Raw genomic sequence first — 120,471 nt, forward strand, 5'->3', positions numbered from 1 at the left:
GGCAGTCTACTTCGCTTACTTAAATTAATCTGGGGCCTGGGTTTCTCCCCAGCAAAAAGCAAGGTTTTGTGTTCACTTTCGGTTTAGGAAGTTCAGTTGACAGCACCCCTTGATCCTATGGTGAGGCAATGCACGATGGTACAGTTTGGGGTAACAAACGTTCACTTTATGATGTCCAGAAGGCAAACAGATGTAAAGAAAGAGACATCCACCCCTCAATGAGCTAACATCCTCCCACAACCAACAGTGACACGGCCTTTAACACACACAAGCCTTTGGGAGATGTTTAAGACCCAGACAACAGCAGAATCGGACCTCCTTTGACCACAGGTGCCACAGAGCTCAGGTTCCAGCCACGTGCTCCCTGGCATGGAGGAAGGGGGGAAGACATGTTGGACAACAAGGAGACCTCTCGGCCCCATTTCTTGCTTCTTTCCTTGGCAGGAAATACAGTCTGAAAGGTGTCGTGGAGAACATCATGTTGGTCAAGGAGAAGGTGAAGGAGAAGCTCCGACTCCTGGGGACCCCTGGGTGCTGGAATCACATCACCAAACAGAGTGGGACCCACGGTTATCTAGGGCTCAACTGTAAGTTCCAGAACGGGGTGACCCTCCCCTGCCTGACCTCAGACCTGTGTCTTAACACAGAGCAGCCCTGACTGGATGATCAGTCTCCAACCTTGCTCTGGGCTTTCCTCCCACTCCTGGACAAGCAGGGCTGCTGCAGAGAACTTTATGGGATCCCCACAAATGACACTTCTTATCCTATACTTCTGCCTGGGATTGAGAGGAAGTCTGAGTCCTGTGCCTGTCACAGACCCGCAGGTGGAGTTCTTGACCAAGAAGAAGCACATCTACATCCCCAGGAGCAGCCGTATCAACTTCACCTGCATCAACGCCAGGAACATAGACTACATCACGCAGAGCATCCACGAGGCAGTGGTGCTCACCGAGGGCTGAGGGGGCTGTCTTCTCAAAGACGTCCCGATTGAAATGGAAATTTAGGTAGCCTTTGAAAATAAAGTACTGAATTAATTATGCATTACTATGCTTTACCTTTTTGTTTATTTATGAAGCATGTGCTGGCCTGGGCGGGGAGGGGCTTCAGCGCCACACATGCTAAGCATACATGGAGCCCTGGATTCCAGTTCCAGGAGATTGGGGGCGGGGGGTGCAAGAACAGTTACCCTCGTAGGACATGGTTCAGTTTGTAGCCATGTGACGAGTAACAAAGTGAATAGAAGTTGGTACGTTTTAAGAGGTGTGTTTGTGGGACACACACACGTGTGCACGTGTGTACACTCTTTCAACTGAGTGCAGTTGTATACATTCATCTGGTGTATCTTACAAAGGGCTTATAATGAGGGCAGATGATGAGGTTGGTTTTCTCATTGCACGTCAGGAAGAGTGGTGCCCCGCCATTGGATGAAGGTGGGAAGTACGGGCCTTGTGGGGTTTGTCTTTATAGGCACCAGACTAATGTAATTCGTGGCCATTTTCCGGGAATCCTGGGTATGGACCTAGCCAGTGTCTATCATCCTGGCCAGTAATTTAGCACAGCTTGCTTCAAAGTTGACTCAAAAATTGTGGTAGTGGTCTTATTCTTGCCCAGTGGGATTAAAAGATCCCTACTGGCCAGGCGGTGGTGGCGCACGCCTTTAATCCCAGCACTCGGGAGGCAGAGGCAGGCGGATCTTTGTGAGTTCGAGACCAGCCTGGTCTATAGAGCTAGTTCCAGGACAGGCTCCAAAGCCACAGAGAAACCCTGTCTCGAAAAAAAGAAAAAGAAAAAGAAAGGGAAAAAAAAAGATCCCTACTGATTTGGGGGCGTTTAATTGGTGAAGAGCTGAATCCCATCGGGCTGAACAGAATTTAAACAGCAGAATGGGAGTGGACAGGACTCCACAGCATTTCCTAGAACTAAGAAACCCATCACCTGCCCGAGGAAACTTTAGAACTAAGAAATGAATTGCCTATCACTTAAACTTCAGGGGCAGTCACACCTAGTGGCTACAGAAAAGTCACCTTCCAGGTAGGGAATCCAGCACATCCTGTGTAGTTGAGGCAACCAAACTTGTTTGCAGGCGCACTAAAAAGTGTGGGTTGTTTTCTTACGTGAACAACAGCCCCCAGCGTTCTAGGAAGTTACCCGTCCTTGGGCAAGTGGGGCTTACAGGTTAAAGACACTTTTGTTTTATAGATCTCTAAGTACAGTCATCTAAACTTTACTTTGGCCCTTACATTTCCCCACCCCAAAACTTAAATCATAACTTTAGCCCTCCCGTTACCTCTGCCCAACAGCACCTGTCTCCCCTGCCGCCCCCAGGTACTGCCTCATACGAGACAAGTAGATGCCAAGCAATGAGAGGTGGTGGCCCTCTACCAGCAGCCTGAGATCTGTCTGGTCCTCTCTTCCAGATAAGGCCAACGCATCCCGGAGTCCTCCAAATCTGACCCAGGCCACAGAGAAATGAGTTTGCTCCACACAGCATACTTAGTAACCCCCCCCCCAACAAGGCCTCTCTTTCCCTCTCTCCAGAGTCCTAGCTGGCTAACAGTGCAGATTTTTGCTCTCTGTCTGGCCTGTTTATAAATTCTCAAGCCTCCTAAAGGTCTCTGGTAGTCCTATAGTTGACCTTGGCTGTCAGTTTGACTGGCTCTATTCTGTGAAGATACTTTCTGAAAGGATTAACTGGATAGAGAAGATCCTGCCCCCACTTCCTCTGATCCCCCACCCCAGTCCCCAGCATGGGCAGCACTTTCTGATGGCAGCCCAGATATAATGAAATCTTGGGGGGGGGGCAATGTTACTTTGCCTGCTGACTGTTCTCCTTACCGGTGACTGCATCTACCTTGCTGCTGCTACCATCCTTCACTAACAAAGAAATCCAGCTTCTTTGGCCTTCCAAGGTGGACTGAAGACCAATGACTCTCCAGGAATTCTCCAGGCTTCCAGTACCAGATTGGAACTGCTGAGGGATCCAGTCTGCAGCTTCCAGGGCTCTTGACTTCTCCAGTGTGCAGGCAGCCATTATTGGGCTCCCTAGCCCATACCACGTTAACAGTTCTAATAAATCCCCTTTGTAATATATTCAACCAATTCTTTTCCTCTTGAGAACCCTGACTGATACAGGCAATACGGCCAGATGGGTTTGTGCTCTTCGCTCAATACAATCCTACGCCTAGGAGGAGCTTGGAAGGTGGGAGATGCAGCTCTGATGGTAGAATGCTTGCTTAGCATGCACCAGAATGTCATGAGGATGTGGTAGCTGCATGCCTGAAGTCTCAGCAGCTGGCAGGTGGAATGGGAGAATCAAAAGTTCAAGGTCCAAGGCCATTCAGGGATAGGAAACCCTGCGTGAGTGGGGTGTGTGTGTGTGTGTGTTTGTGTGTGTGTTTGTGTGTGTGTGTGTGTGTCTATGTATGTGTGTGTCTATATCTTGTGTGTCTGTGCCTATGTCTGTGTATGTGTTCTTGTATATGTGTATGTGTCTGTGTGTCTACATGTCTGTGTGTGTCTCTGTATGTGCTTGTGTGTCTGTGTGTGTTTGCGTCTTTGTAATTTGGAGAATAATGGTTTGAGGCATCAGCAGCCCAGCCGCTTTCTTGTGTTCCTCCAGTGAAAATGTGACTCCTAGGTGGAGGATTGTATAATGAAAGAAAGTAAGCTTTTCTTCATTGTCTTACAACTTTTGTTAAAAATGAAGGTCTGGTGATTTGGAAAGCATGCTCAGGAGTGAGATAGTCCTGGGTTCAAATCTGTGTTCCGTCTTGGTCTGTTGGAGGAGTTACCTGTTCTCTCTACGAGGTTTTTCCTATGTGAAATGAGGCCAATACTCTTTTATACGCCTGGTGAGGGCTGGCGAGCTCATCAGATCACTCACACGCAGTCTTACTCATGACCAGTACTTGATGAGCTAGCAGGAGTCTTCTAGAAAGTTCCAGCATCACTAAAGTCTCCAGGAAGGACTGTAAGGAACCCCCAGGGCCGGGATGATTTAAAAATGACAGTTGAGTGGCCTTGTTTATCCCACTTCCAACGAATGTCTGCAAATCTGGTTGTTTTTATTTTTGTGAAATAGGTCCTTGCTACCCAGCCAGGCTAACCTTGAGCTTACAACCTCCCTCCCTCAGCTTGCCAGGAGCTAGGACTTTGGGTGTGCACCACACTCCTGCCAGTGTGTCTGCAGATTGTAATCCTTCTGCCACACCACTTCCATCTTCCTCACTCTTCTCTCCAGTTTCACTTTTGTGATGTCTTTGTCCTCTCAGATGTCCTCATTCAGTCCACAACCACACAGGGCAGTGGTACCGAAGGACATTTCACTCATAGCCCCGGATTCTTCCAGATAGGAGTGCGAGATAAATGAAAGCCCCAGGTGTGTATCTGGTGGCCCTTAGCCTTTCTGGCCTAAGGTAACGGTCTATGTGCATCACGATTAATAAAAACTCAGGGTCAGAAATTAGGGTTCAACCTGAAGATCCAAAAAGCAAAACAGCCAGCCACTGGCTCTTACCTCGACTTCAGTCTGAAAATGGCAATCCTGCTTCCTGGAATCTCAAGAGACTGTGTGACTGAAAACTGTTTCTTCAGTTAGGTAGTGGTGGCACAGGTCTTTAATCCCAGCACTCAGGAGGCAGAGGCAGGTGATCTCTGTGAGTTCAAGGCCAGTCTGGTCTACATAGTGAGTTCCAGGACAGGTTCAAAGCCACACAGAGAAACTTTATCTTGGAAAAAAAAAAACGAAAGAAAAAAGAATTGTTTCCTCCCCTTTTATAGTCCTCTCTAGGGCTAGGATTAAAGCCATGCACCTCTGTCATTAAAGACATGCACCGCCCAGTTTCTATGGCAACTAGTGTGGCTACTGGGATTAAAGGTGTGTGTCATTATGGCTACTGAGATTAAAGGGGCATGTCATTGTGGCTACTGGGATTAAAGGTGTATGTTACCATAATCAGGTCTGAAAAGCTAAACCAGTTGGACTGTTTTATTCTCAGATCTTCAGGTAGTCTTTATTTATTAAAAATACAGTTCAAATATCACTACACCCATGTCCCTAGAAAAACCACATGTTCTCACTTGCACATAAAATACATGTGCAACGGCAGGAGCTCGTGGACCCCGTGAGCCCCATCTGCCATCTCCTCAGCATCTGAGGGACGCTGGCAGAACAGCAGCCACCTTCAGTACCTCCCCAGGCCGTCACCCCAGAGTCCCAGCAGCGGGAAAGCAAGCCTCTACGACCCCTTCTGCCTGAAAAGAGGTGAAAACAGCGAGCATTCAACCACAGTTTGAACGCCCGCCCTCAGGCAGTGGAGAAACTGCAGCTTCCCGGTTTCAGTAAACCCTCGTTAGGGAAGCCCTGCTGGCAGGGTAGACCTGGCAGGGGATACGCGACAGGAGGCAAGAGAAGTGTGCCCTGAAATGCTTCTAGGACTGTGACAAAAAGCGAAGCGTTAATCTAAGCAATCTTAATAAAAAACCGAGATTCTGGGAGCTGATACGTGATCCCAGTGAGGACACAGCGCTTGCCTGGACGTAGCTGCGGCTGCGTTCGTCTGCGCACCCTAACCGGAAGTCAGGAGGCGCGGCCAGCCTGCTAACATGGCGGCGGGCTCCGCATCCTCCCTGGGTGGCGGCGCGTGGCCCGGCTCCGAGGCCGGGGACTTCTTGGCCCGCTATCGGCAGGTGTCCCACAAGCTCAAGAAGCGATTCCTGCGGAAGCCGAACGTGGCCGAGGCCGGGGAGCAGTTCGCGCAGCTGGCCCGTGAGCTGCGCGCCCAGGAGTGCCTGCCCTACGCCGCTTGGTGCCAGCTGGCCGTGGCGCGCTGCCACCAGGCGCTCTTCCACGGGCCCGGGGAAACGCTGGCCCTCACCGAGGCCGCCCGACTCTTCCTGCGGCAAGAGTGCGAAGCCCGCCAGCGCCTCGGCTGTCCGGACGCCTGTGGCGAGCCTCTGCAGGCGGCCGCCAGCGCCCTGGGCTCCGCCGTGCGCCTTCACCTCGAGCTGGGCCAGCCGGCCGCCGCCGCCGCCCTGTGCCTCGAGCTGGCTGCCGCCCTTCGCGCCCTGGGCCAGCCGGCCGCCGCCGCCGGTCACTTTCAGCGCGCTGCCCAGCTGCACCTGCCCCTGATGCCGCTGGCCGCGCTGCAGGCGCTCGGCGACGCCGCCTCCTGCCAGCTGCTGGCGCGCGACTACACCGGCGCCCTGGCGCTCTTTACACGCATGCAACGTCTGGCACGGGAGCATGGCGGCCACCCGGTGCAGCACCCCGAGCCTCCTGGGCCCCAACCGCCCCCGTCGGGACCCCAGCCGAGACCTGGCTCGGCCCCGACCCTGCCCCTCCCGCTGCTCCCGGACCAAGCCCCAGGCTCTGCTGCGCCCTCTCCCCGCACACTGGGTGCCTTCGCAGACATCCTTGTCAGGTGCGAGGTGTCCCGCGTGCTGCTGCTGCTGCTCCTGCAACCACCGCCCGCCAAGCTGCTGCCCGAGCATGCCCAGACCCTGGAGAAGTACTCCTGGGAGGCTTTTGACAGCCACGGCCAGGATAGCAGCGGCCACCTTCCCGAGGAACTGTTTCTGCTTTTGCAGTCCCTGGTCATGGCTGCCCACGAAAAGGACATAGAAGGCATCAAGAAGCTGCAGGTGGAGATGTGGCCGCTGCTGACTGCTGAGCAGAACCACCTCCTTCACCTTGTTCTGCAGGAAGCCATCTCTCCCTCGGGCCAGGGGGTCTGAAAAGTCACCTGAACCAAGCAACCTTTCCTCCTGGTACCAACTTGTTTCATCTTTGGGGACAGGTGATGGAAGATCTTGTGATCTTGCTTCTGTGTTTTTCTCGATTCTGTTGCCACCGTGGTAGTTTTAGCTGTGCTTGCCTAGCTTGTTACATAAATTAGTGCCTACCAGGTCCATGCATACTGCCTCAAACGAGGTAAATTCATCCCATCCTTAAGGCTGCACGAGACTGCACTGTGTAACAATCTGCTTTCTTTATGTGCTGGTCAGTTGCTGGATACTGTGTTGATTCATTTTCCTGGTTGTTCTAAGTATAGTGACAATAAACATGGGAGGACAGGTGTTAAAACAACAACAAAAACAAGAGTCTGATATGGGGTAAAGACCTAGAAGATCAGAGAACCAGGAGCAGCCGCCAGTTGCTTCCTTCCTTTCTCGGTCCTCAGTTGGAAAGGGCTGAGGTCCCATCTCCACAGTGCTGGGATTAAAGGCCTGTGCCACCACTTACTAGTGGCTAGCTCCACCCTCTGATCTTGTCAGAACACAAACAAAATATCACACAACCAAAATGGACTGATTGTATGTCCCTACCAAACCGCACGCCTAAGATCCGAATGTGGCTGGGTATGTTATTATTTGCCTTTAATCCTAGCACTGGAGAGGCACAAGGAGTACCTTTACTGTGAGGCTAGCCTGATCTACATAAGGAGTTCCAAGCAAGCCTGAACTACATAGGGAGACCCTGTCTCAAAAACAAAGTAAATTTCATGTGTATTTTCACCAAAACACCTTTTGCTTCGAGACAGCGTCTTACCGTGTGACTTAGGCTGTGTCGGAATTCACTGTGTATCCAGGCCGACCTCAAACTCAAGATCCTACTGCTCACACCTCCAGAGGCCTGGGAATGCAGCCGTGTGCTAGCATGCACAGCCTTGCGGTTTACAACTTTGGCTACATAGTGAGACCCTATCTCGAAAAATATACGCTATTTATTTATGTATTTATTTATTTATGGGTAGTGTGTGTGTGCACACGCACATGCACACACTCATGCCATGGTGCCTGCCTGAAAGTCAGCGGACCACTTGCCAGAGTCGCTTCTCTCCTTCCACTGCATGAGGCCTGGACATCAAACTTAGATAATCAGGCTACACAGCCAGCTCAGAGTTTACCATAACCTTTATAAAAGTTCCCGGGCCTGGTATTGGGATGTATTTGGCACAATGCTTGCCCAGCAGGCACCATTCCTAGCAACCAGAAAAACAAAACAAATGACAACAAAACAGGTGTAGGGACACATACCTGCAGTCCCAGCACTCAGTGGTTCAAAGGATCAGAAACTCTGCACACAAAGGTTGAGGCTGCAGAAGGCCGTATTTCAAAGAGAAAGGGCATGGGTGAAAGGGGGGAGTTCCTGGGCAATAAGTCTTCCAGATCTTTAGGGTCAGTCCCAACAGGACTCAGTGGCAGGATGACCGTCTGTGGGCTGTTTCGTCAGTAGTAAATAGATGGGACAATCACTGTGGTCCAGCTGGCAGAACGAACAGAGAGCTCTCTGGTGAGTTTTCTTGGAGAGGGGTTACCAGGGCCCACTGGCTTGTCAATGCCTTTTTTGAGTCTCAGCATCTGTGAGGTTTTCTGGTTATCAGTTTTTGGGACAGCAGGTGGCGATGTTTAGCAAACTTGGGCACTGACAAGAAACCTGAAACTTTGAACTTGGGAATTGGTCACCTATAGCCTAGTAACCACCTTCATGACCACAGCCAAATACGGTTTGGGACATTGTTGAAGACCAGCCTCAATATAACTCATACTTTCTAGGGTAGGAGCGTGAGGATTAGAATTATTAAGCAAAAGGAACACGGAATAGCATCGGGAGGGACATTCAGTGAGCACTGAATCCTGAACTCTTTATTTTCCACATGCTTATATACTTCATTCCAAAAGGGGAGGGGGGAGGCAACAGACTTCATTAATGTGATGTAAGGGATAGACTTGAATTTTCTGACCTTTATAAAGCCCAAGTGGAGTGGATCCATCTCTACACCCCAAAGACTAATTAACCACACCCTAGGTCAGGATCTCCTGTTTGTAGCCACACCCGTTGTCAACAACTTTGAAAGAGCAAAAATAAACTCAAACTCGCTGACCTCCAATCAAGGTGGAACAGGCTCACATCTGTGGATCCCCACAAGACATAAGACTTTTCTTCCTATTTAAGTTTTTGGGAGCTCCTCGGTGGTTCCAGGAAAGAAGGCAGATCATGAGAGAGAGTGTGTGTGTATACGTGCGTGTGTGCTCGTGCTCGCTGCATGGATTCACTTCCAAGTGCCTCCGGAATGCTGTTCTGCCAAAGCCCTGGGTGGAGGCCACCTGAAGTCTTTCTGGAGCCATGAAGAAATTCAGAGGCATCCCAATGCTTGCTCTGCCCTCAGTAGCTCTGCACACAAGGCCTTCAGTTGTTCTGCCAGCTCCTCATGGTACTGGGTTTGCCAGCTTTCCTCAGAAAGCAAAATTTGAACCTAGCAGCCAAATTTGAATCCAGCACTTGGGAGGCAGAGATAGGAGGATCTCTGAGTTCCAGGCCAACCTGGTCTGCAGAGTGAATTTCAGGACATCCAGGGCTACACAGAGAAACCCTGTCTCAAAAAAATGAGAGGGGGGGGGAAGAGAAAAGAAAGAAGCTGAATTTGGGCTGGAGAGAGGCTTAGGAAGGCCCTGGATTTCATCCCCAAAACTGCCATTAAAAAAAAAAAAGAACAGAAGAACTTGGAACTCTGTAGTAAAACACTGTCTTGGATAGTTTTATATTTGTTAAAAGGAGTTATTACTTTTAAAGCCCTTTGTGCAGAAGCACAGGGACAGCTGGCAAGAGTTGGTTTCGTTCTGACACCACAAATCTCTCCATCGTGTGGGTCCTGGGGACTGAACTCAGGTCTTTGGGCTTGGCAGCAAACATGCTTACCTGCTGAACTACCTCACCAGCTCCTTGTATTTTAATTTTTACGTGTGTGTGTGTGTGTGTGTGTGTGTACCAGACGAGGGCATTGGATCCCCTGCATATGGGGTTATAGAAGGATATGAGCTGCCAGTGTATGCTGAGTCCTTTATAACAGCAGCAAGTGCTCTTAACCACTGAGACATATCCCCAGCCCCACCTTAGACATATTTCAAAATGAAATCATATTTATATATATTTAAAGGTTTGTTTTATTATCTGTTTCTGTGTACACGTATGAGTTTGTGTATGTTGGTGCGGGTGCTCTTGGAGACCAGAAGAGGGCACTGGATTCCCTGCAGTTGGAGTGACAAGCGGTAACTATGAACTTGAGAACTGGGTCACCTATACAGCCTGGTAACCAGGATGTAATTAATGTTGGATTCCCTGGAGTTGAATTTACAGGTGGTTGTGAACTTCACCACGAGGGTGCTGGAAATCATACAGCTCCCCTGGAAGAGCAGCAAGTGCTCTTAACTGATCTCCCTCTAGCCCCTCAGTTTATTTACTGTGTGGGCGTGGGGTGTGAGTGTGACGGAGCATGCTCTGGAATCCAGGAGATAACTTCTGGGAGTTGCTTTCAATCTGCATTTTCCCAGAACTGAGAAGCCCTTACTTGTGGGAGCGCAGGTTCCCCTTCCTTGACAAGTATTCTTTCTAACACGCCATTTTCAAACAAAATGTTTCTTCCAACACCCATTTTGGCTGGCCTTTTTTTTTTTTTTTTTTTTGAGACAGGATTTCTCTGTGTAACAGCCATAGCTGTCCTGGAACTTGCTCTGTAGACCAGGCTGGCCTCGAACTCACAGAGATCTGCCTGCCTCTGCCTCCCCAGTGCTGGGATTAAAGGCATGCACTACCACCGCCTGGCGTTGGCTGCCCGTTTTAACTGCTCCCCTCCCCCAGTAGAAGGTAATAACACTACCAAACCTATGGAAGTATTTCCCCGATTTCTGTGAAGTATTTCAACCAAAGGCATCTGAGTATTAAAAAGTCATCCTTACCAAGGACTTAAATTTCAAAGGATTTTAGAGATGAAATAGATCATAGCGATTACTCAGTGCCATGGACATCATTTTACTGCCACTCCTGCAGAGAGCTGAGCAGTGATTACCCCAGGGAGTAAAGGATGGGAATAAGGGATTTACTGAAGACCCCAGAGCTGCTAAGCACTTAAACCAAGATTGACACCAAGAGGTATTCAAACAACCCTTTTCTCGACACATATTCATATCAGCCTTTAAAATTAAGTAATCACAACGAGAACCTTCTTTACGAAAATAGCTGATGCAGGGCTAGAGTTAAGAGTGCTTCTCGGTCCTGAAGATGACCAAGGTTCAATTCCCAGCATCCAGATGATGACCCACAACCAGCTATAACTCCAGCTATAGATGCACTGTACAGGCACTAGACACTCGCATGGTGCACAAACACATATGTCGGCAAAATGTTCACACACATGAAATAAAATAAACAAAAATGTCTAAGTAGCTGGTGAAGAGCTGGGTGTGGTCTCACACACTAGTAACCCCAGCGGAAGTGAAGGGGGTGAAGTCATGAGTTCAAGGCCATTCTCCACAACCAGACCAGCCTGAGCTACAGGCAGCCCTGAAAACACGCAGAAATGGGAGTAGTGGAAAGCTAGCTCAGCAGTAAGAGCACTTGCTGCAATATCATGAGGGCAGAGTTTAGATGCCAGGCCCTGCATAACAAACCACGTGTCCCACATGTACCTGTGACCCCAGCACTTGGAAGGACAAAGGCAGGAGAATCGCTAGGGCTTTCTGGCAGTCAGCCAAGAAAATATGAGCCTCAGGTTTATCAAAAGACCTCACCTTGAAGGAATAGGCGCCTGGCGGTGGTGGGTCAAGCCTTTAATCCCAGCACTTGGGAGGCAGAAGCAAGTGGATCTCTGAGTTCAAGGCCACCCTGGTCTACAAAGTGAGTTCCAGGACAGCCAGGGCTACATAGAGAGACCCTGTCTCAGTGGGGAATGTAAATAGGCAAAAAGGCAATAGAGAAGAAATGTGATGGACTTACTCTCTGGCCTCCATGTCCACATACAATTCACACAGAGAGACATATACAAATAAGAATTTTAATATCCCAAAACTAACCATAAGATTAGAAAAATTAAGTAATAGAGGAATGAAAAGTTATGTAATATATAAATTAGCAAAGTGTGATGGGTACCTCAAGGAACACACAAAACAAGTCTGTACTTCTAACACACAGAAGGGATAAATAAAATCTAAACCAGAAGGACTTTAATCCCATTCACCGAGTGCAGTAGTCTTGTGAGAAAATGAAATTTAAACACTCTCTCCTTTCTCGTGATGTATAGGTACATAGGTGATTTTAATGAAAAACAGACTTATCTCAACAGAGAAGGCTTAGAAGAGAAGAGCACTCACTGGTTGTGCTTGCAGAAAACCTGGGTTTTACTCCCAGCATCCACAAGGCAGCTCATGACCATCTTTAGCTCTAGTTCCAAGAGATCCACTGCCCTTTTCTGACCTCCTCAGGCCCAGGTACACACCACACACACACACACACACACACACACACACACACAAGTAAAATACTCACATACATAAAAAATTTAAAAAGTCCAGTTTGATGAACCAAGAGGTTTTGTTGGAGTTATTTACATGAACATGGGTGGGGGGTTAATTACAAGAACATAAATGGTTCCAAGACCCCTGCATTACCAGGGAACACCCTCAAATGGGTGGATACTGAGAGCACTCTGCACAGCCTGCAGGCAGCTCAACAGGCTGGAGAGTACCCTCCCCAGGTAACACAGGTCTAGACCTCTATCAGGCAGCTCACCTGGCCTCAAGAGTCTTCGTTGCAGCTTGGTTTGTCTGAGAGTGTTCTTTGCTGCTTTTATTGCTTAATCTGATAGAGTGGGGCCTTGTGAATCTGGTGAGTTTCAGGGACTTCCTGGAGTTATTTTGTATTGTTTACTTCATGCCTAATGAGCTTCCCTGCAGGATGGAATCCATCTTGGAGGAAATTGTTATACAACCGTGGCTCTGCCCCTTCTAATACTGACACCTAACGAAGCGCCTAGTTTCACTACAACTTGATATGCCACGATTCTTTGACACCCCTGGGAGGCCAGCTGTTTCCTTAAGGGGAGCTAGGAGGAGTGAACTGGGGGGGGGGGGAGGTGAGGGGAAAGGAATGGGAGGAAAAGCTGCAGTCTGAATTTTTAAAAGTGCCTCACATGTGTGCCCTCCATTTCTGTGTTCTAATTAGTTACAGATGGAGTCAAGTTAACAGCCAAAAAGTCATCACTATTGTAAAAAATAGTCAGGAGGACATGATACCCGAGACGGCACATGGTGACATCACCCAGTGACATCACTTGCTTAAGATACCCAGACAAAGGACCAGAGCTCCTGTAGGAGCCTGCTCCCACAAAGTCAGCAAGGGTTCCTGGAGTGAGGGAATCTTTAAGGCCAAAGGAACGTCAGATGAAAGAAGCTGAGACAGAAGACCCAGGATAGAATCAGGAGGTCTCCTTGGTCATGTCAAAACAGCCAAACAGCCCTGAGTTTATTTCAGAACTTGCTTATATACAAGAGCAGAACAAAGCACAGCACAGATTGTTAGTCAGTATCTAACCACAAGACCATTCCTATCCTTGAGTGAGCAGCCTCCTCTCCAACGTGCGCTTGCTGCTCAGACGCAGCCTTACTTCCTATCTTGATGTTTCTGAGGTTTGGCATCAGAAGTATTCTTTCTACTAGATAGAGTGTTCTTTTCTCATGGGCACAATGCTCTTTCCCTTCCGCTAAATCAGAAGTCTCTCACAGCCCTCAAGGTTACTGGAAAAAGAAGAGCAGGCAAGCTTGAACTCAAATGACTTATAAATCAAAATGGACTCCAGATGGAAACTGAGTCACACATGAGCTACCACAAACTCCAGGACACTCACTGGACAGTATATCAGCAGAGATCAAGAACAATGAAGCGCTATTCACATTTTTATGAATACTGGAGAGATGCCACCTTGATCTGCCCTGTAGGTGGAGAGTCTCCTCGGCGTCGCACCCTTGAACCAGAGACTACCATGATAGACTGGACCCCATCTTTTTATTAAATTACTTTTTATTTATTCTATGTGTCTTTCACATCTTGATCCCATTCATTTCCCTGTCCCTTGATATCTGCCCTCCACCCCCGCCATGCAACCGCCCCTCAATAAAACAAAATTTAAGAGAGAAAAAGGCAAAAACTAGGAGGCTCATCGTGAAAGTTGCAGGGTGAACCAGTGAGTTACAAAGTAAATCCCTTGGTACATAATCTTTACTTGCAAGTGTTCATTGCAGAGTCACTGGTCTGGTTGGAGGTCTCTGGTTTCTGTTTCACTATCAATACTGGGCCCTCTCTGTGACTGACTTCTCTTGGGTTGTCGCCCTGTGTTCTGGAGGTCCCGCAGCTTTGGGTCTGCAGGACCACATTCTTCACGTTCTCCGGCAGATCATAGATGGGGTGGATGGTGGGGCGTGCCAAGTCACACATAGCTCTGATTCTGGGCCTGAGAGGCTGCAGGGTTGGTCAACCTGCCAGTTTTCCTCAGTCCTCACCAAAAGGGTAAACAGTCCAGCATAGGGCAGAGCCAGCTTCCAGGATCCCAGCACTCTGGAGGCAGAGGTAGGAGGATCTCAGAATTTGAGGTCTACAAAGCAAGTTCCAGGATACCCTAGGCCATTAGAGAAACTGTCTCAAAAAGCAAACAAACAAACAAAAGCGTAACAGTTCTGTGAGGGCTATTCCTGGTTGTAAACTATATCTGGAATGAACTATAATCTAGACATGGAAGGCATGCTTGTGATCCAGATCTTTTTTTTTTTTCTGAGACAGAGTTTCTCTGTGTAACAGCCCTAGTTGTCCAGTAACTAGCTCTTGTAGACCAGGCTGACCTTGAACTCACAAAGATTCGCTATCCTCTACCTCCCAACTGCTGGGATTAAAGGCTTTTGCACCGCTGCCACCACCATCTGGCGTGATCCGGATACTGAGGCAGGAAGACTTTAATTTGGACCTTGAGTCTGGGTGACACACACACACACACCTTTAATCCAGACCTCAAAGCAGGAAGGCACACCTTTAATCTGGGCCACACCCTCTGTTGGAACACCACAGAAGATGATGGAACCTCGCTCAGCCCATCCACTCCTTCTTCAAGATCCCAGCAGACCAGCTGAAGCACCCAGCCTCCTGAGACTGAGCAGCACCTAGATTCTTGAACTTTGATTCATAACTAACTGTTGGTAGACTGCCTGTAGCTCTTCTCAATACATTTCCATAAATATGGAAATATATATCTATATATCTATCTATATATGGACATATGTATATATATATCCATATATATCTATATAGAGATAGAGAAAGAGAGAGATTGATTCCATAAATTCTGTGACAATAGAGAATCCTGACTAAAACAAATTTGGTCAGGCTAGAACCATGGCAGTAACTAAAGAGTTCTGACGGATGGATCTGTATGAGCTGCTTGGCATTGAGGAGAAAGCAACAGACAAAAAGATGAAGAAGGCATACAGGCGAAGAGCGCTGTCCTGCCACCCAGACAAAAACACAGATAACCCCAGAGCAACGGAACTTACTCTTCCACCAGCTTTCTAGGACCTCGGAGGTTCTTACTGATGCTGCAGCCCGGGCTGCATACGACAAAGAGAGACATGCCAAGGAGCAGGCAGTAGAGAGGACCCAGAGACTTGATGAGAAAAGGAAGAAAGTGAAGCTTGGCCTGGAGGCCCCGGAACGGCAGGCCTGGGCCCAGGGGAGTGAGGAAAGGGAGGAGAGTCAGAGCCACAACACAAGAGCAGGAAAAGGAAGAGGGTTCCCATCAGTTGGAGGCACAGCAAAAGCTGGTGCAGGAGCCAGTCCGCCAGGACCGAGAGCAGAGGCTGAGAGGGAAGAAGAGAAAATATTGAAGGCAGGGGAACCCCCAAACTAAAGCTCAAGCGGAAATGTAAGGAGGGAGGATCAGTCCCAAGATGGCTACTCCAGAGATGTCCTCCTCAAGCTTTTAGAGAGGTACGGGAAGTTCTCAACCTGGCGATTTCCCAAAAGAAGGCAGGCAACACCACAGAGAAGTTTGCAACTGTAAGGGCCCGCGGAACCGGCTGTCAGAAGTGAAGTGGGCCTGAAGCGAGGATCGTTATGATGCGCATGCGCCAGGCAGAACTGGGAGGACAGGACCGAGGGAAACTGCAGTCAGGATGAAATATATGAAAGCAGAATAAATAAAATATCACCCCTAAAAAGAACTCATAGAGTCTGTCCACTTTCTAATGGTAATCTGTTCCTTGAGAGAACAGCTATTAAAAGACGGGAGATGCCCAGGCCTTTAAACCCAGTACTGTCGAGGCAGAGGCAGAAGTATCTCTGAGCTCCATGTCAGCCTGATCTACAGAGTGAGTTCCAGGATAGCCAAGGCTACACAGAGAAACCCTGTCTCAAAAAACCAAACCAAAAAAGCAGGGATGTGTCAGAGAAAAAGGCTGGGCCATGTTGTGGCATGTCTTTAACCCCAGCACTGGGAAGTTGAGTTATCAATCTTTTCTTTCATTAGTGCTTTGTACCATGTCTAAAAATTCTTTGTAGTCTTAAAGTTACGAATATCTTCTTTTTCCAATGAAGTATTTATAGATTTCCTTTCCCCATTTAGATTAGCAAGCCACCTGGATTTTTTTCTCAAATTCTCTTCTTTTTTTCTTCAATTTGTAAAGTTACATTAATTTATATGGGTGTGTGTGTGTTACCCTGTGTGTGTATGTTTTATTAGTTTTGTTTGGAGACAGGTTCCCTATGTGTAGCCTTGGGTGTCCTGGAAGTTGTAATGTACCCAAGGATGAACTCACAGAGATCCTCCAGTGATAACTCAAGTTGCATTTAGTTACACTGAGGAGCCTCTTTTCTGCAAACAATGCCGGAGTGTAAACGGGAGCTTCAGAGCATGAGAAGATAATGTGTATAATAGTGCCTTGTCTTACTTTTCTTTTAAGTTGGATCTCCTTCCGTTGCCCAGGTTGGCCTTGAATTACTATGTAGCACAGGTTACCTCAAATTCATGCTCCTCCTACCTCGGCCTCCTGTCACCATAGATAGAAAAATATAGAAAAAGAAGGGTATACTAAAAGATATGCACAAATATATCACAAAGACCTTGCCCATGTGGCAGAAAAAGAAAAGAAAGAAGATCATTAGATATTTGGAAATTATAAATTGAAATCACTGCTCAGCCCACAGAAAGATAACATTTCTTTAAAATATATCGATAGTAAAGATGGACACAACTGTGGGAAAACTGAGTCTTTCAAACATTGGTGGGAGTATGAATTGGCGTAGCCTCTTTGGAAAACTATTTGGCAATAGCTCTTAGTGACAAACATATACTTACCGCATGACCTAGCAATTCCATTCCTGGGTGTGGGTAAATGTCTGTGTGTATGCACTCAGCCATGGGAAGATGTATAATCATTTTATTCCATTTTTTAAAATTTTTATTTATTTTGTATACAGTACTCTGCTGCATATATGTCTGCATGACAGAAGGAAGCACCAGATCTCATTACAGGTGGTTGTGAACCGAATGTGGTTGCCAGGAATTGAACTCAAGACCTCTGGAAAAACAGTCTGAGCTCTTAACCTCTGATCCATCTCTCCAGTCCAATCATTTTATTCCTAAAAATCTTGTATTCATATCCTTTGACTGCTATAAAAACATACTACAGGCTTAGTAACTTAAAAACAAAGCGATGTATTCTCTCCCGGGTATTCAGGAGATTAGCGCTCTAAAGCCAGGCAGGGCATCAGTAGTGCTGAACCCATTCTAGGACCACTAGGCAAAATTTTACTCCTTGTCTCTTTCAGCTTCCAGTTTGCAGATACATATGTCAGCTTTCCATTGCTGTAACGAAGGATCTGAGACAATTAACTTAAAAAGAGGACGGGCCCATTTTGGCTGATAGTTTCAGATGTTTCCTCATTGGTCAGTCCAGGGCTTTTGAACCGCTAGTAAAGTAACTCAACACAGTGGGGATGTGAGGCAAAGAAAACCCTCAAGACGAGATAGATGCAAAAGAGAGACGGCGGAAGAGGCTGGGGTCCTGGCAGTCCCTCCAGGATGTGCCCTCCTATGATCTTCCATTACCCCCCACCTCTTAGAGGTAATGCCACCTCACACTAGCTGCTGGGCTGCTGGAGACTAAGATGTTAACACATAGGCTTGGGCAGGGATGTTATATGACTAAGCCTTAGATAGAGCACCAAAAAAAAAAAAAAAAAAAAAAGACTGCCAAACCTAGCTTTGGTGAATCAATGAGCTGACTGGTGTTACCTATGGGAGCATGGCCAGGGGTCACTTAGAAGAGAATGAATGACTCAAAGGCAATTTGGTCACAAAAAGGCCACTGCACTCAGGACAGCTTCATCCCAGGAGTTCCCCAGCACTCTCCTCTCCCCCACAGCCCCGTTACTGCCTTAATAACTTGGCAATGGGCCTTGTGGATCTTGTAGCTTTCTGACCTTCTTGAGCCTCACAAATTGCTGAACCTTGCAGACTCTCATAAACCTCCCTCCAGGAGGGAATGCTTCAGCTTGAAGATACAATACACAACAGGAGACCTTCCCGATCCAAACCTCAGCAATCAATTGCTCGAATCTCAGCCTCTTTCTCCTGGTTTCTCCTTTTCTGTCTGTGAGGTCTCCCTCCACTTCACTCCCATGCTCCACCCTCCGCCCTGTGTGTTGGGGAAGGAAGAGTTTGCACGTAAAGAAGGCAAGTCTCTACCCCTTCCCTGATCTATACCCTTCTCCCTCGTGTAAGGAGGAATTCTTCTCCAGCTATCTTGATTGTTCTAGAAGACTTTAGTGTCGCCAACTTTAACTGATGAGAGCTTGCTGCCACGTGAAGTGGGGGTGTTTGAGAGAACGTCATTCCAGGAATAGCGTACATATCAGAAGAGGTATACTTCCTAGCAGAGGTAAGAGGGAAGGATTTCCCCAAAGTGGACTCATGTGAAGGACTATTCGGATGAGGGTTATCCTCGGGTTAAGGGTTAACATATGCCTACACGTACAGTGGCATCCAAAGAGAAGAGGAGTCAACAGGAGGTAAGACAATCCACACCTGACCCTTGGCCAGCTCTGCCATGCAGAGGACTATGCCCAGGGCTCCCAGCGCATGCAAGAATAAATGCTAGTGGCCGATGTAGAAGAGGCTGGAAAGGGAACAAGCCCCGAAGGGGTGGCTTTTGATGGGACAACTCAAGGGGTTTGGTCTGAAAAACTTCTGCCTTCCCTCTTATGCCACAAATGGCTCTAGAAGATCCAAGTGGGGCTTGCAGCTAGAGATAAAGAATACGCACTCCTCTGAGGCCCAGTGTTCTATTCCTGATATATACCCCACTTTACTTTTTTTTAAAAAATATTTATTTATTATTATGTTCACAATATTCTGTCTGTGTGTATGTCTGCAGGCCAGAAGAGGGCATCAGACGTCATTACAGATGGTTGTGAGCCACCATGTGGTTGCCGGGAATTGAACTCAGGACCTTTGGAAGAGCAGGCAATGCTCTTAACCACTGAGCCATCTCTCCAGCCCCCCCACTTTACTTTTATAATAAGAATAAATAAATAGGGCTGGAGAGATGGCTCAGTGGTTAAGAGCACAGACTGCTCTTCCAGAGGACCCGGGTTCAATTCCCAGCACCCACATGGCAGCTCACAACTGTCTGAAGATCAGTTCCAGGGGATCTGACACTTCACACCAATGCACATAAAATAAAGTTAAATAAACCATAAAAATGTTTAAAAAAAAAGAATAAATAAATAAACGCCGAATTAAAAAAGTGTTTGTACAGGATAATGCTGTGGCAGTTGCAGAGATTTAATGGCTGGATGCGGGTTTGAGAATCATTTATATCTCTTCTACTTAGCCGTTTTCTACTCAGAAGAAACTGGAAGAAAGACCTAGCTAGCCAGAAACTGTGCTGCAGCGGTGAGATGCCTGTTTCCTGTGTACAATAGAATAAAACAGTGTTCCATCAAAGTGCCAAGAGACAGAGTAGGAAATAGGAGATACGGGGAAGTCTTTGTGTGTAACGGGTGGAAGAGGGGGCACATTTGTCTTATGGCCTTGGCATTATAGAGGGGTCTAAAGCTTTCTCTGAGAGGTCTTGACAATACCTTCATGTAATCTATGATAGCCTTGTTAAATAAAGGCAATAGCATGAAGCTTACAAAAAAGACCTATGGGCATTATCTCTATCGGCTTCTGCCAGTTTTTTATTTCAAAAAAAATTTTTTTGGGGGGGGTGTTTCTTCTTGTTGGTAGTACTGTGCAGTACTTCATGGATAGCAGTCAAGGGCTCTACCACTAAGCCACGCAGGGCGATGGAAAGAGACCCTGATATGGGAGACCTGCACTTCCTCATCCCTCAGTGAGTCAGCCGGAGAGACTCTGGTTTCTTCCGCATCATAGTTAGCTTTCAATTGCTGTGATAAAAACAACTGGGGGATTTATTTCCATTTTACAGCTTATAGATAATCACCAAGGGAAGTCAGGCCAGGGCTTCAAGGCAGGCACTGAAGCAGAGGACATGGAGGAGTGCTGTTTACTGGCTTGCTCAAACAACCCAGGCCTGCCTGCCCAGGGCTGGCACCATCTCTATGGGCTGGACCTCTCACGTCAATCATTAATCAAGAAAATGCTTCACAGACATGCCTACAGGCCAATCTGATGGAGGCATTTTCTCAATGAAGAGTCCCTTGTCCCAGATATATCTAGGTTTTTGTCAAGTCGACAAAAAAAACCCCAACAACAACAACAACAAAAAAAAAACAAAAAAACAAAAAAAACCCAACCAGCTCTGAGTGGTTGTGGCTAATACCTTCAATCCCAGAATTCAGGAGGCAGAGGCAGGCAGATCTCTGTGGGTTCGAGGCCAGCCTGGTCTACAGAGAACCGTGACAACCACGCAGCCAGGGTTACACAGTGAAATCCTGTCTCAAAAACCAAAACCAAAACCAAACCAAACCAAACAAACAAATAAAAAACCAAAACCAAAAAACCAACCCACACATTCCTGAAACCTTCACAACAGAAGGCAGGCAGTCACAGCCAGCCTAGTGGGCAGGTGCCAAGGCAGCTGGACACAAGAGGCTGGCCAGCTATTTACCAGTGCTGGGTGAATGAATCACTCTGGGTGGAAGTCTGTCACCACCACACCCTGGAATCTTCGGGGAAGAATGAGAACAGGCAGCCATCATTACCAGACTCTCCCAGCCCCTCCCTTGGACTGCCACCTCAGCCACCTAAACTCCATAGACATCTTTTTTTTTTTTTTTTGACTTCTTGTGACAGTGATTGGCAACTGGGAGGGTGGTGACAGTGTCCCTTTGCTTGAATAGTTCCTCTCTCCTCCCCCAGCTTGGAGGAGGAAGCTGCGGGCTGGCCACTACAAATCTGCATTCCTGATCGGAGCCCGTCCTGGTCCCTGCACGTAGAGAGGCCCCGGAGCCTTCCTGCAGCTGGCTGTGCTTTGCTTCTATTGCAGGAGGACAGATGCTGCCCTGCCTGTCCAGTCTAACCTGCCGGGCACCTTGTCTGTGTGCTCAGGGTTGACTGAAACTCTTCCTCTTTCAGTTGGACCCAGGAGTAGGCGGGTCAGAGTGGGCGGAAGAGCTGTTCTCTCTCCCTCTCCACCCCGGCAGGCCGCGGGAGGTATTTATAAACACTCCTGATAGCCCGGGAAGGTAGTTGGCCTGCCTTTAGGATAACCAGCTGCCTAGGGGTGGCGCTGCAGGCGGTGGGCAGCCTGAGCCCCTAGTCTGCCGGCCTTGCCGCAGCCCTTGCCAGTGTGCGTGTGTATCCCTAGTCAGGTTACAGTGTTGTCAAAATGGGAGCAGATACATTCTCACTCAGTCACTGAATCTTGGGGACAGTGTGCTGAGGTCCCAAGAATAAGAGGAAAATAAGGACCCTGTAGGTCTGCAACTGACTTTCTAGGAAACGTCCTATACCCGCTTTATTGACGAAGATCCGATTCCCTCCCTGCCCTGACTGAGCCTAGCCCCAGCCAGCTCACTTGACCCCTGCTGGAGTCCACTGTCAGAGAAAATGTGCCTTATCTGTGGGGTGGTGAGGTGGCACTGCCCTCCCCAATCCTGCCAACCCTGTTTAGTCCGCCTCTGTGTGACAGAAACCCAAACACACAAGGTCACGAATGCTCAAGATTTCACAGTCCTAGTTCCACCTCACTTTCCTTATCCCTGTCATGAGTGAAGAGATGCTGTCCCCTGTTCCCTGCTCACCCTGAGAAACTGCCCAGCTCTGGTTTAATCCCTGTTCTCTCCCTTGTGAAAGTAGCAAAAAATAAATAAATAAATAAATAAATAAATAAATAAAATAAATGAAAAATAAAAATAAAAAAAGAGTGTGGGAGCTGTGCAACATGGCCCATGTCTGTAATCTCTACCCTCAGAGGGAGAGACAGGACAAAGAGAAGTTTGAGGTCAGCCTGCTGCTATACCTTGTTTTCCTTAAAAATAAGTAAATAAATCAATATATAGTAAAAATAAATGTTTAAAATTATTTTTGTTTTATGTGTATGGATGTTTTGCCTGCGTGTATGTCTGTGTACCACATACATGTCTGGTCCCTGTAGAGGCCAGAAGAGGCTATCAGATCCTCTTGAACCTCAGAGAGTTGTGAGCTGCTGTGCGGGTGCTGGGTCACACCTGGGTCATCTGGAAGAACAAAGAAGTGTTCTCAACTGCTGTGCTATCTCTCTAGCCTCAATAATTTTGGAGGAAATCAGAGTTGAAAACTTCCTCCCAGAGCCAATGTGGGTGCCAGACCTAGACGTTGTCTAGCTGAGGGGCACTGAAGAAGCAGGAGAGCCAATTGAGTATAAACAGCGAGGATGGGCAAGGGGCAGACAGATGGCACAGGGAAAGAGTCTCCAGGGAGAAATGAATGAAGGCCAATGGCTGTCACCTGCAAGTTCTTCCCTGTCATAGCTGTCTGGTCACACTTTAAGGATGCTAATGCTCGCAGTCCTCCAGAGGCTAGCTCACCTCTGGGTATAAATTCCCAAGACTGGTGTTGATAATCTGCATGACCCTGCTACCTTGGCAGTCTTATGGTCTTTCTTATTTTTGCCGCTGCTGCTGCTGCCGCTGCTGCCACCACCGCCATCACCCTCCCCTAGCCTAAAGACTGAGAAAGAAGGGAGTTGAAGAAGTCACCTGCCTCCTAGGTAGCTACAAACCTTGGAGAAATCTTTGTGAAGCAGTGGGGAGTGTTTGCTTGGGTAGCTAGGACAGTCCAAAAGACAATGGAAGCAGCTCAGGCCTGGAGGGAGAGAAACTGTCTGGGCTGCAGGCTTGTTTATCCAGAAGTCAAGGAAAATAGAGGGGTGGGACCCAAAGAGGAATGCCTTCAGTTCTCTAAGTGAGAAATGAATGCAGCTGGTGGTGATGCAACGCTGCAGGGGTTCCAGATGTTAGGAATGCTATTGACAGGTCGATGGGCAGGGGCGGGAACCCAGAGGAGGGGGAGGGAAACCTGGGGACCTTGGTAGACCTGGTATCCTGAGAATGTGGTAGAGCAAGAGGCGCAGGAAATTCTAGCACGGGAGGCAGGACACCCGGGTTCTAGTCCCACCTTTAATGCACGACACTTGGAAGTGTCACATTTTTTTCCCTGCACCTTTCCTTAATCCTAAGACCTAAAAGCCTTCAGAGCTCCATTTCCAGTCTGAAGACTCGCCACGCCACAGGAGACTTCAGCCTTGGAAGGATGATGCCCTGAAACACACAGGGAAGTCACCAATCTACTAGACACCGGGAACAAGAAAGTCGGGTGGGAGGGCAGAGATGGAGCCCGGGGACAGACGCAAGAGGCTAAGTAGGAAGAAATGGGGAACCGAGGGGATTAGTTTGGCAAACCCATTTCCAGTTCCCCCTTCTTGCTCTTCCTAACCGAGTCTCACCTTATTTGGTGAGGGCAGGTAGCATAGGAAGGCCTATCACTTACCCTCCATTCCCGTTCCCCTTCGCAGGCCCAAATAACATCCTTCTATCGTCCCTGGCGCCTGTCTTCCGTCAGAGCAGTACCCAGGGGACCAGGGCAAGAGGAGCAGTGCTTGCGGTCGTCCCGTTTATCCTGGCCACTTTCGGAACCCTCCCCACGCGCACGCAACTGTGCCGAAAACTTAAATGTATCACTTTCTTTACGGCAGTCCAAGCGATGACTGTCGCCTTGTTTCACATGAGGAAACTGAGGCAAAGTTTTAAGTGATCTACACAAGGTCACACACCTGCGGTTTGCCAGTGCACGCTTAGTAATTAAGCATGATTTCCAAGCCAGAGTTTCCGCCTAGCTCCCGTTGCGTCCTAAGGACTTGGGCAGCTGAGGACCCCATTTAGCATCGCTACCTCTCAGATCCATAAGCTTCAGCAAGCGCGAGCCCACGTGACCTTTAGGTCCCCGCCTTCTCCAGGTCCCGCCCCGCTCTGGCCCCACTCCGGCAGGTGGCGCGCGGGCGCGGGGGCGTGGCGGGGGCGTGGCCGGAAGCCTTAAAGCGGCCAGGGAGCCGGGTGGGCGGTTCAGATCGACGGCCGCGGCTACCTTGTGGCCTCCCAGCTGGGAGCGGCGGTCGGCCACCATGTCCCTGGGGGCCTCAGCGGGCCGGGGTCTGGGGACCATGTGGTCCCCTACACACGTGCAGGTGACGGTGCTACAGGCGCGGGGCCTGCGGGCCAAGGGTCCCGGGGGTACGAGCGATGCGTACGCGGTGATCCAGGTGGGCAAGGAGAAGTACGCCACGTCGGTGTCGGAGCGCAGCCTGGGCGCGCCCGTGTGGCGCGAGGAGGCCACCTTCGAACTGCCGCCTCTGCTGTCCTCGGGGGCCGCGCCCGCTGCTGCCGCCACCCTGCAGCTCACCGTCCTGCACCGCGCGCTGCTCGGGCTCGATAAGTTCCTGGGTCGCGCCGAGGTGGACCTGCGGGAGCTGCACCAGGACCAGCGCCGCAGGAAGACACAGTGAGTTGGCGTGGGGCATCGAGGGGCGTAAGGGCTCTGGGGCGGTGCTGTTCTTGGTGGGGCGAGCGGGGCAGCCACCGCGCGATGGCTTCGCCCGCAAGTCTCACCTAACCCAACTTCTCGTCCGGTGTCACGTCCCAGTTCTCCCAGGATGGGGAGCTTTTGGAAGGCAGGAGAGGTTTTGATTCCTCTGGGCACCTCGAAGTGCACAGTACACAGTAAGCACTAGATGAATTTTTGATGAATTGAAACAATATGCGGGTAGGAGAATTCCTATTAGGTTGGGTAGTGTGCGCCTGATACGCTGCTGCGTTAACTTAGGTGGAAGGCCCCCTGGGTATTTTGTTAAGCTTGACGTTTAGAGCTGAAAACCCTTGGGGCAAGGACCACAGAAATCTAATTGGAATGAAAGCCCCAACACCGCAGAGCTGAGCGATTGCTGGGCGGATGGCTAGTGGACGCTTGGGGAAAACAATGAGGGGGGGCAAAACAAGACCAAAAAAAACCCCACCAGTCTGGTGATTGCTGACTCACGTGACCACCTGGAACTGTCCCTCAGCATGAAGTCTAAAACAATTTGGTGTTGCTCCGGGTGTGTGTGTGTGTGTGTGTGTGTGTGTGTGCTGGGGGGGGGGATTCTATTTAGTGGTAGGTGATGGCTCCAAGATCAGTAGAAGCGAGCATTGTGGCGCTCTGGAGTAGGTAAACTCTGGATCAAATTCCTGGTAGGTGGCTACTCTAACCCATCTCTTGCTCCTCAGTTGAAGGTACTGACAGGGAGGGTGTCTTAATTCTGCAGGAAAAGCTGGGTAAACCCCAGTTCACTTTAAAGTCTTACGGATTTATTTGTTCTTGTTCACTGGTTTTCGGAAGGGGCAGCTTAGCCAGTGGAGTATTTGATTCCGTTCATCTCATGTACCGAAGAAAGCTTAGGTTCGCCTAACTGGTCACTTGGCTTGTTTATGAGAAAGCACCTGTTCAGCCCCAGTACTTGAGACATACAGTGTTTTAACTTTTCCTTGGGGTGGGGCAGGAGGAGCCAGAGCACCTGCAGTTTCCAGGCGAGGGTGGTTCAGCTTCAGCGTGCATGTGTCCAGTTGAAATACCTGATTCGTTTTTTGTGGCCACAGATGAATAGGCATCGCTGAACTCAAGAAAGGAGAGCCTTGATGTGAGGCTGGATGGGGTATCCCAAAGCAACCACCTACAAGCCGTACTGTGCCTGTGGAGAGGAAGCAGAAACCATCCTTATTTGCCATCTTGATTAAATGGCATTTGAGGGACTTGAGTTGTTGGCTGTTGACTCTTCTTCTTATTGCCCCTTTCCAAGATGAATGTTCGCGACTCTGTTTGCTTTCTGTTTCTTATATGACCGTTTCATATCCTTGCAAGATAGATTACACTTCCCTGCCAGAGATGGGGTTTCCAGAGTCATGGGCTCACATCTCCTTGGTCCTGACTCACAGTTGGGTTGCTCAGGCTCTAAACACTCCAGCTTCCCTATTTACAAATGGAGCATGCTGCTACCCTTAATTGATGTTTGGAAAGGGCTGCAGCTTCCTGGGAGAATGAAGCCAGTGTGAAGGTTCAAAAGGTCCCGCACTGCTGTGTGAGGGACGAAAACCTCCTTAAGCTCTCCTTCATCTCTGTATCGTTTTCTCTTATTTTCTCCAAGGTAATCCCCTAAGCCTACATGGTTGTTCCTGTTTCTGTCACATGAGCGGGTTACCACTTAGTCACAATATTGACTAGCCGGGAAATTGTGCTTACTTTGTGGGTTTTTATAACTGCCACGGGCTGTCTTTGATTTTCAACAAGAAGGTGATACTGCAAAGTTTCCGTCTGCCCCTTTCTGGGGCTTTCCTAGCTTCTGGTTAAGCCTATCTGATCCCTGGAATAATAACTCCAAGATGCCCCAGGTAGCTGAGAGTTGAAAAATAAGATATAGCCTGAGAGGTGTCAGTTTTAACAGAAAGAGTTATTAATGGTTTGATTCCACCTTATATGTAAAACATCAGAAACAAAACAAAAAGCTGAAATCTTGGTCTGCTCTCTCTTTCTGTGTGTGTGTTTTGTGTGTGTGTGTATGTATATAACAAAACAGTTACTGAACAAAGGGTAGTTTTTTTTTTGTTTCAGACACAGAAATTTGAGGTCCATTATGTTAAGAGCCAATTTACTAATCATTCTCTTGACAAACCCCTGTACAGCAAATTTATCTGCAGACAGGAGAATATGCTTTTTATCACTATTCTGAATTTGCTGTCCTAAGTTTAGTGTGATGATACACACTTTTGAAGTAGCCTACTATATAGGGCAGCCTAATATATAGGCAGGATACATTTAGTAGCAGGGAATGTATGTCCTTCAGTTTAGGAATAGTAAAAAGGAGTTGATTTTACTCTGATATGTATTAAAGACCTGATATTTCAGTGGATGTTGGTTAAATAGGAGCCAGTTAAGTACCCTGACAACAGCAGACATGAATCCAAAGTATGGTTAGTTAAGCAACATGTAAGACCCTCAGCCCAGCTTTCTTGTCTCCCTTAGTAGATTGGTTTAAAACAAAAACAGACAAAAACCTTCTTAAGGGACTGAAAGCAACAAAATTTGGGAAATAATGTCTTAGAGTAGGGCCGTTATGCAAGTAAACGCCATAAGATTTAGGATTGCCTTAATCTTCAGTTAAGAGAGAAAGGAATGAATGGCGGAGGGGCCATTTCCTGTATCAGTTAAGACTCCGATGCCTGTCTATGAAAGAAAGTATTTGGATATTGTAGTGGTTAGATGGTTTGAAAAGTTGTAAAAGATAGTGAGATGCTGAAATAGTCACCCGTGGAAAAGTCTGGACTACTGGAAATGAGCTGAGGAGTTGTTTTTCAGAGAGACTGAAGTGTGGAGTGGCTTAGATGACCATCGAGGTCTTGAAGTCACAAGGAAGCCGTTGGAGGTGTGCTTTGGGCTTCTTGTGCATGTTTAAATTGTTTTATAGCAGGGTGGAAAATTTAAGCAATATTGTTACTGGTTACTACCCACCCCTCCTTCTTTCTAGAATTTCCCTTAAAGATAACGTTGGGCCTTCCTGGAATCTCCCAGGCAGCAGGGGTGCCTCCTACTCCTGGCTCTCTGTAGATCTGTGATAAACACCCCTCCCTCATCTTGGCTATGGAATGAAATGACCACAGGAGGGGACCACATCAAAGGTGTCACTAGGTGATGATGGCATTACTTGTGATTTCTTGTGTCAGACGTTCAGTAAGAGTAGAGGAAGTTCTACCTGCTCCACCCCCTTCTCATCTCTAAAGTATATCCTTTCTTTTAATAAATATTGATTTTTTCCTCCTCTGATGCTAGGAATTGAACTCAGGGCCTGCTCCAAGCCACTGAACTCTATTCCGTGTGTACGTGTGTTAGGCTTGCGTGCATGGCTCATGTGTGTGGGTGTGCTTGCGTATGTGCACGGGTGCGTGTAGAGGCCGGAGACTGACATCAGGTGATCTCAACACGACTCTCGAGTTTATGTGTCAGACAGACAGAATCTCTCACTTGAACACAGTGTCTAGCCAGCCAGCTTGTTCTGGGGATCCCCTGTGCCCATCTCAGACTGCAGCTGGGCCTCCACACCTACCTGAGACTCGCGTGGATTCTGGGGATCAGAACTTCGATCCTCAGGGCTGTGAGACGAGTGTTTTACCTGTCTCCTTCCACCTTGTTATTTGAGATGGGGTGTCTGGATGAACCTGGATCTTATTGATTTCCTTGAGTTGGCTAGCCAATAAGCTGCAAGGCTCTACCTCCCGGTAGTCACCCCAGTGCCGGGGTTGTAGACACTAGCTGCTTGTGCCTGCCTTTTGCATTGTGCGGGAATCCAAACTTGGGCCCTTAATGCGTGCCTGGCAGGCACTTTACCAGCTGAGCCCAAAGTACTTTTTAGGACCGTTGTGTGCCAGATGCTGGGTATAAAGTGCCAGAGGGGCATGGTGCTTGCTTTCAGGAAGTTGAGAAGCTTGTTGGGAAGTAGATCGTAAACAAAGGAACACAAGAAAGAAATAGTGTATTGTGCTCAGTCATGGAGAGCAAAAGAACAAGCTATCAGGAACCAAAGACTGGCACTGGACAGACGCCTGGCAGTTAAGAGCATTGGCTGCTCTTTCAGAGGACTTGGGTTCGATTCCCTGCACCCATGTGGTTCCAGGATTGCTAACGCTCTCTTCTGGCCTCTAAGGACACTGCCTGCACACGTGTGAGCAAAACAAAACAAAACAAAAACCCACACACATAGAATCAAAATAAAAAATATGTCTTAGAAAAAAGATTTATTAAAAAAAAAAAAAAAAGAACAGGGCTAGAGAGGTGATTCAGCAGTTAAGAGCACTGACTCCCCTTTAGAGGACCTGGGTTCCATCTCCAGCACCCACTTGGCAGCTCACAGCTGTCTGTAGCTCCAGTTCCAGGGAATTTGATGCTCTCTGTCCTTCGGGGATACTGCATGGACATAGTGCTCTTACATGCATGCAGGCAATACACCCATACGCATAACACAAATAAAAGGAAATTAGTTACTAGGGAGGCCGAGGCAGGAAGGTTGCTTGAGCTGGAGAACTCAAGGCTAGCCTGGACTGTGTAGCAAGAGCCTAGCTCATAACAGAACAACAGGTAAGCCTTTGTTTTATGCACATGGTGCTAGGATTAAACTCAGTGCTTTCTACATGTCTGGCATGTGCTGTACTACTGAGCTGTATCCCCAGCTATGAATGTTAGTGAATAAGATGGCCCCTGGGGCAGGCTGAGAAAGAATCAAGAGGAACCCAAAGGGGACTGGGCATGGGCTCCGAGGCAAGCAGGCAGGTGTTCCTAGGAAGCTGGAGGACTGATTGTGTAGGGTAAGACTAAAGAGAAAGGAATAGCTTAGCTTGAAAGAAATGGGAAGCCACCAGGTGTTAAATGCAGGATAGTGTGACCCAATTTGAACATGGCCTAGTCTGGAATCCCACAGAAGGAGTGGAAGGCCGCTGCAGTAATTGAAGCAGTGTGATGGCCATCCTTACGGAGATGGGAAGTAGTGGGTCCTTTCAGGAATGTTTTATAGGCTTAATTGCTCTGCCTCATGGTGGGGGGTGTGGGGGAGGAAGTGATAAGATTAAACAAGTAAAATAAAGGGAGGGCCACGCTGAAAGTGAACCAGGAAATCGTTCTGCTTTCTTACCCCAGCAATCACCCTGATACCAGGGTGAGATCACCATGACAAGGACAACTTTGGGCAGTGCCACTTGTGAGTTGAGTCTTCTGTTGAAATGAATGACTCGGGCGTGCTGTTGAAAGCAGGGTGTGGCCGTGTACGTCCACAAACGCCGGCTGTTTCAGAGCAGGCCTAGTGTGGTATTGTGTGGCTGGTGGAACTTCATTGGTGTGCTCTGCGAAGCTGATGATGTCATGGTTTCAAGGAAAACCTAATATAACACAACAGTGGAGAGAGCAGCCCTGTACAAAAACCAAGACCGCGTAAACGAACCGTCTGTTTCACATCCGAGACGGCCAGTGTTGAAAAGCCTTGGGCCTTGCCATCTTGCTAAGTCCCCTTCTGTCCAAAGACCTTTGCCGTGTTTCTATAGCTACCATCCGAGGAAGAGTTTTATAAGTAGTATCTGATAGGTCACTTGGACTGTAGCTATTAACTTTGAAATATAATAATTATATTAAAAGCAGTATGTGTACTCGTTAAAATGGCATGGACTCCAACATATAGTTGCTTAGATCATTAAAGCACTCTGTCCTGGGGAGTGCTGCTTCTCCCTTTCTCCTCCAGCGGGGACAGCCAGCTCTGGGTTAGCTCCAGAGGGCCAGGGAGCTCAGGACTGAGATGGAAGACAGCAATAGGAGGCCATTTGATCTTTTCATCTTAAAGCAATTCCCAGCATGACCTTTTGTTCTGGTACTAGCGCAGGCCTTTGAACTCCAGCAAAACTATGCCCAAGCCTTGTATTAGCAAGTGGCTCTTTGTCCTCCACAGTGTGTCCTGAGTCAGACAGAGGTCATGCCCCCCCCCCCACCCAGAAACCACGCCTGAGGTGTCTGCTTTCTCCTGACCACTCCTGTCTTGTTTATTGTGTGATAAGGGACTTGGTCATTGTTGAGCCGCAGTGAGTGGCTCGTGGAGGGCATAGCTGAGGTACCTGCGGTCAAGGTAGTTGGCATTCAAGGTTTTGGTTTGTTTGGCGAGTGGGTTGGTTTGAAACACGTAGTCCAGTCTGGCCTCCAGCCCTCCATCCTCTAGTGTCTGCCTCCTTTGTACTAGAGTTACTGGAGGGCACCGTCACACCTGGCCAAGAGAGCCTCTTTTCCTGAAGGAATGTGTTGATAGTCTGGTAAAGAAAAAAAACCAAGGCTCCGAGTCTCCAGGGCGTCCCTGGGGAACAGGAGGAATGTGCCCTGGAAAGAAGAAAGGCAGCTGTGAGGATCTTGCCTGGATGCCAGCCTTTGAGATACCCCAAGGGAAGGCATTTACAAGTAACCTTAGGGAAGTATTGCTAGAGATGGGGCCACTACATCCTCTGCTTTCTTTTGGAGTTTTCAAGACAGGGTTTCTCTGGATAACAGTCCTGGCTATCCAGGAACTCACTTAGTAGTACACCAGGCTGGGCTCGAACTCACAGAGTTCCTCTACCTCTGCCTCCCAAATGCTGGGGTTAAAGGCGTGCACCCCCCCCCCCCAACGCTTCATTTTTTTTGTGTGTGTTCTTGTGAGATCAAGAACGTAGCTAACCTCCAGAAGAACTAGAGCTTCCAGAAAGCCTGGTTTATCTAAAAAGGCCTCTTGTTATCACCAAGAATGTCTGGTTTGAAGGGCAGGTACAGCAGCCCGAGTCCTGGGTGTTTGGTCAGGGCTGGGGCCTCTCAGAGCTCCGTCCTCTCCTGGTCAGTGACCGTGACCTGCAGTGCACCAGCATGGAACTTTTCACTTTTACTAATCATTTGTTATTAAGATGAGATTTTTAAAATAAAACTCTTTGGGTATGTTTTCTTCCTGCTTTGAACTGGCCAGTGATTACAATATAAATCCCAGGTTCTCTGCTCCCTTGCCAGGAGCTCATAGAGAGAGCACAGTTCATCTGTGTGCAGGGTGAGGGGCGGATGGAATGGTCTTTGATGTTGGTCCTTGAAGTTTGTTTTCTTTTTGTCTTGGCCAAGGCACGGAGGTGGGGGGGGGCATCAGACTAGGCTCTTTCTTTTCCCATCCTTAAAGTCTTTGTGAGGGACATCACTGTCATGATAAATTCCTTTGCCAGGCCAAACGTGATACATGGGTGGCCGTTATATCCCGGCAAGAGCTGAGGTCCCAGGTCTCATCGTACAGTAGTACCATTTGTGGCTATCTTAAATACGATCAACTTCATAAGTAGATAACTTTAGAAATGATAGGCTTACGTGTTGAAAAATGAGTTAATTTTTTTTTTTTGAGGCACGGTCTCTTTTGTGGCCATGATTGTCCCTGAACTGGTTCTGTAAACCAAGCTGGCCTCAAACTAGGAGATCTACCTGCCTCTGCCTCTGCCTCCCAAGTGCTGGGATTAAAGGCATGCGCCACCACCACCCGGCTGAATAAAAATTTCTAATTCTTAGAAAATATTTTAATAAGGGTGCTTAGAATTGTTGTCTGCTTAGAAACACCCTGATCCATATGTACTGAAATCAACTGTGGTGCCCCCTGGCACTGCTAATCCCAGGAGCCTCTGGGTCCCACCCACCCACTGGTATAAAACCATAAAGCCTTCAGTGATGATCTTCACATCCCCAATAAGTTCCAGAACATATACTTCGATCACGTTATTTTTAAGTTCTTCTGTTAAAAATCCTTACGGAAATTATGTTATACTAATTATATAGGTGAATGTTTTCCTACGTCTGCATTCTTCAAATGCCAGTCCATCAGTACTTAGGTTAGGTGGGCTTGTTTGAGTATTTGGTAACATACTTAGAACTGTTTGTCTTCCCCATTTTCATGTCAGGAACCTTGTGACTGGTCAGTTGCAGGGTACTCGGGGTGGGATGTCACGCAGCCATCGGAATTGGTGGTATGATGATTATAAGGCATGTGCCATAGGCTGCAAAAAACTGCCCGTGCATCTGATTCCAGCTAAGCCGTAATTATAGCTAAGACTTACAGCAGGCCTTCTTCGAGGCACTTACATATATTAAATCATCTAAACTTTATGACATCCTTCTGAGGCAGGGACCCTCAGCCTTGTCTCAGGGGGAGCTGGAACCAGAGAAGGGTTGGGTCAGCTGGGAGCTGTTAACTGTACAGGAAGTAAAATTAAGGAGGATGTATGAAACCGTAGTGGTTGGATTAGCACGGGATTGAGTGCGCGTCTAAAAACATACCTGATTTTTCCTTTTCTTGTAACATGTCTTTTGTATGTGTGTGAGGGGGCGACTTTGTTTTTGCTTTTGTTTGTTTTCGAGACAGGATCTTGCTATGTAGCTCAGGCTGGCCTAAAACTCTCTCAGATCCTCCTGCCTCAAGTCAAAATCCTGGATTCCAAGCAAACTCCACCATGCTCTGTTGGTTTGATCACTTTCTAAGAGAATTTCGAAAGACCAGACAATAAAAGTACGAAAAACATTGCTTTACTTTAGTGTGCGTGTGTGTGTGTGTGCGTGTGTGTGTGTGTGTGTGTGTGTGAGTGTGTGATGTGCACATATAAAGTTCAGAGGACAGCTTGAGTCACTTGACTTCTCTCCCTCCACATGAGTCCCAGGGACCTAACTCCAGTCATCTAGGCCAGCCACAAATGCCTTATCTGCTAAGCCATCTCACTGCTCCAAATCCTTCTTCACCTGCCCTCCCTGTGTTTTCTTCTTTGCGTCACTTACCAGCTCTCGGGACTGAGTTTGGTAACTCCTAATAAGGAGCTTTTCCGTGCTACTAAAATGGCTGTTTTAGAGGGCGGAAATTAAAGCAACTGCAGGAGCCGTCCACTGCTCGGGGTGGACTCGTTCTTCCGGCCACTGACAGTGGGCAGAAGGAAGGTTTGGGAGTGGAGGATTAGCTAATGGGTAATTCTGTAATCAAAGTCGGGCCCTGTTGCCACCTACCCACCTCGTTCCCCAACGAGACTTGCTGAACTGCATGGCAGCTGTAGAGTCCACACTGCCAGCGTGATACAGGTCATAAGCGTCCCGCCCTGCCGCTCTGCGCGACTGCTCCGCACTGCTGCCGTGCTATCCAGGGCACGGATGTTTGGGTCTCAGCAGCCCACAGCGTGGCATTCTGCCCTACTTATAATCCCCAGGGAAGATGGTTTCTGGGCTGCTTCACAAGACACCTCCGTCTAGGAGAAGACTGTCTTGCTTCCTGACACCCTTAGGGCGCTGCTCTGTTCTTCCTTCCTCCTGGAGGAGCCTTAACCCTCAGGGTCCTGATGCTGCTGGGTTTCTGTGAGGATGACACTGACTTGTGCCACAGCGGGTAGTTGAGATTTGGCCTGAAAAGGGAAGTGTGTAGTTGTGCTGACCCTGAAGTCTAAGCTAGACCCAGAGACCTCGAAATGAACTCTGTGTGTCTAGAGTGGCAGAGCTGATGGTGTTCTTGGCCTTCCCTTTTCTGGACCCTTCTGAGGTTCAGAGTAGATGCACTTGTATTAGTTTTCCAAGACAGGTGTCTCCGTAGTCTGTGGGGCCTTAAGTGAGTTGAGAGTCTTGTTTGCGCAGAGTTTGTGCTTTAGTAGGGATGTCTTTTTACATGGAATATTTTTGCATGCTGCACGGTGAGGAAGTTTCCAGCAGTTGTCCCAGTGTTCAAAGTCAGAAGTTGGCAGCAGGAGCAGTGGTGAGGTTCAGAGAGTAAAGGGACTTAATGCCAAACCCTTCTGTGTACCCAGGAGCCACTCACCAGCTCCTGTGATGTGTGCTCACCATGACACAATTGCTCCCATACATACAGGGTGTACACACAGATACACACTAATAAATAAATGCAATTTTCAGATTTTTAAAAATGAAATAGAAAGGAAGCAGTCCCTGGCAAACTATGGGCCTCTTCTCCCCTGTAACTGCGGTGCAAAGCATATAAGTATGTTTGCATGGGATCTTGAAGACCGTGGTTTCTGTACATCTGGTCACCTTCTGGAATATGACAAGCTTGTTCGCTCCAGCCCCAGGGTGATTCTGAGGCCCTCCTGGCAGCCCTTTGCCCCCCAGAGTGAACTTTATGTGTGTAGGGCTGCCATGGGAAAACTCGTATTTTCCCTTGTCTGTGGAGGAAGATCCTGTCTCCAGCATCCCCTCATTCATCCTCCCTGCCCTTCCAACAAGAGCAGGATTTGTTCAAGACCAGTATCTCACTATCCTCCTGCCTCCTCCTCCCAAGTGCTAGATTATAAATGTGATTGCTTATCTCCTTAAGACACCACTGGGTATAATAACTAGGAAACATAATCAACAATTGGTGTATTTTTAACTGCCTTATATTATCTTGGAACCCTCACCTACCCACCCCACCCACCCCCAAAAAACCTACATAAACACCATGAAGTAGATTATTTAGATAACTTATGTTTTTCAGTTGGGAGAATACAAAAGTGGTCATTATTTCTAGAAGGGCTAGGCATATAGCTTGGTGATGGAGTCCTTGCCTCATATACAAAAATCATAGGATTTTATTTTTTGAAAGGTTAATGGCTTTTTTCATATCGTGGGCTTAAAGATAAACTTCTTGTATGGGATTATGGCTTTCCTGCTGCCCTCTGCCCTCTGGACAGAAAAGTGAGCCCAACCCTGACGGAAAGATTAACGGACGCTTCCCGGCGCCATGTGAACACCCGCACTACAGCCCTATGCCGTGTGGCCGTGCTGGGTCGGAGGTTAGTTATTAACTGCTTCTCGGAGGGGACAGGAATTAAGTGAATTAAAAAAAAAAAAAAAGACAGAAGCACCAAAAACTGGTGTTGATAGTAATGTTGAAGCCCACAGCCATAATCCGATTTGGGATTCCAGAGGGCGTGATTCGTGAACTTTGTTAATGGAGTTTTCAGGCTCAAAGCCTGGGCTCTGGCAGATCAAAGGCTTGCCCACCACCCCGGTGTGCCCCTAAAGAGACAAGTAGTGCTGAAAAGCAGGAAAGGGGGTGTGTGTGTTCTACACAGCCACAGTGGGAGGAGGTCTGGCAGCCTTCAAGTCTGACTTGAGGTGGGTTTAAATACAGGGCAAATGGTATGCATAACTAAGCAGTCTCGTCAAGGCGTGACCCCCACCCCATCATCCGTCAGCATTACCAGGCTCCAGTGTTCCCTGTAGAACTCCGTGAAATCTCTCCCTTGGGAGAAGTTTCCTCCTCTAGCCGGCACCTTCCTTTTCCTTTCCTCACCATGAGACTCCTGAGGACATTTTAATATTTGGGACACAAGTCTCTTAGACTATCTTGTCTGACCATGAGGGCACAACCCACGGAATCAACTAAGCAGGCTCATAGGGGCTCAGAGAGCCTGCATCAGGGAGCCTGCATGGGTCTGAGCGTGTATGTATGGTTTCTGGTTGAGTAATTTGGTGGTCTTGTGGGACTCTTAACAGTGTGTGTGTGTGTGTGTGTGTGTGTGTTGGGGGTGGGGATCTCTGGCTTTTTGCCTGCGCTTAGGACCCTTTTCCTCCTATTGGGTTGCCTTGTTCAACCTTAATAGCAGGGTTTGTGCCTAGCTTATTATAATTTGTTATGCTGTGCTCGGTCGTTAGCCCTGGGATACCTGCACTCTCCCTCTGGAAATGGAGGAGTGGATCTAGGGGAGAGAGAATAGATGGGGGGGGGCACTGGAAGGAGTAGAGGAGGTAAAACTTGGTCAGGATGTAATTCATATAAAGAATTTTAAAAAATAAAAAGAACGAAACAAGAGAAAAAGAATATCTTGTCTGCTGGCTGCCAGGTGATTTCACTGTGGCTTCTGGTTAGGCTGATGTCAAGCATCTCTTGGTGGCCTGGCTTTTTAGCAGGAGGGTTGTATTGGCTGAAACATTCCTTTCTTTGCTGTAGTGTGAACACTCTTGATGGCCTTTGTTGGGATGCTTGCTCTCTACCTATGATTCCAACTCTGCTTTCCTCGCCCCTAAAGGGAGCCCTGGAGCTTCCTCGGCTACGGGCTGGTTAACTTCAGGTTTGCTTGTGAAGATGAGCAGCAAGAACAGCTGGTTAGGTTTCTGCTCACCTGTGCTGCTGGAAGTTTCCAAAGCAAGTCCCACTCCAGTGCTTGGGTGGCGGGTAATAATTGGTGGGGAGCATTCTGGGGTTAGGTACAAGTTTGCTTAGGTCCAGGTAACCTTTAGAAAGGCAAGCCTGCTACCAGGAGTGGTCAGGTGGCATGTTCTGAAGGCTTTGAATGCGTTTGCATGCCTCAGAAGCCTAGTGGAGAAGGTCTGGGGTGGGGGTGGGGCAGCCCCTTCTCCCTGGGTGGCCCTGAAGCCTGCAGCCCCTGCTATTGCCAAGTGAGCTTTACATTCAACTTTCAGCCACTTCTCCTTTTCAGGTGCCTGCTAGTAATATTACAAAAGCCAGACACCTTTCATCACCAAGGCAACTGCGTTTACCACGTGACTATCAGGGAAGGAAAAACACAAATAATCCTCTCGACCTCTTGACAAATATGCAAAGTATTCCAGGCGGGGCCTTGCCCTAGAACAGTGTACTGGAAAGATAGGAGACTCGCATCTCCAGCTGCCCCTGGTCCCCCCTCCCCTTTTCGTTGCCAGCCCTGTCCGGCATCTCACTTCACTTTGCTGGGTCTTGACTGCGTTCGTTGGTACAGTTCCAGTTCTTCCCGGCAGTTGTGTGTTGCATCTTCAGTGGTCATCTTACGGTTACGACAGGGGGCAAGCTGTGTTGGAGTGTCCCCCTCTCCTTTTATTTTGGGATATTTAAGTTGAAAGAGTATGAACTGGGCTGTAGCTCTGCAGTAGAGTACTTGCCTATCACGCAGGAGGCCTTGCATTTCATCCCTAGCAGCCCCTGCACACATACTCACTTCTGTGCATGCGCGAGCACGCGCGCGCGCACACACACACACACAAAGGGGGAAAAATCTTAAACCCTCCTCAGAAAGGATTTGAAAAGGAATCAGGAGAATCAGCAAGCCTCCTGGCAGAGGAGAAGGAAGAGGAGCTCAGAGAATGGAGAAGCTTTGCTACTCTGCACCAGCACTGGGATCCTAGCAATATCTAAGCCTCCTTCCCTCACCTCCTGTGCAGCTCAAGTGCACACGCTGCAGTGCATGCTGCAAGTGCAGCTTCACAGCTCGGGTTCTACTTCCCTGTGTGCCCGGTGAGCCAAATAGCAGGGGAGATTGGCCTCTGCTGAGCTGCAGTTGGAGGTGAGGGAGGAAGTTGTGCTCATTTGGACAAAACCATCATTTCCTTAAAGTCTCGGCCCTGGGCTCTTAAGTAGGTCACTGAAGAAAAAAAACCAGAAAGTTCTGCATTTGTGAGATGGCCTGTGGCTGTCTGGTTCCTCTGGAGGCCGGTATTTGAAGTTGGTTGTCCCACATTGCACCTGCAACGAACTGGGCTCCCAGTTCACCAGAGATCAGGTTTCCCGACGGAAAATGAATGTCAAGGAGATGCCCCTTTCTGAAGTTTGCAGTCTGAGTAGGTCTGATGCCCCGTCGTTTGCCGTGTCTTCAAGTAGCTTGCAAAGGGCCATGTAAAACACTTGAGCGATGTTTGAAACATTCTTTTCTGATAGCTAAGTCCGACGTGAGTGCTTTCGGGTCAGTTTTGCATTACTTCCAATTGTGACAAAATGTAAAATTTAGCTTTTTATTTCTTATGATGCTGGGGACTGGACCCTAGGCGTGTCATAATGCTAGGCAGGTGTTCCACCATTGACCTACATTCCCAGCCTAAAGTTTATCATTGTAGCCACCAAGTGTGCAGTTGTGTATCCGTTCACATTGTGTAACCAGCACCACCCTCTGTCTTCAGAATCTTTTCATTTTTTTCCAGTTTAAACTAGAGTTTCGTACCCTTCAGGCATTATTTCTGTTATGCCCATCCCCCAAGCCCCTCAGCCACCATTCTACTTTCTATTTCAGTGAATTTGACAGCTCTAGGTATCTAGGTCCCTCATGTAAATGGAAGCATAATACAATATTTGTCATTTGTAGATTTTTTTTAAATCCAAAATCTTCTTTTTGTTTTTGAAGCTGTATTTTGTATTTTCCCTTTCTCCCTGCCAGGCTTTATTCCTTTCTGTAAGCTTTATTTTTTTTATAAATGTTATGTGTATTGGTGTTTTGCCTGAGTGTATACTTGTGTGTCATATGCATGCAGCTCCCGTGGAGGCAGAAGAGGGTGCTGGATCTCCTGGAACTGGAGTTACAGATGGTTATAAGCCACCATATGGGTGCTGGGAGTTGAACCAGGATCTTCTGGAAGAGCAGCCAGTGCTCTCAACTGCTGAGCCGTCTGGTGTTTATGTATAAATCTGTATAATAACTTAACTGTACTTGCTGAAGGAAAATATGACATTGGAACTAATTTGATAGAATTCTTCCCTTTATTTTGAGGTGGGGTCTTGCATTTTGTGGGTAGGGATTTGAGTGTTACTCTTTTTCTTATTAAAAATAATTTTTATATAATATAGTCACTTCTCCCAGATCTTCTTACCCATCCAACTCCATGCCTTTTTTCTCTCATTAACAAGCCGGCAAATAAAACAAGCACACTATAATTTTTTTTTTCCCCTGAGAGGGATTTGATAGCAACGCCCCACTTAAGACTGAATGTTTCAAGGTCTCGTTCTCTGCATATTGCCCAGTTGTGGGTCTCTGTTAGTTCCCATCCTTTTGTTTTTCTGAGATCGGGTCTCATTTTGTATCCCTGGCTGTCCTGGAACTGGATATGTAGACAGGGCTAGCCTCAAACTCACAGAGATCTGCCTTTTTTTGTCTGCCAGGTGCTGGGATTAAAGGCGTGTGCCACCATACCCAACTAAGGTGGGGTCTTAGTCTGTCCTCAAAGTCATGTACCCCCTCTCCAATATCTGGGACTCTAGGCTGCATCATTGTGCCAAGTTGTTTATTTTTAGAAAAATCTCATTATTGGATAGTTATTCTAGATGATTATAGGGTTGAGGATAGAGCTCAATGGTGTAGAGTACTTATACGGTATGCTCAAAGCCCAGGTCCAATCCCTAGTAAGATGCAAGTACAGGGCTAAAGATGTGGCTTGGGCAGAACATTTGCCTGTTCTGCTCAACGTTGGCCCTTGTTCCACCCCTTGCACTACAGAAATGAATGGATAATAAAACAGTTCTGTGTTATGCCCCGCTTCCTGCTCCTCACTGAGACAGTGTAGAGCATTTGTATGAGAGGTTGGAGCAGCAGAGAGAATTCACTGATGTCAGGGCCCCGTTGGAGCTGCTCCCATCCAAAGGTAACCTCTCGTCCTTTCCTCCTCTAGATGGTACACCTTGAAATCCAAGCCAGGAAAGAAGGACAAAGAGCGAGGAGAAATCGAGGTCGATATCCAGTTTATGAGAAACAACATGACTGCCAGCATGTTTGACCTCTCCATGAAGGATAAGTCTAGGAATCCCTTTGGAAAACTGAAGGACAAGATCAAAGGGAAGAACAAGGATAGCGCCTCGGACACCGCTTCAGCCATCGTCCCCAGCACGACACCCTCGGTCGACAGCGATGAGGAGTCTTCCTCCAAAGACAAGAAAAAGAAGTCAAAGATCAAGACTCTGTTTTCCAAGTCGAATTTGCAGAAGACGCCACTCTCCCAGTCTATGTCTGTCCTGCCTACGTCCAAGCCAGACAAAGTGATGCTCCGTCCCGGAGACTTGCAGTCCCGGTGGGACGATGACGAGGATGAGTCCTCCTCCACCTCCGATGGTGAGTTCTCGTCTTTGCTCACTCTCCCGCTTCCCCGGTCTCCCTGACTTTGCTCTGAGAAGGAAGAGGTGGGTCTTTGGGATTTAGTTACCACAGCAATGATGGTGATGAGGTTCACTAAGGCTTTCTTTCCTAAGAGAATACGAATGTCTTCTCCTAGGCTCTGGAGCTCACAGAATAAGTGCATTTGAGGGTTTTTTTGTTTTGTTTTGTTTTGGTTTTGGCTTTTTTGCTGCTGTTTGTCTTCTCACGGTCCTGGGGATCTGTTCCAGGGTCTTAAGTATTCTGGACAAGTGCTCTAACACTGACTCACACACCCAGCACCTATTGTATATGAAAAAATAAAACTATAGGACCGTCCATATTGTAGTAGGACCGTGTTATATGTCTGATACTTCATTAATTCCTTGGATGTCTGCTGAGCCTCTATTGTGTGCTTAACTCCCATGTGGTGCGTCCATGCTGGAAGCTAAATAGTCCAGTCTCCTTAACCCAAGTTGTGTATTTTGAACTCCAGCTTCAATTACTGAATCCCTTTTAGCCGCCAAACTCTGTTACTCTATCGAGAACATTGCCTTTTCCATTGGTTTAACACAGAATTTCTTCACTTCAGCATCCCTGACTGACTGGGCTGATAATTCTTGTGGGATGCGTAGGCAGCACCAGCTCCTTCCTATCGGTTACCACGACTGAAGACGCGTGCAAATGCTGATAGATTGACAGATGCCACTGCCCGCTGCAACTACTTATTACCACCCCCACGTCCACGCCTCCCCTCTTCCTGTCTTTGCAATGCTGATTGCATCATATATGGCTTATCAGGAACCCATCACTGAGCTGTGCCCCAAATCACTCACTCATGGAGTTTCTTTCTTTCTTTCTTTCTTTCTTTCTTTTTTCTTTTTGTTCCTAGAGCCTTGGGCTTGATGACAAATGCTTTGCCTCTGAGCTCTAGCCTCAGCTTCATCTCTTTGTTTAGTGTGTGTGTAGGTCAGAGGCTAGCTTGTGGGGGTCAGTTCTCTTTTGATCGTGGGAGCCCTGGGTATTTAACTCAGGTCACCAGGCTTTGCAGTCAATACCTCCACTCCCTGAACTGTCACTCCAGAACTTAACCCTCTGTGATTTACTTCCTTCCCAGTCATGTCCCACAAGAGAACACCCAGCATGGATCACGCACAACCGAACCAGACCAACTTCAGCCTTCCCAAGAAAGAGGGGCTCTCCTTCCTCGGTGGCCTCCGCTCTAAGAACGACTCCCTCTCAAGATCTAACCTCTGTATCAACGGGAACCATGTTTATATGGAGCAGACAGAGGCCAAGAGTGAGGTCAGGGACAGCAGCCCTTCAAATTCCCCATCCCCACAGGGCTTCCAGAAGAGGCATTTATTCTCCTCCACTGAAAACCTGGCTGCCCGGTCTCCTAAGGAACTAGGGGAAGTAACCTCTGACAGACAACTGTCCGATGCTTCCACCAAGGATTCTGTGAAGTCCATGTCTTTGCCATCCTACCGATCTCTGACCAGCGAGGATGGTAGAGAGAGCGTGTCTCCAGCAAACGTGGAGACTCCGAGAGAAACGAAGGACAGCAAGAAGTCCTCCCTGCTTTCTCTGGTGACAGGAAAGAAAGATGCGGCTAAAGGCCGTGAAGGCGAGCCTCTTCCCACTGTCTCAGAGAAAGAGAAGGAAAGGCAGGGCACGCGCGTGGAAGCCCAGCTGAGGGAGGAAGACCCTGGGAGACGGTCTGAGAGAGATGTCGTACCTGCCCCCTCACAGAGGGGCAACTCCCTGAACCGCTTTGAAGATGTGCAGATCTCAGCCCCAGAAGCCGGCCTGGAGCCTAAGTCTGAACCGAAGCCACCAGTTCCCGCTGCGAGGGCTCCCCAGACCAAAGCCGTGAAGCCTAGGTAAATTAGTTTTCTACATATGGGGTCTTTCTCTGCCACTGTCTGACATTAGAATCTCCACTAGAGCAAACCTGGTCAGTTTCAGGATGTGTATGCAGAAGTCTGCTAGTCTTAAGTCATTTGAGCCAGTCACCTCTGCTGGCCTGGCTTGCCCAGCATAAAGAGCAGAGGTGTTTCCCAGCCTAAAGCCACAGCTCAGCCATATGTGGGCGGGGATTGTTTTTCTCGTTGAGCTAACCAGACTCTAGTGAAAGGAGAGTCTGTGGCCGATTCTGAGCATTCTTGGTTGTGGTGGGTACATGGGCAGAACCTGGGTTTAAGGTTTCACTTCACGCTGCCCAGTGGAGATGGCTGCCTTTCCTCCTGGCATTTGGCATCCGTTTGCTGGTGCGAGAGACCCTTGGTCCCCCTTTAGTGTAGCTGTGGTCATTCTTTGTCTCCTCTGTACCTGATCATAAGCACCAGACTCATCAGGAAGGAGTAGCTTCTGAGTCACGTTCACGTTGACATTTCTCTGGTATGGGGGGGTGGGGCAGAACTCTTTGGAGATTGTACACAGGTGTACTTTTCTCTTCGACGTCCATACTTGTCGCCTTGTCTAAAGGAACTGTAGGCTGCCTGTTGTTCCAGCTGAATCGTTCCCTTGTATGACAGATGTGCTTGGTGCCCAGCAGTGTCTCTTCCTGTGGGGAGAGTGTGTCTCAGTTGTGGAGTATTTGCTTAGCATGTATGAGGCCCAGGCTTTGATACCCCGACACTGGAGAAACACAAAGCGATCCATTTGTATGTCAAGAATTGCCGTTCCCTTGGCTTTGTAGATCCTGCTCCAAATGTAAAAAACAAAACACCTGTCCCTCTTTAATGAGTGTTTTTATGTTTCTTGAAATGCATCTGCAACTGACCTGCAGATTTTATTTTGTCCTTTTTGCAGACTGGACGTACCTCCAGAGGCCCAACCCAAAGCCAGGCTTCCTTCCCCTGACTCTGCTCTCTCTCCTTCCCTTCCTTCCAGCTCTCCTCAGGCCCCTCTCTTTTCTGACCTGAGAGGTGACTCAGAGACACAATCCTCTGAAAGTCCTTCTGCCTCCTCCTCTTTCTCATCTTCCCTGGCAGCTCCCCTCTCCACATCCACCCCAATTGAACACTGGCCCCCCACAGGCAAGGGGGAGGTTGATGCTGAAGAACCCCCTTTGTTCCTCAAGGCTGTCTCTCAGAAGGAGAGTGTAACACCAGCTCTGAACACTGGTTCTTCTGCCTCAGGACCAGCTTTTAAACAACTGACCATCCCAGTGCAGAAAGGGATGGAAGATTCTTCAGGGGGCGAGACCAGGGAGACAGGCACTGGGAAGGAAGCCGGCAGTGATGAGTCAGGAAAGAACCCCATGAGGCAGCATGAAGAACATGTGAAGGTTCCTGTCCCAGAGCAACACTGGGCCCCCTCACCTGAAGAGATCCCGGACGTACCCTCTGGGCCTTCACTCAGGAGTGGCAGCAGTGCAAACCCTGCTGAGAAGTCCCCCTCAGGGGGAAAGACAGACTCTGAGCGGCAGTCTAGGTCTCTTGTGGAGAACCATCACAATGGTGGGATGGCTCCTGCAGGCAAGGAAGCAGCACCCCCTCTTCAAGAGGAAGAGGCGGCCTCCCTGTTTGATAGCATAGCAAGGAAACACGAAGAGATACATTCGAATGCCGGTGGAGGTGAAAAGAAAGTCAAGAAGCGTGTGTCCTTCTCTGAACAACTCTTCATGGAAGAAGAAACAGAAAAACCCGCTGAGCTTGAGGAGGAGGACGGAAGCCATCCCCAGCGGCTGACACGTGAAGGGCCTGTGGCCGGAGGCAGGCTTGATGCAGAGTCTCCTGAGTGTCCCCACACAGAAGGCACGGGAGAGGAACCTGTGACCACAGCACCTCAGCCCATCATTCCTTCTGAAAGCGAGAGTTTCTCAGAAGATCCCACAAGTGAAGCCAGCCCAGCAAGAGGCACCCGACTCTGGAGGGTCGTGGAGAATGGTGGCCTTATGACTCAGTATCAGAGCAAAGCCAGTGATCATGAAGGCCTGCTGTCTGACCCACTGAGTGACCTCCCATCTGCCTCTGATCTGAGCTTGTCTCTTCCTTCCATTCCCGAAGTGGCATCAGATGATGAAAGAATAGATGAGGCTGGAGATGGAGGAGAGGCAGAAAAGCTGGTTGATCCACAAGCAGGAGTTTCACCCCTGAACATGTCACCTTCCGGTCTGGAGAAGGCAGAGGGGCTGAGTGGAGGGACACATGAGTCGGTGCTTGTGGAGAATGTACATGACTTCAGGCCAAACTCTTCCAGAATGGCTCCTTCCGAGCAGACAGCAGCACTAGGAATTGCTGAACCCCATCTTGGCGAGAGCTCAGGTGTGAATAAACAGTTACCAGGCCCTGGTACTGCCGAGAAAGAGGAACTGGAGCCGAGTGGGAGGCCAGGCTCTCCTCTCCGCACACCCCAGGGCTCTCCCGTGCCCAGCCCCTCACCCTCTGAGACCTTTCCTGCTGCACACTCTTTGCCTCGCTCTCCACATTCCAATGACCACCACACCAGTGTAGCAGAGTCTCAGATAAAAGCAACCCCAGAAGGCTCCGCTGGTAAAGTTGAAAATTTTGGCAAGAAGAAGCCACTCCTCCAAGCCTGGGTCACACCCTCAGAGATACATCCAGTCTCGGCTCAGCCAAGCGCTAGAGCCGGGGCAGCCAAGCACAGGTGAGAGCCGGTGGGGGAGATTGTCTGTGCATGGGAAAGCTGCCCTCTCTTTGCTTTTACCTGCAGAGACCATGTCTTCAAAACGAACGGATGTCCTGATGTCTGAATTTGCCCGTTTCTCCGGCAAGGCTTGTCACTGCAGGGCCATGTACTTTGTGTTTGCACTCAAGAATCCAGCTGCGCGTGTAGCAAGGATATGGTAGTCTTCAAAGAAAACCTAGGAATGCTCCTGCAGTGTGATGGAGCTCTGTAGCTGCAGAAGTGTGGGGCACTTGTGTCTCCAGGGGCTCAGAAGCCAGCTGAGGTGGAGTGGTAGAACAGAGCAAAGCTGAGGACATCCTCTGAGGACCGCTCAAAGAGCAGCTCTCATGATCTGCGCTCTCCCTTACTCTAGACACCTGCGAGGATGAGAAACTTCCTTTCTGTCTTTCTTCTGTATTGTTAACATTGGTTTGTTTGTTTGTTTTAATTAAAATAATTTTTTTTGCAGCGCTGGGGACGGAACCAGAGGCCTTGTGCATGCTGGGCCAGTACTGTACCACAGAGCTACATCCCAGCCTGAGAGACTGTCTTAATGCTCTTGTGTCAATAAGCAGCCTGAGGGACTCAGTGTCTATTGGAACCCCCACCCCTACTCCCCGAGCCGGGGATGAGCTTTGGTAGTTGTGTGTGACTCTCTGATCCATTTGACGTGGAATTCCACAGGAGCTAAGGCAGAAGCTGGATGTGGGGCCGGAGATGATTCCCCTCCCCCTTGCTCGTCTTGCGGGCAGCCACCTTGAGTAGCCCTCAGCTTTGTGGTTATGGAAAGCTTAAGGGTCCTTTTCTTGTCTTTCTAGGCTCCATCCCGTGAAGCCGATGAACACAACAGCCACCAAGATTGCAAACCCCAGCTTGGGCACTGCTGCCATCATCAGTGAGAACATGATCAACGAAGCCATTATAAAGGTATGCGTTCTGAGAATTTGGCATGTTGCTAACATCGGCAGAGCTTGCATGTATAGAGTCACCATTACAGCTGGTCTCCATCTGTGCAGCTACACAGGGGTCTGATGGGAGGAGAACTTGAGCTCCTTTAGTCTGGAGACCAGCCTGGGCAACATAGCGAGATGCTGTCTCAGAACAAACAACAGTGAAAGTTATAGACCTTGGGACAATTCTGGGAATTACTTATGCGTCTGGAGTGTGATAACGTCTAAGGGCCCCCAGACTGTCCATTGAATGGATAATTTTATTTTTCACTACATTCTTTCTTGTCTCTAAGCAATATGATTGCCACTGGCACTGTATGTTTGTGGTTTTTGTTTATTTTGTTTTGTTTTTCTTAAAGACAAAGTCTCTGTAGCCCAGTCTGGCCCAGGCAATCCTTATGACTCAGCCTCCTGAGTGCTGGGGTTACACAGGTGCCCCACCATGTTCATCTGGCAGTTCTCCTTAAAGAAAAGATTTCCTTTCCCTTTCCTCCCTCCCTCCCTCCCTCTCTCCCTCCCTCCCTCCCTCCCTCCCTCCCTTCCTTTTGTTTTCTTTTTCTTCTAGACAGGTTTTTTCATGTAGCCTTAGCTATCCTGAAACTCACTCTGTAGACCAGGCTACTTCTCAAATTCACAGAGATCCACCTGCCACCAGCACCTTGAATGCTGGAATTAAAGGCGTGCACCACCACATCCCGGCTTCTTTTTTATCTTTAGGCAAGAATATAAAATTCTTGATATAGACGTGCTGGATTTTATCACTGTACTTCAAAATGGTTTCCAACATTTACGAAGTTGCGACAATAGCACAAAGAACTCCTATAGACTGTCATCCAGATTCTCCGGTTGTTCACATTTGACCCAGTTTGCATTATCTTTTTTGTTTGTTTGTTTTTCTGCCAGGAAGGTTTTTTGTTTTCCTGATATTTACTAGGAAGTTGGGCCAGAGGACAACATAAAGATGATATAGTTAAACCACAGTCATCTAGCAGTTCCCCTTCCCACTTCCTTATAGTGCAGAATGCTTCGCGACTCTGATTTTAATTATTTTTATTTCATGTGCAGGAGTGTTTTGCCTGTGTGTATATTCACATTAAGTGTGGGCCTGGTACCTAAGGAGGCCAGTAGAGGGCACTAGGTCCCCTGGAACTGGAGTTAAAGATGGTTGTGAGCCACCATGTGGGTGTTGGAAACCAAACCTAGCCCTCTACAAGAGCAGCAAGTGCTCTATTTATTTATTTATTTATTTATTTATTATTCATACAGTATTCTGTGTGTATGCCTGCAGGCCAGCAGAGGGCACCAGACCTCATTATAGATGGTTGTGAGCCACCATGTGGTTGCTGGGAATTGAACTCAGGACCTTTGGAAGAGCAGTCAGTGCTCTTAACCTCTGAGCCATCTCTCCAGCCCCAGCAAGTGCTCTTAAACTGATGAGCCAACTCTCCAGCCCCTTGTCTGTCTGTCTGTCTGCCTGCCTATTTTTGATTGGTTGGCTGCTTGACTTGACTGATGTACTAGGCATTGAGCCCAGAGAGAAGCAAATGCCTCTTTTTCAGAAAGTAAACAAGACCCTCGATTCCCATTTTATGCCCTCTTCCCTGTTCATTTAATCAAGGGTTTATCTCCCGGGACTGAGTGGGACAATAACTTAGTAAAAGGCGCCCTTCTCACTCCACCTCCTGTTTGTGCACACTGCTGCCCTCGGCCTGCCATAAATCTCTTGGTCTTGGACCCTCCCAAGTAAATATTCTAGGTAAATACAGAAAGCTCCTGGGAGACTGCTGTTGGCTTTCTAGAGAAGAGCAGCTTTGTACTAGGCATAAAGCAGCGTTTGTAAAAATAACTTCAAAATAAGAGAGTCTGGGGAGAGAAATCACAGAGCTAAAGTAAAGGAAAAGCTAGTGAGGTCATTGCAACAGTGTTGTTTGTTTGGGCTTATTCCCTTGGCTGTTGTTTTAGGGCCTCCATTAAAAAATCGTTTTGTGTGTTTGACAATTTCATACGACTATACAATGTACTGAGATTATTTATGGTCACCTCCTAGTACTCCTCCTCCACCCCGACTCCACACTCACCCACTTCTGCGACTCTCCTTTTCCTTCCTAACTAGTGCTTCTCCCACCGCATGTCCCATCTGCCTGTAAACTGCCACTGCTGTGTATTGGTGAGTGCAAGGCCGTGTCCTCCCGGTGATGCTCAGTAACACACAAACGGGCGGTAGCACGCTTATAATCCCAGCCCTGGGGAAGGGCAGGAAGACCAGCAGTTCAAGGCCATCCTGAGCTAAGTGAGAACTTGTCTCAGAAAGAAGGCGGTTGAGAGACAGCAAAGAGGAAAGAAAAAAGAAAGCCGGGTGTGGTAACACACTTGAATCTCCAGAATTGAGTGGTAGAGGCAGGAGGATCAGAAACTCAAGGCCAGTATGGGGTGCACGAGGTCCTGTCTCAGAGAAGGAAGAGATGGAGAGGAACCAAGTTGTTATGGATTTAATAATGCTGGGCCCACACTTGCTAAACACACACTCTGTCACCAAGCTACATGTTCAACCACTAATTAGTGTTTCTTAATAAAACCCTTATATATAGAGAGGTGTAATCTACAAACCTCCGGGGCATGTTTCTTGATGTGAAACATCAATGGACACTTTTTGGTTTTTCTAGACAAGGTTTCTACAGTCCTGGTGTACTGGAACTCTCTGTAGAGCAGGGTAGCCTCGAATTACAGAGATCTGCCTGCCTCTTCCCGGGTGCTAGGATTAAAGGCGTGTGCCACCGCCATCCGGCAGTGCACGCCTTTTCTGTGGCAAACTGCATTTGACAAGGGTTCTCACTCTGTAACCCTGACTGGCCTGGAACTCTTGATGTAGCCCAGGCTGGCCTCAAACCTGTCTACCTCTGCCTCCTGAGAGCAGGATTAAAGGTGTGTACTTCCACGGCCAGCCTCAAGCCTCATATCATTTTTTTAAGCATAATTTAGTATTGTTAAATACATCCACGTGTGTGTCCAAAATCCAGAACACTTGTAGACATGAAACTGATTTTTAGCCTTTTTTTTTTTTTTTTTTTTTTTGAGATACTGTGTCACTATAGCGAAGGCTGGTCTAGAACTCGCTTCATGATGCAGGCACTCATTCTGAGTGCTGGGATTATAGGTGTGTGCCATCATGCCCGATTTGAATATAGTGTTGGAAGTGACTACAGGGGTAGAGCATTGATGTGTCACACACAAAACCCGGAATTTAATCCTTAACAGCAAGAACAAAAACAGTGACCAGAAAAGGTCACCCCCTCTGAATAGATGTCCTCAACAAGCTGAAAAGGGTTGGGGGATGGAGAGGCAAATGTGGGAGAAATAGCCCAGCATCTCGATTATTCATGCACCATCTGACTTGGACTCAAGCTTGCTGTATCTATGAAAACAGCCACCAGGGAGAGCAGGATTCCTCTGAATTCGGTCTCCTTGGGCAGTTTGCTCCCTGGATGCGGGAGGAGGCTTCTGTGCTGTTGTTGCTATTACTGTTACTATTACTCTGCCCCGGCTCTGCTTGGAGGTGGTAGGCTCTTGACTTGACTTATTGGTCTTCCTGGTAGAAGATGAAAGTGTCAGGCTCTCAGGGAAAAACCGGTTACTGCCCTGGAATTCTCTGGGCAGAAGTCACCTTGAGTTGCTCAGGAGTCCTGCTTTCCTGATTTATAAATCTGCTAAGCTGCAGTTTGCCAGGCCCGCCCGCCCTCTTACTCCCTCTGAAGACCTTGACGTGACTGGTTACTTCTTAGTGAGTCCCTTATCTCTGATTTCCCTTTGCCTCAGAAGTCTTTGGTTTGCAGTTAGAGTCTCCTTGTCCCAGATGATAAATGTTCATTAAAAGCGACTGTTCCGGACACACGCTCCCCTCAGAAATAGGAACAGTCAGACTTTGGGAGAGGCTACCACGTACCCAGAGAGTGTGTACTCAGGTGGCCTGTGAGGTCCATGGCCCGGTGGCACGTGGCTTTAGCTATACATGTTTTGAGAGTGTGGAGTGAGTTTTGGTAGGGTCTCAGAGGGCGCCTAGGGGTAGCAGACTGATGTCACTGGCTAATACCCAACAGCGTTGGCAGGAGGATGCACCCCCACATCTTCTTTCTGCTCTACCTTGGGGTTTGCTTGTCCTAGCTCTGTACCGATAGCTGGTTGTATGACTCCAGGAGTTTTAAAGGAGATCAAGTGGTTCATCCACCTCAGCCTCCAGAGTGGCTGGGCTCAGGTGTGTACACTAGGATTACCTGACGCTGCTTTCTCCATCTCCCACCAAGGCCTCATTGTGTTCCTTCCCACCGTCCCTTTTAGTGTAGATGGTTGTTTTGCCTGTGAGCATGCGTGGGTGTCCGTGTGGGCGGGGCGGGGGGGTGCTGGAGGAGGCTGAGAAGAGAGTGCAGGGTCCTGGGACTGGAGTTATAGATGGTTGTGAGCCACCGTGTGGGTGCCAGGAATTGAGCCAGATCCTCTGAAAGAGCAGCCAGTGCTCTCAACTACTGAGCCATGGCTCCAGCCCCCTCACTACATTTCCTGGCAACATGTACCTAGAGTCAAGACGAGGGCTCTGACGGCTATGAGCCAAGGAAGGTTTCTGCTTTTTTTAAGTGTTGTCTGTGGTGCCATGGTACTTTTCTCAGTCATCTGCCTGGTTCCAACCTGTGTTGAAGTGCACTTCCATGCCTTTAATCTCAACACCTGGGAGGGCAGAGCCAGACCAGTCTCCAAGTTCGTGGCCAGCCTGGTCTACAGAGCGAGGCGCTGAAGAATAACAACAAAATGGGTTTCTGAGAGACTCCGACAGCCGCTGACATTGTCTTCGCATTCCTTTCAGATGTCTGATTTCTCTGTGGCTTGTAACCGTTTCCCTCTTCTTTCCCTCCCCAAAGAAATACCAGCCGTCGGATCCTGCCTTCGCCTACGCACAACTGACCCACGACGAGCTGATCCAGTTGGTCCTCAAACAGAAGGAAACCATCAGCAAGAAGGAGTTCCAGGTGCGAGAGCTGGAAGACTACATCGACAACCTGCTGGTCAGGGTCATGGAGGAGACGCCCAACATCCTCCGAGTGCCATCTCAGCTTGGCAAGAAGGCCGGAAAGATGTGACCTGCGGGAGGGAAGTGGAGATGTTTTGTGATCTTGTGTCCGGCACCTCTTGAGGTCTAGGGTGTGTGGTCTGCTTAGTAACCAGCACACAGGCTCCCATCACCGGGTGTGTGCCTTGTCTGTCAAGAGTCAATTCTCCTAGTTGAAACCAAGTTAATTATTACAATGAATCTTGTCTATACATTCCCAGAGTGTGTGTTTAAATGCCACGGTGCCTTTAACTAAGTTGTGAATGCACGATTTGATCCTGAGCCATCGATTCAGGGGGCGCCATCGGAACTAATGTATTTTAACACTGGGGTTGTTGCCCTCTGATACCGAGATTTTTCCAGTGTGTATCCTCCGTGAAGCCAGGCTTTGGCTGAGATCAGAAAGGGACTCTACTGTGGGACCGTTTTACCTCCTTTCTTGGTGTTGGAGCAGCTCAGGTATGGCATATGCTAAATTTTTATGTCTTGTGAACGTCCGAAGAGTCAAGGGTTGTTTGGGTAGGGTTTTTGTTGGGGGAGGGGCATTGTTCTGTTTTTAAGATAGGCTCTTGTCTAGTCCGGGCTGCTCTTGAACTCATTGTATAGCTGAGACTAGCCTTCTGAGACTTTGAACAAGCTGCCTCTTCCATTTCCTTCTACCTTCTAGCCTTAAAAGTACGCTCTTGTGGATGGGGAGATACAGCCCAGTGGGTAAAGGGCCTGCAGTAGCTGCAGATGCTGGAGGGGTGGGGGGGGGGCGGGGACGGGCAGATCCCAGGGCCTCACTGGCCAGCCATTCTAGCTGAAACAGGGAACTCTGGATTCAGTGAGGGACCCTGTCTTAATAACGTGAAAAGCTACCTTACACCTCTGCCCTTCATATTCTCCCACATAGGTGAGCACTCACACACACACAGACACATACACACAGTGTGCTCTTTAGATCCATAGGGCCGTCTCCCGGAGATATGAAAGAATTAAGGGGCTCAGCCGTTAAGAGCACTGACTGCTCTTCTAGAGGGACCTAGGTTCAATTCCCAGCACCCACACGGTAGCTCACAACTGTCTGTAACTCCAGTTCAAGGGGATCCGACACCCTCACACAGACATACACACAGGCGAAACACCAATACACATTTTTAAAAAAAAAGTCACTTTCCATCTAAGTAGGAAAAAATAGTCAGAGTCCCTCCTCTCATGCTGACAGGGCTCCTGTTGCTGGATTGGCCTCTCCAGTGTCTGGAGAGAGGACTAAGCGATCCAGATGCTTGCTCCAACAGTTGTGACCTAGAGAATGACTAGGAAGGGTCCTTTGGCCACGTCCTTCCATCCCACGTCCTTTCTCCCATTTACTTATCTTGCTGGCTTTCCTGGCAGCCTTCTGGAAGGGAGTAGCCAGAGTCCACTAGTTCCTCAAGATGAAGGAGCCCTGGGCTAGGGCACGGTTAGTACACAGTGGCAAAGCACTTCCACCCTTGCCCCCACACTTGCTACCCCACCCCCAGACCTACCACCCTCACCCTTGCCACCCTCACCCCAGACTTAACCACCCCCTTTCCAGACTTGCTTTTTGATTGCTACTTCCTAATTTGGGGGAGTGTTTTTGTTGCTATTTTGAGGCAGAGTCTCACTGGCTTCAGACTTTCATCCCTCCTGCCCTAGCTTTACAAATACTGGGATCACTGGTATGTGTCACCATGCCTGGTAGATTGCTGTTTTTTTTAAATAGATTTTTATATATATAACTAGTATATATATATATATATATATATGATTTATATATAAATCTAGTTTATAATATAGTTATATATATACACATGTGTGTGTATATATACATATATATATATATATATAATTTTTAAAATCAGCCCCATTTTCACCAATAGAGGGAATTTCACTGCTGCTCACCTCATCCTGGAATTAAAGTGTTTCATGTTGTTCTTTTTTTTTTACTTCCTGATTGTAATAAAATCTCATGAAATCTTGACGTCTCTGCTAGGGGCAATCCCAGGCCAGTGGAATGGACAGGGTGGAGGTAGTGGTTATTCATGAAGAATCTCTGTCTGTCTGTCCTTGTCATCCGGAAGATGAGGGGCATTGGCTACACTGGAGCACTTTAATCTGAAGGGCAAGCCTGTCACTTGATTTATCTAATTACCTGTTAATGATCCACACCTATTGTTATTTAATCTCTCCTACAATACTAGGGACCACTGCAGATTTCTGAGGTGGTTTTTTTTTTTTTAGCGTTGCAAAATTCATTAATATGCCTATAAAGGAAACTATATTCACTTGAACTCTGAAAATGTACATGTATATGTCTGCTCTGCATGTTTTTTTTTTTACTTGATAAAAATGCATTTTTACTGTGATAACCTAAGTGCATGGGGGAGGGGAGGGCACTGGTTCTGTTAACAACAAGTCTGGAGGGCTCTGCTGCTCCTGGGACCTTTGGTATGTTCCTGGGTCAGCACTCTAGAGGACCGTCTAGGTGGGGTGAATTCCTGGGCTCTGAAATGCCACTTGGGAACTCTGGAGAACGAAGAGTGGTTTCCCTCAGAGTACATAGAGGCCACAACTACTCAATGACTGTTCTTGAATGTGCATCTGGGGGCTGAGGGAAGCCTCTGGGAAGCCGAGTCTGTGTTGAGCCACTGGCGGGGGCAGAGGTTGGTGATGTGGAGCCCTGGAGCTACTGAACCTGGCCGCTGGCTTGTGCCTGTAGCTACTCCTGAAGCCAACATGAGGAGCCCTGGAAGGGCCTGCGCTCTGGAAAAAAGAGGGGCTTTTTCCTTGCCCTTGCCTGGCTGCCTCCAGAAAGCCCTCCAGAAAGCCCAGCCAGGGCGTGAGGGAGCACTGGATTAAATACCAGCAGACTCCAGTTGGAGGTCAGTTTTCTGAAAAACAGTGGCCCAAGTGTTTCATATCATCTTATTCTTAACCTTGGCACATGTCCTGGCCTCCCTGTTTTATTCTAGGAAGGAACGAGCAACCCTGCCTTGTGCCATGCTCCACAGCTGTGCACATGTGTGATAGATGAGCTGTGTGCTTCCAGATTCTAAGTTCTCAGGGCACCAAGAGAGGCTGGTCCATGATGCTTTCCCAGCTGCTCTTTTGAGGCCAGAGTTCTTCATCCCTGTGTTTTTTTTTTTTGTTTTTTTTTTTTTTTTTTTTGCCCAGTCAACCTTTCTTCTTTCCCTTTACTTTCTTGGTGTTGGATTAAACCCAGTGTCTTGTGCATATCAATCCTGTGCTCTCCCACTGAGTCACACCCGCAGCCAGTCCTCCACCCTGCTTTGTGATGCTTTAGGCAGGTTCTCACGTAGCCCAGGTTAGCCTCTGCCTCCCCTTCACGTGCTGGGAATATCAGGATGCCACCACTCCCAGCTTTTTCTTTATTCTTTTGGATATGGAGTAGGGTACTGATTAAGGATCCTTCAAGGCCGAAAAGAAGTCAGTTGCCTTAGATGGCAAACGTGAACCCACGCCAACCCCAACTCTGGCTTCTCCTACCTCCTTTGTGAGCTACTGAGTTGACTTTCCCCTTCAACTGCAGGCTCAGTGGTGTTTTAAATTACAGGATTCCTGTTCCCTGGGTGTTGCTTTGGGGATTTTGAAGTTGACTGGTATTGCTTTTAAGAAATACCTAAAATGGGCAGTGGTGGCGCATGCCTTTAATCCCAGCACTCGGGAGGCAGAGGCAGGCGGATCTCTGTGAGTTCGAGGCCAGCCTGGTGTACAGAGTTCCAGGATGGCCAGTACTGTTACACAGAGGAAACCCTGTTTCAAAACACGAAACAGAAAGAAATACCTAAGGGATTAGGCGTGTAGCTCAGTTAGTGCGGTGCCTGCTTTACATGCACAAAGCTCTAGGTTTGATCCCACCCTCCCTTCCCCTTCCCCTCCCCTCCCCCCTCCCACCCCTGTACTACATAAACTGAGCATCATGATGCCCACCTGTAATCCCAGCCAACACTTGGGAGGTGGAAACAATGTGACCAGAGGTTCCACTTCATCCTCAGCAGCACAGGGCGTTTTAAATCAGGTGGGGATATGAGACCTTGTCTTAAAATAAAAAAAAAAATAAAAAAACCTTAAAGTTTTCTAACACTAAATAAAAAGATACTTCTTTCAAAGATTTGCATCTGTACTTTACTTTGGGTGTGATGAAAGTTCCTTCTGTCTTGTTGGAAAACTTCCTGGGGTGATAATATCCCATGTTGGTCTCTCATGTGAAGCCCTGCAGCGACCACAATTGTGCCAAAGGGTGCCTGAGCCCCCCCTGGAGAGGACAAACATCTCTGTCCTGCTTTTCCTAGTCTCATCTTATCCCAAGGGATCATGGCTTCGACACCATGTGACTATCTGCCCAAACATTACAAAGGGAAGTCTTGGCCTGGGGTTCAGAAGTACCCCGACCTGAGAAGCAGATCCCTGGTCAGTCAGCTCTGCTGATCCGATAGAAGCCGTTATGGCAGATGAAGGCGTCTCCTCCCAGGTTTATCTCACTCCGCTCACATTTCCTTCGAGACTAAGTCTGTCTCAGAAGGAAGAGCATCTGCTGGCCTCGGGTGTGCACCATGGCTCATAGGCCTTGCTCCAGAGAGACTCTGGAGAGGAGCAGATACTGTTTCCCTCGAGGTGAGATCACATCACAGAACCCGTGATGCTCTAGGCTGGGGCCCGGGGCTTCCATGGGGCATTAATGGAGTGTCTGCATTAAGGAATTTACAAACAGATTTATATTTATTTGTATTCTCTCATTTTGGCTTTTTTTATGGTACTAGGAATTTTTATTTTTCCAAAGTTTTCATAAATGACTAGCACTGTGAGATTTGGTTCTTTTGATCCCTCGTTTGCAATTCTTTCAGTTTGGTTGGTTCCTGCTACTGCTACCAAGCTCAGTGCATAGTCAGCCTAGTGTTTTCAAATTCCAGCTCAAGGAAGGACAATTGTCTTGGCTTAACTTGGTTATTATTAGCAGAAGGCTTTTGTGCTGGTGTGTGTGTGGGTGGATGGGTGGATGGATGGATGGAACGAACATAAAACGGGAAATAGCAATATGAACAGAATAAAAGGGAAACTCCCAATCTGGACTTGGGAGCAGAAGCTGAGGCCGCAGGGATCAGCAAGCACCCTCCATGACAGCCAGGTTGTCTCGAGTAGTCCCCAGTGCTGTGACTCTCACCTACGCCAGGACATTCTTGTCCTGTACAAGCAGATGCTCTTTAACAGAAAGACCACTGTTTCGTTTTCAATCTCATCTCTTTTCCAAAGCCTCATGTGAAATGCTGGGCGACCAGCAAGACGGCTTTACAGTAGAGGTGCTTGCCACACAAACCTGGGACCTGAGTTGTTCTAAAAGCCCACTGTGGAAGAAGAGAACTAGTCAACTAGTCCCTGTAAGGTGTTCTCTGTCTCCACATATGTACTGTGGTGTGCAGCGCACAATGCCTGTCTGCGCTCTATGCACTCCCATACAGTTCATGAGCTTCGGGCAAGGGGCTAGAGGTTGAAACATACGAAGACACACAGAGACAAACAGACGGACCTCTAGACACTGGTAAGAAGCCCCTTATTCAGTAGCCCCTTGGAGGCTTATATACCTAACAGTCTGGTGGGCCAACAGGTGAAAACCTTACCCTCTGATCCTCAAGGCCAAGGCAACACGTGCTCGTGAAGCAGAGCTGGTAAACAACTTTGACACAGCTTTCAGTAACTCAAATCAGAAGGAAAGTAAAGATCTCTAGCAGGGAAGAGCAGCTGGAGGCCAGGACTCCAAATGGTCCCAACAGTGGTGCATGCGTGCCTGTATGTACAGACACTGATAAATAATTTTTGAACAAATGCTTGATTTGTCAGCCTGTGGCACTCTTGGGAGGTAATCGACGTGCTAGGAGGGAGATATAAAAATAATTTAGGTCATTCGTTGATGATACTGGTAACGCTACCCTTTCTTGGGTCTCTTTCCCGGCCACCATGAAGGGTCAGCAAAGCTCCACCATGTGTCCCAGCCATGATCTGGTGCTGTGACGCAAACAGCATAACAGCAGGCAGCCTGGCATGAAAACCTGAAATGGGAAACCAAAGCAAACCTGCCCTTCCAGCAGATCCCTCGGGTCATTTGCTCCTCTGGTGGGAATAACACAGCCACAGTACCTGTTTTGAGCGTACCTCATGACATGGCCGCAATCTGCAACAGTCTATACTTTGCAACATGAACTGATAAGGGTTCAGAGGGAGACACACACCCCACCCCCACCCCAGCTAACCACCACCCAAGAAGAGCCAGGACCTTTTTGACAGTTTATGACTGCCCCCTATGGGCCAAAAGGAGGACTTGCTGGATGAGGGCCCCCTGGCCTCAGCCCACCTGTGGAAAACAATGCTAGACAGGTGTTGTCCATCCTTCAAATCCAAAGTGTCAGCACACAGCTGTCCTTAGCTTAATAACCAGACAGATGGATCTGGCGTTTGGGGCTTCTTTTTTGGCACCATCTTCAGGATCTTTGTGCTTTGCCTCTTGGGGCATGCTAACCATCAATCAATTCTGACCTAAAACTGGCTTAGTTGGCCCAGCATCTCCCACACAACCCAAAACTCAAGAGCAAATGTTGTCAGCATTTTAATTCTCTTTTTCTTTCCACACAGAAACCTGTATCCTGCCTGAGCCCTGGAAAGGGTCGTGTTGGAGACAGGGTTGAGGGAAGAAAGCTGTGTCTGTCCTTGCTTGTGGCCAAGTGCTCGATTCAGGCTGCACCTTCACTGCAGAAGGAAGCGCTGAGATACTGACTCTATTAGACAAACGAGAAACTTAGACATGAAAACCTTAGCTGCCTGAATACATAGGATCCTGTATTTTTCAAGTGTTTTCTATTTTCATGTATATGTCTGTGTAAGTATAGTCTCTGTGTGTGTGTGTGGGGGGGAGGAGGAACAGCTAGACTATGGGTGCCCTTGGAGGCCAGCTGGAGTTACAGTTGTGAGCTGACCAGTGTGGGTGCTAGGAACCCAACTCAGGTCCTCTGGAATAGTGTCAATTACTCCTAACCACTGAGCCATCTCCCCAGGCCTATGGGATCCCACTTTAAACAGTTTGGAGAGATGTCTCAGTGATAAAGAATGCTTGCTGCTTTTACCAAGGACCTGGATTTTAATTCCCAGAACCCCTGTCAAGCAGCTCATAGCTGCCCATAACTCCAGCTCCAGGGGATCTGAAACCCTCTTCTGGCCTCCAGGATACCCACATAGGTCTGCAAATACCTACACACAGACACATTCGGTATAATTAAAAATAAATCCTTAAGAAGAAACAAAACACACTTTTTGTTGTCTCATTTGTTGTTTGATCTTTTTCTCTTTTGGCTTTTTTAGGGGGGGCCCACCACCCAGCTCCCAAATAAATCACACATGGAGGCTTAGTTATGAACACCTGGCCATATATATATTGTAGGCCAAATGTAGCCCCTGCCTTTAATCCCAGTACTCAGGAAGAAGAGAGAAGCAAGCAGATTACTGTGAGTTTGAGGCCAGCCTAGCCTATATAGTAAGTTCCAGAACAGCCAGCTAAGTAGTGAACCCTGAATCCTGCCTTAAAAACAAACAAACAACCCAACAAATTAAAATGTATTCTTAGCCAGCTGCCAGAGTCTACCAATCCAGGGGCTAGAATGTCATCAGACAGTGTCTGAAACCCTTAGAAAAGGTTTACCCACTACTGTCTAGCATGCCTACCTGTGGCCCCACCACTGTATTTGGTGAATACTTGGCTTTCTTTGTTCTAGAACTAATACGCTTTCATACGGTGCACTGTTATTGGAGAAAATTACATCTGTTCCAGGGCGCTACTCGTCCTTTTTGGCTCTAGTATAAACTTCTCCTTTTCCTCTTTGAGGTGAGAACTATGTTTCTTTGCATGTTACTCTCTGAAGACATCTAAGTCTATCCCTCAAATTTTTAAGTCAACAGTGTCGGGAGCTGTGAACCCCCCAGATCCTGAATTTCTTGTAAACAACTTGTAATGTTTGCAGCTGCTCTGAGCACAAGACCCTGATGGCAGGGAAGTGGTTTCTGGTGATGGCTATCAGGTAAAAACCCCTATATAAGCTGCCCCTGAACACAATAAGGGGGGGCATCTGGGCATCAAGGATGACCTGTGTCTCTGTCTGTGTGTCTTTGTGTGTTTCAATCTCCAGTCCCTTGCCCGGTTCACGAACTGTATGGTAGCGCATAGAGCACAGACAGGCACGGTGCGCTACACAACAGTCTTGTTTTAGTTATTTATTTATTTAGAGACAGGTTCTCTTTATATTGTTTTGGCTGGACTGAACTGAGATGTAGGCCAGGCTGGCCTCAAACTCTTTGTCTCCCCAAAACTAGGAATAAGGGAGTATGCCAACATACCCAGCTATTTTGATTTATTTGTGATAAGGTCTCCTGTAGTCCAGACTGGCCTCCAACTTGTTATATAGAGGAGGATGACCTTGAACTCCTGATCCTCTGGCCTCCATCTCCCAAACACTAGGATTACAGGTGATTACATCCAAAAAGGGATCACGCCTGGTGGCGCAAGCCTGTAATCCCAGCAAGCGATAGGTGGGAGGCAGAAATAGCAGTATTCTAGGTCAGCCTGGGCTCCATAAGCAAGATAATCTTAAATAATAAATGATTTAAAAAAAAAAAAAACAACAGTGTTTCGCAGAGAGCAATTCCTTATCTCTGGCAACTGTCAACTCCTAACGTGGCCCAATCTCAAGACACCAGAGACCCTGAGACACAGCTAAACCGGGAACCTTCCTTTCGAACTCGTGTTTCTACACGAGTCCACAGACGAGATCGGAAGTGGCGTGCAGCCACCGGGCGGAGCAAACCTCCAGCCGGTTATCCAGCTGACCGGAAGAGGAAGGTGCAGCCGGAATAAGGTCCCCTCCCACTTTCCTGTAGCCGGGAGTTCTTAGGAGCGGGTGTCCCGGAGCTATCGCGTCGCTGGACAAATGCTGAGATGCCGAGCGGAAGCCGCTGCCCGGATTGCGGGTCCTCTGAGCTCGTGGAAGACTCGCATTATTCTCAGAGCCAGCTGGTGTGCTCCGACTGCGGCTGTGTGGTCACCGAAGGGGTCCTTACTACCACCTTCAACGACGAGGGCAACCTCAGAGGTACCCTGGGGGTAGCTTGGTGTGCTGGAATGCTTAATCCCAGACTCCTAGCGCCCCACCCCCCGATCGTGCTCACACAAATGTGGGAAAAGCTCGCTTAAAAAAAAAAAGTAGCTGGAGGCGGGTGCTCTAATGTTGCCAGTGGGTATACCGATGGTGAATGAATGAAACGGATAAGGTTTCACTCCTTTTTTCGGACCTGGTCAGTGTTGGAGGCTTGTTGACAAATTATTCGGGAATACAACACGAACCATATGGGAATAGAATGCAAACCATTACCCCACAGTAATTTTTAGCACTAACTGGCAAAATGTTCCTCCTATCCTTCCACGCCATTGTTTAGTTCAACGAGACCGTTGAGTCTCGACCACTTTGGGAGATTGAGCGACCTTTTCCCAGGTGTAGCCCAAGACCGTCGTGCATATCAGCTATTTACATTATAAATCGTAATTCTAACAAAACTACAGCCATGAAGTAGCAACGAAGTTCATGGCTGAGGTCACCACAACATGAGGAACTGTATTAAAGGGTCACAGCATTAGAAGGTTGAGAACCGCTGTGCTATGTCAAAATTGAATGCACCAGAGAAAAGGCTGGGAAATTGGGATCACCAGCATTGCTTTATATAGTTCTATACTGGCTGTCTTTGGTGCTACTGGAAGACATAAAAAGCCAGGTGAGCCTTTACTGTTACATGGATGGGGTATTTTCTCTGAGATGGGAAGTAGGTACGCGATAGCTTGAAATCTCCCTGGTTTTACGTGGTCAGAGGACAAGGAGATGATGAGTGGATAGAGGCCACCTGTGCTATTTGTTTATTATTATTAATTTGTATATTATTTACAGAAGTGACATATTCCCGAAGCACCGGGGAAAACGAGCAAGTTAGCCGCAGCCAGCAGCGAGGTAAGAATCACCCTTTTCCTCCTTAAATTTCAGCTTTGCTTTTATTTACGTGACTCTTCAATGTTTGAATGTTTGTATGGGTGTTCTAATTGCATGTATGTATGTATACCGTGCGCATGCCTGGTGCCCATGGAGTCAGAAGAGGGTGTTGGATCACATGGACCTGGAGTTATAGGTGGTTGTGAGTTGCCATGAGGGTGCTGGGAACTGAACGCCAGGTTTTCTGCTAGAGCAGCAAGTGCTCTCAACTGCTGAGCCATCTCTCCAGCCCAGAGAACCAACTTTTTATTATTCAGTGGCTTGAAAGAAAATTGTCTTGACGTCCTAGTCCATCCACGTGTGTTCTTGTTGTTGATAGGCTAGAAGAGAACCGTTATTGATGGGCTGTATGCCTACAGTCCCAGCACTCAGGAGGAGAGGCAGGAGGATAGACTTTGAGGTCAGCCCAGCTAACATAGTGAGTGCGTCTTAAAAACCAGAAGGAATAGAGGTAGATGAAGGTTTGGGTCTGCACTAGCCTTAAAGTAGCCTCAAGAAGCCCTTGATAAAAGCTTGGCTTTGGAGCTGGGGGTGCGGAGTAAGTTGGTGATAGAATATGCACCTATCATGTGTAAGGCTTGCGGTTCAATCCCCAGAACCAAAAAAATAAGGAACTTTGCCCTGTCTATAAGTCAGAATAGCTCATAAAAGGGTGGTGGATTGAGTGTGACCTTCCCACAAGTGTTCTGTACCTTTGGAAGGAGCACAGTTCTAAAGGTTAAGACTACAACTCAGTGATAAGGAGCTTGCCCAGCATGCTCGAGGATCAGTCTGGCTCCAGTGCACACGGCCACATCAAGTGTCCTGTTAGTACAGAAGGGCATTTTGATTTTTTGAGACAGTGTTTCTCTGTAGCTTTGGGGTCTGTCCTAGAACTCACTCTGTAGACCAGGCTGGTCTCGAACTCACAGAGATTCTCCTATCTCTGCCTCCCGAGTACTGGGATTAAAGGCGTGCACCACCACCACCGCCTGGCTAGAAGGGTGTATTATTTGTGCATCTGCTATATATGGCAAGTTTAATGGAACTAAATTAAGTCCTAGCTAAACTTCCTTTGACCTCTCTGCTTACTATGTGTTTTCCTAGATCTCCATCGAGTGAGAGACCTGTGTCGGATCTTGAAGTTGCCCCCTACGTTCGAGGAGACTGCCATCTCCTACTACCAAAAGGCCTATCAGCTGTCTGGCATCCGTGCTGCGAGGCTCCAGAAGAAGGAAGTGTTAGTTGGATGCTGTGTTCTCATCACCTGCCGGCAACATAACTGGCCCCTGACCATGGGCACCATCTGCACCCTGCTGTATGCAGATCTGGATATGTTTTCCGGCACCTACATGCAGCTGGTGAAGCTTCTGGGGCTGGACGTGCCGGCTCTGTGCCTGGAAGACCTGGTGAAGTCTTACTGCGGCAGGTACTTGTCCAGGAGGCAGCAGGGGTAGGCAGCTGTCCTGGCAGATACATGCTTTTGCCAGAGTCTGCCTGTCTTTCCTTCCCAACCCATGCTCACCACTGAGGTCAATACCGTTTGCACATTTCCAGGACGCTGTAATCTTCCCATCCCCTTTCCATCACAGGACTGTGATAGTGTTTAAAAAAAAAAAAATCCTCAGCCAGCCTTGGCATAGGGCTGCTGAGTTGCCCCCCTCCTGCTTTATGAATGGCAGTCACTGGAATTACATGGCAGGGGCCCTGCTCCAGCAGGATCGCCTCTATATGGAGTCCAGAGATATTAGTTAGTGGTTGAACAAGGTTTGAAGCTAAGGTTTTAGTGAGATTTTTAGTTGTTTTAGACAGTCTCATACAGCTTAGGCTGGGTTTGTACTTCTGATCACCTTACCTCCATCTTCCTACTGCTGAGATTACAGGTGTGCACCACTAGCCTTGGTTTGCCCCCCCTTTTTTTTTTTTGACAAGTATACTTTAAAACAAAACCAAACCACGAAAATGGCTGTTGAAGCTTGGTAGCACACACTCTTGACCCCAGCACTTGGGAGACTGGAGCAAGAGTATCACGTTCTAGACCGGCCTGGACTTGGTGTGAAACCGTATGTTAAAAGAAGCAGACGAGGCTAGGCAGTGGTGGTGCACACCTTCACTCCCAGCGTTCAGGAGGCCGAGGCAGGCGGATCTCTGTGAGTTTGAGGCCGCCTGGTCCACAAAGCGAGTTCCGGGACAGCCAGGAAGGGATGTTACCAAGTGGTTGAAACATGGTCATATCCTAAGTAGACACATATAATGGTGCCCTTCCTGTAGAGCGAATAGGGACACTGGAGGAATTGTGCCAGTAGGAAGGTGCTCAGCTGATATACCATTCACCTGGCACGTCCCTGCCCCATTGCTCAGTACCTTGCTCCCGTGACCTCGAGTGTCTCTAGGACAGACTAGCTTCCCCATCCATCTTGGGTAGACGACCCTGCTCACCCCGGAAGAACACCCTATCAGTCACTTGACCTTCATTTTGGTTGTTTCAGCTTCAAACTGTTCCAGGCTTCCTCATCCCTGCCAGCCAAATATGTGGAGGACAAAGACAAGATGCTGTCTCGAACCTTGCTGCTGGTGGAGCTGGCAAATGAGACATGGCTCGTGACTGGGCGCCATCCCGTGCCTGTCATCACTGCAGCCACCTTCCTGGCGTGGCAGTCTCTGCGGCCCTCAGACCGACTGACATGTTCTCTTGCCCAGTTCTGTAAACTGGCAAATGTGGACCTGCCCTACCCGGCCGCCTCCCGTCTGCAGGAGTTGCTGGCTGTGCTGCTGCAGTTGGCCGGCCAGCTGGCTTGGCTGCAGGTCCTAAAGCTTGACAAGCGGACTGTGGTGAAGCACATTGGTGACCTCCTCCAGCACCGCCACATGCTGATACGCATGGCTTTCCGAGATGGAACAGCAGAAGCGGAGACCCAGGAGCAGCATCCGGGGGGACAAGGACAGCAGGAAGCAGAAGATAGTACCTTTGATTTGCCCAAGAGGAAACGCCCAGCCAGTCCTGCACCTCTGCTCCCACCCTGTATGTTAAAGCCTCCCAAACGGACCCATCCCACCCCCGTTGTTTCCGTAGTGACTGGAGATGAGAACATTTCTGATAGTGAAATCGAGCAGTATTTGCGCACCCCTCAGGAAGTTAGAGACTTTCAGAGAGCCCAGGCTGCTGGCCAGGCAGCCATGAGTGCCCCTAACCCTCCATGATGCAGGTTCTTCCAGGTGTAGTCAGTAATTCTGACTGCGATTTGCTGATAGGCCTGCCATGTTGCAAGAAGTAAAGTATATGACCCTCGGGTATTCCTTTTTTATTTAGGAAACCAAGAATAGCAGTTAATTGGACCAAGTACCCTAGCAATACTGGGAGGTGCATGGGATGTCTGTGGGTGGGAAAATCCTGTCCCTTGGTGCAGGGGAGTACCTTGGCTGTCCACAGTCTGAGTTGGACTCCTAAGACTGCTGAAGATCTGCCCGGCTCTCTCCTGCCGTGGTGTGAAGTCAGCACATTGCTGTTGTGAAAGAGGTGGCATCGACCATTACATGAGCAGGAGCAGCGATTCCTGGCCCATGTTTGCTCTGGGCTCTAGTGGTCTTGGGCTCCCACCTGCCTCCTCTACCTCATTAACAAAAGGACCATAGGTGGACTACGGCTGTCGCTCAGAGGGCTTTGCAAGATTTTAATATATTAAAACAAAGAGGCATTTGCTAGAAAACATTCTATTGTATAAAACCAGAGCTTTTAAAACATGTTTTCTTTGGCACTTGGTTCCCTCCCTCCCCTTTTCCCGGCATATTGCAAAAAGCTCTCCAGTGCTAAGGCGTTGGCAGGGTATGTAAACAGCAGCCAGCATACGTGGGAGAGTAATACAAAGCTTCTCTAATGTTGTCTGTGCAGCAAGCATAAATAATGGGGCCCATCTCAAGGAGCATGGATTCTCCCCCACTGTGTTCTCTCACCTACCAGACCCGGGTTCCCTCCTGCTTCCCAAGGCCCAAGAATTCCTCTACTTCCACGTGGTTCTGTAGTAAAAGGCATTTTAGGTTGGGGAAGATGGTGGCTGGAGGTTTTAGCAAGTAGTGAAAGCACAGCCTCGAGCAACCTGCACCTAGGTGCTCCCTCAGAGCCTGGTGGGGTTTCGGTGAGACGGTTTGGCATTTCAGGTTCCTAACTGGAGTTAGAAATTGGATTACCATGGCTTTGCCACAGAAAGCCTCATGGAGGCATTTTCCCCAGTCCCTTGGAGTTGGACAGCTGAGGGCAGGCAGTGGGTATTGTCACTGAGCAGCTGAGGGGAGCCCCTCTCCAGACCATCGGACAGGTTGTGCTCAGATCCAAACCTCAGCTCCTCTCCTTGAGTCCCTAGGCGCATAGCATTGCTTTCTCAGGTCTTGTTCTGAACTCTGCTGGAAGGATTGTGTACCACTCCCTAGGGCTCACGGCTCCCTAGTGCACCTCTCCCACCTGCCCACCTCCTGCGGGACTCAGCTGGTCTTAGAGTTACCAACACTCCGCCCCTCCCCCCTTGCATAGTTTATCTGAAAAGGCAGCACCTGTTACTCGCCCTGGCCTGGGACGTGGCTCACCTGCTAGGATGGTTTCCCAAGCCAGAACTGGGGAAGAGGCCTGGGATCTTGGCAGTCACGCGGTGGCTCCTTAAGCTGGTGAGGAAAAGGCAGTTCCCAGGTTTCCTGAGCCTACCGGGGCTGAGCTTTGCCATTCTGTTTATGGGTCACCTCACAGACGGACGGAACTTTTATCCCCACCTGAGAGGGCACACCAAGACCTTGACCATCAAAACTGGTCTAAGCTGATGTCTGGGATTGTCTGTCGCTACTGCTGAGGGGTAGTGCAGACAAGTGGCAAGCATCTGCCTTCTCCCTTTCCCAGCCTGGATAACAAAAGATGGTGAGCCCAAGGGCAGCCATCAGCATGGCCACCTCAAACCTACACATAGGTTGACAGCTTGGACCGCCCAGGAGGATCGAGGAGTAACAAGCCGGTGTGACCGGCCCACACTAAATCTAGCCCGCCTCTGCCCTAGACGGTGGTCTCGCTTTTCCAGAGGCCGGTCTTCATGCAGCCTCCTGCTATGGCCTCTGCGCCGGTCACACTGGTATCCTCATACTTGCCCCCCTTGGGGGCACCGTTAAGACTGGTAGTGTTGAGCGGGTATGAGCGGCGCTTACTCTCCCTATCCAGTGCGCTGCCGCTGCCCTTGAGATTGTCACGGCTGGCGCAGCGGCGCTGTCCGGGTCTCCCCGTCCCAGGGATCGGCGCTGCGCTGGTGTCGGAGCCCTCTGACGGCGTAAGCATGGGCTCGCCCTCGAGTGGAAGGCCGTCGCCGGGGCTATTGCGGCTGCTGCCGGGGTAGCTGTCGGAAGGGCTATTGTGCAAGCTGCCGCTCTCACTGGACAGCAGCTCTGGAGCTCCTGTGGACGCGCGCAGCGCCTTAAGCCGGCTCTTGCCGCCAGTCTCTCCAGCTCGGTGACCCTTAGCCCGACTCTTGTGTACTCGGCGCCCGTGGTGCAGGTTGTTATGGTGCCGGGGAGCTAGGCTGCCACGGGAGCCCGTGGGCTCTGGCTCTCCATCCCCGCGGGCAGCCACACCGGCCTCGCACACCTGACTCTGGGCCACCTGCAGATTGGTGAGTTTGCACAGGGGCGCCGGCGCGCGGCCACTGCTGCCACTTGGGGAGGAGGACTTGAGGGAGGCCGGTCCCTCCCCCAACACGGGGGATCCATCCTCCGTAGCAGTTGGTAGGGCCCGGGGTGGGGCGTGGGAAGCCGAGGGTGAAGCAGGAGCGCAGCAGGCCCGCCAGGAAGCCCGAACATCCCTACGGCGGGCACAGTGGTGCGTGAAGACAAAGAGGCCCAGAGCTGAAGCTGCCACACCATAGAGGCAGCTACACACCACTCCGGGCAGCCAGCGCTGAGATACCGCCAAAGCGCCACAGGCCCACATAGCCAGATACAGGAAATGTGTGGTCATCAGCGCCCCCAGCTGGACTCCCGGAGAATACACGCCATCACCATCCTCTGGGGGCGCAGGTGTTCCTACCCCTGCGCCAACCGTAGCCAAAAGGGAACCAGAGTCACTTAGGAGGACGCCACTGCTCCTGAGCCTGGTGGAACCCCTCAGGTCTTCCCCTGGCTCCAGAGACAGCCTACTGTTACCCTGCTTTGGATTCTGGGCCACATGACCCCGTAAGTGCAGGCCCGCACACAAGAAGTAGATCCAGGTGATGGGCAGAATCAACGCCACCGGGATGTAGAAAGCGCCAAGGCTTGGACGCCACACCAGCCAGCAACTAGGGGGAGACAGAGGTAGTGGATGAAGAGTTTGGAGAGCCCAGGAGCTGGGGCACAGGCTGGGTGGTAGATGAGGTAGGATGTGGGAAGTAGAGAGATGAGGCGGGCCCTGGCTTAGTCAGCATGCAGGGGCTCTCTGGCTGGGTGGAACGGCAGGCATGGGGCTGGTGTGAAGGTTGGGGCAGGCAGACGGTGGTGATGAGGCAGGAGGGAGTGGTGCTCACTAGGGACTGTGGTCCCGGTAGTTGTGGATGTTGACCGCAGCGGTGATGCCGCAGATTATGAGGGGGATCCCGCCAGCAATCAAATAGAACCTGGGGGTGGGGGAGAGATCGTGCACTGGAGGTAAGGGAACCAGGTGCTTGGAACCCTCAAACTGACATCTCTGTCTTTCTCTCTGTCTCCTTAAAATCTGTGTGATTTGGGGGAAGCGGGGTCAGGCTGGAATGTAAGGCCTCCTAAGGAAGGGCAGCTTCTTCAGAACTTGGCCAAGAACTGTTCTAGGGAACAAGGACCAAAATTGTTCTCTCCAACCCAAAGCAGTCTGAGTGAGGAATGTCAGGAAGGTTTTTAGGATCCCTACCCAATCCCTTTGGTGTCACCTCCTTTCCCATCCTTGTCATGCCTAAGAAGCTCGTCTCTTGTCCTGGGGATCTTGTTACTCATCCCCACCCCCACCCCCAGCTTTGCCTGCCTTGGGTCTTGAGGCCCCTTCCCATAGCTGAGAACTGGAAGCACTTACCGGAGCATGGGGCGAGGACCAGGCGGGGCTGCATCTCCTTCTTCTGGAGGGGGGGCCCTCCAAGTGAGCTCCTTGTGGAGGACTCGAGCCTTTACCCCCATCCAGAGCAGCGTGGACAGCGAAGAGTAGTGCAGAGTGATGCCCACCTACAAGGTCAAGGCACTGAGGCTTGGGACCTGAGCTGCTGACTGGGCAGCACCCTGGAAGTCAATGGCCGTGTATGTTCCCACTACTCCCATGCCTCCAGCATCCCACCCAACTACTCATCATACTGGTCCTTGCTGGTGTCTTCTCTGCTTCCAGCCAGGGATCTCACACCCCAGGGATTCTTCGGGACCCAGGCAGGGCAGTCTGGCTGATATGTGGCCTCTCCTCCGCTATGGTCCCCTTTCTCCCCTTTGAAGCCCCATCTCCAGTGATCTTGGAGCTAGTCTGACCATGCCTGTCACTCCACACGCCACCCACCCCTTCCAGACCCTCCAAGGCTAGTACAGAGAACAGAGGAACTGAGGGCTATTTCCATAAACCGTATTTTCCTTGCTAGGCCCCCCTTTCCCCTGAAGTCGCTCATTTTAGAGTCCCCACCCCCTTCTTACCGCTTGGCAAACCATTTGGTAGTTGGTGAGAGTGATGCCCCCCACGAAGACAGCAGAGGTCATGGCCATGTGGAAACACAGGTTCAACAGCATGTGCCAACCCTTCCGGGACACATGGATGGAGCTGCCCCGGAAAGAGTCTTTTATTAATGAGCCGTCCAAACCCCTACAGAAGGGGTTCTCAACCTATAGGTAGAGACCCCTTTGGGGTTGAACGACCCCTTTCACACGGGTCACATATCAGATATCCTGCATATCAGATATTTACAATTCATACAGTTGCAAAATTACAGTTAAGAAGTAGCAATAAAATAATTTTATAGTTAGGAGTCACCACAGCGTGAGGAACTGTTTTAGAAGGTAACAGCATTAGGAAGGTTGAGAACCACTGCCCTACAGGGTCTCAAGACCACTAGGATAGCCAAAAAGAGAAGGACAAATTATCTATGTGCAGGTGTATAAATGTGCTCCAGGCCATGGAAAAGAAGGCCTTAATCTCCCCACCCCCACCTCCCACCCCCCCCAGAAATGTGTTCTTTAACCCCGGAGCCTGGCCAGGTCACAGGTTCCTGCCTGGAGAAGAAACATCCGCCAGCCTGTGTGAGCCCCGCCCCACCCACTCCCTCCTCCCGGCAGCAGGCTCACCTGTGGTTAAGGATGTAGGTGATAATGGTGGAGAAAAGGCAGAGCAGCAGCAGAGCTGTGCAGGGATACACGACAGGGTGCAATGCAGCTCCGGAACCTCCCACCTCCCGTGGGAATGAACTCAGCTCCTGGGAAAGAGGGGGTGGGAGGACTGAGCAGACCCTGTCTGCCCCCTAAGCCACTTTCCCTTGTCTTGACCCCTGCCAGTCTCGGACCTACATACACCTGGATGCTTTGGTCCATTCGGTAGGTAGAATGCAAGTCTGAGGACAGCCACTCAAGAAGGTGACCTCAGGAAACACTGACGGCCTCGCCCGCCTCACCCCTTCTGGTGTTCTGCCTTTCTGGGGACTCTTTTCAGATGCCCAGCTGAAAGCTCATAGGTCTGGAGAGATGGCCCATGGTTAAGAACACTGGCTGCTCATCCAGAGATCCTGTGTTCAATCCCCCGCATCCTCATGGCAGCTCACAGCCACCTCTAACTCTAGTTCCGGGGGATGTGACAGCCTCACACAGATATACATGCAGGCAAAGCACCAATGCACATAAAATAAAAAGAAATAAATGACTTTTTAGGAATTCAGACGAGCTAAGAGGAAGAAGGCTGCCGTGGTAGGCTGTGTGTCTGTGGGTACCAGCAGAAGCTGGGTGAAGGAATGGGATGTGGGAATGGATGACTATACATGTTCCCAGGTTGTTTTTCTTGGGGTGGGGCAGTATGCAAGGGTATTTTCTGTGTATCCCTGGCTGTCCTGGAACTTGGAGACCACGCTGGCCTCAAACTCACAGAGATCCACCTGTTTCTGTCTCCCAAGTGCTGGGATTAAAGGCATGCAGCACCCTCACCTGGCCCCAGGTTGTTTATTAACAGATGAATTCAGGTCAAAATACGCAGGCAAACACGGGCATTGCCTATTGCCTCAGTAGTAGGGGCAGGAAGATAAGCAATTCAAGGTCATTCTCAGCTATATAGTGGCTGGGCTACAAGACATCCTATCTCAAAAACCAAACCAACCAACAAATAAAAGACACCAAAAAACGCAGGATCTGAAGGACAAGCTAGATGGTTCCAGCTCCCTCTTGAAAGCTGGAGAGGCTTGGAAGAGGCTAGAGGGTCATTTCCCATGAACTTTGACATCAACAAAGCACAAGGCTGCTGTCCTTTCTGTATTTTCTTGTGGCTCCAAGAGATCAAAGTACCACAGTATCTATCTCCCACACATGTTCCTTCACCTCCCTGCATTTCTGCACGCACATGCACATGCGCGCGCACATACACACACACCATTATACACACCATGAGCACAGCCACGTTGCCCAAGTGCTGACAGGACAGGGAGCTGACATTGGGCTGGCTGAAGCGGAGCTTGCAGCCTTCGGAACTCCAGCCCCCGTGCCCCTCCTGGTTCCACCATGCTGCCATGGGATCCGCTCCTTCAGCCCAGTGCCGCAGTGAGACAGCCACTGGCTCAGTCAAGTTTCCCACGCCGCAGCCGCCTGCAGGGACAGGGAAGTCCGCATAGATAGACACTGAGACCATGAGGAAGGCTGCCAAGAGAAAGTGGCAAAAGCAGAGCAATTTTTGCAGGGGTCAGAGCATGCAGGGATCCTGCCGACCTGGGGACAGAGCCTGATGCGGTGCGGGTGCCGGTCTACCCAGGGAGACTCTCCAGAGAGTGGGGAAGAGACAGGTGAAACCATGGGAGGCCTCCCTACCCCAGGTTCCCATTGGCTGCAGAGGGAGAGACAAGGAATCCCTGGAAGGAACAGTTGACATCTGGGAAGAGGACAGGAGAGAAACCCGAGAAAGGGACTAAACACAGCTGTGTGGTAGAACGCACCTGTGACATGGATCATAGAGCCTCCACCCTACCTCCATATCTCTCCATTAAGACAGTTATTAACCTGTGTGGTTGACAACATCCTCTGATGGCATAGCATTCGGGTCTCAGAAAAAAACTTGAGTTTTCAAGGACAACCTTCCTGGCCCCTAACTAGGGATTCAGATGAACATCTTAACGCCATAGTCCAGGCACCTTGCACTGCCGTTCACTTCTACTGACTCGTTCAGTGCCTGTCGGCTGAAGTGTGCACTCCTGAGGGCAAGGACCCAACTGTCTGTGCTCAAGTGTATCTCAGTCCAGCAGAAACCGGCACATGCTAGGTACTTAACGTGTTCCCACCCGGCCTGGAAAGAGCCCGTTTTAGGAACAGCACGGGATCCCAGGGTACACAGGACCCTGCATGGCATGTAAAAGAAGGTAGGTATTATAAACCAATGGTGCTCGAAGGGGCTCTGATGTGCACGGTGTTGTTTTCAGAAGGTAAACCTGATATTCTGCGTCTGGAATACAGTGTGGGTCCCATTGTTGGCGGATATTGCCTGGTGAGCAAGGCCAGAGTTTGGAAGGTAGATGGAAAGAGGGACTCAGACGGAAAGACACATGGTGGGGGAAGAACTGTTCCTGATAGGACAGGGTTACAACGAGCCACTCAGTTCCTGGGGGACCAGACCACAAAAGAGAAAAAATGTGTATCCTTCCCTCCTGCTCTAGTCTCGGAAGTTCCAACCACCCGCCACCTCTGACCCCAGTGCCACTGTTGTCCACCTTGTAGGACACTCCTCACCAGGGATTCTGGTCTAGCAGTCTGAGGAGCCTCTGGCTGGGGTAGCCCCAGGGCGTTAGTCAAGGATTCCACTACTTGGGAGGCAGAAACCGCTGTGGGTAGCCCACGGCCTTCGTGTTTTCCTCCATATAACACCGAAGTTAATGTTGAGCTTCCAGGGTGTGCTCATGTAGTATTGCTTACCTGCTTGGGGCCCCTGGGTAGCAGGGCAAGCAGACGGGGGTTTGGTGTGGAGGGAAGGAATTGAGGCCTTGTGCTTACAGCTTTCTGATATGCCATATGCTTAGTATATAAGATTGCCCTATGTCTGGGATACAAAACCAGGTCACCCTAATCCTGTTCTCCACCAAACCCTTCCTCTACAGGCCATCCCCACTGCCACCCTCCTGGAGAAACTCTAAGGTTTCTGCTACCCTCTGCCAACTGTACCAGGGCAGTAGGGAGCCATGAATGAGAAAGGGAAAAGACAGACACACAGGAGGTTAGTCCCTTACTGGTTCCTGCAAATATGACTGGGGTGGCCACACCACGCCTCTTGCCAGGCCCAGCTGCTCCAGGACGGGAAGCGTTGCCGTGGCTGCGGAAAAGACGGCCATTTCTGAAGACCAGCAGTTGCAGGGTGCAATCTGGAGGGACTGGGGGAGCCAGGGCAGCCGGAAGGGTTGAGAACAGGCTGGGGGGCAGCTGGATGGAGGCCAGGGCCACGCTATTCTGAGGGGACATAGGAGGTCCTCAGAGATACTCAGCATCCCTGGGCTTTGACGTCTCCCAGTCCCTTCCTACCTCCTGCCTTGCCCCTCCTCTCACACCCACCTCCACCAGGAGACACCTCCGTCTCAGCACCGCCCTCCTCAGCTTCTGGTCCCCACCCCCATGCCCTTCCCTTCCCCTGGTGCCCACCTTGATGTGGAAAGAGGACAGAGAAATGTTGGGCCTCCCAGTGGTGCAGCGGAAGCGGAGCTGCTGATCAGCAAGGGGCTCAGGCTCCATGGGGACATTCTGGCCAAGGCCACCTGGCTGTGCAGCCAACACTCCTCCCTCCCTTCTCTGGAAGGCTGTGCAGGTCAGCCCCACATAGCTGTGAGGCTTGATGAGGTAGGCCTCCAATGCCACATTCCTTGAATTCTGGGGACAGAGAACTTATCACCCGCTGTCTGAGATCTAGGGGTCCTCTGCTCTTCAGATCTGCTTCAGCCACACCCCTTACCCTTTATGGCTGTCTTTTCAAAGCATGGGAAGTCTTACATAAGCCATGGGGTCACCCACCCCCCATACACATACACCTCCTAGACACAGGTCTTCTCCCTCCCTTGGAGGAAGTTCCTCTTATCACTTCCTATCTTCCACCCGCTGACTCTGCCGCCCCAGCTCAGCTGTCAAGCAGGATCCATGTCTACCCCTCGCCATATGTCCCCGAGTATCTAGCACTATATCTTATACATAGACGCTCTGCTATAGTGTGCCTTCTACCAGTTTAGAAATGACTGCCTCCCAGCACTCGGGAGGCAGAGGCAGGCGGATCTCTGTGAGTTCGAGGCCAGCCTGGTCTACAGAGCTAGTTCCAGGACAGGCTCCAAAGAGAAACTCTGTCTTGAAAAAACAAAAACCAAAAAGAAAAAAGAAGAAAAAAAAAATGAAAAGAAATGTCACTGTCCCCTTGGAGAACTTTCCAGCACTCCTTATTCCACTGAAAGTGCTGTCACCCTGAGACAAAGCCTCCGTTTCCCCTACACCCATTCCCAGCATGCTCCATTTAATCCCCAACTCAGTTCCCAACAAGGCTCACACCACAGTGCCTCATCACAGCTGCCTTTGCAGCTCTCTGGCAGCTCACAGCTGAGCTCAGCTTGCCGCCATGTTACCAGAGCTTAATATGTGTCCCGGAGAGAGGCAAGCACTTCTGGTCTAAGAACCACCAAAACTGGCCCCACCACTCTGAGGTCCTCTCCCCATAGTCCTAGCCCCTGAAGAGTCCCTCCCACGCCAAGCTACGGTACCACAGAGATGTGCTGGGCGTGGGGGCTGAGGGCAGCTCCTCCGATGCGCTCCAGGGCACCCACAATGCCGCTGCAGGCTTTGTCCTCTCGCTGGGCTAGCCACAAAAGGTGCTCGTCCACCAGCATCAGGTTGCTGGCCATGTCCACCATGACCTCCACCAGCTGAGGGAGGGAGGGAGGGAGGGAGGGAGGGAGGGAGGGAGGGAGGGCAGTCACTAACGGCAGGAGTGGTGTTTGGGACCCAGGACTGATGCGCGTGTGAGGCCTGAGATGACGGGATGATGGCTTCCAGGGGGCCCAGAGGATAGGTTGAATCTCACCTCTTTGATCTGGTCAACATAACCCAGAAATTTCTGGATCATCTGAGCCACATAGACTACGTCCATCATGTCTGAAAAGCTGGCAGCCTCAGCGGTGTACACTCGCAGCTGGTGGGCCAGGGTCAAGGCATTGGAGGCGTTGATGGGCATCTGGGGGCATTGGGGGAAAAGGAGATCAGGCTAGCGGCTGCTTTCTGTCCCAGGACCTAGGGCCATGGGGCAGGAGAAGAGCCAAGACCATGCACTGGGACCATCATATCATGTGATAATGACATGAGTCCCTGTCGTCACTATCCCAGGGGTGATGATGTAAATCACTGTGATGGTGGATAGAGCAGGTAGAGTAGGGTACAGGCCTGGCCCCTGGAAAAGGCAAGCTGGAGGACAGCACCCGGGGAAAGGGTGGCAGCCCATGGCCCTTGCTGTACCCATTTCTTTTTATTTATTTATTTATTTGTTTGTTTATTGAGACAGGGTCTCACTAAGGAACTCTGGCTGTCCTAGAACTCACTACGGAGACCAGACTGGCCTAGAACTCACAGAGATCAACCTGCCTCTGCTTCCTGAGTGCCGGGATCAAAGGCGTGCACCGCCATGCCAGGCAGCTGTACCCACTTTTAATGCACAGCTGAGAACAGAGGTGCAGCCTCCCCCATGAGGTGTTAGGCTCCATCCCAGCCAATTCCGGGAATCCAAGTTGCGGAGGGGGCGTGCACCCCGGCCTCACCAGCACAAAGGTATAGAGCACCCGAGTGATGTCATTGGTGTAGAGACAGTGGGAGTAGTCCCCTGGCTCCCAGCGGCCAGCTCGGTCACACCGGCGTGAGGCTCGGGTACCTGGTGCTCCCCCACTCAAGGGCACAGAGGTGAAGGGGTACTGTAAGCAGGACTGGTAAGCCGTGATGCCAGCCAAGGTTCGCGGCCACCTAGAGGAGGTAGATGTGGGAAGCGGCTGTGACTAAGACTCCTTGAGACAAACGCCCTCCCCTCCCAACCCCAACTTAGGACTATGACACCAGACGCCTGGGGCTTGGCCAAGAGTGCAGTAAAGACTGTCCTGGCAGTCATCAAGGGGTTTCCCAAGTTCTGCTTTCTCTGTTTGTTTTGACAATGCTATTGCAGACAATATATGGGGGTGCAGTGCAGGGATCTGGGTTCACAGACAAGCTCTGTCATTTATCGGATGAGTTGCTGATCTTTTCTGGGCTTCGGTAGTCTCGGCTCTATCGTGTGGAGGATACTACCCACCCTGCATACAGAGAGGGTCTCTAGAACACGAAAATGTGACAGTGTAGAAAGCTTCTGCATACTAAAGTGGCAATAGTCATCTTCTTGAGATGTGACAGCAAGACTGTGGGCTAATGACCAAAGAGAATCCATGGGACTGGAGGAAGAACACACAGGAGACCCTAGAGGGTGGAGATGCGGGGGAGGAGTGGAGGGTTGCCATTTATAAAGCAAAACGGCCCACCTGAAGTCCCCGCGGTTGTTGGTCACGCGCTCAGCAGGGCAGTAGGAGGCGGAGGTCTCCAGGACTACTATCTCCACCTTCTTGCTGGTGTTGCCTTGGACCGTGGACACGGAACACTCCCACTCACCTGAGGCCCACACGCCGATGTGAGACAGGGTCAGCTCACTGCAGGGGAGGGGTGGGGGAACTGGCTTGGTGCGCTGGTAAGCTTTCTCATCACCTTGACACAAGCTAGGGTCAACTGAGAAGATGGGACCTCAACTGAGAAAAGGCCTCGATCACACAGGCCTGAAGGTGAGTCTGTGGGAGCATTTTCTTGGTTTGTGTTTGGTGTGAGGGAGCCCGGCCCACCGTGGGTGGTGCCACTCCTGGCCAGGTAGTCCAGGGTTGTTTAAGAAAGCAGGCTGAGCACGAGGAGTCAGTAAACTGTGTTCCTCTCTGCTTCAGTTCCTGCCTCCAGGTTCCTACCCTGCTTGAGTTCCTGCCCTGGTTTCCCTCCCTTTCCTCTCCAAGTTGCTTTTGGACATGGTGTTTACCACTGTAATAGGAAGCAAACGAAGATACTTGGTAAGCACTCTCAGGCCCAGCCCAGCCCTCCCGTCAATGCCCCCGCTTCCCCAGAAGCCCATCAGCCTATACCCTGTTCTGGGACACCAGTTCTGGTTCTTCCGTTAATGGAATAAGAAGTACGTGTGTATACATACTCTTCCATGCAGGCACTGATGTGTCAGATGCCACTTAGCCTCGTTTTAACAAGCGTTTACTATCTTTCTCGGGGAAGGGCATTAATTCTAACCTCTATTCAGACCATTTATAATTGTATCTTAGCTCTCTATAATCTCAATCTCCCCGCCTTCATCTCTCAGAAGCATGTTTAGAGGGGAATGAGAACCACGGCTCTCCCTCTCCATGCCCTAGGCTGGAAAGGGACAGCAGAGCCTGTACCTGGTAATGAAGGTGCAGTCATGGATGAGGTTTTCCACAAGGACAATGCCTGCCTGCTCATCACCCTCCATAGGAGCCCCGTTGTGGTACCAGTGGATACGGGTGTCATTGCCCAGGTAGCTGGCAGAGCACTGGAAGGGCAGACGGTCACCCTGGAACACCACTTGGCGTAAGGATGGGATGAGGTAGTGCGTATGAAGTTCCAGAGCCCCTTCTGTGGACAAGACGGAAGTGATAAGGCCTGAACGCATACGTAGTTAAGCCTATGCATGGGGGGGGGGCGTCTCCAGTAGTGCGATCCGACCCCTTAGCTTATACTTAAAGGGCAGCGCATGGTGAGAGTGAAATCCCACAGGGTGGGTCCTGACCCTCTGCCTCCAGTGATCTGGTTGGGAATGAAAGGGATCAGAAAGAATCCTCCCAGATAAGAACACAGAGGAATACAGGGGGAGACTAGGTGAAAATATAAACAAGCCAGCAGTCCTAAAAGAGGTTTAGGCGTGCTGATGGAGGGCTACCCCGTGGACCTGAGAGAAGGAGGCAAGCCTGGGAAAACACGACCATCATATAACACACAGGGCCCAAAGAGATTTGACCTAGCAAGCTGCGGTGAGGGGCTGGCTCCCTGGGGCCTGGGACAAGTTTCTCACCACAGCGGAGCTGGGGCTCGTGGAGGCTGTTCAGGGCCTGGGCGTGCAGGGCACTGGGGTAGGCACAAAGTGTACGCTCCGACAGCTGCAGGGAGTGATTCCGGGCCCAGGGCAGCAGCCAGCGCAGGTGACAGTCACAGGTCAAAAACTCAGTGCCAAAGTCCCTGCAGGGTGGGTCCAAGGAACAGTGTGGACTCATGGGGGTGGGGGTGAAAGTCGGCAGGAAAGGGGTAGAGAAGACAACCTGGGGTACATGTGCACCCTGCTACTCAGGATATGATTTGGGGTCGTTTTCTGGCATTCTGCACACTCAACAGACATGATGCAGGCTAGAAATGACCACATGTTTGTCGCGGGTCAGTGTGCTGAGTGGAGATTTGGAGTTTGGGTAGAGACAGTGAGGGGTGGCAAGTAGATAAGATGGCTGCTCATAGGATCTGGGGGGAGGCTTAAGGTCTGGGCTTTAGAGTCCCCTGGGTTCAGGTGCCTCTCTCCTGGGCAGAGGAAGGAACCAGGGGACTGTTTCTGGACAGAGAGAGATACTCACACAACCTTAAGGGCTGGCAGCTCATCAAAGACCCCCGGATGCAGACTGGAGAAGATATTCCCAGATATGTTTCTGCAGGGGGCAGGGAAGAGTGAGGGGAGATCTTAGGGTCTCCCTGGGCTAGGAAAGTAGAGAGCTGGAAGGAGAAAATGCAAGCACCAGAAGGGTCTGGCCCAGTCTTCTTCCCTCCCAAGCCCTCCCTTCCCCTCCCCACTTCTCTTCCTCCCTCTCTCAAAGACCTATCTATCACTCACAGTCTCAGAAGTCTGGGGAGGCCTTGGAATGTCTCAGAGGTGAGACAGCCAATCCGGTTGTTGGAGAGATCTCTAGAGAGAGAGAGAGAGAGAGAGAGAGAGAGAGAGAGAGAATCAGCAAGTCCACTAAACAACAGGATGGAGATTCACTTCTGCGGGAGACATTCAGCCGGAGATTATGTGGGCAGCAGGCTTGGGCGTAATGCCATAGCAAGCTGGAAACACCCAGCCAATGTACTGGATAGAGGCTTGGTGTCTGAGAAGGGACAGGGAAGGGTGGGTCCTGGGGGTAGTGGCTCATCTGGGATATTTGTGTGTGTGGGTGAATAAAGAGAGGGCTGGGAGTGGGGTGGGCAGGACAAGCCACTCACAAGCGTTTCAGCTCCCCCAGACCTAGGAAGGCTCCAGGCTGCACAGTGCTGATGATATTGTTCCTCAGGTCCCTGCAGGAAGCAGTGGAGAGGCCTTCACACTTCTGTCCCAGGGCTACCCTGCTCCTCGGGTGGGACATCCTGTCACCACAGGGGCTGGCTTTTTGTGGCACTTGACTTCCTTCTAAGTTGGCTTTCCTACATATACCCACCCGACAGGTCTCTGTAGCTTGTCTGGCCACCAGTAAGGAGAACGGGTCAGAGAAATGTCTGCAAGCTGAAGTCACGCGAAAAAGAACAAATCTGGGTTGAAAATTCTGCAGACCAACTCATGATTCACTTGCCTACCGGTGATGAAGAGTTGTGTTCCGAAAGGGAAGCCACAATTATCTTGGGCTATCTTTAGTTCCCTTCCTAGCCACTTAGCCCCTACCTTTGTATCCAGCCTGGTGTCCTGTTGACTATCAGCTAAGACCTTTGTGACTTAGCAGATAACCAGCTTCCCCAGCCCCAAAGCTAAGAATGTCATCAGATAGCACGGGAGACCCAGAACAGCCGATTCCTCCACTCTCCTGCAATGCCTACCCACTCTTGTCTCTATTTTGGTAGACGCATTGATCGATGGATTTCTTTGTTCTGGGACTATAAAGTTGATGCCGCCTCCTCCGTGGTGGAGGGTGTAATTTGGAGCAGGCTGAATCCATCCCTAGGCACGGTCACTCACCTGTGGCTCAGAACGCACTACCTCTTACTCTCTTTGGGACAAGAGCTATGTCTTATGACAGCTTATCTACAGGAAACAAGAGATGTGATAGGAAGGACTTTAGTTGGTAAAACAGGGGCAAGGAGTGGAGAAAGCTTCCCGCTAAGAGTGAGAAGCCTAGATTTCCTGCGTTCCTATTCCCGCGTTCCTGTTCCTGCGTTCCTATCCCCGCATTCCTATCCCCGCATTCCTATTCCCGCGTTCCTATCCCTGCGTTCCTATTCCCGCGTTCCTATCCCCGCGTTCCTATCCCCGCGTTCCTATCCCCGCGTTCCTTCGCTGGAGACACTCTACGACCTTACAGGGCTGTTCGGGAAGTCTTTGAAAACTGCAGAACCGAACCATCAGAGGGAATTTTACAGTTACTGTATTCCTACAGATCTCTCTCTATGGAACCTGTGAGGCAGGGAGGTTGGCAGGTCAGAATGCACTGGGCCCTGGCACAGGTCCAAGCTAAGATTGTTAATCACGGGTACAGATGAGGCCCAGGGCCAATAAAACCAGTGCAACCTAAGTGCCTCCCGAAGAAGATATCTGACCTTCTCACTGCTGTCAGGAGGTGGCAAGGAAGCTTCCCCCAGGCTGAATAGGTCACAGCAGAATGGACCATGGCTCTTGGGAGCCATCCCACTCCACATGGAGAAGTATACCCACTATTGAGTCTCTGACCCCCCAGTTCAGTGGCTCAAACACCACTGAGGCCGGAGTTCAACCCTTCCTCCCCTCCCCAGAGGCTACAGTCCCCCATCCAACCATGGGGACATACTGCTGCCTATCTATTGGCCCAGCCCCATACCTACCATACAGATTTCTGCTCTAAGGGCCAAACCGGCCCATCATCTTCTGCATTATCCTCTATGGTCTGCACAGCCAGGGAAGGCTACAGATCTTGACGCACTTACCCGAGGCTCCATCAAACCCAATCTTTTGTAAACCAACACAGATCAGAACTAGGCTATGTAGAACTCGATATAGAACACTGAATCATCTTGTCTGCTCCTACCTAAAAGAGCTCAGGGGAGGAAGCATGGAGTGAAGGCAGGCCACTCCCGGGGGAAGAAGACAACTTTAACAAAGTTATACGGGGTCAAACTGGGTCCAACGTGCTGCCATCCCAGCCAGTTTCAAAGAGAGGTGAGGCCTTGGAGACGGCTCTGAATTATGGACAGAAGAGAGTTAACTGTGCTGGGTAAGAGGAAATAGGTGTCCAGGACAGGGAGGTGCTGTCCTATCCCACCAGGGGGCCTGTTTGTGCAGTCCCTGTTGGGGAAAGAAACAGAGACGAGAGGCAGTGATGTAATTTTTATTTAACCAGGCTGTATCTCAGCTCCAGACTCAGACAATGGTGAGTCCCCTTAAGAAAGAAGGGAAACCCAGCATCGGGGCTCACCTTCCCAGAGAAAGCTAGCATTCCAGGAAGGTGTCCCAGTGCTGGGTCCATGCAGAGAACGTGGAAGGGCCTGGCCTAGCCCTAGATTCCCTGCATGCCACGTGAAGGGGACAGAGTTAGGTCCCCCTGTCCAGGACCGCCCTTCCTGTGTATCCCCCGCTTTTGGGCATCAGGCTCCACCCTCTCATCCCACCCTCCTCTGTTGATCCAGCCTGTGCCCCCTGGCCTCTGCCGGGGTCTGGCCATTCTCAGGGCTCTGCCTCCCACCCCCACGCGCAGGGGCGGGCAGAGGGAAACACATTCCTCATTGTGTCATTTCCCTTCATGGGCTGCCAAGGGGCCGAGGCGGCAGCCCCCCGCCCCTTCCCTCTTTGCTCACTTGTGTTTATTCTCATTTCCTCCCTGCCCCCCACTTCATGAACCCCACCCGCCTGCCCCACTGATGCTCTGCAGATGGGAGCAAGGCCGCCCTGGGGCCCCAGCCCCTCTCTTTGCCCATTTCCAGGCCTTCCCTACAGGGCAATCTCCACATGAACAGGCATTCCTCCCTCAAGCGTGGCCCGGGGGTGACCAAGATGGTCTCTTGGAGTGAGTTTTCTAGGGGGTAGGCCAGCCCTAGGATACCAGGTCTTGGGGGCACAGACCAAGGGCTGTTTCCAGGACTGAATCCTGAACAGTCCACGTCTCCTGGTCCCTGAATAAGGGAAGTGGTTCAGGGCTGCACGTCCCCAGGGACAGGAGGAAATGCCACCCTAGGACTAGCAGATTTTAGAAATCCGAGGCTTTTGTCAACTGACTGTTTCGAACCCTTCCTGTTTAGCACATTCCTGGGAAAAGCTGATGGAGGCTGAACTCCCGCCCCAGAAGAATGTTCTACACCTAACATTGGACACACGGTCATGGTGGGCTGTGGAATCCAGGCTAAGAACCCTGGCTTCAAAGAGCTGGGGTTGGGGCTTTAGTGGAAGAGCACTTGCCTCATGTGTGCAAGGCCTGGAGTTCCAGTCCACAATGCGGGGGAGGGGGACGCTACACAGATGGACCACTGAAGATACCGTGGTACATGCCTTTAATCCTGGCACTCAGGACATAGACAAGTGAGTTTAAGGCTAGCCTGATCTACATAGTGAGACCCTATTGAAAAAGAAAAGGGAAGGAAAGAAAAGGACCCTTGCTCCAGATTAATCTAAACTGGTTCTCCATTAATTAGGTCACAAATGAAAGTAACCTGTCTAAGGTCACAACACTGTTTCTAGAATATGGATTCTCTCACTCCCTTCTGCTTCCACAGAGCTCCGCCGTGTACGGAACCTGGGAAAGAGGCACTGTGTTGATGGAGTATCCACATCCCCATTGCCTTTGGCCCAACCTCACTCATGTTCTAGGTATTCCCTTCTCTGACTATGGATGTCAGCACGGAGGAGAGGACTCCTGAGGGCAGAAGTAGGGGGAGACTTCCTAGGACAGTCATGCCCTGTGCCCATCTTAGCGAAACAGAGTCTCCAGAACCTGAATGCAGGAATTCAGCAGGAAGAGAAGATCAAGGTTGGCTGTGGTGGTGATGACCTGAGGAGGCTGAAGCCAGCCTAGGCTATAGATCCAGAACCTGTCTCGAAGAAACAAGCACGCCTTTAATCCCAGCATTCGGGCAGCAGAGGCAGGAGGATCTCTGTGAGTTCAAGGCCAACCTGAGCTACAAGAGCTAGTCCCAGGTCAGGCTCCAAAAACTACAGAGAAACCCTGTCTCAAAAAAACAAAACAAAACGCAACAAAAAAGAAACAGGCAGAAGCAAAAGCAAGACAAAACAAAATGTCCGCTAGGTGAAGGTTCCCAAAGAATTCAATCATAGCAGCCTAAAAGAGAAAAGTATCTAAATATCCATCAAAGTACACATAAATAAGAGATTTGAAAATTTGGTCAATGAGCTAGCTATTATTCCCCCACAAAGAGGAATAAAGTGCTGATACATGTTAAAGCATGGACGAACCTAGAAAATGTTTCACTGGCTAAAAGAATCTAGTTATAAAAGATTACATGTTCTATAATTCTATTTATATAAGATGCTCATAACAGGCAAATCCATAAGGTGAGGAAGCAGATTAGTGGTTGCTAAGGCCTGGCAGAGGACTGGGGAGTGACAGCTAATGATTAAGGGTTTCTTTTGTGGATGATGAAAATGTTCTAAAATTAGATTAGCGTGACAATCACACAATTTTCTGAACTATATCAAAGCCCATTGGCTTGTGCACCTTAAATGGGTGACATAAATTACATCGTGTTCGAGCTGTTGAGAGTGTGAGCTGACATGACCGCGTGGGTGTGCGCTCACACACATCCAGGCAGAGCAGGGTTGCACGGAATTGGCTCCTCCTCACCCCCACAAGACCTCCCTGCTTGTAGGTCTGAAAACCAAATTATAGGCTTGCTGGCCACACAGCGACTTGTCCTCAGCCCTGCAAAGTTTCCAGAGCACAGCTAGAAAGTGAAGCCTGGCTGCAAAACTGGCCAGAACACCGCTGCAGGTATAGAAGCTGCTGTGGGAAGAAAAGAAGGGGTCCTGTGGCCAAGGCAATCCATTATGGTCCCAGATTCTCATCTTCCCACCTCCCAGGACTTCTGGCCCACACCACTCTACAGATATTTATTGAGCACATACACTGTGCCAGGCACTTATGCTGACCAGGGCAGACAAGAGGACTGTTCCCAAACTTGTGAGCCACCCCCCACCGGGGCTTAAGCTCTACTGGAGTCCAGGACAGCTTCTAAGTGTCATTCCTCCCCAGCCTTAGTGGGAAAGGAGAGACAGAGCCCCTGGCCTCACCCTTGGCCCCGCCCACAGATTAATAGAAACCACCTGGCCAGTGAGCAGCCCATTCCCATGAGCATCTGCTTCTAATGAGTGCCCCAGCACCCGCTGCATACCAGCCCCCAGGGCTCATTAATCTCATTAGGCAATGACAAATCATCCCAGGCTGAGTGAGCTCCCCTCCTTAGGCCCTTTGCTCCAGCTATAGGCGAGCTACGGAGGGCCCATACCCATGCGGCACCTCACACCCCATGCGTCCTAAGTCCCTCTCCCTTGACATCTTCTGGGGGATGTCTGGATGGTGGTCTTGTGGGTGGGCGTTGAGGCATCTCATAGGGCCCTGAAGAATTTCCTACCGACCTGTTCCTCATTGCATGTGACCGGTGGGGAATCAGGACAAGCATACAAGGCACCGAACGAGGACCGAGCCCTCCATGTGGGGGTGGGGGTGGCTCTGTGGTACAGTGCTTGTCTAGCGTGCTAGCATGCACTGAGCCCCAAGTCCCATCACCAGCAAGCACCACAAACAACGACAGAAGGGGGCCCTGGTGACCCACAGCTGATTGGATCCATAATCTCAGCCCTCCAGAGGGCAAAGCAAGGCACAGGTGGAGTTCTGGGCTCTCAAAGAAAGAAACCAGGGCCTGCAAAGTGTCTCTGCAAGAGACGGTACTTGTCATTGAGCTTGCCAGATTGCATTTTATCCTCAAAATCTATGTGGTGGGAAAAAAAAGGTAGAGTCCAGTAAGATGTCCTCTGACCTTCATACCTTAGCATAAATGTAAAAAATTAAGACAAAAGACATTACATTTCAAGTACATAACTGCCTGAGTAAGACTGAAGTAGTGGCACTTCATCTGTATTTTAATAAACAAAGCTTGCCTGAAGATCAGAGAGTAAAAGAGTCTCACTGGTCAGCCTTACAGACCAGGCAGTGGTAACACACATTGTTAATCCTAGTAGCCACACTAGTTTGCCATAGAAACCAGGCGGTGCAGGCCTTTAATCCCAGTGGTGCAGACCTTTAATCCCAGCCCTAGAGAGGATTGAAAGACAGGAGGAGACAGCTCACACACACAGTCTCATTCTGAGATTCCTGAAGGCAGGATTGCCATTCCAGACTGTGGTCGAGGTAAGAGCCAGTGGCTGGCTATTTCGCTTTTCTGACCTTTAGGTTGAACCCCAGTTTCTCTGAGTTTTTATTAATCGTGCTTTAGACTGAGAAGGCTGGACAGGTACACACAACAGGAGGCCAGGCTAACTCTTTCATAGACGTCTTCAGAAGGGAGAAAGCCTATGCTCTATGGAGAAAGCCTATGCTCTGAAATGCTCTATGGAGGAGCTCATCCATCCCATAATGACTCCTCAGAGAATTCCTAACCCCATTCTCCACATGCAAGGCGTGCGGAAGCATCCAGAAACAAATGAAAGGAGTGGGACTTGATCCTAGGTCTCTTTATACCAGAGTAAGTTTCTGTTTGTTTTGAGGGGGTCTGGTGTACAGCTCTGTAGCCCTGGCTAGCCAGGTCCACACGGTAAATTCTAAACTAGCCTTGAACTTGCAACGGTACTCCTGCCTCTGCCTCCCCAGTGCTGGGATTACAAGTGTTCCGCCATGTCTAGCTACCACACCTGGCCCTGGCTCCTGCTTTTGTCGGTTTCTCCACCCACCTACCCTGCCCCAAATGTCTTTCCTTTGGGTCCCAAACAGGCGTGGCCAGGCTAATGGGCCTCAGGCATGACTGGGCCCTTCTGTACACCTGTGGCAGACAGGGTTTCTGATGCATCACACCCAGTTGGTGGAGATGGGTCCCCCTAGATCCACCGCTAAGCTCCTCTTCAACACCATCCTCTCTCCATCCATTCTGTTTCCCTTCCCCTGCCCTTCCACCTCACATTAACACAGACAGCTCTGTCCACCTGTTTGTGCCCTTCCCTCCTTCGCTCAGTCAGGGCCCTGAATTCCAAAGCATATGATGTGCATATCTATTGCCCACTCGTGACCAGCAAAGTCACTGACACATTGAGACACACGCACACACACACACACACACACACACACACACACACAGAGAGAGAGAGAGAGAGAGAGAGAGACATACACATGCTATCCTTTCATCCATTAGCAAAGACCTGAAGAGCTGGGGTGGGGTGGGGGGCAGGAGGGCATACTCCACGGCCTTACCACTGCAGTTACCAGATCAGATCCCAATCCTCCCAGACGACCTACTGTCTACAGACTGTGGGATATGGAACTGACAGGGCCTCGGCTGCCCATGCCTAGACATCCGAGTCCCACTGGACAGAGAGATCAGTGTTTCCTGGGCACCGACTACACACCAGGCTACAATGTCACAGCCACGATGAATAGGCCCACAGTCTAGGGGTCATCGGGTATGCCGGCTCCCAACCTCAAATGAGCATGAGAACTGCCTTCCTGCTGGATAAAATTCCCAGGCCCTCGCTGACCCAATGACTTACCATCTCCAGGAATGGGACACCGGACTTACATTACTTCTGGGCCCTCTCTCTACCCCAGCACAATGGTTAGTCATACGTTCATCCATCTGGGCGTCAGGGCATATACTTGTAGGCCTAGCTACTTATGGGGAGAATGATTTGGACTCAGCATTTCAAGGTCACCCTAGGCTACACACTGAGACTCCCAATCAAATCAACCCACAAGCCACTCAGGTTAGCTTCTGCAGAGGTATTCTGCAGGTGTGGGAATAGACCTTAAGGAGCTAGCTTCAACAATGCAGTTGGATATCCTGTAATCAGAGGAAGGCTCAGGAGGGGGAAAAAAACTGTGGAGAGGAAATTCTGTCCCAAGATAGCAGCATCTTTTCCTGTCTGACTTCCCAGGCTGCCCTAGGTTCGGGCTAGATAGTCTCTACAATCATGTAGACCTGATTTCTGAGAATACACACTCATCTTATCAGCAAACAGTGATCAGCAGGCTAGGAAGACTGAGGTCCCCAGACCTGCCAGGTGCCCTCCCTATCCAGCTGTGCACAGCACAGTCCTTTGCCCCAAAGGCCCTTCCTCCTCTTCACTGAAGTTCTGATCTCCCCAGGCAACACTGCAGACACCACCCAGATCCCAGGAGTACAGGATGTTAAATCCATGACTAGCCTCATCTCTGTCCCCTCCCTAGTTTTACAATGGGCAGCCCACACTTAGCAGCAATTACTGGTCACTTCAATCTACACACACACACACATACACACACACACACACACACACACACACACTATTACACCCCCCTGTTCTCTACCTACTCTCCAGTCATTTGCCTTGTCTCCCTTGAAGTGATGGAACCCAACATCACAATTTTCTAGAACAGTAGTTCTCAACCTTCCTAATGGCATTTTTTTAAAACTTCCTTTTTTGAGACAGAGTTGAGTATATCCTACATTGGCCTTGAACTCAGTATGTATCCCCAGAGAGCTGGAACTTCTGATCCTCCTGCCTCTACCTCCCCAGTGCTGGGTATTTTGGGTGTACATTACTATGACAGTTCTATGGAGCACTGGAGAGTCCATGGACTTGTGCACGCTGCAAGCCCTCTACCAACTGAGCTTCAAGCTGCTCATCCCGGCCTGGAACTTCTGGTCTCAGTGAATTTCTTTGCATATCTGTCTCCCAACACAACACATGCATTTGCTATTTCCTGGGTCCTGTCAGTAGAGAGAAGGTAAACGGCATGAAGACAGGCACTAGGCCTGCTGACTATAATCCTATTGCCAGGATCAGGGTACGACATATGGAGGGGCCCCACGAATAGCTGTCACATGAACAGAGTGATTCATACCGGCAAAGATCCCAGCTCAGACTTGGAATTTTATTTAACTTTTTATTTTTATTAGTTTTGAGGTAGGGTTTCACTGTTTGCCCTTGCTGGCCCAGGATTCACTATGTAGACCAGGCTGGCCTCAAACTCACAGGGTGCCCTTCCAGAGGACCTGAGTTCAATTCCTAGCACCTACGTGGCAGCTCTCAACTGTGTTAATGTCAGTTTCAGGAGACCTAATACCCTCACATAGACATACATGGAGGCATAAAAATAAAACAACCCCCCCCCCTCCAAAATGATCCTTCACCAGTCGAATGGCATCTTATCTCTGCTGCCCTTGAACTCTCTATTCTCAACAGTGCCTCCTCTTGAACATGTCTGAAAGACGTCCCCGAACTCCTTTATGGTCACATGGACAGAGACATCTGCAATCTCCACCACACTGAACTCACACCTTCTTCGTTTATATTTTCCATCACACTGATCCAAGGGTTGGGAACAAGATGGCACAAGAGGGGGCCAAGAGTCCTATTGCGCGAATTAGGGGTGCCCCGGAGGGGGAGATTAGAGGTGGCAGAGGTGGGAATGGGTAGAAAAGAAAGCAAGAATCAGTCCCCAGGAGAGAAGAGAGCCCAGGACAAGAGCCCAAAGTGACAGCACAGGCTGGGTTCTGGAAGCATGGCAGTGGGTTGATGCCCTCATCTGGTAGGTTAAGTGCCTTAGTAGAGTCCCTGAGTCAGGTGTCCTAACCAGGCTTTCTCTCTCCTTCCCCAAGTCCTTCTGTGTCCTCACTGTGTCCTCCTACTTAGCAGCTCTGTCCCACAAATTGCCCCAGGGGCCAACAGCAGGGGATGAGGGCCTCCAGGAGAGAGTAAGGACACTGCCCCAAATGCAGCTTTAAACTGGCAGGGGTGGGGAGGCGAGTCAGAAATGACTGAGCTCCCACCCTCAGTCCAGGACTCTGCCCCCTCTGGGCTTTGTTTGTTGATTTGTTTTCCTGGGAGGAGGAAAGAGGGCTCAGTCACATAAAGTCTCCCTCAGCCATTTCTCGCGGGGCCCCCAGCTGGGCGGAGGAGGCTGGCTAAGGGGCTCACTCAGCTAATTGCTCATTAAAGAGAATTAATGAGGTTCCCTTGGCCCCACCTCTGCCTAGAACAGTGAAGAGTCCCTACTTTGCCTAACACACCAGGCAGCCCCTACTGAAAAGCCACTTGTCCCCCCCCCCCCCCTTCTTCCAGACTAGCAGTCCAGACTACCCAGAACTATACTGGACCTAGCTCTGCAGGTTCTAGCCTCACTTGGCAACCCAAGTCCCTCCTCCTTCCCAGAGTGACATCCACACCCTTTGCCATCATGCCCCACCCACCGCCACCCCACCCTGCGCCACACACTTCTGAGTACTTACAACTTCTCCAGCAGGTATAGTCCCAAGAATGATCCGTTTCGGAGCCCCGTAATCTTGTTGTTGCTCAAGAGCCTGAAGAGACGGGAAAAACACAGATCCGCCCTGTTAGATGCTAGCCAGTGCAAAATGCAGATGGAGTGGGACCCAGGTTCCCCAGATGACCTCGTCACGCTACATAAATGCCACCATCAGCAATTCTACAGCAGGAACCCCACCTGCCACTCTAGGAGGTTGTGGGGAGACGCTGAGGAGCAGTCTAGCCATAGAAAGAGCCTCAAGTCGTGGATTTCAGCCAAGCACACAGTGAAGGACCCGTAGACTGGATCTAAATGGAGATGGGGCTCCGTGGATGTTAAGCTCTGATGGCCGATTTCCACTTTGGAGCATCAGTGTCGACCCCCACTGAGCCTCTGCCATGCCCCCCAGAGGTCCCTCCTTGCAGAGGTCCTCCCTCCCTCAATCCAAAGTCCAGAGCAGAGTGATGGGGAAGACTGGCCTCATCAGGGTCAGGCATAGAAGAGGAGCCCTGAAGGCCTGCGTGGAGGCATGCTCCTTTAATCCCAGTGCTTGGGAAGTAGAGGCAAAAAGAGCAAGAGTTTGAGGTCATCCTCAGCTACATAATAAGTCTGAGGCCAGCCTGGGCTACCTGTGACCCAGTCTCAAAAACAAACCAACTAGCCAACAAAAACAAAACACAGAAGGAAAGGAAGCAGGGGTCGGGGGAGCCCTGGTGGAAGAGGGCTTTCCAACACTCTCCTTGGAGCCAAGGACTCTACAGGAAGGTGACCACGCTGGGCCATCAAGATCTCCAGTTCAGGGTGACAATCTGAGGCTATATTCCCTGTATCCTTGCTTCCCCGACCTGTAGAAAGACTGTCAGAGCCCTGGATCTGACAGAAGGCTAGGCCTCCCTCTGCAATGCCTGCTCTGACATTTTGTTTATTTACTGTTTATGTTCTGGGGGAGAGGCCCAGTCTCAACTTTGCCTACCCACTTGGCCTTTCTCTCCCAGACTTCTTATTGGGAGGAGGGAGTTCCAGACCAGCCGAAGGGCTCAACCCTCCAGTTAATTGCTTATTAGAACGTCTTAATGAGGCCTCTCAACCCAAACTCCTGGCAGCCCTGGGCTGAAGCAAAGGGTTTCCCCCTCCTTTGTTCTGCTCTTACTAGTGGAAAACTCACTGGAAGGACCCAAGTCCAAACCTTACGACGACGTCTCTGGAGCAGGCAGCCTCTGTACTCTACAGTATACAGAGGAAAGGGGCCAGGAACCAAATGTAAGAGCTGTCAAAGAGCCCCACCACCCGCCAAGTCTCATGGGAGGGCAACAGGGAGGGAGTGACCCAAGGAGGCTCTGAAGGACCCCCAGGTCCCAACTGCCCAGGACTTTTGGAATTCTAGGTAAACGCTCCACCACTGGGCTACAGCCCAGGCCCTACACTGGCGAGGATGGAGGCAAGACGAGAGGGGGTGTCTCTAGATCAATGGAAAGGGGTAAACACCTCACATCTTCCTTCTGCCTCCAGATAATCGAGCACTCCCAACTTTCAGTACAGTCTACTAGTCCTTCCAAGGGTGACACGGGGGATGTTTGCCAGCAGAAGAATGACTTAGGGGAAATTACTGGAGTTCCTAAAATGCTACAAACACACACACACACACACACACACTCACACACACACATACACACACACTCACACACACATACACACACACTCACACACACACACACACACATACACACATACACACACACATACACACACACACACACACCCTCCATATTGATATTCCAAAAGCACTACCACCCAGGAAGCTGAGAGAGAAGGCTCAGGAACTAAAGGACAGCTTCCACTACAGCGTAAACCATCTCAAAAAAAAAAAAAAAAAAAAAAAAAAAAACAGAAAGAAAGAAAAGAAAAGAAAAGAAAAAAGCACATCATGGCAGAACTGAGCTACAGCTCAGAGGAAGAACATAGAGCATGTACTTAATGTGTGTGAAGCCCTGAATTCAATCTTAATACACATAGCAAAAACAAAATGAAAACCAAAAAGCACCTCAGACATTGTAAAAATGAAGAAGCCTTTTAGCAAACTCCCCTTTTCTTGTTTGATGGTTAAGGATGCTAGCTCAGGGCTCCTGCTCAAATGGAGAAGCCACAGAGAACATTAGGGCTCAAGCTTGGAAAATGGATGTTGTCTTGAAGTAGGAAACAGGTCTGAGTTCTGGGGAATGTCTGAGGTTTGAGGATTCCACTTGGAAGAACATTGACATTAAAATTCCTACACTAGCCAGTATGGTGGTGCATGCCTTTCATCCCAGCACAAGAGAGGGGGGCGCAGAGGCAGGTGGAGCTCTGTGAGTTTGAGGCTTCAGGTCATTGAAGGGATACATAGTGGGGCACTTTCTCAAGATGGATAGATGGTTAGACAGATAGTAAAAAGTTTCAGCACCCCAATAAGCCTCTCCACCGACACAATAATCCAAATTAGACCAAATCAAACCAAATTAGAAAAAGTCCAGGTTTAATGCATACAAATGCTCCCAAATGGCTTTCCAGCTCCCCAGAGAGGAGGCAGGAAAGGAAGACTGGAGAATCATGTGTTTGTTCTCTGGGGGGCAGTTTAAATACCCTGTGGGAGTCTTGAGCATCTCTGGAGAGGGGTCATCGTTTGGTGGACTTTCTCAGGGGGCGGAGTCTGGACTGAGGCAACTCCCAGGGGAGGGGGCTTGGGATGGAACTTCCACTGGAACATTCCAGACTCTGGGTATATGGATGCCAGGGGCTGGAATGATGCTTTCACATAGATAGATAGATAGATAGATAGATAGATAGATAGATAGATAGATAGATATAGATAGATCGATCTTGGGCTGGCGAGATGGCTCAGTAGTTAAGAGCACTTTCTGCTTTTGCAGTGGACCTGGGTTTGGTTCCCAGTACCCAGCCATTCAAGACTCCAGTTCCAAGGGATCTGGCCTCTGTGGCAATAGGCACCCACATGGTACATATACATACATGTAGGCAAAACCATAAAGTATATTTTTTTATCTTAAAAAAAGGCAAAAGGCACAGTGGTTTTTTTTTTTTAAATGTAAGTCTTTAGTTCAAGTATGGTAGTGTATACCTTTAATCCCAGCACTTGGGAGACAGAGGCAGGTGAATCTCTATGAATTCCAAGCCATCCAGGGCTACTTGAGTAAAACTATCTCAAAATAAGTAAGTACATAAATCTTAAAAAACAAACAAAAAAAAACCCCACTTTTTTCTTATTCCTACACTAGGGGCTAGTAAGATGGCTCAGTGGCTAGAGGCTGCCAAGCCGGATGACCCGAGTTTGACCCCACGATCAACAGAGAGGCAGGAGAGGATAGCTCCTGCAAGTTGTCCTCTGACCTCCACACCCACATAAATAAATGGAGGGGAAGTCCTGGACTAACAAAATGGGCTTGCTCCCTCTTTTCCTGTTTTTCCTCTCTCTCTCTGTCTTTTTCCCTCCCCTCCTTGCATTCTCCTTAAAAAAAAAAAAGTATCGTGTGTGTGAACACGGGACACATGGCAGTGCTCATGTCAGAGGTCAACCTGCAGAAGTCGGCTTTTTCCTTCTGTCACAGGGCTTCTGGGACCAGGCCTGGTGGTAAGTGCCATGACCCTTTGGGCCATCTTGTCAGCCCTGCTTTCCTCTTCTTTTCTTATTTTATTATTCTTATGTGCATCTGTTGTGCGGGTGTGAGCAGGTGTACACAGGTGCGTGAAGATCAGAGGTATTGGATCCCCTGGAGCTGGAGTTACAGGTCACTATAAGCCACTTGATGGTGCCAGGAATTGAACTCTGGTCCTCTGGAAGAGTGCCCTTTTTTTTATGGTTTATTTAACTTTTATTTTATGTGCATTGGTGTGAAGTGTCAGATCCCCTGGAACTGGATCTTCAGACATTTGTAAGCTGCCATGTGGGTGCTGGGAATTGAACCCAGGTCCTCTGGAAGAGCAGTCAGTACTCTTAACCACCAAACCATCTCTCCAGTCCCTGGCTCATGCTCTTAATCACTGAGAATCCTCCCAGCCTCTGCTTTTCCTTCTCTTTTGAAACAGGCAACATCTTACTTCACAGTCTAAGCTGTCCTGGAGCTCGTGATCTTTGTGATCTACTTATCACATACTAGGATTATAGGCATGAGACACCTCGCGCAGCAGAAAATGCTTGCTAACAAATAATTATATAGGTATATAAATTCATATACATATAATAAAAACTTATATATAAAATATATATATATAAATTCACACACATATAAAAATTCATACATAGATACATATAGGAAGATAATTGAATTGAAATCAGAATTCTAAAACAAATAAAATTTTTTTAAAAATCATACTCTCAAATTTCCAAAATGAGCATATGAGTCTCCAGGTAGGGATCCTGTTCAGAGGGGTTCATAAGCGGTAATGGGGTCCCCACATTTCCAGGCCCTTCAGCCATCAGTCCTAATCGCTCTCATTTATCCCAAACCTGTAACTTAGAGCTGGCCCATTGAAATACAATGTGACCACATGTGTAATTTTAAATTTTCTATCAGCCACGTTTTAAAAGCTTAAAACTGATTAATAGAATCTGATTTAACCCAACATACCCAGACCCTTTCCATTTCGATATGTGATCTATCTACATTATCAACTATTTGATTTGTGTGTAACAAAGCTTTGTAATTTCTATTGTACTCCACCAGCACGCTCAGTTCAGACCAGCCACGCTCTAAATGGGCATGACTAACATTGTAGGGTTCAGGAGCATCACAAAAAAGTGGGGAGCAGTCCATGAGGAAGTCCAGAATGAAACAGCACATCTCTTAGCCTTGCCAGCTCCCGACCACGGCCCGCCCTATTCTGAAGAGGCCTCCTGCAGTCGGTCCCCTTCTCCATCTGCCTCTGTGCTGGGGACAGCTGCAACCCAGATTCCGGCCTGACCAGCACAAATGCCATCTCCTAAAGCTTAAAACTCACATTTCGAGTGGAATGTTAAAGTGGAGATCCCGGTCTCCACGCACACAAAGGTGGGCACCAGGCAAACAACTCTTTACCCTTCTCTGATGGGTCCTCTCTAGGAGGCAGTGGTCGCTTTTGACTGACTCCAGCAGAGGGCTACATGGTTTGAGCCCCCAAACACCCAGGATTGGATTTTTTTTTTTTTTTTTGCTTTAGTTACCCTGAGTGGGCCAAGGAATTTGACTTTAAACCTGCATTATCCAGAGAGTGTCTTCGGGTTTTGCTTTTGTTTTCTTTTTTTTTTTTTTCCCTCAAGTGTGTGGACCTAGGAATTTATTTTTTATGGGTGCGGGGGACAGAACCCAGGGTTGGTCTTGTGCATGCTATATACTCTCAGTTCTGGAGATGTTACCAGCAGGTGAAAAACTGGAAGTGGCAAAGCTGAAAATGGGGTAGATGAGCACGGAAGACAAAAATGCCGAGCTCCATCCAATGGGAAGAAAAATGTTCCCACCATTGTTAACTGTGTCGTGGGAAGAAAACCGGGAAGCAGCCCCGGGGTGGAGGAGGGAGCTATAGCCCCCACAGCTCCATCCAGCTGTTCCAGACATGGTGCCAGCGTGGGCTCTCCTTAAACTCCCCAGTCGGATGGCTCCTGGGGCTATAGGGCTATACTTCCCTCACACTACTGCCTTGTGGGAAGCCTGTCTGGCGAATCCCTTCCAACCGCACTAACCCTACAGGCCCCACTGAGACCTGGCTAAGCATCTTTAACTTCTGGCCCCACCCACTCCGCCTGCCCTCAGTTCATACTTTCAGTGGGAAGGAGGGCCAGTCCTTGGGGCCCCCTCTTCTTTCTCTACTCCGGAGTTTGAAATCTGGCCAAATATGGGGTACACCAAGGCCATTCCAGAATCCTCTCCGGGTCGGAGGGTCCTATTTTAGGGAGGAGAGTGAAGAGAGACACGGGCCAATGAGAAGGCCGGTGGAGCGAGTGGTTGGCATCCCAGAGAGCCCGTGTGGCCTCTGGGTAGCCACAGGAACTTACCAGATACCACTCCCACATCAAAAGTGACCCTAAGGGACTCATGTGGGCCCTGCTCTATGGGGCGTGGAACCAACATGTGCCGGCACCAAAAGGTTTTCACGTGCCCGAAAAAGTCAGTTTATGGGTCAACCTCCCTTCTTAGCTCCAACGGACAGGATAGTGAGGACCCACACTCCCTCGGGGCCAGAGCGTCAGTGGTTTAGACCCTCGCCGGCTTGGTAGAGTGTGGGGAAAGCCCTGGCACCATTGCCTGCTGCTTGCGTGTGGTAATAGCGAGCTGAGCAGTGAGGGGGAGGGAGGTTGTCTGGTCTGCCTGGTCTGCCTGCAGATAAGCTACACTGCCCCATCCAGGCCAAACCAGCGCTCCCAGATGGTTCCATAGGATGGAGCTCAGTTGCTTCTGGGTATTTCCAGGGCCTAATTACAGTGCCTGGAACCTAAAAAATAACCAGTGCCTCTAGGACACAAACACTGTGCTGGGTGTGTGACTCAGTGATAAAGCACTTGCCCAGTATGTACAGGGCCCTGCATTTGATCCCCCAGCATGAATGAATGAATGAATGAATGAATGAAAATGAATCAATGCTATGGATTTGAAGTTGACAAATGTCTTATTTGCATGACTATCATTATGTCAACCTTTATCAGTGAGTAATAAGTCTTGCGTTTAATGAAGGCTATTAGAGTCACGGGGGTGGAGAGATGGTTCAGTCGTTGGGAGCACTGGCTGCTCTCCCAGAAGACCCTAGGTTCAATTCCCAGCACCCATATGGCGGCTCAATACTGTCTGAAACTGCAGTTCCAGGGGATCTGGCGCCTTCACACCAGTGCACATAAAATAAAGTTAAATTATTTTTTAAAGGATGAAGGATATGGTCTTTCCATGACTTTCTTTCTCTCTCTCCAGGACATGTACGGTGCCCTGCCCGCTCCTGAGTTGCTTTAGCACTGCTTTGCTTGGCTGGAAGCCTGTCCAGGCTGTCCCGAATGACTTCAGGTGGATCTTCTTTTTCCAGGCTGAGCCCTGTCCAGACACTACCTTTAACCCTAACCTAGACACAGAGCAAGCCAAAGACAGCCATGGGTCAAGGCCAAGACCAAAGAGCCGCTGTCTCATCCTGCCTCCTGCTTATTGGTTTCCCTCTAACTTGTCTTGGAGGTCTCCTTCCTCTATCGCTACAACGGCATGCGGCTTGGGAAGGAGTGGGCAAAACCGAGGTGTTTGGGCTGAGATGGGAAAGGGACGGTTTTGTGCTCTAGAACTGAATCTCCAGGCAGAGACCGCAAAGTGCTTCGCTTCAGGTGTTTGTGGAAGGTGAGGAGGGGGACTTGGCGAGGATTTTGTGGTCTCAGAACTCTTGCTGGAACACAGGAAACAGTGTCTGCTGTAACTACCCACACCAAGATTTTCTATAGGGGATAGAGAGGGGGCTGGAAAAGTGGAGAAGCACGGGACAGAAAAGGGGGGATTTTCAATCTATCTTAAGGACTACCGACAACTGCCATGATATAAAATCCTAACAGTGAGATCCAAACTCGTGGAGATAGAAAGTTCTTCAAAATGTAAACAGAAGCCGGTAGTGGTGGTGTGCACCTTTAATCCCAGCACTCAGGAGGCAGAGGCAGGCAGATCTTTGTGAGTTCGAGGTCAGCCTAGTCTACAAGAGCTAGTTCCAGGACAGGCACCAAAGCTACAAGAGAAACCCTGTCTCGAAATCCTCTGCCCCCCACAAATGTAAACAGAGCTGGGAGTATAAAAGGTCTTGGGTTTGATACTCTAAGAGTCAGTCAATACATCAATCACAAAGGATTAATTTGCTATTACTTTTCATTGATTTCTGAGACAGGGTCTCACCATGCTGCTTAGGCTGTTCTTGGCCATCCTGTCTCAGCAGGAGCAGCAGCACACTGGCTGATCAAGTGTTCATCCTTACACATAGGTTAGTCCCTCGCCCTCTCCTCCCTAGTGTTAATTTGGAGCCCACATCTGCCCAGTTCTGTACAGTTGAATCCTCTCAGTCTCCAAGGCTATAAGGTCCCCGGGACAAAGAGCATGTGTCTCTCACCTCCTTCAGGGGATTTGATGAGAGTAGACACTGGCTGAGTTAATAGGAAGTAAGCAGAGCTCCCAGGAAGGGAATGCCCAGTGGGAAGGAGTTCAGTGCAGAGCCAGCTGTCCCAAGTCAAAGGTGGTTTCTTTCTCCCAGCCATTCCTATCCCACTATGCTACCCCACCCTAACTCTAGGACAGAACATCCATCCTTTCCCCAGCTACATGGAGTCACTGCTCCCTCATCCATAGATGCAGCAGACTGTTGGTAGATGGTTCAGGAAAGGTGATGGGAGACCCGGAGAGTCGATTTAGAGACCAAAAGTTTTACACTTCCTGGACCAGGGTGTCTTTACGTGCTCTGTGGGGTATTTTGCTCAGTGGTCTCCTAGCTCACTTGTATTGGTTAAGCCATTACTAGGAGGAGCGAGCCCCTTTCCCCAATGAAGAGAGATAACGCCCAGTCTTCCTGCCTGTCCTTGGACCAGCCTAGTGTGCAGCTGTCCATCCCCAAGTGGGAGTGGGCTGAGGATGCCGGCCAGGTGGGAGACTCTGACTCTCGTGGTCAGGGCTCCTTATCTGGCTTTCCACTTGTTCCAGTTTGGTTTGAAATCTTTCGTTGTTATTTTGTTTTTGTTTTGTTTTTAAAGACATACATATTTAAACCTGCACTCTGGAGGCAGCGGGAGTTAGAGGCCAACCTGGTCTATGCACCAGGCCTGATACCCTTGGAAGCCAGAGGAGAGTGTGTTATCCCCCTGCAGTGAAAGTTATAGGTGTTTGTAAGCTGCGGGGTGTGAGTTTTGGAAGCCAACTCAACAACTACAAGAACAGCAAGTGCTCTCCAGCTCTCTGCTTGGAGGTTTTTGTTTGTTTTTAGATGAGGTCTCCGTAGCCCAGGCTGGCCTTGAACTGGCAATCTTCCCACCTCAGCCTCCTGGGTGTTGGAGTTACAAGTGTGGCACACCACATCCAGCTACTAAGGTAGTTTTTGGCAGTGACAAAACATTTCCACTGGGTGTGATGGCATACACCTTTAATTCCAGTGCCAGAGAGTCAGAAGCAGAGGCAGAGGCAAGCAGATCTCTGTGAGTTCGAGGCCACCCTGGTCTGTACAGTCAGTTTCAGCCAGCCAAGGCTATGCTAGCCAGTATTACATAGTGAGCTCCTATCTCTAAATAAATAAATAGAATAAAACAAACATTCTTTTAAAAATTACCTTCTTTCTACTTTTTCTGTCTCAACAGGGATAGTATAGAAAGGGAGAGGTATTTTTTAGAGCCCCGTCAATCATTCAAACTCTAGTGCCCTGTGCTCTGGGTCATGCTACCTGGGGTTCTGAGAGAGCAGGAAGCCTCCCAGAGAGGCCTGGGAAGCCTCACAGTTCCTCCCTCTGTCCCCGATTGTTCTGAGGTCACCTGCAGAGGCGACAGGGAGTCAGAAGCCCTAGGGGTCTAGATGTGGTTGGTGGAGGAGGGCTTTGTGAGCTGGGGAGGGCAGAGTTCCGCACAGGGGATGGGGGGAACCCCAGCCCTTATCAGCCTTTCTCACCCTGGGGCTGGCATTCCCTCCAGTCTTGAAGCACAGGTTTGGGCCTCCCCACACAATCCCCAGGGAGGCAGGAGCCCTGGTAGCTGTGGGGGCTGGGGGAAGAGGGGCACCCATTCCTCCCCTTTCCTTTCCAGCTGGGAGATGTCTGGTTCCACCACTCTGGCTACAACTCCCTCCTCATGTCACCCCTTAGCTTGTCCTCACCTGGACCCATCCATCTTGCATACCCTGCTGTGCCCCCATTCTGTCTCCCCTGACTCCCAGGGCTGGGGGAGTAAGACCTCAGTGTCCGCTCAATCCAGCTTCTCTCCCCTACTTCGCCCTCCCCCTCCGTGGTCCGGTCCTGAAAGCAAAGGAATGTTCTGGAGTTTGGGAAGGATGGGGGCCCCTCAGAGGAGGGAGGAAGGGGAGGAGGCGACTCCGTCCTGTCAGTATCTGAGCCCTAAATAGAACGGAGCAGCCAGGCTGGGGCAGTGAAAATAAACAGCCCCTCTCAGAGGCCCTTCCTGATGGTCCCTCAGCTCAGGGCCATTTCCCTTCTCGATTTTTTCCCCTCTCCTCCCTCTGCGGCCTCTCCCTAAGGGGTGATGGGAGAGTTCCCACTTCTGGGCAAGCCGTGGGACAATGGGGGAGCTCCCCTACCCTCTCTGGGCTTTGGTGAGGAAGCAGATAGGGGCTAAACTGAATGGAAGGCCCTAGATGAACTTAGAAGAAACAGAAGAGGAGCTTAGCCCAATGACACACGTATAGGGTACATTTACAAACGGTCTCCCATCTTAAAAAGATGACCTCAAATGCAAGCGTCAACCTACAGCAGGTTCATATTAGACTAGTTTGCCTGCACTTTAGGGGTAGATTCTCAGAACCACCACCAATGAGGTTGTCATGCCCTTCACCAATCCCACAAGAGCCCGCAGATTGGGACCTTAGGGTTCAGAGAGTCCATGAGCACATCTTGGTTAATCCAGGCAGGTGACCCATTCTAGTGACTTTCCTAAACATGTCCTGGTACCATTTGGGGCTGAAGTATATGTAATGTCTTTGGGACCCCAGCCTAAGGGATCTCCCTCTCTTCAGTGCAGTAAATAATAATATCCAAACCCTGGGGGTTCTGCTCTCCTCACAGGGCTCCCCTGAAACAGGACCAGGCATTGCACCTTAATATCTGGCAACGGGAGTCTGAAGGATAGGGGTTCTCAAGGCCACAGAGCAGGGGCAGTCACAATCTCCGGCACCTACAGCCTCTCCTGAAGGTAGATGGGAAGAGTCAGGGATGACCTGGGTTTCCTCCTGGCTCCTCACTCGGGATGGGCAAAGGGGTCCAGAGGTTCATGAGGTGAGAATAAGAGCTTCACCCCCCTCCCCCAGGGCTTAGGAGAGTGCTAGACTCAAACCTCCTTCATCTCCTCGTCCTTCTTTTCTTTCCTTCTTTCTCTCCACTCTCCCCCTCCCCCTCCCCTGCTCACAAAAGCTCTCTGTACACAGCCACTTCCTCTGGCCGCTGTCTCGGAGCCCAGACCTTATGAGAACCATATGGGGGAAAGAGGGTAGAGGAGAAGGGGGTGGGGAGGCTGGCTGGGCCCCGCCCCTCTAGCCAGCATCTTTCCACTGCCCTCAGGCAGTGTGCTTGGTGGTTGGCACACTTTACCCCACAATCTCTTAACTAGATCCTGGTGGTTGCATTGCCTGAATCCCAGGCCAGAGCTGAGAGTCCCAAGAGAGATCTTTACACAAGAGTCGCCTCCCTCAGGCAGGAGCATGGACAGTGTCCATCCATCAGGGGCTTCCCTCTACCTCTCCCTACCCAGGACCATCAGACTCCCAGCATGAGCGCCCAGCTAGTGTTGGGCACATCTGTGCAGAGCCCGTTCTACCCTTTACTGGAGCCTCTGGGGTAGGCTGAACAGGTTGCTATTCTGGGAGAAATGACCAAGGACTTATCCCGTGCCTGCCCCCTCCTCACCCAGCCTAAAATGTTTCCAGGTTAAAAGGGCTTTGGTCCTGCTGGGGGGTAAACGAATTTTAAATGTAGAATCTGTGCCCACCGGATCCCAACTAGCAAGACCCTCGTCTGGTAGAAACATTGAGACTCTACTAGTTAATCCGAACTGATCCACCTAGCGATCCCTCTAATCTCTCCAGCATCAGCAACAAAGCCTTGAGATGTGGGCCCGGGCTTGCTGGTCTCTTAAGACCCTTTTCAGTGCAGATGAAGTAGGAATTTATGGCACTGGCTTGTGTCCTCTGGGGTCCTCCTGGGGAGACTGCTGTCTGCAGTTATCTATTCTAGGTCTCTCAGAGCCAAGGACCAGAAAGCAGGCCTTCAGCCACTGCCCAGGCTGCAGAGGTCTCCGCTCATAGCAGACTCCTCCCCACTGCAAGCCACCTACCCGGGGACCTTTCCCCTCAGAGAGAAGGCTCATAAAGGCTCCCCGTTCTGGGCATTTGTACCCGCAGCTGCCCAGCAGACCGGGCTGTGAGGCTGGGGGTGGGGTGAGAAGCGGAGCAGGAAGGAAAGCCAAGAGCTCGGCTTTCCTGGAAAACTGCAAACGAAAGTCCACCATGGGGGAAACAAAGCAGAGGGTGGGGGAGAGGGGGACCTGCCGTCTACAAAAACAGAAGGCAGGGGTTGAGATAACAGCGCGGAGGAAGGATTTTTCAACGAGGTAAACAGGACTGTTCAAGCCCGCGCCCGTGCCCGCCCCCACGCCCCAGCAGACAGGGACCTTATCTGGCACTTCGAGTCCTAGCCCTAAGTGTCTGACAGGCTTCTATCTCGAGGGTTCCTGTGACTGGAAGGTGGGGACCCATCCTGGAGGGGAGAAGGTCTTCAGTGGGAATGTAGCAAATGTCTGAGAGGGAGGACACCACCACAATGCAAAAACAGCTGGCTCAAGTCCTGCCCCTGTGACAAGCAAAAAAAAAAAAAAAAAAAAAAAAAGGAAAATCTGTGTGGAGAAAAGAACAGAGAGGAGTTAGAGAGGGTGAAATGAATGTTCTGTTTTGTTTGAGACAGGGTCTCCCCTATGTAGCTCAGGAAGGTTTGGAAGTCACCATCCTCCACACCTAGCATGACTCCCCACTTAGAAAGGGGGTTTCCATACTCTTGGCACCACCAGTGCCAGCCCTTCTTTCTCATCTTGAGATGCATTCTGGGGTGCACTCAGAGGCTGCTGGCCAGGGTGGGGGACCATCAGGATCATAAATGTGGAAAGGTAAGAAAAACATCTGGAGGGAGGAGATTCAGATTCCATCCAGGTCCAGACTGATGGATGAGCAGGCTTCCCTGTTCTGTTCTTTGCATTGTCCCGCCAGGTGGGAGACCAGTCTCTTTGGAAGGTATTGGAAGGCAGTTAGGTGCATGACCTGAGAGGGGAGGGGAGTGATTCCTTAAGGAAGGGCTGGAGGCTGGGGCAGCAAAGTCAGTTGCGTCTGCTGCTACTTTGCCCTGATACATGACCAAGAATTGGTCTCCCTCCTTTGAGTGGCGTCGATGGGAATTAGCCATGGCTGGAAAGCATTAGTTGCCAAATCATTCTAAGATGTACTGCAAAACCACTTTTCTATTTTTTCCCCTCCCTTCCTTCTGCCTTGACCATGTTAGGACTCCCTAATCCCCGCCAACAGACGTACAAGAGACAGCTCCCACACATGTGAGTGTGCAGAGGCTCGGGAGCATGTGTGATTATACAGATCACCTCCACCCCCAGCTGAACCATCGCCATGCAGCTGTGTGACACAAACATCACAAACATCGGCCCAGCTAGTTCTCACAGCAAAAACCAAAAAAAAACCAAAAACAAAAAAAACTCCCCCCTCCTGAATTAAGTAGGCTGGCCGTGCCCAAGCCTTCTAGGACCCTTAAGCATTACTGGACACTGGGACCTGCTGTGAAAAGCCTGAGCAGCCATGGCCATTCTCCCCAGAACTCGCATCGAAGCGGGAGAGGGAAGGAATGCCTCCTCCACTCAAGGCGCACAGGCGTGTGCATGCACACACCCCAGCTGGAGAAAATGCAGGCCAGCTGGCTAACATCACAAGCTGACCAGTTGTGTCCTGCCAGGAAGCCGGCAGCCTCTGAACCCACCAGAGGACTTACTGTATTGTTCTGGGGACAATCGGAATAGATGAAGCCAGCCTCAGCTCTGGGCGAGGGGTGGTTGGAGAAACGGGTGCCTCCGGGGTCAGGATGACAGGGAAAAAGGGAGGCGGGTTTTAGGCTGGATCTTGAACAGGAAAGTAAGGAGCCACCGCTAGGGCGCGACCCTCAACTCCACGTCGTGCGTGGAGCTTGGAGCACATGGCCGGCACAGGAAACCGCTGGGGTGCGGGAGGCTCTCCTAGTGCGGTTGCTGGAACTTGAGACTAAGTTAAGGAGCAGGCACTAGTGGCTCGTAAAGCAAGGGCTGGATCGAGCCCCAGCTGAAAGGAGAACCGTGGAAGGAGGCCCGGAGGCACGTGTCCCTTTCCGCTAGGTTTTTCTACCAAATCTTTGAGCAATTAAATCAATCGATAAACATTCAAGGCCATTATTATTTCCAGGGGGAGTAAAGGAATAGGCCGGGACCCGTTGCTCAACCCAAGTTCACTTCCCAAATGCTCACAGTGGGAGAGAGCCCAAGAGGTAATTGGGACGAGGGAGGTGAGGGTCATTCAGACCAGAAGTTTCAGCATTCCAAGAATAGGCTTAGCGGGACTCACGCTCCTCCTGCCCAATGAAGCCCGGCTTGGAGCAGCGCTCCGCAGGCCCGGGGCGGGGCACCGCAGACTCAGTTATCCCAGTTAAGGGTCCAGACTCGGCAGCTGAGTCTAGGAGGGTCTCCCTCGTGCGGGTTCTGAAGCCTCAGTAAGAATCACTGCCACCTAGGGGGTCCCTGGCCCCGATCAATCAGCCTTCCCACTCACTCCCACCCAGCTCAGGGTCCCTTAAGACTGCAATGCTGGTGATAGCTCACTTAGGACAAGCAACACGGATGTCCCTCCAGCGTCCACTCGCACTTCACCTGTGCAGGTGAGAGGACTTCCGCGGTGCCTCTCTCTTTGGGGCACAGCCTGATTCCCAAAGCTCCGAACCTACCCCTACTTCAAGTTTTCTGACTGATGCCCGGATTCAGACTTTACCCAGTCTCTCAAGTGGCAAAATCGTCCCCCTCCCTGCTTTTAGGTCCACTCGTTGTCCTGACCCAGCACAGGGTAGGGTACTCACAGGGTGATGGTGCCGTTTGGCAGAAGGCCGGGGTCCGGAGGTTCGGGGAGGTCCCCGCCGCCGCACACCACCCTCCTTCGAGCCGGGTTGTGGGCGCCACCACTTAGTCCCTTGGGCCGCTCCCCAGAGCACTTGCAGCCGCGGATGGGGACCGGGCAGCCAGGCGCACCCCGAGTTCCGGGAGCCAGGAGCAGAAGACACAGCAGCAGCGGCAGTAGCAGCAGGCACACGGGCGGCACCGGCATCCTGCGTCCCCCGGCGCCCATCAACCCATCGCCCCGCGGGGACCTACAGCGCAGGGGCCAGACGGCGCGCTGGCCGGAGGGACCCGGGCGTGCGGGAGGCGTGCTCAGAGGGAGCCCCGGGCGCCCGAGGGCGGGGCGGGGGGCCCTGGGCGGAGGCAAGGCTCGGGGTCCCCGCTGCGTCGCCCCGGGGGCATGGCTTGCGAGCACCGGGGCCCGGCGGGACGCGGGCGCCACTGACAGCGCAGCTCGGGTGGCCACCGGCGGAGCGGCCTGAGTCTCAGCGCAGCGCTGGGAGCCGATGGGAGCCTGGTCCCCGCGCGTCGCAGGCTCGCTCCGCGCGCCGCTGAGACCTAGCGGATTGCGCCTGGCTCCTGCTGCTGTTGCCGCCGCCGCCGCAACTCCGTGCCATGGATGGGGGCAGCTCGGCGCCGCGCTGCTGCAGCCGCCAGCTCCTGCCCGCCTCCCTCACCGCCTCATCACTCTGCGAGGCCCTAGCGCCGCCCGATGCTCAAGCAAGGCAGCTGCCCTCCTTCAAGTGCAAGCCCAGAAGCCAGCTTGAAGAGCCACCCACTCCCATTCTCCCTGCACCAAAACTATTTTTCCATCTCGACTCTTTCTACTGGCCAGGACCCTTTCTTTCCACAACCCAGCTCAGACCTCGAAGGCAATCATCACTTTCACAAAACCCTCTCATCTGCCTACACCCTTGTGCACAGGACTTCTGCTGAAGTTCATTCAGGCTTGGCCTGGGGTGTCTGGAGCTTCGTGTTCGGGGTTGAGCTTTGCTCAGGATCTAAGGTTTTGCTTGGCCTCTGACACAACGGGCCAGTCTAAAGTTGACTTTCACAGTACTGTTCCCACTCCCAAATTTCGAGTGAGGTCACAGCAGGAGGACACAAGCCTGAGACAAGGAGGCCTTAGACCTTACCCCGTGAGCAGTGACCTTGCCCAGCAGGAGGTGCATGTCATTAGGCCAAGGAGAGGTCAAAGGGTAAGGCAGACACTGAGTTAGCCTCCTGTCAGTGCACACACGCTTGTGTGGTGTGGTGTGTGTGTGTGTGTGTGTGTTTGGGGTTGGGAAATGCTAAAGGAAAAGAGGGAAAATAAGAGAAGGCCCACGGATCTATAATTGGGCGACCTAGTCAGGACATCCCAGTCTAGGTTTCGAGGCCAGGCAATGCCTTTTGTTAGCTGTTTGACTTTTTCACAGTGCACATCACCTAGGAGAGTGGAATCTACTGGGTCCTGCTTGTCTGTTGTCTATGAATGCGCACTGTGGCATGAGAAGGAACGATTCGGTCCAGTCGTGGGTAGGATCTGACCTTGACAACAGGGAGGGGAATGAAGTGTCCGTGGACACTGCCTCAAAAAGCAACAGCAGCAACAGCCGGTAGCTGGTGACAGATGTACTGAATGCCAACTGAAATGAAGGCTGGAGCCAGAGGACCTGGGTGCTGCCTCCTCAGTTTCCCCACAAACTTAGCGGAGCCCTCGCTGCTAGGTAGCAGGCCAGCTTCAGGGCTGGGGCAGAACTGCTGCCAGCGTCAGCTAGGTGACCACACTTTGGATCTGCTGGGGTGCCTGGTACCTTTTCTTCCACTGTGGTCCAGGAGCTGTCTCCCACCTCCTTTGCGGGGAAGCAGCTTCTCTCCCTGGCCTGATGGCAGCAGACACTAGTTTTCTTTCTTAGCTTTCCTTCACTAGATTCCCTGGTCAATCCCTGTGGCAGGCTCTGTTTCCTTAAACATCCAAAGATAAATAAATAGTGATTGCAAATGGAGGAAATGAGAAGTGGGGTGGACGCTCCCAGCAGGAGCCTTAGGCAGGCCTAGCGGAGACTGCATTCCTCAGGAAAGGGGCCAGAGATGGGCAGACACCAGGCACGTAGACCAGACCCGAGCTGCCTATCTAACCCCTGCGGGTTAGAAGAGCTGAGAGGCCTCTGGCTCTGTGACTTCCCTTTGCTAAAAGACAAGGTCTCAGGAGGAGGCCCATGAATTACAGATGGCATTGGCAGGCCATAGAGCGGAGGTACACCGTGGTAGGCATGAGATGCCTGGTGGAGACATTTACACAGCACTCCCGCTCTGATGGGCATCATTTTGACTTGGGCACAGTGCACCCCCGTTGGTATATATGCAGGAGGCAACCCAAGTCTCCAAGAGCAGAGTGAGCGCTTCCCTTTGAGATCCTTTCTAAGCCCCTCAAGTTGCTCATTGCTTTCCCCCAAAGGTTGCATTCTCCTGCCAAGGTTGCTTCTGAACTCCCAGTCTTCCCAGTCATACCTCCCAGGTGCTAGGATTACAGGAAGATGCTTCCTTGCCCAGCTCTGAAGGTCTAGGGATAGACAGTACCCAGAGCTTCGTGCATGCGAGGCAAACAAGCACTGTACCAGCTGAGCCAAATCCCTACCTCCCCCCCCCCCCCCCACCAAATGTCTTGTTTTGAGGCTTCTTTTTTGAGAGAGAAGGGAAACTCACATTTCATTCCCATTCTCAGGCAATCTAGTTAAGGAGCTGACCAATTAAATATATGTTATTGTTAGGAGGATCAAGAATTGGCCGTGGCTGGCTGTGGCTACATATCAAGTTTGAGATCAGCATGTGATATCTGAATTCCTATCTCAAGGAATGTAAATAAATAAAAATTATATATATAATCTTTACATATGTGTGTATGTTTGTATGCATGTACATATGTGTTCAAAGTACATATAAACTATATATATTCATGCTAAATGCCTACCATGGTGTATGTACTCTCAACATCATGCCAATACTATTTGTATTCTAGTCAGTTTCAGATGTTTTGTGAGACAAGAGACTTCCTTCACGACTTTGCATACACACATACACACACACACACACACACACACACATTCACATTGAACCCAGGGGCCTCACAAATTCTCTAAGTGCTCTACCACTGAACCATACCCTCTCCTTAACTATACTGAGTAGACCTTGCAACGAAAGTTAGGATTTAGTGTAAGATAAGAGAGTAGAGAGTTTAGGGAGCAGAGGTACAGCCCACCTGTTTCTAGTAAAGTGAATTCCATAAATCTCCAGGAATTCACAAATACTAACTTACGCCTCTCCTTCTTTCTCCTCTTCTTCCTCCTCCTCCTTTTCTTCCTTTGTGATAGTCTCTTGCTGCATAGCCTCAGCCAGACTGATACTCTCCACGTAGCCTAGGCTAGTCTTGAAACTCAAAACCCTCCAGTCTCTGCACCTTGAGGGTCTATATTACAGGCATGTGTCACCAAGTTCACCTTCTGCCTTGCTCTTATTGTTTGTGTGTTTGTTTCAAGACAGGGTTTCTCTGTGTAACAACCCTGGCTGTCCTGGAACTCACTCTGTAGACCAGACTGGCCTCAAATTCACTGAGATCCACCTGCCTCTGCCTCCCAAGTGCTGGGATTAAAGGTGTGCACCACCACTGCCTGGCTACCTTAGTCTTAAAAGAAGTTGGTGGGGCTTAACTAACTTCCATGCCTGGCTTGTTTTGCTAACACGATGACCATGTTGCTGTCAATGATATAATTTTGTTTTTTTTTCCTTAAGAGCAATTAACATTCCATTATGCTTACATATCACATTTATCCATCATAGGCACCTTGGTTCTGGTTTTCTGTAGCCCAGCAGGAGAACTGCTACTTATAATAATTTATGAGAGACTTCTGTCTTTTCTTTCTTTGTGATACTGGGGCTCCAACCCAAGGCCTGTGTATGATGAGCAAGAACTCTTCCACTGAGCTACAACCTAGATGACGTATTTCAGAATAGCTGTAAAAATACCACTACACAGGAATTATTAATACTAATGTGTAAGGAGAACAAAAGCACTTTTAGTTTTCTGAAACAGGATCTGATGTAGCCCAGGCTGGCCTCAAATGACCTCAATGCCCGATCCTCCTGCCTCCATCTCCTGTGCGCTGAGATTATAGGCATGTCTTGGATGCAGCTTGGGAACTGCTTATTATACTAATTTGACAATTACATATTGAATACGTAAACTACATTGTTGCACTGTTCTGCATACCAATGGACAGACACTACATCTAAAAAGTTCTGAGTGTAGCATGGTGGCCCGTGACTACAACCCCAGCACTTAGAAGATCCAGGTAGGAGGACCTTGAGTTAAAGGCCAGCCCAGGGTATATACTAGAAGCTTATCTAGAAGGAAGATGAAATAAGATTTGGTTCTTTAGTCCTCACAGCAGAGGGAGGTCTGTCTATCTATCTATCTATCTATCTATCTATCTATCTATCTATTACCTACCTCTATGTGTGGATGTGTGGTCTGTGTGACACATGGGTGTGTGGGTATGCTTGTGGGGCCCAGAAGACGTGTTGTCCATTGTCCTGGTTAGTTTGTTTTGTCAAATTGTTTCTGAGTTGGTCTCTACAAGACAGGAAGTTGTAAGAACTGACAGACAGACTGCATCATATAACAAAGTCAAGGACACACTCAACAGAATGAAGAGACAGCCTGCAGACTGGAGGGAAACCATGGCATGATATTTATCTGACAAGGGATTAATATCTAGCTATATGAAGAAGTAAAAAAAATTAAACACACAGATCAGAAGAGCAAATAATGTAATAACAACGAGGCAAAGAACTGGACAATGCTCTTAAAAAAGCACAAGTGGTCACTAAACGGACGGGGGAAAGTCCACCATCCTGAGTCATCAAGGGACTATAGATGAAAACCAGACTGAGTTGAAGGTAAGCATCACGTTATGCGCAAGCAGTTTGGGAAGCTGAGGCATCCTGGGTTGCCTGACACCGGCCTGGGCTAAATAGTCGGACTGTTTAAAAAACAAAAACAAGAAGAAAACCCCGCTATACTGAGACCCCCCCCCCTTCAGTCAGATCGGCTACCATAAGAAAGAATCAGCAGGGCTAGGGGTGCAGCTCAGTTGGCAGACTGCTGGCTAGCGTGCATGAGACCCTGTGCTCAATCCCTAGCACCCCATAATGCAAGCATGGCGGTACACACCTGTGATCCCAGTACTCTGGAGGCAGAGGTAGGAGGACTAGGGCTCAAGAATTCATGAGACTCATCCTCAGCTACACAGAGGGTTTGCAGGAGCCAGGGCTATGGGAAACCTTGCTTTAAAAAGAAAAGAGAGACAGGAGTAGTGCCAGCTATTAGCCCCAGCTCTCGAGAGGCAGAGGCAGAGGCAGATGGATCTCTGGGAATACATGAGTTCCAGGCCAGCTGGAGGCACATAGTAAGACCCTGTAGAGAGAGAGAAAGAAGAGGGAACTTGGGGGAGGGAGGAAGGGTGGGAGAGACGAAGGAATGAAGGTGAGAAAGGGGAAGGGACACTCAAGCACCATGTCTGAGAGTCTAGACTGGTGCAAATTAGTACGGAGTTTTTGCAATAAAATAAAATAAAACCAGGACCAGCATACAGTACAGCTATGCCTTCTGTATATACAGCAAAACAAATCAAGGCACCAAGACTAACACTGTCTACCCAGGCTTATAGCAGCACTAGTCACAACAGCCACACTATGGACCAGGCTAGGTGCCTACCAATAGTGGATAAAAATAACATGGTAGGGGGCTGGAGAGATGGCTCAGTGGTTAAGAGCATCGCCTGCTCTTCCAAAGATCCTGAGTTCAATTCCCAGCTACCACATGGTGGCTCACAACCATCTGTAAAGAGGTCTGGCGCCCTCTTCTGGCCTTCAAGCATACAGACAGAATATTGTATACATAATAAATAAATAAATAAGTAAATAAATATTTTAAAAAAATAACATGGTAGCAGGCAAAACGATTGTAAGAGCCAGAGAAAGCCTGGCGGTGGTGGCACACACCTTTAATCCCAGCACTCAGGAGGCAGAGACAGGCAGATCTCTGTGAGTTCGAGGCCAGCCTGGTCTACAAGAGCTAGTTCCAGGATGGGCTACAAAGCTGCAGAGAAACCCTGTCTCGAAAAACAAAAGAAAAGAAAAAGAGCCAGAGGAACAGGGAGTTTACTGTGAGACTCTGTCTTCTAGAAATGTCAGAAGCTACACCCACCAAATCTCACCAACACAGCTGCCAAATCTGAGAAAGAGGAATATATGCAAGGAGAGAGAGAGAGAGTATTAGGGATTGAACTACATTCCAGGGTGTCCTACATCCTAGGCAGGTTCTCTACCACCAAGCTATGTCCCCAGCTCCATTTATCTTGAGACAAATTTTCACTATGGGCGATCTTACTGTGCAGCCCAGGCTGGCCTCATACTCAAGACCCTTCTGCTCCATTTCTGTGTTAAAGTTATGTTTATGTGGGGGAGAGATATGTATCCCGTGGTGTGTGTGTGTGTGTGTGTGTGTGTGTGTGTGTGTGTGTAGTGTAGGTCAGAGAACAACCTTTGGAAGTGGGTTCTCTATTTATTCCATGTTTGTTCTGGAGGTTGAGTATTTATACCCACTGAGCCATTCCTGGCTGCACTCCAACTTCTTGAGTGATGGAATTATATTCATGCACCACCACCAATCTGGGTTCTGAAACAGATTTAAATTGACCCTCTCTTGGGGAACCAACGGAGCGGAAGAAGGGGACTTGGAGGAGACAGTAAGGAAAGCCAAACTATATAGTTCATCAGAGAAATGGGAGTCTTAGACACAGAGCTGCTGAAAGTGGTCAAGAAAGGGCATGGTGGAGCACTCAGAAGCAAGTTCAAGGCCAACCTGGTCTACACAAAGAGTAACAGGATATCCAGGGCTACAGAAAGACCTCAGAAAGAGATAGAAAGAGAGAGGGGGGGGGGGAGGAGAGAGAGAGAGAGAGAGAGAGAGAGAGAGGGGGGGGTAGGAGGATAGGATGAGGGGGAGAGGGAGAGGGAGGGAGGGAAGGAGAGGAGAAACCAATCTATTTGTAGTGACAGTGGAGCTCAGTGACACCATGATGTAAATATTTGGTCTTGTTCCCGTTTCCTGGCACAGACTGTAAAATCCCTGGAGTCTCTGAAATAAGTGTCTTTTTGTATGCTAATGAGTGGAATGAGGACAGCTCTTAGAGGGGACTGGTTAGGGGAAAGACCAGGACAAGGACTGACTGGAACTTTATGTCCCATCCACTGATCTCCTGGGAAGTGGCAGGAAGGCTAACTTAATAGCCCAATGACTTGATCCATCATGTGTATGTAACCATGCCACTATAAAACCCAAAAGGGATGGGTCTGTCAAGTCGTTGAGCACAGAGGACACAGCTCCTTGTCCTTCCCTGATACCTTGCCCACTGCATCTTTTCAGCAAATCAGCCAATGTGGGTAAACATTTTCCTGAGGTCTCTGAGCGGCTCCAGCAAATTGATCAAACCCCTGTTGGGAATCCAGATTTATAACCAGCTGTCAGAATCACACCTGGGACACGGGTTGACCTTCAAATCAGGTGGGAGTCAGGCATGGCTGCACCTTTGCTTCATCCCAGCCTTTGGAAGGTGGAGGTAGAAAGGGTCAGGAGAAAGGGTCTGGGTTACATGCAAACAAACAAACAAAGTGAACAACTCCCGAAGGCCAGTTGGTGTGGTGTATTTTATAATTCCACCACGAGAGAGGCTGAGGCAGGAGGATTATGAGTTCTAGGTCAGCCTGGGTAAATACAGGAAGATTATCCCTTCTCCCCACTTCTTCCACAGCCATCTAAAACAAGAAAGAAAAAATGTTGGGGGGAATAAGTTCTGGGGAGCAAATCAAGTTTGGTTCTTGTCTTTGTTAGGTTTCTATTGCTGTGAGACACAGCATAACCAAGGCAACTCCTTAAAGAAACCATTTAATTGGGATTACTCACAGTTTCAGAGGTTTAGTCCATTATCTTCATGGTGGATGGCACACAGGCACAAAGTCGTGGTGATGCACAGATTACTTGAAATGGATTAAATTAAGATGTAAGAGTTAGCCAACAAGAAGTTAGAGCTAATGGGCCAAGCAGTGTTTTAATTAATACAGTTTCTGTGTGAATATTTCAGGGCTGAGAAGTCGGACAGCCAACAAGCAAGCTCCCTCCTCCTTGCAACAAGGTTCAATTCTCAGCAACTGCATGGCAGCTCACAACTGTCTGCAATTCCAGTTCCAAGAGATCTGACACCCTCGCACAGGGATACATGCAAACAAAACACCAACGCACATGCAAAAACCAAAAACAAACAAAAAGAACCAACCCACACTGGGAAGACCGGTGGACCTGCCTGTAAGTTGGTCAAGGAACTCTAGGTAGACAGTTTTGGTGAGTTGTTTTATCACGCACACTGGGTAGGTTTTATCACAAACGCTGGGGTAGGTGTTTTGGTGATGCAGCTGCCCATGCTTCTCCAACAAACTCATTGGTTCACTAGGTTCGACTTGGAATGAACTATCAGTGCCCTACCTGAAGATTTGCTCAGTTTTCTAGGAAAAGTCAAACAACAGAGGAGAAAGCTGTAGATTTTATCTTGGACAGGGAGCTGGGGAGAGAACACAAGAAACCTAGAGTGTCCGAAGGTGTCCTGGGACGCTGGCCCAGGTTCGGCCTGGGAAAAAGGAGGGGTGGATTTCTCTTTCCGAGGTGTGTGTGGAGAGCCGAGGTTGATGCAGATCTGAAAAGCTCGCCTGTCACTAAACCTGCTTCCAGCTCCTGCTACAAGATTTGAACTGAGCTAGCGGAGAAGAGCTTAGAGTTGAAAGCAACAGCCCCCTCCCCGTCCTGCTCCCCCCCCCCCAGGAGACTAACACTTGGAACTGATCCTACCTTTCATTCTTCTTGGATCTTTGTTGAAACAGCCACTCCAGGGATGAGGTTAGCCGCTCCAAAGCTCCAGATACCTGTCTGTCTTGTTACCTCACTACCACTGTGATGAAACACCGTGACCAAAAGCAACCTGGGGAGGAAAAGGTTAATTTGGTTTACATGTCCACACCACTGTTTCATCGCTAAAGGAATTCAGGGCAGGAACCTGTAGTCTGGAACAGAGGCCATGGAGAAGCGCTGCTTCCTGGCTTGCTCCTTGTGGTTTTCTCAGTCGGCTTTCTCATAGAACCCAGAACCTCCAGCCCAAGGGTGGCCTCATCCACCATGGGATGGGGTCTCCCCCATCGAGCGCTAATTGAGAAAATGACCTATGCGCTTGGCTACAGCCCCATCTTATGGAGGCCTTTTCTCAATTACGATTCCCTCATCTCAGATGACTTTAGCTTGTGTCAAGTTGACATAAAACTAGCCAGGACACTGTCAGTTGGTTTGTTTATTTGTTTTGTTTTTATTCCAAATTCAGCTTTCATGTCTTGGCACCCCACCAGACTCTCTCAGAGCTAGGGTTCCTTCCCTAATGTGCAGACCAGTTTTCCCTGAATCACTACAGTTGCTTGTCAACACCATGCCCCAACAAAGAATGCACAAACCTCTCATGCTTGGGGCTCAGACAAACACCTCCATTAACACACCGTCCAAGTTGGTTGGCAGCCTGGAAGCTTGGATTTTCAGGTTGGTGTGAAAATCCATGTCCGTGTGGGCACTGCTATGGCTTCTCTCCCCTAGCCTGAGCACTGCAACAGAAAGGTTTGGGTGTTTGCTGGAGTCTCGGGGTCCATATTGCATTTTGATCTGGGCTGATCTTGCTCTCGGCTTTTTGTTGACTTTGTTTTGCAGTGCTAAGCATGGACAAGTGTGTTGTACTGAACAAGTGCCTGTCACTGAGCCACACCGCCAGTCCCAAGTCCCACTGGGTAGTTAGGTCTTCCTACATGAAGCTGGAGGGACCAAAGGGAAGGCTTGGATGCCCATATTTGGGCAGCAGCTCAGCAGACTCAGGGCCTTTCCATCCCCCCAACCCGTCCCAGCTGGTTATGTCAGTGGTCATCCATGAGTGACCCACGCTGGGAGCCCGTTCAGAAAGTGGAGCTGTAGTTGCCTCCTCGCTCGGCCTCTCAGGGTCGGGTTTCAGTTATGAAGGCAGGCAAGCTGGCCGGCAGCTATTCCCAAGGTCCTTATCTGCCCTATCCATCAATGCCCTCCTTCTATGACTCCTTGCAGATTCCAGGGAAGGAGGACAAAGCTGCTGAGACAGTGGGGTGGGCGCCACCTTGCCTTCCAGCCAGGAGCTGGTCGTATGTCATGGTCGTATGTCATCTTCACAGCAATGTCGTGTTGCTTGGGATGTCAGCCCCTACTTAGAGATAAGGACGCCAAGCTCCCCTTGTCAGTAAGAGTGGGGCTTAAGGTTATTTGTTTGGGAAGAAACCGATCTGCTGTTTAAACTCAAACATATTGACATCAACCTTCCAACAGCCATGCAACTTGTGTGTATCTGTGACTGTGCTTGTGCATGTGTGTATGTATGTCGCTGTGCACATGTGCGTGTGTGTGCATGCACATATATCCATGGCTGTAAGGGTATATGTGTGTACGTGCTATAGCGTGCTTGTGGTTGTATGCATATACGGTATGACACGTGCTTATGGTGGTGTATGCATGTCTGAGCACGGACTGCGCATGTGTGTATAGCAACTCTCCACTTGGCAAGGCTATCCTTTCTATTCCTGTAGCTCCTCTTGAGGGTATGTTCTCTAACTCACTGTACAAAGTCCTTTTATGACTGGGCTCCTTGAAGTGGACACAGTGAGAGCCCTGTTCCCTTTTGCCCCACCCCCTGCCCCAGGCTCTGGGCCTCAGTTTAGAGAGCTAAATGACCCACTGGCTGCCAAGGTAGCCCTGGGCCTCACAGGTGAGTCCTGGCATGCTACAGACTGCAAACACCAGAACAGGGCACTTACTTTGCCTCCAAGATAAGAAAGTATGAACATACATGAGGAAACACATGCCGATCCTGGAAGGGCACCACACACATCCAAAGAGGGAAAGAGTGGCTGTCTCCATAGACCTGCCACTTCCAGGCACAGCCTTAGAACAGGAAGAGAGCCAGATGCAGGCAGAGTCATCCTTATCATAAGATTCTTGAGGGGCTGCTCAGCGTAACCTCAGTCTGAGGTTCAAGTCCCAGGGCACCTGCAGCAGCAGCCTCAAGGTGCTGGCCATGCCCTGCCTCACTCAAAAGTGGTCAAAGGAGTGGAGCGATACCAGAGCCGTGTGCACGCTACGGCCACTCAGGACACAGCTGTTCCCAGCGGGTTGTGGGAGAAGAGAAACAAAGGGAGTCAGAGCGGAATGCAGGCTGAGAGAACCTATAATGGGGTGGGAGGGAAAAGATGGGAGAGGTGGCTGTGTTCATCCAAGGACCCCAGGGCAGTGAGGCACTTTCCCTTTTCCTCCAGTGTAGGCAGTGTTTCCTATAAAGACTTAGGAAACAGGATGGCAATGCAGGACTATAGTGGTTTATTATTTGGGTTTTAATAAATAAAGCTTGTCTGAAGATCAGAGGGCAAAGCAGCCCTACTAGTGAATGATACAGGCCAGGAAGTGGTGGCACACACCTTTAATCCCATGACTTGGGAGACAGAGGCTGACAGATCTCTGTGAGTTCAAGGCCACCCTGGGCTACGCAAAATTGCATCTGTCTAAAAGAGAAACAGAGCTCACACAAAGGTCATCCCAGCACTTGGGATCCCATGCCTTTGATCCCAGCACTAGGGAGGTGGAGACAGGAGCGATATGGCTGGGCAGAGAGAGGAACATAAATGGGAAGAGACAGGAACTCAGTGGAGTGTGGAGTCTGAGAATTCCTGGAGACCGGATCTCGCCCCTTTGGTCTGAAGATTTGGTAGAGGTATAAAAAGGTCTCTCTAGTGGTTGACTGCTTCGCTTTTCTGATCATCAGGTTGAACCCCACTATCTGTCCCTGGGTTTTTATTAGTGCTACACAGGGATGTGACTGGGATGTCTGGTGTTGAGGACCCTGCCTAGCAGCTCTCTCTAGTCTGGGGAGTCTGGGGCCCAGCAGGAACCTCCCTCCCCTGAACCCTAGCCCATTCTGGTTGGGGAATGCAGTTGGCAGAGGCCGCCTCCAATCTCTGGCTTTATCTTCCCGACACATTGAAACCATCAATGCAGGCTGGACTGCAGAGGCCTCGCTGTTGGGTAGTCTCCGAACACTGCGATTTCAGCCAAGGAAGATGGGCCTCCTGCATTCTCAACATTCAACAGGGAAGAGGGGCAGGCCTTGTTAACTACTGTCTCGGCCATCTTCCCTTTGGGACCCTCGCTCTACACTCATCTTCCCGAGCAAACTTTTGCTGACCCTGTGTGCGACGGTGGGTCGGGGTTGCTCTTTCCTGCCACCCCCCAACCAAGCTGTCCCATCAAAGTAGGACCCTTCGGTGCTTTGCATTCAGGGCGAAGCCAAATCAAAAGCAAACTCTGGATTCCTCTTGCTCGTGGCCAATAAAAACCTTGCTTCGGAGCTGGCTTCCTTTGCTGAAATCAGATATCCTAGTAATAAACAAGTCCTAAAGGCAGGGGGAGAGCTTTGCTTCTTTCTACTGAGTAGTTTTCTTCCTTTAAAGAGGGCCTCTCCTATAACAGGATGCCTGGCCTAGAAACTTGAGCACAGAAGGTGGCCTGGTATGGCCCTGCCCTGCCCTGTATCACCTCCCCACTACAGAACCTTCCCCTGGGCTCCTATGGGTGGGGTGGGCCTTGTTTCCCTGGTGCTAGGCTGTTTAGCTCCAAGGCAAGTCAAAGGGGATTGGGAGAGGGCCTTTGCTGTCTGGGGAGCTGGCAGCGGTTTCTAGGGAGAGCTCAATTCTTGGCTTTTGGCAGCAGGTGCTGTCCAAAGAGGAAAAGGGGAGCCATCCCAGGTGGGGGCTCCTTTCTTCCAAACACTCTTGAGTTCTTCTCCATGTTTCGGGAAGGTGAAAAAGCCCAGCGCCATGGTGATTTCCTCTTCTAGTTGGCTTTGCACCTCCCGGGATAGAACCTTGAGCCTTGTGCACGCCAGGTAAAGTACTCCATCACCAAGCTACAGACTCGGCCCACATGGGGATTTAGCGTTGAGCTCAGGCCCAGAAAAGCCACACAAGGCAGATCGTGAGGTATCAGAGTGGACAGCGGTGTCAAAAGCCTTGGGGGCTAGCTTCCTGGGGCAGCCTTAGCCTTGTTCAGCAGCCCTCCTTGGGCCCCTCTTCCTGTCCTGCCCAGTCAACATGTAGCAAGCTGTGGAGAGCGCCCTCCCCTGATAGGCTGACATCTCCTCTCTTCTCCCTGCCCCCAAATAGGTTTTTAAACGACGTTGCTCTCAGAAGATGGACCAGCGCTGTTTGTTTTTCCTTCCGACACTATCTCTCGGGAGAGTTTCTGGTCAAGAGAATTATGTTGAGGCTGCAGATTGCGAGAGAATTGCGCCTAATGGGGACCAGACGGACAAGACACCTTTCATGTCCGGCCAAGTTTCTCTCCCCTCCTCTTTCTCCCTCTTCTCATCTTCCCTTTTTGGCTCCAGAATTGGCCCTGCTCTGCGCTTGTTTCTTTGGTACATCTGCTGAATAAGGTCACACGTTGATTTTATTTTGGAAATTGGCAGCCCCCAGTCAAGCTGAGTTCCGAGGCTGCAGAACCAGGCCACTGTTGGATGGCGGCTGGAGGCAAACCTAGCACGCAACTGGCACCGGGTAGCCGGACTCATTAACAGTCAAGAAGCACGGCAGTGCCCAAACTGCGCCACCTGCTGCTGAGGCATCTCAGAGGCAGGCTCGCGGAAATTAAATACAGGGAAGGCGCCGCGTCACCGCTCCTGTCCCTTCCAAAGGCTCCTTGAGCTGACCCGTTCAACCCTTTATAGGGAAGGGAGTGTTCCGAGGCCCCTGGGGATGCTTAAGTCATTACAGGGGAACTTAGGTTTAAGCACCTTGTAAATGCCGACTCAAGCGCGGAGGGGGAAGCGTTCGCCATGTGACCGCAATGACCTGAGGATGGAAGGGGAGCCCCGACTCCAGCAAGCTGCCCTCTGATTGCCACAAGCACACCTGTGCTCAAGCGTGTCACGCACACACGTTGTAATTATACATATTTTTAAAAAACGAACGTCTGCTCAAACATCCAGAATCATGGCATACACAAGTTGATACAAAAACAGTTAGGAAAGAGTATGGTTTTCTTGGGCTGGGAATGTGGTTCCGTGGTAGTATCCTTGCTTAGCATGTGCTAGGGTCTGGGTTAGATCCCAGAACAAAGCAAAAAAAAAAAAAAATCCCCTTTCTTTGTGCTTCTCCAGAGAAGGCAGACGAGTAAAACATTTGGGAGGATGGCGGTGGTTTGGATTCCTTGGCCCTTACTCATGAGGATGATGTAAGAGCATCCAACTGATTTCATGGTAAGGACAGTCACAGTTCTCAGAGCAAACCATTTCCAACTGCACCCTGGCAACACCCCACTCAGCCCCCTCTCAGGAACGGTCCTTCTCCTGAAGCTTTGGTAGGAAGCATAGGAGTTGCGCACGTTGACCCTCACCCCTTCCCTGTCTAGCCTCGGGTAACAGGAGTTGCTGCCACCCCAGCTTAGGGCGTGGGTGGGGACAGTCTTGTACACTTGGAGCCCTGTAGCCTGTGTGAGAACCGATCTGGAGGAGGAGTGCACCAGCCAGGGAAATGGGATGAGGGGAGACTGACTCTCCTCGTGTCTGGGCTTAATTCTCCTTCCTTCTCACTCCCACGGCTTGCGGTTTCAGAGTTTGTTCTGTATTAAGATACATAGTTCTCAACTAGCACAGTGGACCGAAAAATGTGCATTTCTTCCACAGTAATATGGCTTTCTGGAGTTAAAAGCTGCAACTCTAGCACACTACTCATCACTGGCTAAAGCCAGCATTGGAGGCCAAATGTAACTTGGTGGCCTGCAGAAACCCCCCAGGTGCCAGTCTTAACAGTGCCTAATAATAATAATAATAATAATAGCAGCCAATGATAGCTTTTTCTGACCTTAGACAACGTTATGTGCCTGTCCTCACTCCCAGCCTCAGTGCTGGATCCAGGAAAGGGATACTTATAGATAGATACTGAGAAGCTGTCCTGAGAGAACACAGGGCTGGGGAGATGACTTAGTGGATAACTGAAGACTATGCAAACATGAAGACCCGAGTTCAAATCCCCAGAACCTATGCGAAGCCAGGCACAGTAGCAAGTATGTGTAACCCCAGTGCTTCTCCTGCAGGATGGGACGCTGAGACCGGAAAATCCCCGAAAGTTTGTGGATTAGCTAGTCTGGTATAACAGCTACGAACAACAAAGTGACCGGTCTCAAACAAGGTGAGAACTGGACGCCACGGACCGCAGATTGCCCTCTTATCTCCACACACCTGTAGTGGCAAGGGCACGTCCCCCGCTCACTCACATGAAGGTACATGCACACACAGAGATTAAAAAGGGAAAGGAGAGCTGGTTTAGCAGTTAAGAACCCTGGCTGTTCTTGCAGAGGACCTGGGTTTGAATCCCACCACCCATATTTGTAGCTCCAGTTCCAGGGGATCTGACGCCCTCTTCTGGCCTCTGTGGGAATTGCACAAATGCAGTGTGTAGCCACACATGCAGCCAAGACATCCATACTCATATTTTTTAAAGGGGTAGGGGCTGGAGAGACGGCTTAGCAGTTAAGAGCACTTGTTGGTCTTTGGGAGGACCCAGGTTACTTCCCAGCACCCACATGGTGGCTCCCAAACATTCAACAATCCGACACCCTCTTCTGACCTCCATGTGTTCAGGCACACATGGGGTACACATATACACATTCAAGTCAAACACCCATACACATAAAACTTAAAAAAAGCTTAAATATTTTATTTTTAAAGAGAGAGAATACAGGGAGAGGACTTATAGACCAGGAAGGTTTAAAAAAGGGAGTGGGGTGGGGTACAGGGTTTGCATTAAGGTATGTGGTGAGGGGGGTTTTGCAAAGGCCATGAAGGTAGAAGGGACTGGCTGGAAAGAGTAAGGGACCCAGCAGGAGTGGGAGGTGACCAAGAGAGGAGATGGGTGGTGAATATGACCAAAATGCACTTTTTACAAGCACAAGAATGTCACAATGAAGTTCATTATTGTGTATAATTAGTGCATATAAAAATGGTGTAACATGGTTTGTGTCCGGGTGCAACCTCGGGGCAGTGCACTCCCTTTATCTCCTAGGGCCTGGGCCCCATCGCCAGCGCCACAGGCATGTGTCTGTGTGTCTGGCCTCCTCCCAAGAGACCAAATCTTTGGTAGGTCACCAGGGGTCTCCTGAGCCTCTCAAACCTGGTGCTGGCTTGAGATACGTGATGACTGATCTGGGCTGGTTGTCAACTTGACATTTGAAAGTAACGAGAACCCATGTGGCTGGGCACACCTGGGAGAGGCTTTTCTTGGTTGGCT

At 49.8% G+C, this 120,471-nt stretch overlaps 5 protein-coding genes and 1 pseudogene across 6 annotated transcripts in view; 5 read left to right on the plus strand and 1 right to left on the minus strand.

Annotated features, from left to right (window-relative positions):
* Got1l1 (glutamic-oxaloacetic transaminase 1 like 1) overlaps positions 1-998 on the plus strand; it is a 5,924-nt gene extending 4,926 nt beyond the window's left edge. The window contains exons 8-9 of the mRNA XM_041673995.1: positions 445-587; positions 817-998. Of these exons, the coding sequence (XP_041529929.1) occupies positions 445-587; positions 817-959 (286 nt within the window). The 3' untranslated portion in view covers positions 960-998. The remainder of the gene's footprint in view (positions 1-444; positions 588-816) is intronic.
* A 4,593-nt stretch (positions 999-5,591) lies between these two features.
* On the plus strand, positions 5,592-9,937 carry LOC121462396 (40-kDa huntingtin-associated protein). Its single transcript, XM_041673959.1, has one exon. The coding sequence runs from the start codon at positions 5,605-5,607 to the stop codon at positions 6,733-6,735; it is 1,131 nt and encodes a 376-aa protein (XP_041529893.1). The 5' UTR covers positions 5,592-5,604; the 3' UTR covers positions 6,736-9,937.
* Positions 9,938-15,214: 5,277 nt separating this feature from the next.
* On the plus strand, positions 15,215-16,142 carry LOC121462402 (annotated as a pseudogene).
* Positions 16,143-24,397: 8,255 nt separating this feature from the next.
* Positions 24,398-54,568, plus strand: Rab11fip1 (RAB11 family interacting protein 1). Of its 2 annotated transcripts, XM_041673735.1 has the most exons (6): positions 24,398-24,821; positions 40,263-40,699; positions 41,838-42,603; positions 43,535-45,334; positions 46,174-46,282; positions 51,213-54,568. In XM_041673735.1, exons 1-6 carry the CDS (start codon positions 24,445-24,447, stop codon positions 51,429-51,431), a joined length of 3,708 nt encoding a protein of 1,235 aa, XP_041529669.1. In that variant the 5' UTR covers positions 24,398-24,444; the 3' UTR covers positions 51,432-54,568. The 2 variants fall into 2 exon arrangements, with proteins under 2 accessions (XP_041529669.1, XP_041529670.1); XM_041673736.1 differs by lacking the exon at positions 43,535-45,334.
* Positions 54,569-60,338: 5,770 nt separating this feature from the next.
* Positions 60,339-65,294, plus strand: Brf2 (BRF2 RNA polymerase III transcription initiation factor subunit). The gene is made up of 4 exons (XM_041673766.1): positions 60,339-60,555; positions 61,402-61,461; positions 62,587-62,908; positions 63,969-65,294. Exons 1-4 carry the CDS (start codon positions 60,402-60,404, stop codon positions 64,678-64,680), a joined length of 1,248 nt encoding a protein of 415 aa, XP_041529700.1. The 5' UTR covers positions 60,339-60,401; the 3' UTR covers positions 64,681-65,294.
* A 114-nt stretch (positions 65,295-65,408) lies between these two features.
* Adgra2 (adhesion G protein-coupled receptor A2) lies at positions 65,409-104,643 on the minus strand. Its single transcript, XM_041673765.1, has 19 exons — positions 103,953-104,643; positions 89,110-89,181; positions 78,949-79,020; positions 78,578-78,649; positions 78,324-78,395; positions 77,777-77,940; positions 77,127-77,340; positions 76,182-76,346; positions 75,438-75,636; positions 74,711-74,860; positions 74,391-74,552; positions 73,294-73,518; positions 72,888-73,104; positions 71,063-71,262; positions 69,766-69,893; positions 69,121-69,244; positions 68,525-68,670; positions 68,007-68,096; positions 65,409-67,781 (listed from the first exon to the last, which is right to left on the minus strand). Exons 1-19 carry the CDS (start codon positions 104,216-104,218, stop codon positions 66,512-66,514), a joined length of 4,008 nt encoding a protein of 1,335 aa, XP_041529699.1. The 5' UTR covers positions 104,219-104,643; the 3' UTR covers positions 65,409-66,511.
* Between the last annotated feature and the right edge of the window lie 15,828 nt (positions 104,644-120,471).

Source organism: Microtus oregoni, unplaced genomic scaffold (genome assembly GCF_018167655.1).
Source record: "Microtus oregoni isolate MIOR12 unplaced genomic scaffold, Mior012 000024F_ref0000369, whole genome shotgun sequence".
Classification (NCBI taxonomy): domain Eukaryota; kingdom Metazoa; phylum Chordata; class Mammalia; order Rodentia; family Cricetidae; genus Microtus; species Microtus oregoni.

What these genes read in the sequence shown, in the direction of transcription:
- LOC121462396 (XM_041673959.1), top strand. Translation starts at nt 5,605, where the DNA reads ATGGCGGCGGGCTCCGCATCCTCCCTGGGTGGCGGCGCGTGGCCCGGC.
- Adgra2 (XM_041673765.1), bottom strand. Translation starts at nt 104,218, where the DNA reads ATGGGCGCCGGGGGACGCAGGATGCCGGTGCCGCCCGTGTGCCTGCTG. An exon ending in CCAAACGGCACCATCACCCT is followed by an intron (nt 89,182 to 103,952) that starts GTGAGTACCCTA and finishes CCGTCTCTTCAG; the next exon opens with GCTCTTGAGCAACAACAAGA. An exon ending in GCAACGTGGCTGTGCTCATG is followed by an intron (nt 69,894 to 71,062) that starts GTGTGTATAATG and finishes CCTCTTTCCCAG; the next exon opens with GAGCTGAGTTCATTCCCACG.
- Rab11fip1 (XM_041673735.1), top strand. Translation starts at nt 24,445, where the DNA reads ATGTCCCTGGGGGCCTCAGCGGGCCGGGGTCTGGGGACCATGTGGTCC. An exon ending in GTCCTCCTCCACCTCCGATG is followed by an intron (nt 40,700 to 41,837) that starts GTGAGTTCTCGT and finishes CTTCCTTCCCAG; the next exon opens with TCATGTCCCACAAGAGAACA. An exon ending in ACCAAAGCCGTGAAGCCTAG is followed by an intron (nt 42,604 to 43,534) that starts GTAAATTAGTTT and finishes TCCTTTTTGCAG; the next exon opens with ACTGGACGTACCTCCAGAGG.
- Brf2 (XM_041673766.1), top strand. Translation starts at nt 60,402, where the DNA reads ATGCCGAGCGGAAGCCGCTGCCCGGATTGCGGGTCCTCTGAGCTCGTG. An exon ending in CGACGAGGGCAACCTCAGAG is followed by an intron (nt 60,556 to 61,401) that starts GTACCCTGGGGG and finishes TATTATTTACAG; the next exon opens with AAGTGACATATTCCCGAAGC. An exon ending in TAGCCGCAGCCAGCAGCGAG is followed by an intron (nt 61,462 to 62,586) that starts GTAAGAATCACC and finishes GTGTTTTCCTAG; the next exon opens with ATCTCCATCGAGTGAGAGAC.